The 129,169-nt window shown below is 48.0% G+C and overlaps 1 protein-coding gene across 1 annotated transcript; it reads left to right on the forward strand.

The window, feature by feature from the left end:
• The first annotated feature begins 60,966 nt into the window (after positions 1–60,966).
• Positions 60,967–121,047, forward strand: frg1 (FSHD region gene 1). Its single transcript, XM_038791078.1, has 9 exons — positions 60,967–61,178; positions 62,729–62,796; positions 75,679–75,801; positions 83,649–83,709; positions 86,086–86,200; positions 97,859–97,963; positions 118,409–118,500; positions 119,941–120,051; positions 120,458–121,047. Exons 1-9 carry the CDS (start codon positions 61,123–61,125, stop codon positions 120,492–120,494), a joined length of 768 nt encoding a protein of 255 aa, XP_038647006.1. The 5' UTR covers positions 60,967–61,122; the 3' UTR covers positions 120,495–121,047.
• The last annotated feature ends 8,122 nt before the right edge of the window (positions 121,048–129,169 follow it).

A 129,169-nucleotide genomic window follows, 5' to 3' on the forward strand; every position in this document is an offset into this window, starting at 1 on the left:
AGCTCCATCTGCTTATACGGGACCTTGCACTTCCCGTCGGGAGTCCGCACATGTGCATGGCAACCGCCTGCGTCGGCCGCCCCGCGTGACATGGCCGACCCACAACGTGGACCACCACCAAGAATATCGGCATCCTCACCAAATTGCACACACAAGTGGATCGGTGGCTCCTGATCAATAGCCTGGCAGTCCCCCCCCCCCCCCCCCCCCCCCCCCACCCCGGAGAATGACCTGCCCCCCTCCACCAGGGCGGCCGCGGATTGAGTCTGCAGCCGCCACGCCAAGTGCCTGCCGGGTGGAACCATGAGAACCACGACTGCGGGAACTCGGCCAGCTGCACTGAGAGAATCGCCATGGGGGCCTTTTACAATGGTCCCAACCAGCGGCGCGTCGACCGCGCGCGCCCAATTGCCGTCAATTCTCCAGGGACCGGAGAATCGCGGGAGCGGCGTCGGACCCGATCTCGGGTCTGACGTCCATTTTCCGCCGCCGCGCTGAGCGCGATTTCAGGGCGAAGGCTCGGAGAATCCCGAACCAGATTTGAAACCAGCCCCTATTATTTTCTTTTCATAAATTTAGAGTATCCAATTATTTTCTTCCAATTAACGGGCAATTTAGTGTGGCCAATCCACCTAACCTGCACATATTGCTGGCTCGTTGGTCTAGGGGTAAGATTCTCGCTTCAGGGGTTATAATATATGAAAATGTGAGAGGTCCTGGTTGCAAATCCCAGACGAGCTCTTATGAAGGATAAAGGGATTAAGGGTTATGGTGTTCGGGCCGAAAAGTGGTGCTGAGTCCAAAAGGATCAGCCATGATCTCATTGAATGGGGGAGCAGGCTCGAGGGGCCAGATGGCCGACTCCTGCTCCTAGTTATTATGTTCTTATGTTCTTATATTTGTGGGGGTGAAACACATGCAGACATGGGGAGAATGTTAAAACTCCACATAGACAGTGACTCAGGGCCAGGATTGAACCCGGGTCCTCAGCGCCATAGGCAGCAGTGCTTACCACTGTGCCGCCTTGCTAGCTATTATTAGAACTTGTCCAAGGGGATACCCTCTGTGCAGTGTGCTATGTGGCATAGTCCCATTATGTCATTTTGATGGACTTGGCTAGCAGCTAATCATCTCCTTTGTAATTCCGGGCCATATCCTTTTATCGACTGTGAGTGGTGGAGCCCTTCAGAAGATTCTGGATCAGAAGGCTGAAATTATTTTGGCTCTCAGTTCTGCTTAGACATCAGAGTAGCCAGAAGCAGTTTAAAACACTCTCTCTATCCCACCAGGCCTGTGAAGGTAACCTCTGCAGTCTGCAGCCAGTTCTCTGAAAAGCTAGGAAGCAGCAGATTCTATCAGTTGAGGCTGGCTCGAAGGACTTAGTTTTGTTTTTGAGACAGAGTTGACAAAGGCTTTAAGTTCTCTCTCCCTGAAGGGGGTGGATCTTTCTCAAAATCCCCAGGTGGAGGCTCTGTTTTCTCCTCAGCAAGGCTGGTAGGTTTTCTCTGTGAGACGTTTTTTCGAGTTAGTTTTCGGTTGGATCAAGAAGCTGCAGAATACAAGCCCTGATCTCTCTGATCTGATGGACCTCTGTCTGAAGGTGCAAAGTAAAGACCTTTCCCTCTCTACAGTCAGATTGATTCAAGAAGTTCAGTCTAGCAGCAGCTGTAGGCAAGGCCAGTAAAATTCTCATGTTGAGAACATCGGTTTGGCTCAGTAAGGCTGGTAGTCTATCTGGTGGATGTAAGTTAGAATTGCAGAGACCTGGGACGGAATTCTCTGACCCCCCGCCGGGTCGGAGAATCGCCCTGGGTCGGCGTCAATCCCGTCCCCGCTGTGTCCCGAATTCTCCGCCACCCGAGATTCGGCGGGGGCGGGAATCGCAGTGTGCCGGTCGGCGGGCCCCCCGCGATGGGCCGAAGTCCCGCCGCTGACAAGCCTCTCCCGCCAGCGTGGATTAAACCACCTACCTTACCGGTGGGATTGGCGGCGCGTGCGGGCGCCGGGGTCCTGGGGGGGTGGCGTGGGGCGATCTGACCCCAGGGGTGCCCCCACGGTGGCCTGGCCCATGATCGGGGCCCACCGATCAGCGGGCGGGCCTGTGCCGTGGGGGCACTCTTTTTCTTCCGCCTTCGCCATGGTCTTCACCATGGCGGAGGCGGAAGAGACCCCCCTCCCCTGCGCATGCGCCGGTATGATGCTCCGGCGCACGTGCGGACTTACGCCGGCCGGCGAAGTCCTTTCGGCCCTGGCTGGCGTGCCGCCAAAGGCCATTCACGCCAGCCGGCGGAGCGGGAACCACTCCGGCGTAGGCCTAGCCCCTCAATGTGAGGGCTTGGCCCCTAAAGGTGTGGAGACTTCTGCACCTTTGGGGCGTCCCAATGCTGGAGTGGTTCACACCACTCCAACACGCCGGGATCCCCCTCCCCGCCGGATAGGGAAGAAACCCGGCCCTGATGGGAATTGTCTCCATGAAAGCCCAAGTCAGTTGAAGTAAAGGCAATTTCAGAGGAAGTCTTACAGCCTGAGAGTCCTAACTGAGGGTAGATCCTTAATAATTCAAACCAACCGATGGTTTGCAACACCTCACATTCGGAGAAGATCATCACCTACAAAGACCGTAACCTCAGCAACGAAGATACGCATCTCTCATGCCCAGTTTAATCCCTATTATTTTGATTCTTTCCCTTCCCCACTGTGTGGCTGACTCGCGTGTATGTGGGTGGAGGGTGGGGTGCTGTTAGGGAAATAATTAAATTAGCAGACCATTGTTATATTTTCGGCATTACATGTTTAACTCTTCTCTTGTTGAAAATAAACAATTCTTTTGTGCTTTACTTACAAATTTAGTGCCTGTTAGTCATTGGAGCCGTTGAGAGTCAAAGATTTCAGGAGGATACACAAATTATTGGTTAATTCACTTATGTTGGGCGTCTGGGGCCTGTGAGACTGGAATTGACCGCGCTCTAGCCCAGTGTGTCATAACACAGAGCTTGAGAGAAACAACAGAAAAGCCATTTACTTTAATTTCGCCAATGATTTTGCCCATTTTCCAACAAAGCTACAACTGGGGTTTTGGAAAACTCTTAAAGAAATTCATGCAATTATAGATTTTTTTTTCCAAAACCCCTGCTGTAGCTTTGCTGGAAAATGGACAAAATCTGTGAAGAAATTAGGGTAAATGGCTTTTATATATATACATACATACAATATGTATCTTTTGCAACATTATGGCATCCCAAAATGCTTCACAACCAATTGCTAATTGTTAAATTGTAATCTCTGTTGTTTTAAAGGCAAACATGGCAGCCTATTTTAATTTTGTAGGCTCTCGGACATCTGGTGGCATAGGCGAGCAGGGTGGCCGCAGCAAGAAAAGCTCCTGCTGGTGGCCACGATTTGCGGCAATTTCGGGGATTTCCCCGAGTCCTCACTCACCCCCCAACTATCGTCGGCCTTTGGGGCCATCACGGGCAGCTACGGGGCTGGTTTAAAAACCAGCTGCGGGCGTTGGAGCCTGGATAGCAGGCTTCAATGGGCCTACGAGGCGAGCGAGAGAGGGGGGGAAGGGATTGATACTGGGAGATGTTTTTTCAGGGGGAAATGTAGGGGGGGTTCTTGGGAGGGGGGGAAGGGGTTCAATGTTAACAATGGACATGGGCGGGTCAGGCTTATGGGGCAGGACCCGGTGGTATGATGATGGTAGATAAGAAAGGTGGGGGGGGGGTGAGAGACCCCCCAGTAAGGATAGTCACGTGGAACGTGAGAGGGCTAGGAGGTCCGGTCAAGGGTGCTTGTGCATCTTTAAAGTTTGAAAGCCGATGTGGCAATTTTGCAGGAGACTCACTTGAGGGTGAAGGTCCAGGTGAGACTTTAAAAAGGCTGGGTTAGTCAAGTGTTTCACTCTCAATTTGACGGAAGGGCTCGAGGGATAGCGGCGCTGGTCAGCAAAAGGGTACACTTCCAGATGGAGAAGGTAGTGGCAGATCAGGGGGGTAGACATGTGATTGTTACAGGGGTGCTGGAGGGGAGATTGCTGGCGCTGTTAAGTCTATATGGTCCCAATTGGGACGATGTGGGATTCGCAAAGAAGGTGTTTGGGGCCATTCCCAACTTGGACACACACGAGCTGATTGTGGGGGGGGGACTGGAACTTGGTGCAGGAGCCAAGGTTGGACAGATCACGGCCGCACTCGCTGGTCCCATTGTGTGTGGGGTGGGGGAGGGGGGGGGGCGAAGGCGCAGGCTGGGCTAATGGTGGAAATGGGAGGGGTGGACCCTTGGAGGTTCCTGCACCCAAGGGAACGGGAGTTCTCGTTTTTCTCAGCAGTCCATAAGATATACTCGCGGATTGACTTTTTTGTGGTGGGAAAGGCTTTGCTGGCTGGGGTCAAGGGGTCGGAATACTCTGCAATTGCAGTGTCAGATCATGCTCCTCATTGGGTGGATATGGTACTGGAGAAGGGGGTAGCAGAGGGGCCGGGGTGGAAACTGGATGTGGGGCTTTTGGGGAACCAAGTGTTCTGTGGGAAAATTGAAAAGGTAATTAAGGAATATGTAGGTTTCAACTGTACGGGTGAGGTGTCTAAGGCAGTTGTCTGGGTGGCCCTAAAGGTGGTGGTGAGGGGTGAGGTAATTTTGTTTAAGGCCAGGGTGGACAAAGAGGAGAGTTTCTATTGGCAGAGGGTAATAGGTGAGATGTTGGAGGTAGATAGGAGTTATGCAGAAGATGGGGAGCCAGCGAAGCTGGAAAAGTGGAAGGAACTACAGGCGAGCTTTGACCGACTGTCCACTAGGAAGGCGGTGAGACAACTGAGACGAGAAAGGGGTGCAGTTTATGAACATGGAGATAAGGCGGGGTGTATGTCAGCAGGTCAGCTCCGAAGGGAAAGCAGTGGCAAGGGAAATTCTTTAGGTGAGGGATAGGGCAGGGAAGTTGGTGGTGGCTCCGGAGCTGATTAACAAGGTTATTGAGGAGTTTTATGAGAGGTTGTACAGGTCAGAGCCACCCGAGGGAGACCGTGAGATGCAGGAATTTCTAGATGGGTTGGAGTGCCCGAGGCTAGAGGAGGGAGACAAGGCTCCATTAGAAGGAGCAATAGTGGAGCAGGAGATAAAGGATGCGATGGGGAGGATGCAGTCGGGGAAGGTGGCAGGGCCGAATGGGTTTCCGGTGGAATATTATAAAAAATTCAAGGATAAGTTGGCACCCCTGATGGTGGGGATGTTTGAAGAGGTGATAGGGAAGGGAGTGTTGCCACAAACCTTGAGGCAGGCATCGATTTCACTGTTGTTAAAAAAACATAAGGATCCAACGGAGTGTGGGTCGTATAGGCCCATATCACTTCTGAATGTGGACACAAAAGTATTGGCAAAGGTACTGGCGGGTAGGCTGGAGGAGTGCCTCCCGAAGGTGAGGATCAGACGGGGTTTGTGAGAGGGAGGCAGCTTTTTTCGAACATTAAGAGGGTTTTGAATGTCGTTATGGCACCGGTGGAAGGGAAGGAAACAGAGGTGGTTGTGGCATTGGACGCCGAGAAGGTGTTTGACTGGGTAGAATGGGGGTACTTGATGGCAGTTCTGGAGCGGTTTGGGATTGGACCAAGATTTGTGAACTGGGTAAAGCTATTATATAAGGAGCCGAAGGCGAGTGTCCGCACAAACAACATCAGCTCGAGATACTTTTCTCTCCCCCTGCTGTTTGCACTTGCGATTGAGCCGTTGGCCATCGCATTAAGAAGTTCAGGAGCATGGAAAGGAATAGTGCAGGAGGGGGGAAATACAGCATAGGGTGTCCTTATATGCCGACGACTTGCTGCTATATGTGTCGGTACCAAGTGCGTTGATTGGAGCTACTGTGAGGATTTGGGTCTTTCTCAGGGTTCAAGTTGAACCTGGACAAGAGTGAGTATTTTGTGGTGTCTCAGCCGGGGGTGGGGGGGCTGCCATTCTGTAGGGCAGGGACTCACTTTAGGTATCTGGGGGTGCAGGTTGCCCGGGGGTGGGGGAGCTTGGCAGGTACAACATCACTAGTTTGGTGGGGAGAGTGAAAGCTGACCTGGCACGGTGCGATGGTCTCCCTCTGTCACTGGCGGGCCGGGGACAGGCGGTTAAAATGAATGTGTTGCCGCGATTTCTGTTTATTTTTCAATGCTGACTGATTTTCCTGCCAAAGGCATTTGTCAGGGAGATTGAGGGAAGGATTACCTCGTTTATATGGGGAGGGAAGGTGGCCAGAGTGAGGAAGGTGCTGCTACAGAGGGGAAGGCAGGCAGGGGGTTTGGGTCTCCCGAACCTGATGTACTACTACTGGGCGGCGAATGTGGAGAAGGTGCCGAGCTGGGTTAGAGGGGTTCATTCCCAGTGGGTCAGAATGGAGGAGAGTTCGTGCAGGGGGTCGGGGCTGAAGGCACTAGCAACGGCCCCGCTCCCGATAGCTCCGGGGAAATACTCAGGGAGTCTGGTAGTAATAGCTTCATTGGAAATCTGGAGGCAGTTTCGCCAACACTTCAGGTTGGGGCAGGGTCGAGGGAAATGCCGATCCGGGAGAACCACAGATTTGAGCCAGGGAGGTGGCACGGAATCTTTCGGAAATGGGAAGAGAAGTGGATTAAGACTCTAAGAGATTTGTTTCCTCGGGGTCGATTTGCAGGATTGAGGGAGCTGGAAGCGAAGTATGGGCTGGAGCAGGGAGAAGTGTTTAGATATATGCAGGTTCAGGACTTTGCCAGGAAGGAGATACAGAGCTTCCCGGAGGAACCGGCCTCCACGTTGTTGGAGGAGGTGCTGGCGGCAAGGGGACTGGAGAAGGGGACAGTGTCAGCGGTATACGGAGCTATGTTGGAAAAAAATAAGGCACCACTGCAGAGGATCAAAGCGAAGTGGGAGGAAGAGTTGGGAGAGGTTATAGAGGAGGGGTTCTGGTGTGAGGTGCTCCGGAGAGTGAATTCCTCCACCTCGTGCGCGAGGTTGGGGCTGATACAGCTGAAGGTGGTGTACAGGGCACACCCCACGAGGGCGAGGATGAGCCGATTCTTTGAAGGGGTAGAAGATGTGTGTGAACGTTGCGGGGCGGGGCCCCGCTAATCGCGTTCATATGTTTTGGTCCTGTCCAAAGCTTAGGGGAGTAGTGGAAGTAGGTGTTTAGGGTAATTTCCAAGGTGGTGCATGTGAAGCTGGACCCGGGTCCCCGGGAGGCCATATTCGGGGTGTCGGACCAGCCAGGGTTGGAAACGGGGGCGGAGGCGGATATCGTAGCCTTTGCCTCGTTGATCGCCCGAAGGCGGATCCTGCTGGGATGGAGAGCGGCCTCTCCACCCTGTGCCCTGGCATGGTGGGGGGACCTGTTGGAATACTTGACCCTTGAGAAGGTTAAGTTCGAACTGAGGGGAAGCTCGGAGGGGTTCTACAAGTCATGGGCATTATTTATTATGCACTTTCAAGAACTGGATAACAGCGAACATTAGTTGGGGGGGGGGGGAAGGATGGGTGGGGTGCGGGGGGAGGGGGGCTGTGTATGTTAAAGATGGCTATGGGTAATCCCTGATTCCTTTTTTTTTTCTTTGTCATTTATTTATGTTAACATGCGGGCTGATCGCTGGGCATGGTGGGAGGATGGGATCGTTGTTACTGTAATGGGATTTGAGATATTTGTTGTTGGTTATTGATTGTTGTTGGGTGTAAATTCGGGAGAAAAATTGTGAAAAAGGAGGAGAATAAAAATATTTAAAAAAAATAAATAATAGCTTCATTGAAAATCTGGTGGCAGTTTCGCAACATTTCAGGTTGGGGGCAGGATCAAGGGAAATGCCGATTCGGGGGAACCACAGATTTGAGCCAGGGAAGTGGGATGGAGGTTTTCAGAAATGGGAAGAGAAGGAGATTAAGACGCTAAAAGATTTGTTTCTGAGGGGTCAGTTTGCAGGATTGAGTGAGCTGGAAGCGAAGTATGGGCTGGAGCAGGGGCAAATGTTTAGATACATGCAGGTTCAAGATTTTGCCTGGAAGGAGATAAAGAGCTTCCCGGAGGAACCGGCCTCCACATTGCTGGAGGAGGTGCTGACGACAAGGGGACTGGAGAAGGGGGTAGTGTCAACGGTGTACAGAGCTATTTTGGAAGAGGATAAGGCATCACTGGAAGGGATCAAAGCAAAGTGGGAGGAAGAGCTGGGAGAGGTTATATGGAGGAGGGGGTTCTGGTGTGAGGTGCTCCGGAGAGTGAATGCCTCCGCCTCATGTGCAAGGTTGGGGCTAATACAGTTGAAGGTGGTATACAGAGCACATCTCACGAGGGCGAGGATGAGCCGATTCTTTGAAGGAGTAGAAGATGTGCGCAAGTGTTGCGGGGGTCCCCCGCCAATCACGTTCATATGTTTTGGTCCTGTCCAAAGCTAGAGGAGTACTGGAAGGAGGTTTTTAGGGTAATTTCCAAGGTGGTGCATGTGAAATTGGACCCGGGTCCCCTGGAGGCCATATTCGGGGTGTCGGACCAGCCAGGGTTGGAAACGAGTGCGGAGGCAGATGTTGTAGCCTTCACCTCGTTGATCGCCCGAAGGCAGATCCTGCTGGGATGGAGAGCAGCCTCTCCACCTTGTGTCCTGGCGTGGCGGGGGCACCTGTTGGAATACTTGACCCTTGAGAAGGTTAAGTTTGAACTGAAGGGAAGGGCAGAGGGGTTCTATAACTCATGGGCATTATTCATTATGCACTTTCAAGAACTGGATAACATTGAACATTAGTTGGGGGGGATGGGGGGAAGGGTTAGGGAGGGGGGTTGTGTATATTAAGGGTGACTATGGGTAATCCCTGATTCCTTTTTTGTCATTTGTTTATGTAAATATGCGGGCTGATGTTTGGGGGTTGGTGGGAGGATGGGATCGTTGTTATTGTTATGGGATTGACATACCTGTTGCTGATTATTGTTATTATTGGTGGGTGTAAATTCGGGAGAAAATGTGAAAGAGGAGGAGAATTAAAAAATATATTTTTTTAATTAGTAGGCTCCCACCAACAGCAGTGAGATGAATAGCCAGATGATCGGTTTTCAATGGTGTCAGTAGAGATGTTGGTGAGGGAAACCAGGAGAAAACCTGCTTTGCTTCAAAGTACCATAGAATCTGTTATGTCCACTTGAAGACAGTTGGAGCCTAAAAGACATAGTGCAACACTCCCTCAGTACTACACTGAAATGTCCAATTGGTTTAAGTGCTCAGCCTCTGGAGTGGGGTTTGAGCCTTTTGCCCTCGGTAAGAATAATACCAATTGAGCCAACTTGGGTTTGACGAAGACAATTTGAAATTAATAATAAAATTAAAGCAAACCGATGACAGAAAGGCTCAGGTCATCCTGAATTTCCAAAACATACCCAGCGCCTTGTCATATCAATGGGACCTCACAAGAATCCTTGGTGAAATGAAAACAGGGGAGCTGCTGCCCGGCTGTCAATATTCTAATTCGCATCAGCTTTGTGAGGAGCATGTTCTTCATTGGCAAGGCGTAATTTGGCCTGTTTTTGGCCCCAGAATTCTTTCAATATTTTACAGTTTCCAGCTGGGTTTCCACTGACTTTAAGGACCCCATGAGGATACTTAAGGGGCGGCATGGTAGCACAGTGGTTAGCAAAGTTGCATCACAGTGCCAGGGACTCAGGTACGATTCTCAGCTTGGGTCACTGTCTGTGGGGGGTCTGCACGTTTCCCTGTTTCCAGGTGCTCCGGTTTCCTCCCACAAGTCCCGAAAGACGTGATTTGTTAGATGAATTGGACATTCTGAATTCTCCCTCAGTGTACCCAAACAGGCGCCAGAGTGTGACGACTAGGAGATTTACCCAGCAACTTCATTGAGGTTTTAATGTAAGCCTGCTTGTGACACTAATATGGATTATGATTATTATAATGTCAAGAGGGCAAGGTAATTCGAGCAGTGACTTTAAGCACTTTTCACAGTGCCAAATGCCTTTGGGACAACTCAGATTTTACTTTTAAATTGTGGAGTTCAGAGAATGCAATCAATCACCCATTGAGTCGTTGCACTTTCTGGGGAATTTTAAAGTTCATAAACTTCACATCTCAGACCAAAAACAGTGTTCCGTGCGCCCAGCATTACAATGATTTAAATGGCAGGATTTTATGATATATTCCCCTCATATGCAAGCCATTTTAAGATACCCAGCTATAATTGGGTGAAGGTATAGAAAATGCCCACCATCACCTCCAGTGGGGCATTTCAGAAGTGGCCGTGGCACTCAGAATCTGGTGGAACATGTTCAATTTTCCTTCACCACATATCCCCTCAACTCACAACTAGCACGCTAAATCTGCTTAAAATCAGAGAGTGAGAAAAATCTGGCCCAGTTCCTTCTGCAAATGAAGGGGACATAAAAATATTAGGGCAGGGGTTTTCCACTTCCGTTTTTTTCAGGCAGGTTTGGTGACTGGTGCATAAAATCTGACGAGAGGCTTAAATCGCATTCACGACGGCGGGAAATTTCATCATGATCGTCCTCCCACCCCGGCAGTGGCATAATGGGTTTCCTGCCATGCATCAAAGGAACCTCGCTTCCATTCACTAGCATCTCATTATCAGATCTCCCTGCAGCAACCACCCTCCCCCGTTCAATTACCCGCCCACGGAGATGTGATGTCACAATGGCGCGAATCATGATTGCTTTCAATAGGTGCGAACCTGGTGAGTTGACCTCCGAGGGCAATTTGGAGGTGGGAGCACAGCACCACTTCTTCAGAGGGGAGAGAGGACATCAGCAAAGGCCTCTGGGAAACCGGCAAAGGTGAGGAGGGGGTGCCAACAGAGACCTCACAGGGGTACCGGCACAGGCCTCAGAGGGTACAAGCAGATGTGAGCTAGGCACCAGCAAAGGTGGGGGGGGGGGGGGGGGGGAGAGAGAGAGAGAGAGAGAGAGAGAGAGAGAGAGAGAGAGAGAGAGGGGGGGGGGGTCTAATGACAGAGGCTTTGGGGGTACCAGCATAGGCAAGGGAGTACCAGCAAAGGCCTCAGGGGAACTGATAAATGCAAGGGGGTACCGGCAAAGGTGAAGGGGTATCAGCAGAGGTCTACATGCAGAGACAAGAAGGATACCAGCAAAGGAAAAGGCCTTAGGGGAACCAGCAGAGGCAAGGAGTGAGCACGAGGGCAGCCTTTAAATGAAGTGCCCCAATGTTGAGTTGATGGCAAGGCGAGCAAATCAGAAGTTGCCTGCCACAGAGCCAACGTGAATCCCATGGAGAAAATGTTTATTTTCTAAACGTGAAAAATCCATCACTGCCAGCAAGCTAAACATCTCGGGCGCGATTCCTCCCGAGTCACGAAAACTCGGGAAGCTGGCGTCAAAATCGGGCGCGTTTGACGCCAGCATCCGCCCCCCCGACCGGGAACCGATTCAGCTCGCCGGCCGGGGCTAGCATCCCGCGGCCGTGAACTCCGGCATCGCGGGCTTAACGAATTTCGTTAAGGCCGCTAGCCAGAGTGAGCGACGGCTGACGCGTCAGATGACGTCAGCCGCGCATGCGTGGATTGGACTACTCCAACCCGCATATGCACGGATGACGTCATCACGCATATGCGTGAAACCCGCGCATGCGCGGGCCGGTATGCCCCTCAGCCACCCCGCGAATGGATACAGCGGGGCGGCGGAGGGAGAAAGAGTGCGCGGGGTAAGTACCCGCTGCCCGCGATCGGTGCCCACCGATCGCGGGCCCATGGCACCCTTGGCACGGCCGTGGTACTGCCGTGCCAATCGGTGCCATGGTTCCCCAGATCGGGACTTTACAGCCGTTTTTACGAACGGTCAGACCAGGTGTGTTTTACGTTCATAAAAACGGCTGTAAAGGCCTTGGAAATCGGCCCATCGGCCAGGGGTGAATAGCTGCTCGCCGTAAAAAAACGGCGGGCAGCGATTCGTGTCGGGAGGCGGGCGTGGGGGGGGGGGAGAATAGCAGGAGGGCATCGGACCAGCGTGTCCGTAAAAATTTACGCCGCCCGCTATTCTCCGAATTTTCGTGACCGCGGAGAATTGCGCCCCTCTTTTCCCACCTGTCATTACACTTTGCCAAATACAAGGGAAATTCCACGCAATAATTTTTTTTCAAAAACTACAATCCAATGAAGCACTTTGCTGGAATGCCAAAATGCAGTGAGTTTTGTTATTAGTTGGTGTTCCTCATTAATCCAAATAGTGTATCCCTTGAAAATTAAAATGTATTTTTCAGGCAAAATCTGCACTGTTGAAAGAATTCTGAAGTCAAGTTCACAAACACAGTTCTCAGCGTGCAGACTTTCTTCTTTCATAAAGGATATTTGCATATAATGTTTAATGCAAATATTGGTCAATAAGCCCAATTCATAGCCCACTTCACCCGAGATGTCCTAAATGGTCAGTTATTTCCCGAGTGCCAAGATGAACCATGTCATGGAATAGGCAGAAACATGTCTGGAACATATGACAGAGTTAGAAATATGTTTGATATTTGGCAGAAGATGCTTCAAGGAGCCAAACATTGGCAGAAGATTGAAAGGTGCCAATTTCAAGAATTTTTCTTGTTTTACATGTTGGACAAGTTAAAAAGAGGTGAGGACAGGTGCACCAGGTGTTCGGGGAGTCCAGCGAATCATGCCCATATGTTCTGGGCATGCCCGGCACTGGAAGAATTCTGGAAGAGGGTGGCGAGGATGGTGTCGAGGGTGGTTGGATCCCGGGTCAAACCAGGTTGGGGACTCGCGATTTTTGGAGTTGCGGCGGATCCGGGAGTGCAGGGAAGGAGGGTGTTCTTTATTTTTTCTATGGTTATTTAACTTATTGTGTTAATTTAATTTGTTGTTAATATGTTTTGTTGTTCATTGAGGTTGGGCGAATGTTTATGACTGTTATTGTTATTGTTGGTATTTTATTGCTGTTCGTTGTTGTTATATAAATGCAAAATTTTTCAATAAAATTTTTTTTTTTTTAAAAGAGGAAAACTCAAAGCGTCAAAGTGTGATCCCGGGATTCGTGCAGGAGAGGACATTTTACATTCTTAGGGCATTGTTGCTATTTTGGAACAAGGAAGGTGTCAGCCTTCACCAGAACTGAAACAGCACCAATATGTTTGTAGAGAGGGTAGATAAGAGTAATGGTCAGGACAATTTAAACTAGCATAGCAAGGGTCTGCGGAAAGGTGGAGAGCAACATTAATAACTACAGAGAAAACGCTATCAAAAAGGAAAGGTGAACAAACACGCTGTGGTTATAGGCAATTAAACTTGATAACAGCCAACATGGATTTATTTGACAAAATTAGAGATTTTTGAAGTGGTGACTGATTATGTGGTATGCAGAAGTAAAGTACATAGAGGATATTGGATAAGATATTTAACAAGAGGTTTGATAGAAGAATTCAATTTGTATTGCATAAGATGAAATGTAACAGCAAAGATAGAAAACTGATTGATAGAACAACAAGAGTTGGAATAAATAGGTACTGCTTGGCTGGAAAAGAATTAAAAAGCAAGTACTAGTGGCCTTTCTGGATCTACTTCTGTTCCGTCTCTCTATATATAGATAGAATATTTGGTTCTGGATACGAGGTGTACAATGCAAGAATTTGCTGACAATGAAAAATGAGGCAGTTTGATAAACAGCAATAAAGACTGAAAAGACTTCAGGAAGACAAAGTGATTAGCAGAATAGGTATACAACTGGGAGATTCTTTACCTTATCTGGTCTAGCCTAACCTGCATGTGACTCCAGACCCATAACAATGTGGTTGATCGGGCAGCACGGTGGCTCAGTAGATTAGCACTGCAGTCTCACGGCGCTGAGGTCCCAGGTTCGATCCCGGCTCTGGGTCACTGTCCGTGTGGAGTTTGCACATTCTCCCCGTGTTTGCGTGGGTTTCGCCCCCACAACCCAAAGATGTGCAGGCTAGGTGGATTGAACATGCTAAATTGCCCCTTAATTAGAAAAAAAAAATTAATTGGGTACTCTAAATTTAAAAAAAAAACAATGTGGTTGATTCTTAAATGCCCTCTAAGGGGGGCAAGAACACAATGTATTCTGGATGGGGGACTTCAATGTCCATCGTTAAGAGTGGCTTGTTAGCACCACTATTGATTGAGCTTGCAGAGCCCCAAAGGACATGTCTGCTAGGCTGGATCTGTGGCAGGGTGGTGAGGGAAACAAGAAGTGGGAAAAACATTTTTTAGGTTTTCAAGGGGGATTCAATTTAATGTGAATAACTTTTTTTTTGCAAATGTAATAAAGAATTGGAATATGTTTGCAATAGCATGACACTAGAAAGACATAAACTCTAGGAATGAACAGATCCTTGGAGCTTTTCAAATATATAATTTACTGAATGTGCATGTGCAAAAAGCTAAAGCCATAAAAAGTGACAATATCATTAGTTAGGCTGCAGTTAGAGCAGTGTTCTGTTTTCAGTGCCCCATTACAGAGAGCAGATTAACAACATTGAGGACACACACAGCATAGATTCCCTAGGATAATGTCAAGAATAGGAAATTATAGTTATAAAAGTGGTTTGAGTTAACTGGTGTCATTGTCACTGGAGTACAGGTTAAGAAGAGACCTAAAATTATGAAAAGTGGATTTGCGGGTGGCGGGGGGTTGGGGGAATAAAATTAAATTTTGAAAAGTTTACAAAGAAGGAATGGGAAAATAACTACTTCCTCTGGTTGGGTAGTCAATGATGAGTCGTTATCAAGTTTAAAATAATCACCAGAAGAGTGCGGCCTTAAGTTTCAGAGGAATCCCTTCACACAGAAAATGGTCAAGAAGAAAGTGTTGCGTCTTTTAAGGGAAAATTGGGAAGCATTTGAATCAAAGGAAAATGCAGGGTACTGGGGAGACAGTAGAGTCGTGCAATCAGTTTTTCTTTGTAAAAGGTTAACACAGAGAGGAAGAGACAAGTGGTCTTCTTCACCATGCAAACATCTATAGCTCCATGGCAGTTTTGGGTGTGACAATAGTACCTCTGGAGATACTGCACCTGCTATTATTGGATTATTGTGCATACATGATGTGGCACTAACAATTGTACACAAAGACTCGAGTGAAGTACAAGAGAGGCTTTATTGCTGTGAGATGCTATTCCTCCGGCGGCAGCTGTAGAATAGTATCTCAGTGAAGCTAGCGCATATTTATACACAAGCTCCCTGTGGGCGGAGCTAGCCGGCAGGGGCTTACCAGAGAAACCTGTATTACAGGTACAGGCATACATCCCCCTACTGCAAGCATACATATGTACAGTGGCTGGATCACCACATTCATTGTAAAAATGAGTCCGGCGGGGGTGACGTGGAACTATAATACAAAGGGTGATCTATGTACAAAAGGTCCAAACAACAGAAAACCAAGAGTCCATCCGGTTAGCAGGTCACAGGTTGAGCCGAATCGGCGGTCAAACGTTCCGTTGTGATCGGCTTAGCTGTGGTGGCGACGTCGGCACAGGTGGTGTTGGCGATGACGGTGCAGGTGCTGGCGGTGTTGGTGCTGGCCAGTGGCGGGATGACTCCGAGAGCGAGCCGGAATCTTCCGTGTCCTCCAGTATGGGCAGGGGGACGAGGGATGGACCCGGTGGGGACAAATACGGGGGTGCCGGGGAAAAGGAGGGTGGCGCGGGGGGGAAAAAGGACGTGGGATCGGCACCTGAGGGACCCAGGTCCCGGAGCAAGACTGTGTCCTGGCGGCCATCGGGGAACTCCACGTAGGCATACTGGGGGTTGGCGTGGAGCAGGCGTACTTTGTCCACCAGGGTTTCCGCCTTGTGGTGCCTGACATGCCTACGGAGAAGGACTGGGCCCGGAGTCGTGAGCCAAGTTGGGAGCGACACCCTGGATGTAGACTTCCGTGTCCGGGTGAATAAAGTTCTCGGTTCTCTCGGAGTCGATGAGGCAGGAGGTCACGTGGCCGTTGACGAGCACCATAGTGGAAGAGGGTGCCAGGTTGCGAGGACGGGACTGGTCGAGCGTAATGGAGGAGAGTAGCGGGCGATCAGCCGACGAGTCTGACGAGTCCGACGAGTAGCGGCAGGGACGGTCCCGTCCCGAGGGGAGGACAAAATGGCGGCGTCTGGAGTACCTGTGAGGAAGAAGGTGTCGGCGGACAAAACGGCAGCGCCCATGGAGCACACGTTGTGGGGGCGGGACAAGATGGCGGCGCCCATGGAGCACACGTTGTGGTGGCGGGACAAGATGGCGGCGCCCATGGAATGCACATGGAGGTGGAGGGTGAAGATGGCGGCACCCATGGTGCGCACATAGCGGGGGCGGCGAAAGATGGCGGCGCCCACTGATCGCACGTGGGGTCGGGGGGCAGCGGACGGCAGGGCCCATTGTGCGATCGGCTGAGGCGATGGGGGTAATGCGGGCGCGATAGCGGCAACCGTCCGGGACTGACACACCGCTGCAAAGTAGCCTTTCTTGCCACAAGCTATGCAGGTCGCGGTGCGGGCCGGGCAGTGCTGGCGGGGGTGCTTCTGCTGACCGCAGAAGTAGCATCGGGGACCCCTGGGGTGCGTGGTGCGGCGAGCAGCGCAGGCGTAGTGCGTGGGGGTGGCTGCTGGGGGACCCGGTTGCGGGGTCCACGAGGGGTAGGACGGGTGGGCCTGGGGGCCGTTTGCGGGGTGAATGAGGGGTAGGACGGGTGGGTCGAGTGGCTAGCGGGGTAGGATCGCGCACTACGGGAGGCGGCTGTCATTGATAGCGGCAGAGCCTTTGTAGCCGCGAGATCGAGGGCGGCCCCTTCCATCAGTTGTTGCCGGATGGGGTCCGATGCAATGCCCGTAACAAAGGCATCCCGCATGAGTAAGTTTGAATGTTCCGTGGCCGTGAGGGCCTGGCAGTCGCAGTCTCGTACTAGAGGTATAAGGGCCCTCCAGAAGTCCTCAATCGACTCACCCGGCTGTTGGACGCGAGTAGAGAGTAGATGTCTCGCAAACAGGGTGTTCGTTGACTGCGCCTAGTTTTCCTTGAGCAGTTCCATGTCCCTGGCGTAGTCAGGCGCATCTCGAATTAGCGGAAAGATGCTGGAGCTGAGTCTTGAGTAAAGAAGCTGTTGTTTTTGAGCCTCCGTCGGGTGAGGGTCTGCTGAAGAGATGTAGGCCTCGAAGACTACAAGCCAGTGAACAAAGTCTTTCTTGGCGTGGGGCGACTGCGGATCCAGCTGCAGACGGTCAGGCTTGATTCGGATGTCCATGGTGTAATGGAAAATCTCACAGCAATAAATTGTGGCGCTAACAATTGTACACAAAGACTCGAGTGAAGTACAAGAGAGGCTTTATTGCTGTGAGATGCTATTCCTCCGGCGGCAGCTGTAGAATAGTATCTCAGTGAAGCTAGCGCATATTTATACACAAGCTCCCTGTGGGTGGAGCTAGCCGGAAAGGGCTTACTGGAGAAACCTGTATTACAAGTACGGCCATACATCCCCCTACTGCAAGCACACATATATACAGTGGTTGTATCACCACACATGAATGTTCAGGAGGAAACTGTGGCAGTGGTAATGTAACTGGAATAGCAATCCAGAGGCTCAAGCTAATACTCTGGGGCCATGGGATCCAGCAGCTGGTGGAATTTAGATTACATTTTTTAAAATTGGAATTACAAGGTAACCTCAGTGATGATTGTCGTCATACGATTGTATCTAGTTCACTGATGTCCTTTAGGAAAGATGATATGCCGTACTTACCTGGTTTGGCCTAGCATACATGTGACTCCAGACCCACAGAAATGTGTTGATGTGTTGATTAATAAATTCCCTTTAAGGACAATGTATTCTGGATGAGGGGCTTCAACATCCATCATCAAGAGTGGCTTGTTTCCACCACTACTGACTGAGGTTGCTGAGTGCCAAAGGACATGGGTCCTAGGCTGGATCGGAGCAGATAGTGAGGGAACCAAGAAGAGGGAAGAACCTATTTAAGCTCATCCTGTCACTTGTCACAGATGCACCTGTCCATGACACACAGTCCTTGTGGAGATGAAGTCCAGTCTTCAAATGGAGGATACGTTTGGGGTGGCACTTCCACTATATTAAACGGGATAGATTTTGATCAGATCTAACAGCTCAAAACTGAGCATCCATGAGGCACCATGAGCCATCAGCAGCAACAAAACTATTTTAACCACAATCTGCAACTTCAAGCCAGGCATACCTCATTCCACCATTACCATCAAGCCGGGGGATCAATCCTGTTTCAATGAAGAGTGTGGGAAGGCTTACTAGTAAAAGCACCAAGCATAACAAAAAATGATGTGTCAGTCTGGTGAAGAAACAAAACATGACTACTTGCACGCCAAACAGCAGATGCAGCATGCGATAGACAAAGCTATGCGACCCTACCACCAACGGGTCAGATCTAAGCTCTGTCATCTTGCCACATCCAGTCGTGAATAGTGGCAAACAATTAATCAACTAACCAGAGGAGGAGGATACTCCAAAAATATCCCATTGTCAATTATGGAGGACTCCAGCGCAACAATGGAAGACCTAAACAATAAACACTGGATAATCTCAGCAGGCCTGACAGCATCCGTGGAGAGAGAGAGGGAGCTATCTCAGAAGACCAGGTTGAAGCATTTACAACCACCTTCAAGAAATAGCTGAAGGCAGCGGATACTGTAACAGCTATGGGTCCTGACAACATTCCAGCAATAGTACTGAAGAATTTTGCTGAAGAGAAAGCTGTACCCCCGTTCCCTAGCCAAGTTGTTCCATCACAGCTACAACACTGACATTTACCATAAATATGGAAGATCAGCCAATTATGTGCTGTAGACAAAAAGCCCACTCCAGCCAATTACTGCCCCAGAATCTGCACTTGATCATCAGCAAAATGATATAAGGAATCATTGACAGTGCTATCAAGTGGCACACACTCAGCAATAACCATCTCACTGTCACTCAGTTTGTGTTCCACCACGGCTCCTCACCTCATTACAGCCTTGGTCCAAACATGGAGAAAAAAACTGAATTCCAGGGGTGAGGTGGAGTGATTTCCCTTGACATCATGACAGTATTTGATTAAGTTGGCATCAAGGAACCCAACACACCTAGAACAACAGAAGCTGGCTATGGTTGTTGGAAGTCAATAATCTCAATCAAGGGGCAGCACGGTGGTGCCGTGGTTATCACTGTTGCCTCATGGCGCCGAGGTCCCAGGTTCGATCCCGGCTCTGGGTCACTGTCCGTGTGGAGTTTGCACATTCTCCCTGTGTTTGTGTGGATGTCACCCCCACAACCCAAAGATGTGCAGGGTAGGTGGATTGGCCATGCTAAATTGCCCCTTAATTGGAAAAAATGAATTTGGTACTCAAAATTCATAAAAGAAAAATAAATAAATAAATAATTTAAATCCGGGGACATTGTTGCAGGAGTAGTTCAGGGAAGTGACCTAGGCATTGCCATTGCTGAATTCCCCACTATCAACATCCTGAGGGTTACCATTGACCAGAAACTGAACAGAACCAGTCATATAAATACTGTGGCTACAAGAGCAAGTCAGTGTCTGGAAATACTCAACTTGCCAAGAAGAGTGCAGCTCCAACAACATTCAGGTAGATTAATTTCATCCAGGACGAAGCAGGCCACTTTATTGGCACCCCGTCCACTACCTTAAACATTCCACTCTTTTTCAAATAAAATTAGCGTACCCACTTACATAAAAGGCACTTGGCACCAAGTGTATGTTCAGGCGTGTGACCTGTTCACTGCTGCTGCTTCTGGCTGGCAGTCTCCACACAGCCTCATTTATTTTCATTAAAAAGGCGGCAGCGGCTGCCATTCTCAATTTAAAAGCCGGTAGTGGCCAATCGTTCTGCAATCCTCCCGACACCCGCCCATGACCCACCCGTGGGTCGCAACCCGTATTTTGAAAAACCCTGAACTGGAAGGACAGGGGTAGCAGGTGGATGGGAACGTCACCACCTGCAATTTCCCCTCCAAGCAACATAGCATCCTGACTTGGAACTAGATCGCCATTCCTTCACTGTCACTGGGTCAAAATGCTGGAACTCCCTCCCTAACAGCACCGTGGATGCACCTACACGACCTGGAATGCAGAAGTTGAAAAAAGCAGCTCGCCACCACCTTCTCAAGGGCAATTAGAGTTAGGCAATTTATTATTGGCCTACTCAGTGGTGCCCACACCGCAGAGAAGAATAAATTACAACATAGTTCTCTGATTCTACCTCTCAGTGACGTAATGTGCTTGGAAACCATTAATTGAACATCATCGTAATACGATATTAAATCCAGCAATACACAAGAATAATGAGGGCAATTATTAAAGGGGGAGGAGAGAAACAAATGAAAAATAGGCTCTTATTCAGCAAATAAACAACTGTATGGATCAAAATTAAGGAAAGGGCTAATGAAAAACAAAAAATATCTTAAAAATACCTACCTCCATGGGCAAAGCTTCAAATTTATAAAAATTCAGAACCATTTACAATTGGATTGTAATATTTAACTGAGGCCATACATGCTAGTAGTACAGATTTGTTACTGGATCTCAAAGCACACATCTTCAAATCTAGTGCTTAGGAAAGTACAGCCAGAGGCCACTACGTACAGGACACTTCTGGAAGCTCAGGAACTTGGAAAATATATCCTTCATGCAAATTCACAAAGTTTTAGCAAAACAAAAGAAAATATAACAATCAACAAACTAAAGCAACCATGAGAGATTGCTTTGCAATAACCAGAATGTAAAGTCATTCTGAAGGCACGTACTGAAGGAAGTAGCTGTGAAAGGATTAATCTTGTTGAAATTTATTCAAATATTAATGCAAAGCTAAGCCAATTAACTGAAAAATCATTGATTCGAGGAACTTCTCCAAGCAGCGAAATCAATTGACTAAAATCATAATGTACCTAATTCCAACCTAAAACTGTTTAACACTAACCTTGCCAGGGAAAGGAGACTGCTTCTATTTTTTGAAATTTTCAAGATTAGTTGCAGTTTGGATTTTTTAGAACTGGAGCATCAAATGCAGAATCCCAGCTCCAATGGAGCAAGAATGGGTCTGGCCCAGAAAAAGTGGAATTAAAGTTTAGCTAAATTGGAACTGAACAATGGGCTGTCTTTAAATGAGAGATAGTTCAACATTTCAACAGGTATATTTCAACAGGTAGGGCAAACAATATAGGGATTAAGACGGAAGGAGAAAAAGTGACTTTATGACAGATGTCAGATGAATAAAAGAATTGAGAACCAGGCTGAATAAAGAAACTTCAGAGGGGAATTTATAAAACAAATAGGAGGAGAAAAGAGAGAGTATGAGACAACTGACAAGTTTTAAAAAATTTATAGTACCCTATTATTTTTTCCAATTAAGGGGAAATTTATCGTGGCCAATCCACCTACCCTGAATATTTTGAGGTTGTGGGGTTGAGACCCATGCAGACATGGGCAGGATGTGCAAAGTCCACATGGACAGAGACATGGGGCTGCAATCCAACCCGAGTCCTCGGCGCTTTGAGGCAGCAGTGCTAACCGCTGCGCCATCGTGTTGCCAAAGAGACTGACAGTTAACATAAAGGGGATTCCAAAAGTCTTCTACAGCCATCTAAATTTGCAAACAGTCTCCAATCAGGTCTGTAAAAGCCTAACCTCTGTTTGGAAGGGTGGGGAAGGTGGATAGCTCTCCTCTGAGATCCCTAGAGGTCTGGAAGAAAAAGGGACTTTTGCTTCCTCCTCACTACAGTTAATCTTGATCTGCCGAAGGAGCAGACAAACATTCCAGAGGCAGAGTGGAGGGAAAACCCTCTTTTAAATTCTCAGATAGAGAATTCTAAGATAGTCTCCATGGGACTGAGGTCTGTCAAGAGAAAGTGACTCCCCGGAGGAAATTCTACAGCTTGTGATGATTTCAAGATCTCTGACGACAAAGACTGCCATCTCCACAGCAAAGATTCATCTCAGACCTTTTAATCCCAGTTATTTTTTAACCTTTCCTTCCCACCCACCGTATGTTTGTGTCGTGTGTATCTGGGTGGAGGGTGGAACAGGGTTTAGGGATAGTTAGATTAGTAGGCCATTGTTCTATTTTTTCCATTGCATATTTATCTCTTCTTTATTATAAAAACATCTTTAAAAACATTTTTTCAAATGTTTTACTTACGCATTTGGTGCCTGTAAGTCATTGGAGCAGTCGAGGGTCAAAGATCTCAGGAAAATATACTAATTGTTGGTTAATTCACACTTATATTGGGGCTCCGGAGTCTATTGGGTTGGAATTAACCGTTGTGTTGAAATTTCACTTCCTTGCTAAGTACCATTTTGTTATACAACTTGTGCTTCTACTTCATGAACCTACTACTGCTTTTATCAAATGCCTCTGTAATAACCTTCATGAGACCCGCAGGGATTACCCAACTGATCTCCCAGTGGAGCTCAATGATGGAATACAAACTCCCCCACTGATAGGCAGAGCCCCATCAGCTGGGACTCTTAGAATCTCCTTAAAAGCCAGCCTGGATTGGGGCAGGCATGATCGGTAGTCCCGGCGTTGCAGCCTTTCCTTTGATTGTAAATAAACCTCCATTTTGATTCACCTTCACGGATCTCCTGAGCTTTTATAGCCTCGTACTTGGAGTGGCCAGTGAATGTCGAAACAAAAGATCCCAAACATTGACTCAAGCTTAGACCACATAGTAAGCATTCTGTGCAATCCTTTGGGCAGCAATGTTCCTTCATTCTGAAGTGTGGCATCATCAATGGGATTCAAACAAGATTATGCAAGGTAATCGCTAGAAAGAAAGGCCAATCAGCCCATCTAAATTCATTTGTCTAAACAGCCTCTAATCTTCCTCCAATGCAGATGTAATAGTATCTTAAATGACTCAGTACGTTTGTTCCAACTGCTCCATTTAGAAGTCAATCCCATGTTTTGAACAGTATTCAAAGAAATGTAACCTACAAAGCCTTTAATAGGCTGGATTCTTCGGAAACCGGTGCGGCGGGCAACTTCGACGTGAAGGGGTTTGTGCCGCACTGGCTGGCGCGGAAGGGGCTTGGCGCCACGTCAACCGGCATCCGCCGGCCGGTGCGAGTTGTCACATGCACGGGAGCACCAGCATGTGTTGGCGTCATCCCAGCGCATGCGCAGGGGGGGTTCATCTCTGCATCGGCCATCGCGGACTGTTACACCAGCCGCCGCGGAGGAATAGAGTGCACCCACGCCACAGGCCCGCCCACGAATCAGTGGGCTCCAATCACGGGCTAGGCCACCGTGGGGCACCCCCAGGGCCAGATCGCCCCGTGCCCCCCCCCCCCCCGAGGACCCCCGAGACCGCCCGCGGAGCCAGCTCCCGCCAGTAACATACGCCGGCAGGACCGGCCAAAAACAGGCAGTCACTTGGCCCATCGCGGGCCGGCGAATTGCTGGGGGGGGCACTGCCAGCGGTCGGACCGGCGCGGAGTGATTTCCGCCCCCGCCAAATCCCCGGCGCCGGAGAATTCGGCAGCCGGCGGGGGTGGGATTCACGCTGCCCCACCCCCCTCCCGGCGATTCTCCGACCCGGCTGGGGATTGGAGAATCCCGCCCAATGTGTCTTGTACAAGTTTGAATTTGTGTCCACTTGCCCTATTTTACCAATTTGATTTAAAGGGATGTTCTGAATTTACCTTATCCATTCTCTTGGTTATCTCTCATGGCTCTCTAAAATCATCAATTCACAGCACAGAAATTGAAAAAGTAACTATTCAAAGGCTCTATTTGACATCCTGAAAAAGGCTTGAGCCCAGAGTGTCATTTCTCAGTCATCTTGGGCAAGCTAACTTCCTCACAACAAAGAGTGACTGCCTCACACCAAAGAGTAACTGCCTCACAACAAAGAGTGACTGCCTCACAACAAAGAGTGACTGCCATAAGAGAATGACTGATTGCCTCCATGTTACAAGTGATCAAATCGCAGTACCTGGACAAAAGGATATTTATTGGCTAGAAGTTGAGAATCATATCTGTGTGATGATGGTAGATGATGTTGCCAAAGATTTTCTCTCCTTTGCAACTGAATTCCTGAACAAACAGGAATCAAAGCTGACTAACCATTGATTTACCAAGCTGATCCCTGTTCTGGTGCCAACAATAGGGAGGACTATTAAAGCAAAACTAGAGAACCTTTAAAACTGTATTTGAAGTGTCTATCAAGTGAAAGGAGCAGCTGTAAAGATATTTAGAACATAGAACAGTACAGCACAGAACAGGCCCTTCGGCCCTCGATGTTGTGCCGAGCAATGATCACCCTACTCAAACCCACGTATCCACCCTATACCCGTAACCCAACAACCCCCCCCCCCTTAACCTTACTTTTATTAGGACACTACGGGCAATTTAGCATGGCCAATCCACCTAACCCGCACATCTTTGGACATATTTGTTGATAGAGTGAGTAATGATGCCAGGAGGATTGTTAAGAAAATGAAGAGGAGCAGGAAATCCTATTTGTAATTATACAAAACATAGTCTAAATCATTTCTCCATTTGCTAAAGTTTGGCATCAACCATTATCCTCTGGATGATTATCAATGACTGATAAATCTAGAGCTCTCCAACAAGCCCACGTGAAAACATGCACCGGGCAAGATTCTCCGAAAAGGAGGCAGAGTGTCCGTGCCATCGTGAATCATAGAATCATAGAATCTCTACAGTGCAGAAGGAAATTCAGCCCATCGAGTCTACAGCAACGCTTTGAAAGAGCAGCTTACCTAGGCCGAGTCCCTAGCCCTATTCCTATAACACCACCTAATCTTCATATCACAATGGCGCAAAGCGGGCGCGGGCACTTCTGATAATGGCCCCCACAGGGGCCAGCACGGCGCTGGAGCAGGTTCCGCCACTCCAGCCACCCTTCCCAGTGCCAACTGGGCGCCACACCAACCCACATATGCGCAGTGGCATCGCGCCAACCCGCGCATGCGCAGTGGTGCAGTGCCAACCCACGCATGCGCAGTGGCGCTGGGGGACTTCCTCAATGCACCGGCCCCAACGCAACATGGCGCGGGTTTCAGGGGCCGGTCTCGTAACAAAATAGGGCTGGGGCTGGAGAGGCCGGCCCGCCAATTGGTGGGCCCCGATTGCAGGCCAGACCCCATCAGAGGCCCCCCCCAGTGAAGGAGCCCCCCCCTCACCACCGCCCCCCCCCCCCCCCCCCACACCCCCACAGGCCACCCCCCAACCCTGCGCGCAGAGTTCCACCGGCTGCGAGCAGGTGTGGACGGCCAGCGAGCATCTGCCGTTAGCCCAGCCGCTCGGCCCATCAAGGCCGGAGAATCGTCGGCCCGGCCAAGGGCAGTGGTCTGCGGCCAGCGCCGCGCCAAACGCACCGGCGCAAATGGCGTAGATTCTCCGCTCCTCGGAGAATCGTATGCCAGCGTCGGGGCGTCATGGTGCAGTTGCAGCGATTCTCCGGCCCGGTGCGGGGCTCGGAGAATCCCGCCCATAGAGTCTGATAAAAATACAGTACTGAGCTCATGCCTGTCTCAACAGAACATTGTAAGGAGATGGAAAGTACAGCAGTGTCCTGCACATATAGAAGACCAGCTTGATGGAAATAAGTGGACTCCATGTTGTATTGCCTAAGTAATGGCAGGATTGTGCGTATATTTTGCCAAATGGATAAAAGTTGCTTGAAGTGAATGGGAGAAATGAGAGACCTGTTTCAGAGAACCGTAATAATAAATTACTGACTTGTCTTCAATTTATTCATTTGAGTCCGGTGTTCCAGAGTACAGTTGAGCTTTCCATCCATAAAAAATGGTTATCAAAGTGAACTTGAAAACTGTTGAGTGGCCCTTTAGGATTTTTCACCAAGCATGGTAGCAGTGTGGTTAGCACACTTCACAGCTCTAGGATCCCAGATTCGATTCCCGGCTTGGGTCACTGTCTGTGCAGAGTCTGCACATTCTCCCCATGTCCTCATGGGTTTCCTCCAGGTGCTCCAGTTTCCTCCCACAAGTCCAAAGATGTGCAGGTCAGGTCGATTGGCCATGCTAAATTGCCCTTTGTGTCCAAAAAGGTTGGGCGGGGTTACTAAGTTATGGGGATAGGGTGGAGGTGTGGGCTTAGGTAGGGTGTGCTGTCCAAGGACTGGTGCAGACTCAATGGGCCGAATGACCTCCTTTTGCACTGTAAATTCTATGATTCCTATCAGAAGCCTTTGATGCCCATAGAGTAAACAGAAAGGAACAGGCTAGTTTTGTTCTTCAGAGGATCAGCCTAGAGATGAATGAACTGCTCAATGACAGTCAGCATGGATTTGTGAATTGTTGGTTAAGTATTACTCAAGAAGTGTAAAAAAGGGAGGTTTGTTTAGGGAGCTATAGAAGGGGGGATGCATTGGCTAGAGAGCTGGTTTGTGACACGGAGCGATGCCAACAGCACGGGTTCAATTCCCGTATCACTGAGGTTATCCATGAAGGCCTTGCCTTCTCAACTTTGCCCCTTGTCTGAGTCAGTTCTCTCCCAAAAGGCAGCATAGTGACACAGTGGTGAGCACTACTGCCTCACAGCGCCAGGGACCCAGTTCAATTCCAGCCTTGGATCTGTCCATTTGGAGTTTGCACTTTCTTCCCGTGTATGAGTGGGCTTCCTCCGGGTACTCCAGTTTCCTCTCACAGTCCAAAGATGTGCAGGCTGGCCATGATAAAATTGCTCCTTAGTGTCCAATGATATGCAGATTAGTTGGGGTTATAGGGATAGGGCGAGGGACTCGGCCTAGGTAGGGTGCTCTTTCAAAGGGTTGGTGTAGACTCGATGGGCTGAATAGCGTCCGTCTGCACTGTAGAGATTCTATGATTCTATGGTTTTCTGAGACTGTAGAAACATTTACATTTATGCTACTCATCTAGTTGAATTCTTTGAGGAGGTCGCTAATGTGGTCCAAATAGATTTTCTATATGAACCTTTGATAAGGTTTCAAATAGGATATTGTTGGCAAAAATGAAAGTATGGGAAATGGGAGACATCCCTTTTTCTCAGATACACTACAGCTGGAAGGCTACAAATCAGTTAGCATGTTACATATAATATTTAGCACAGGAATAAACCATTCAGTCCAGCAAACCCATGCTAGTATTTCTTTTCGGTTAACCAAATAAACTATATCAAATTGACGGATAAATTAAAAGGTGGCCCCATAAAGGCATATTGCATAAAAGTAAACAGAATCTCAACAGAACAAAACGTAATTAAAGGGGTTGATAAAACACCTCGGTCGCCGGGCACGGAAGTGCCTACGGACACCACCTGCTCCCTTTCCAGGGACACAGTCCAGGCTGGTGTTTGTTCTCTACTCAAGCTTTCTCCCACCCTTCCTCATCTAACTTTATCGGTATAACCTTGTATTCCCTTCTACCTCAAATGTTTGGCTCGTTTCTCTTAAATACATCTGTACTATTTCTTCAACAACTTCCTGTGACAGAACTCTGTGGAGAGAAAAGTTTTTTTTCTGAATTTCGTATTTAATTTCTTGGTCATTATCTTATATTGATGACCTCTTCCTTTGCTCTTAAGTGGAAATATCTTCTCGATCATGTTCTTTCAGAATCTTAGGACAGAATCTTAAGGCCACGTTGCAGCAAAGGCAGGGCCATGAAATGCAGAAGGGCACTCAAACGTTCATTGATTTCAGTGGGGTTGGAAGATCCCACAAATGAATGAGCCGACCAAGACCTCTATTGGGACATCTCTTAATTTTCTCAGTTCAAGAGAAAAGAAACCCAAACCATTATCCTCTCCTGATGGGCATAGCCTCACCAATCTAGTATCATCCTTGTAAATCCTTTTTGCACCCTCTCGCATACCTCTTTATAATACCAGAGCCAGAACTATGCACAAAACTCATAGGGTAGTCTAGCTAAAAGCTGATACAAATTTAGCATAAACTCTCTACTTTTCAATTCTATCCCTCTAGAAATAACCCCTAGTGCCTCAGGGTCTGTGCTGGGACTACAACTTTCATGGTCCTGTCTTTGCTTTTGGTCTGGCCTTATTAACCTGCATCACAACTTTTAATGTTTGCTCTTCCCAGGTCCCATTGGTCCTCGAGGAATGAGTCAGCATGACTTTGTCAAAGGGAGATCATGTCTGACAAATCTGTTTGAGTTCTTTGAGGAGGTAACAAGGAAGTTAGACAAAGGAGAACCAGTGGACGTGATTTATTTAGATTTCCAGTAGGCCTTTGACAAGGTGTCGCATAGGAGACTGTTAAATAAGTTAAGAGCCCATGGTGTTAAGGGTAAGATCCTGGCATGGATAGAGGATTGGCTGACTGGCAGAAGGCAGAGAGTGGGGATAAAGGGGTCTTTTTCAGGATGCCAGCCGGTGACTAGTGGTGTGCCTCAGGGTCTGTGCTGGGACCACAACTTTTCACAATATACATTAATGAGCTGGAAGAAGGAACTGAAGGCACTGTTGCTAAGTTTGCAGATGATACAAAGATCTGTAGAGGGACAGGTCGTATTGAGGAAGCAAGGGGGCTGCAGAAGGATTTGGACAAGCTCGGAGAGTGAGCAATGAAGTGGTAAATGGAATACAATGTGGAAAAGTGTGAGGTTATGCACTTTGGAAGGAGGAATTTAGGCATAGACTATTTTCTAAATGGGGAAATGCTTAGGAAATCAGAAGCACAAAGGGACTTGGGAGTCCTCGTTCACAATTCTCTTCCGGTTAACGTGCAAGTTCAGTCGACAGGTAGGCATCCTTATTCACGATTCTCTTACAGTTAACGTGCAAGTTCAGTCGGCAGATAGGCATTGTAGATAGGTTCTTGATTAATAAGGGGATCAGGGGTTATGGGGGAAAGGCAGGAGAATGGGGATGAGAAAATATCAGCCATGATTGAATGGCGGAGCGGACTCGATGGGCCAAGTGGCCTAATTCTGCTCCTATGTCTTATGGTTTTATGGCAGTTAAGAAGGCAAATGCAATGTTAGCATTCATGTCAAGAGGGCTAGAATACAAGACCAGGGATGTACTACTGAAGCTGTATAAGGCTCTGGTCAGACCCCATTTGGAGTAGTGTGAGCAGTTTTGGGGCCCATATCTAAGGAAGTATGTGCTGGCCTTGGAAAGGATCCAGAGGAGGTTCACAAGAATGATCCCTGGAATTAAGAGCTTGTCGTATGAGGAACGGTTGAAGACTCTGGGTCTGTACTTGTTAAAGTTTAGAAGGATGAGGGGGGATCTTATTGAAACTTACAGGATACTGCGAGACCTGGATAGAGTGGATTTGGAGAGGATGTTTCCACATGTAGGAAAACCTAGAACCAGAGGACAAAATCTCAGACGAAAGGGACGATCCTTTAAAACAGAGATGAGGAGGAATGTCTTCAGCCAGAGGGTGGTGAATCTATGGAGCTCTTTGCTGCAGAAGGCTGTAGAGGCCAATTCACTGAGTGTCTTTAAGACAGAGATAGATAGGTTCTTGATTAATAAGGGGATCATGGGTTATGGGTAGAAGGCAGGAGAATAGGGATGAGAAAATATCAGCCATGATTGAATGGCGGAGCAGACTCGATGGGCCAAGTGGCCTAATTCTGCTCCTATGTCTCATGTTCTCTACCCCAACTGGGTTCCTGTTTCTCAGCAATATGATATGTTTATTGTTCTTACCAAAATGTGATACCTCCCACTTATAGAACATAAACATAGAACAGTACAGCACAGAACAGGCCCTTCGGCCCTCGATGTTGTGCCGAGCAATGATCACCCTACTCAAACCCACGTATCCACCCTATACCCGTAACCCAACAACACCCCCTTAACCTTACTTTTTAGGACACTACGGGCAATTTAGCATGGCCAATCCACCTAACCCGCACATCTTTGGACTGTGGGAGGAAACCGGAGAACCCGGAGAAAACCCACGCACACACGGGGAGGACGTGCAGACTCCGCACAGACAGTGACCCAGCCGGGAATCGAACCTGGGACCCTGGAGCTGTGAAGCATTTATGTTAACCACCATGCTACCGTGCTGCCCCTGCCCCTATCTATGAAAAATCAATTTTCAAATTATATGCCCAATGGGCAAGTCTTCTGATTCATTGCAGCCCTCTCAGTGTTGATAATACCTCCCAAATAAATGTTGTTTAGAAATTTAGAGACCTTTTCATTCTAAATCTAATATAAATTGTGAACAAAGATGATCTTTGTGAAATCCCAATTCCTACCTACTGCCACACTGAGTAGCTACCCTTTCCCCTTGCTCTGTTTTCTGTATTTAAGCCAGCCAGCTATCCATTCTGTTATTTGTCCCCTGACTCCAGTTGTTCTGACATTATTCATTAGTCTATTATGTGGTACAGTATTAGTCTATTACATGGTATAAATAGCATTGTTGATATGTTTACTGATGGAACAACATTGACTACATTTCAAAATAATTACTTAGGTGTAAAGTGCTTTGGGATTTCCTGAGGCATGATTTCTTTTTAGATTTAAATGTCAAGGTGGCTGGCAAGTTCTCCTACCACCACACGGATGCCAGGTGTCCACAATACAGCTCATGCAAAAATTCTGACACTCGGGGCAACAGCTGCTAAAAGACACTTCTTGGAGTCTGTATACATGATTACTCTGTTAAATGTCAACACCCATGATAATTAGATTGCGTAGGAACAATGCACTAAAATGAAGTGAGTTATGTAACCCAGCATGCCACCAGTGGAGATCTGTTCATACCTATTGGTTGCTTCATGAAATCTGTCTTGTCAGCTATTTAAGACCATTTTCATCTTTTAAGGAGTCTTACAACATCAGGTTAAAGTCCAACAGGTTTGTAGTAATCCACGGGAGGCAGGCGTTCTGTCACCACACCAATATTTATTTACAATAACGATATTACAGGAGCAGCTACAAACAGTGCTGCTAGCAGTCCAGTCAACTCAAGACTGGCTCACAAAGCCTACACAGGTGCTTATATGGGCCCCCTCAATGAGCAATCATTGAGGGAGCTCATACTCCAATTGGCCAACCAATAAAGCCAATTGGAGTTCATTACAAGGTTTATTCTGAATCACTAGATTTCGGAGCGCAGCTCCTTCATCAGGTGAGCTCCGAAAGCTAGTGATTCGAAACAAACGTGCTGAACTTTAACCTGGTGTTGTAAGACTTCTTACTGTGCTCATCCCAGTCCAATGCCGGCATCCCCACATCATGGATCGTTTCAGGGAAAAGGGGGAAAATGAGAAGAAAGCAGCAGCAGACCAGATTTTCACTTTTCCAGGTCGTAATCAGGAGTCATGGGATTACCTGACATGCGTCTCCTACCGAGCAATGCTCATTGACACTATTTTCATCCTGTTGAGGTAGGGACAGCTTGTAGCGCGGCCTGCCACTGGAAGTGGAGACGGATGCGGGCCACTGCCAAAGTTAAAAGATTAAAAGGCCCAACAACATTGACCCAGTTCTGGAGATGAGTATGAGGCCCCTAATCCTCACTCCTCTAACCCCTCATCCCCATACTCCTTTCACCCTCCTGTACCTCACACACTCGCATAACCCCAACCCACTCATCCAGGATCACTATAAAGAGAACGCACAAGCCCTATTATAATATTTGGAAGTCTTTGAAAAGTTCATAAAGCCATCAGTAGAAACAAACTTTAGTCGCCATTTATAAATGATTATCAAAAGTTCGTGGGCAGGATTCTCTGACCCCCCGCCGGGTCGGAGAATTGCCGGGGGGGCGGTGTGAATCCCGCCCCCGCCGGCTGCCGAGTTCTCCGGCACCGGAGATTCGGCGGGAGCGGGAATCACGCCACGCCAGTCGGCGGCCGCTCACAGCGGTCCCCCAGCGATTCTCCGACCTGCGATGGGCCAAAGTACCTCTGGCTCTTTGCCAGTTCCGCCGGCGTAAATTAGACTAGGTCCCTTACCGGCGGGACCTGGCGGCGCGGGCAGGCAACGGGGTCATGGGGGGGGGGGGGCGCAGGGCGATCTGGCCCCAGGGTGGTGCCCCCGTGGTGGCCTGGCTCACGATCGGAGCCCACCAATCTGCGGGCGGGCCTGTGCCGTGGGGGCACTCTTTTCCTACGCGCCGGCCATGTCAGCCTGCGTGATGGCCGATGCGTAGGTGAACCCCACCCCCTGCGCATGTGCGGGGATAACGTCAGCAGTCGCTGATGCTCCCGCGCATGCACGGACCTGTGCCAGCCGGCGAAGTCCCTTCGGCCCCGGCTGGCGTGGCGCCAAAGGCCTCCCACGCCGGCGGGCGGGGCGCAAACCACTCCGCCGCCGGCCTAGCCCCTGATGGTGCACAGGATTCTGTACCTTTGGGCCGGGCCAATGCCGGAGTGGTTTACGCCACTCCGTCCCACCGGGACCCGCCGCCCCGCCGAGTACGGGAGAATGCCGCCCCATAAGTCTGTCAAAATAAACATGCTCACATTCCCCTTGACAGCTGTGCTAACAAACCTTGCTGAGCAGAATACGCTTGTGGATTGGAAGACAGCCAAATTTTCACAATGACATTCCACAGAACAAATCTATAAATAACTACTGCTGAGCAAAATCTATTAAAACCCACAGCGAGGGACGGCGGGTGGGAAGCGGCCGCGCAACGGAGGGCTCCCAACCTTAAACGGCATTTTCGGGGCTTTAAGCACGGTTCCAAGGTCCACGGAGGCACCAAACACATGGAGAAGGCATGGAGGAGGCACAGCAGAAGGGGATGTCAAGGGTTGGTAAGAAGACGACCGTTAAAAGAACAGCTGAGGGACTTCCGGTGGCGGCGATGTTCGAGTGAGCCGCACATTCGGTGGGCTCTCACTCCGGCGGGGCTTAACAGCTGATTCCCCGCGATAGCGGGACCACGGGGGCGGCAAAAAGGCTGCCGTGAAAGAAGAGGAGAGCGGGCTGAAGCGGATGGAATCATGGGAGGCCAGCAGGTAGAGGAAGAAAGAGAGAGAGAGAGACGGAGGCAAGGAGGAAACTGACCTGAAGGGTAAGATGGCGGACCCACGGACCTTCCTTCCTCCAGGACAAAGAAAAAAAGTTTGGAGTTGCTGAGGAGGGACAGCTTGGACCCACTTCAGATGCCCAGGAGGTAAAATTTAAGGAGCTGGGCGAAGGAAGGCGGCAGCGAAGGTGCTGAGGAGCGGGCTGCGGCACATGGAACAGCGGGATTCCAGAAGGCAGAAGAAGAAGGAGAAAAAGGGACAGAGACAAGGACCTGAAGAAAATTACCTGGGACCTAAGATGGCGGACACACGGACCCCGGACTCAGCAATCCAGCTGGCGCTGGATAGCATGCTCCAGGTAATGAAGTCCAGTTTTGAAGCGCTGAAGCGGGACAGCTTGGACCCAATCCAGAAAGGGGTGGATCAGTTGAACCAGAGGCTGGACGCCCAGGATGTTAAAGTTAAGGAGCTGGGAGAGGCGGTGGAGGAGCAGGCGGATGCGCAAACGGTTGCAGCGCTAGAAGTTGACGGCCTGAAAGAGCAGCAGAGAAGACTGCTGGACAGAGTGGAGGAGCTGGAGAATAGAGTCCGCAGGAACAATCTGAGGATGGTCGGCCTCCCGGAGGGGGCTGAGGGAGCTGATGCTGCGGCGTTTGTAGCAGACCTGCTGAAGCAGCTGATGGGGGCCGAAGCCTTTCCGCGACCGCTGGAGCTGGAGGGGGCGCACAGAGTGCAGGCAAGGCAGGGGCGGCCGGGCGGACCCCCTCGCCCGATGGTGATTAGGTTCCACAGGTTCGTGGACAAGGAGCGGGTGCTGCAGTGGGCAAAGAGCGCCAGGAGCAGCACGTGGAACAACTGTGTTCTCCGCATTTATCAGGACCTAAGCCAGGAGGTGGCTCGGCGGCGAGCAGCCTTTAAGAATGTCAAGGAGGTGCTGTTCAAGAAGCACGTGAAGTTTGGTCTGCTGTTCCCAGCTCGGCTATGGGTCACGCACCAGGATCAACACCACTACTTCTCCGAGCCCGAAGAAGCGATGGATTTTCTGAGGGACCTGGGGCTGGTCCCGAAAGGAGGCCCCAAGGACGCGAGTTAGGGCCCGAGGATTTCTGTGGGAAGGAACGCCGAATGTGCCTGGACTGCTGCTCAACGGTTTGCTGGGCCAAAGGGGCCAAGCGGAACATTTGCGACTCTTTCCTTTGTTCATGGACATTTATGTGCTTTTTCTCTTTTGTCTGTGTTTTTTTTTTTCCCTGTTTGGGCTGGTTTGTGCTTTTTGTGCAGCTCGCGGAAGACACTGGAGCCGGCTTGCCCCAGTGGGTGGGGAGGAGGACGGGGAAACAATGGAAATGAGACAGGAAGGCGCCGGAGTGTTGAGTCACTGGGCTAGCAGATTGGCTAGTCAAGGGAGTCAGATGGGGGGGGAAGTTACAGCCAGTAGATGGCAGGGGTGGGGGTATCGGGGGATGGGGTTAGGGGAGGGGGGGGTTGTTCTGCTGACGGGAGAGGGACTTGAAATAGGCACTGGAAAGGAGGTCGAGGGTGGAGGCAGCCAAAGGGCGGGCCAGGAATGGCGCGACACACGGGTCAGGGCCCGGCCCGAGAAAGGCTATGGCTGACCGGCGGGGTGGAGGGGTGGGATGTGCCCCCCGACCAGGCTGATCACCTGAAACGTCAAGGGACTGAATGGGCCGGTTAAGAGGGCGCGGGTGTTCGCGCACTTGCGGGTCCTGAGGGCGGACGTAATTATGTTGCAGGAGACACATCTGAAAGTGTCAGACCAGACCAGGCTAAGGAAGGGCTGGATTAGCCAGGTCTTCCACTCGGACTTGGACTCGAAGTCCAGAGGGGTGGCAATCATGATCAACAAGCGCGTGCAATTTGAGGCAGAGGGCATATCCGCAGACAGGGGGGGGCAGATACCTGATGGTACGGGGCAGACTGGAGGGGAGAAGAGTGGTGCTGGTGAATATATATGCCCCGAACTGGGATGACGTGGACTTCATTAAAAGAGTGCTGGGGAATGTAGCCACCTAAGATGGACACTGGGCTAACAAAATGGAGAACTGCTAAGACTGTAGGGAGAAAACAGTCTTAGCCAGGACAAGCAGTCTGCAAAGGCTAATTAGCATTCTGCACGTATCAAAACTAGTTTATGGCCAAGTGGAAGATCTCAACCAAAGGTGTAAATAGCAAAACGCTTTGCATAGTAATGAGGCTATCCAGATCTGGACCCACACAATAGCAACATTTGGGTTTGAATGGATACTTTGAGTGGACGCCCAGACGAAACGGCACCAGAAGTATCCATCACAAAAGACCCTAGAGACCGCCCCACCCATCGAGAAGAGACCCTCAGATTGGGGGATTTGTAAGATATCGATTGGGAAATGGCCCAATCGATACATGGCAGGTAAAGGCCCGCCCCGAAAAGGCACGGACATTGGGGGGCCTATAAAGGTAGACCCCGCACATGGTTCTGTCTGTTTTTGTGCTCCGGCTTGGACTGCTGTTCTGACTCCGGCCCAGATCTGCTGTTCTGACTCCGACTCCAGCCTCCAGATCCTGTCTTCCATCACCAGCCGTTGAGCACCAGCCATCGTTCAGTAAGTGCCAAAACGACGCTCGCTACGTGAACCCGACATTGCTTATACATTATTCGACTATTAGCGAACAGAAGGTGCAGCCCAGAAAGGAACAAAGGCCTTGTCCCCTGACCTTGCTGGTTCCTACTTAGATAAGTATTTAGTCGTTTAATAGTAGAAATAAGTATTAGTCTTTAGCGTATGCATGCGTATTTATTATATTTGTATAATAAATATTAATCGTTTGAACTTACTAATCGGTGTATAGTTTTATTACTTTGAACCTGACCTTGAAATACTTGTGAGGTGTCTAAATACGGCACCTGGCGACTCCGAGCTGAAAATACACACACAGAGCTGTAGCAGTGTTAAGCACACGGCCTTTAAACGGAGGCGTGTTAATACACTCCAATAAACGCGTAATACACTCAAGTAAAACGTGCAACAGGAAGATCCCGGACTTGGATTCTCGCAGGCTAATAATGGGAGGGGACTTTAACATCGGTCGTGTCCCAGAACGGGTAGACTCTCAGCAATGGCAAGGGAGCTGAAAGGGTTTATGGAGCAAATGGGGGCAGTGGACCCCTGGAGAGATGGACAGCCAACAAGAAGGGGCTACTCGTTTTACTCGCACGTCCATAAAGTAGATTCCAGGATAGATTTCTTTGTACTAAGCAGGGACTGTATGGGGGAGGTAAAGAACACGGAATACTCAGCAATTACCATTTCAGACCATGCCCCGCATTGGGTGGACCTGCAGTTCGGGGGAGCGAGCTATCAACGCCCGCAATGGAGGCTAGATGTGGGACTGCTGTCGGAGGAGGGGATCTGCGAGAGGCTTCGGAAATGTATAAAAAATTACCTGCAGGTGAATGACACTGGGGAGGTCTCAGCGGCGACCTTGTGGGAGGCGCTAAAGGCAGTAGTGCGGGGGGAGCTGATTTCAATTGGGGCCCACAGAGCTAAGGCAGACCGGGCAGAGATGGATAGATTGGTCAGGGAAATGGGTCGGATAGATGAAGAGCACGCGGAGTCCCCGGGGGAGGTTTTACTCAGGGAGAGGCAGAGACTACAGGCGGAACTGGGGGCACTATCCACGAGCAGGGCCGTGGAACAGCTTAGGAAGGCGAGGGGAGTGGTGTACGAGCATGGGGAAAAGGCTAGCAGACTGTTAGCGCAGCAACTCAGGAGGAGGGAGGCGGCCAGGGAAATAGGTAGAGTGAGGGACGAGGGGGGGCGCAAAGTGGAGGATCCGGCAGAATTGAATAGGGTATTCCGGTACTTTTATCGTAAGCTGTATACTTCGGAGCCGCCGGAAGAACCGGAGATGGATGAAAAGGTTTCTGGACGGGTTAACATTCCCAACAGTTGGGGGGGGGGCGAGTGGAAGAGCTGGGGGCCCCGATTAGAGTAGAGGAGGTATTGGGGGGCCTAAATGCCATGCAGTCGGGGAAGTCCCCGGGGCCGGATGGATACCCAGTAGAGTTTTATAGGAAGTTCTCTGAGCTGGTGGGCCCGGTCTTGGCGAGGGTTTTCAATGAGGCAAGGGACAGAGGGACCCTGCCGCCGACAATGTCACAAGCCACCATATCTCTGATATTGAAGCGGGGTAAAGACCCGGAGGTGTGCGGGTCCTACAGGCCAATCTCCCTGATTAATGTAGACGCCAAGCTCCTGGCAAAGGTACTGGCGGGTAGAATGGAGGACTGTGTACCAGAGGTGATTGGGGAGGATCAAACGGGGTTCGTGAAAGGTAGGCAGCTGGCAGTCAATCTGAGGAGATTGCTCAATGTGATAATGATGCCCCCGGCGGGTAGAGAGGTGGAGGTAGTGGTGGCAATGGACGCCGAGAAGGCCTTTGACCGGGTGGAGTGGGACTATCTATGGGAGGTGCTTGGACGGTTTGGGTTCGGGGAGGGATTGGTGGATTGGATCAAATTATTATATCAAGCCCCGAGGGCCAGCGTCAGGACCAACAGAGAAGTGTCGGAGTACTTTAGGTTGTACCGAGGGACCAGACAGGGCTGCCCGCTCTCCCCGCTGCTGTTTGCGCTGGCCATAGAGCCGCTGGCGATTGCGCTGAGAGCCGCAGAGGGTTGGAAGGGGATGGTGAGGGGCGGGGTTGAACACAGGGTTTCTCTTTATGCAGACGACCTGCTCCTGTACGTGTTGGACCCAGGGGCCGGGATGGGAACTAAACTGGGAATGCTGAGGAAGTTCGGCCAGTTCTCAGGATACAAATTAAACACGGTCAAGAGTGAAATGTTTGTGGTCCAGGCAAGGGGCCAGGAGAACAGATTGAGAGGGCTACCATTTAGGCTAGTTGAGGAAAATTTCCGGTATTTGGGAATCCAGGTGGCACGAGACTGGGGCAGGCTGCATAAGTTAAATTTGGCCAGGGTGGTGGAGCAAATGAAGGGAGAGTTTCGGAGATGGGATGCACTCCCGCTGTCGCTGGCAGGGAGGGTGCAGACTGTAAAGATGACAATCCTCCCTCGATTTTTGTTTATTTTTCAGTGCCTCCCGATCTTTAGCCCACAGTCCTTCTTCAAAAGAGTTAACGGGCTGATCATGAGCTTTGTCTGGGCGGGAAAGTCTCCGCGGGTGAAGAAGGCGATGTTGGAGAGGAAACGCAGCGAGGGAGGGCTGGCTTTGCCGAGTCTGGTCAATTATTACTGGGCGGCCAACATCGCTATGATAAGGAAGTGGATGGTGGGTACGGGGTCTATTTGGGAGCGGGTAGAGGTGGCTTCGTGCAGGGGCTCCAGCTTGGAAGCCCTGGTCACGGCTCCTCTGCCGCTGACGCCGACCAAATACACCACCAGCCCGGTAGTGGTGGCGACCCTGCGGATATGGGACCAGTGGAGGAGGCATGTGGGGGAGATGGGGGCGTCTGTCTGGGCGCCAATCTGCGACAACCATCGGTTTGCCCCCGGCAGTATGGATGGGGGGTTCCGAGTATGGCGGCGAGCAGGGGCGGGAAGGGTGGGTGATATGTTCCTGGAAGGGAGCTTCGCGATTTTGAGGAACTTGGAGGAGAAATTTGGGTTGGTAAGGGGAAATGATTTTAGATACCTACAGTTGCGGGACTTTGTTCGTAGACAGGTCCCATCTTTCCCGCGCCTCCCGCCAATGGGGATCCTCGACAGAATAGTCTCTAGGAGGGAAGAAGGGGAGGGCAGAGTCTCGGGTATATATAAGGTGCTCATGGGGGAGGAAGGGTCCCAGACAGAGGAACTGAAACTTAAATGGGAGGAGGAGCTAGGCGGGGAAATGGAGGATGGGCTGCGGGCAGAGGCCCTGAGTAGGGTAAATTCGACCGCGACATGTGCTAGGCTCGGGCTGATCCAATTTAAGGTCGTTCACCGGGCCCATATGACGGTGGCTCGGATGAGCAAATTTTTCGGGATAGAGGACAAATGCGCTAGGTGCGCGGGAGGACCAGCGAACCATGTTCACATGTTTTGGGCATGCCCTAAGCTGAGGGGGCACTGGGAGGGATTTACGGGGGTCATGTCCCAGGTGCTAAAAACAAGGGTGGTGATGAGTCCAGGGGTGGCAATTTTTGGGGTTTCGGAAGACCCGGGCGTCCAGGGGAGAAAGAGGCCGATGTATTGGCCTTTGCTTCCCTGATAGCCCGGTGACGAATATTATTGGCGTGGAGGGACTCAAAGCCCCCGAAGACTGAGTGGTGGCTTGCGGACATGTCGAGTTTCCTGGGGATGGAAAAAATTAAGTTCGCCTTGAGGGGATCTGTGCAGGGGTTCACCCGGAGGTGGCAACCATTTATTGACTTCTTTGCAGGAGAGTGAGCGTCAGCAGGGGGGTGGGGGGAGGGGGGAGGGGGGGGGGTAGAGTAGAGTAGGAGGGAAAATATGGCGGGTAGTACCGGTGGGAGGGGAGCAGGCTTGTGCAATATGTTACGATGGAAGTATTGAAAGTACGTGGATGTTTGCACATTTTTGCCTTTTTTGCTTCCTTTCTGATGATGTCTGTAACTGTTTATAAAGCCAAAAACTACCTCAATAAAATTGTTTATTAAAAAAAAAGAACAGCTGAGGGCCCGTCGGGGAGAGGAGAGGTCACCACGGGGTCACCAGGAAAAAAGGAGGCTGGAGCACCAGGAGAGGCCTCATTGCTGAAGGCTGAAGAAATAACCAAGGTAATGGCTGCAGAATTCGAAAGGCAGTTTACAAAGCACCTGGAGGCGATGAGGAAGAAGATGAGGGAGGTTTTGAGTGTGCTGGTGGAGGAGGCGATTTCCTCGGTGACGACGGCAGTGGCGAGTGTAGTGGCGGAGGTGCGGGTGCAAGGAGAGGCGCTGAAGGTAGTGGAGGAGACGGTGGCGCAGCACGGTGATCAACTTACCTCGATGGGGAAGGAGATGCGGAAGGTGATGGAGGTGAACAAGGATCGGCGAGGAAAATTGGAAGACCTGGAAAATAGCTCCAGGCGACAGAATTTGAGGATTGTGGGGCTGCCCGAAGGAGTTGAAAGGCCGAGACCGACGGAGTATTTTGCCACGATGCTGGCGAAGCTATTGGGGGAGGGGGAAGATCCCTCCCGATACGAACTGGATCAGGCTCATCGGTCGGGGAGGCCTGTACCAAAGGCGGGTGAGCCGCCAAGAGTAGTGACCTTGTGCTTCCGTAGGTACTGTGTGAAGGAGAAGGTCCTGTGCTGGGCCAAACAGAAGCGGGTGTTGCAGTGGGCTGGATCTGGTATACGTGTATACCAGGACTTTACGGCAGAGCTGGCGAGGAGGCGGGCTGCTTTCAACCGGATGAAGAGGGCACTGTACATCAGCAAGGTGCAGTGTGGCATTGTATATCCAGCGAAGCTGAGGGTGACTTATAAGCTCAAGGACTTTTATTTTGGAACGGCGGGAGCAGCAGAGGAGTTTGCAAAGGCAGAAGGACTGTGGCAGAACTGAGAAGTTGAGAAATGGCCATGTGCCGATGTAACCTCAGGACTGTATTTTCTTCATTTTTGTCTCTTTTTTGTTTTACTGCGTGCAGGTGCATGGGCTAAAGCAGGAGTGGGCAAACTACGGCCCGCGGGCCGCATGCGGCCCGCCAAAGGTATTTCTGCGGCCCTCCAAGTCATTAAAAAAAAAAAAAAAAAATTTCTTTAAAAAAAATTTTTTTTTTAAATTTTTTTTAAGGTTAATGGGGAGGGCTGTTGGGTTACTTACTGGTATAGGGTGGATACGTTGACTTGATGATCATTGCTCGGCACAACGTCGAGGGCCGAAGGGCCTGTTCTGTGCTGTACTGTTCTATGTTCTATGTTCTATATGAGGCGCCCAGAATCATAACCGGGTGAAGTAATTATTTTACTTAATATACTATGCGGCCCTTTGTGAATTGTGAATTTCTGAATGTGGCCCTTGCATGGAAAAGTTTGCCCACCCCTGGGCTAAAGGAACCGATGTTGTATATATTTGGACAAGGGAAGTGATGGGACTTGCACTCGAAGTGAGGGCTCTTTGGGGTGTAGATGGATATGCAGGGTTTGTGTGCTGAAAGGCGATTTTTGGGCTTTCCTAGGGTCGGGCAAGGGGTAAAGGGACCCGGGTGGGGGCCTCCACGCTGGCCGGTCTAAGCCGGCCAGTGAACAGGAGTGAGGTGGGGGGAGGGGCTGCGGTCATCGGAGCCTGGCAGAACAGGGTCCGAGTAGTCTAGCCGGGGTGGAAAGTTGGGGGGAAGGAACCGAGGTTGGGGGGAGGAGTTTTACAAGGGGCAGTGGGCGGGAGGAGTTGGAGGGGAGGGGAGGGTTTACAACTCTTGGGCATCACATACGGTATTTTTTCAGAGGTTGGACGGCGTTGAGTATGGGGTGTGGGGGGGAGGAGTGGACACTATGGTGACCATGGGCGGTCCCGGACTCCTTTCTCTTTTACTCTTTTGTTTTTGTTTCCACCGTGGGAGGGTTTGTTTCATTGGATACATATATTGATAGGTGGGCTGTTGTTTGGGGTGATGGGAGGATGGGATTGTTGTTATTGTTAAGGGGATTGACTTTGTATTTGTTACCGTTTACTGTCTGTGGGTGGGGGGGTGAATTTTGGGGGAAAATATGAAAATGGAGAATAAAACTTTTTTTTTTAAAAACCCACAGCGAGAAACTCGGCCATCTCTCAAAGCTTAGAAACAGTCAAGCAAATGGCTGAGCTGAACTACAAGGAAGAATTAAAGCAATGGGTAAATTTCATATAATGCAATCTGGATTTCAATAGTGTACAATGCAGAAAAACAGTTTATCTATTAGATATAGTTTATTCATTAGATAATGTACTCCATTTGAAGGCTTTTCCACTTTTACAATGCCGTGCTATTCTTTCCCTTGACAGCTTGTCAGTTTTCAGAAGTAACAAGCTGGCAACCACATTATATAATGGTCGCTTACCTTTTCGAAACAAAGCGCCATCAATCACTATAGTAAAAACAGACATAACTTATACTAAGCATTTCATTGTGACATATGGGGCGGGATTCTCCGACCCCCCTGCCAGCTGCCAGGTCGGAGAATTGCCGTGGAGGCGGTGTGAATCCCGCCCCGCCGCCCCGACGATGGCTGCCGAATTCTCCGCCGCAATTTTTTTGGCGGGGCGGGGATCGCGCCGCGTCAGTCAGGGGCCGTTGGCAGTGCCCATCCCCCCCCCCGGTGATTGTCCGGTCCCTGATGGGCTGAGCAGCCGCCCGTTTTCGGCCAGTCCCGCCAGCGTGGATTAGACCCGGTCCCTACCAGCGGGACCTGGCTCTGAGGGCGGCCTGCAGAGTTCTCAGGGGGGCGCGACGGAATCCAGCCCTGGGGGGGCCCACAGTGGTCTGGCCCACGATCGGGGCCCACCGATCTGTGGGCGGGCCTGTGCCGTGGGGGCACACTTTCCCTCTGTGCCGGCCTGTGTAAAGCTCCGCCATGGCCGGCGCGGAGAAGAAACCCACTGCGCATGCGCAGGAAACGCGGCAGCGGTTCTGGGAACACGCTGGCGCTCCTGCGCATGCGCCAACTTGCACCAGCCGGTGGAGAACCTTTGGCGCCAGTTGGCGCGGCGCTAACCACTCTCCCGCCGGCCTAGCCCCCGAGGGTGCGGAGGATTCCACACATTCCAGCAGCCCGATGCCGGAGTGGTTCACGCACTCCTTGGCACCAGTACGGCCTGCACCACCGGATACTGGAGAATCCCGGCCATGAAGTCGGCAACACCTACTTGTGTAGAAGGACACAAATCAGAAACCAGAAATGTTGGAGAATGAAAGGTTCAGTGAGAGGGAAGAACTGAGGAAGATCAACATTAGTAGAGAAATGGTGCTGGGAAAATTGATGGGATTGAAGGCGGATTAATCCCCAGGGCCTAATGATTTGCATCCCAGAGTGCTTAAGGAGGTGGCACTGAAATACTGGATGCATTGGTGGTCATCTTCCGAGATTCTACAGACTCTGGAACAGTCCCTGCAGATTGGAGGGTAGTTCATGTCACTTCAATATTCAAAAAGGGAGGTGGAGAGAAAGCAGGGAATTATAGACCAGTATGCCTAACATCGGTAGTGGGGAAAATGCTTGAATCCATATCAAGGACTTTATAGCGGAACATTTAGAAAGTAGTGGCAGGATCAGTCAGAATCAGCATGGATTTATGAAGGGAAAATCATGCTTGACAAATCTGTTGGAATTCTTCGAAGTACAGTTGACAAGGGGGAGCCAGTCGATGTGGTGTATTTGGACTTTCAGAAGGCGCTTGACAATGTCCCACATAAGAGATTATTGTGCAAAATTAAAGCACATGGGCTTGGGGAAAGTGTATTGAGATGGATAGAAAACTGGTTGGCAGAGAAGAAACAAAGAGTAGGAATAAATGGGTCCTTTTCAAGGTAGTCAGTAACCAGTGGGGTACCACAGGGATCGGTGCTGGGGCCCCAGCTATTCACAATATATATTAATGATTTGGATGAGAGAACAAAAACATCTCAAAATTTGCAGATGATACCAAGTTGGGTGAGAGGGTGAACTGTAACGAGGCTGCAGGGATCCTACAGCAAGATCTGGACAGGTTGGGCGAGTGGGAAAATCAATGGCAGATGCAGTATAATTTGGATAAGTGTGAGGTTATTCACTTTGGAAGCAAAAACAGGAAGGCAGATTACTACCTCAATGGTTGTAAATTGGGAGAGGGGAGTGTGCAGCGGGACCTGGGAATCCTTGTGCACCAGTCACTGAAGATAAGCATGCAGGTGCAGCAGGCGGTAAAGAAGGCTCATGGTATGTTGGCCTTCATTGCAAGAAGTTTCAAGTACAGAAGTAGGGATGCGTTGCTGCAATCATACAGGGCCTTGGTGAGGTCACCCCTAGAATATTATGTGCTGTTTTGGTCTGCTTCTCTGAGGAAGGATGTTCTTGCTCTCGATGGAGTGCAGTGAAGGTTTTCCAGACTGATTCCAGGGATGGCGGGACTGTCACAGGAGGAGAGATTGACTAGGTTGGGATTGTCCTCGCTGGAGTTCAGCAGAATGATGGGGGATCTCATAGAGACTTATAAAATTCTAACGGGACTAGACAGGGTAGATGCAGGGAAGATGTTACCAATGGTGGGTGTGTCCAGAATTAGGGCTCACAGTCTGAGGATTGAGGGTAAACCATTTCGGACAAAGGTGAGGAGGCATTTCTTCACCCAAAGAGTGATGAGCCTGTGGAATTCATTATCACAGGAAGTAGTTGATGCTAAAACATTGAATATATTCAAGAGGCAGCTAGATATAGCACTTGAGGAGAATGGGTGCAAAGGATATGGGGAGAAAGTAGGATTAGGCTATTGAGTTGGATGATCAGCCATGATAAATGGAGGAGCAGGCTCGAAGGGCCAAAAGGCCTCCTCCTGCTCCTATCTTCTATGTATTTATGTACTTACCTTTCACACGGTTCCCACCTCCAAACCATGGTTCCCCAATAGTTCATGATGCCTCTATGCTGATATGATTCACACTGCTGACCAAAGTCTGCCATCTTCCATCAAACTTGCAGAAGGTCAGAAATGCACACTTCTGCCATGGCGGTGGCAACATCAGGACAGCAGTGTGTGGGCTACCAAACAGCCCCTGAAAGCATGCCATTGAACATTGCCAGAATCAGGAATGGAGGCATGAATCCCAGATTCGTGAACCATCCGTCATTTTTCTAAGTCTGCCCAATGCACCATGGCACCAGGCCCCTTGGCACAGGCAAATCCAGCCCACATGTTTATTGACATACCTAAAGTGACACAAAGATTGTTCTGTGGAAGAATAATGATTTCAAGATTAAAGCATCAACATTTATGTTGTCTATTTCACTAATATTGGAAATGCCACAACCTACAAACGGGGTTGTAAATCCATGGTGAGTTTTTTTGATTGTGTCTACTGCATGGTACAATCAGAACTATTGTAACACTAGAATTATCTTTAAATTTTGATTTCCCTGCTCCCATATTTTTATCTATAATACAAATCTTTACGCTTCTAAAGTAATTTACTTTGAGATGTTTCAATGTGATAAAATGCAACATAAAGATAAGTGCCGCTATTCATTAATGAAAACTCCAACCTTTCCCTTCAATTCTTTTGGTGTCGGATGCAATATTTATTCTGTTCGTTTGTACTTCATTAGACATAGACATAGATTTTACAGCGCAGAAGGAGGCCATTCAGCCCATTGAGTCTGCACCGGCCCTTGGAAAGAGCACCCTACTCAAGCCCACACCTCCACCCTATCCCCATAACCCAGTAACCCCACCTAATCTTTTTGGACACTAAGGGGCAATTTAACATTGTCAATACACATAACCTGCACATTTTTGGACTGTGGGAGAAAACCGGAACACCCGGAGGAAACCCACGCAGACACGGGGAGAACGTGAAGACTCCACGCAGGCAGTGACCCAAGCCGGGAATCGAACCTGGGATCCTGTAACCGTGATGCAACTGTGCTAACCACTATGCCGCCCCATGAATGACTGTCGATTGCCTAATGTGATTCTTGTTGTTTCCACCCCCTCATTATCCTTGTCCACTTATTGAAAAGTATCCTGTTAGCACTAATAGCTGTTACAGATATCTAATATGGTGTTTCATTGTTCGTGTTCTGCAAATGCTATTTGGGGTTTCAACTCTGTTTTAATGGGAAATATCATGGCTAAACCAGCAATCAATAAATTGATTGATTGATTGATTTATTGTCACATGTACCGAAGTACAGTGAAAAGTATTTTTCTGCGGTCAAGGGAATGTACACACAGTGGACAAAAAGAATAATCAACCAAGTACAGTGACCAATAAATAATTGCAGTAAGAAGTCTTACAACACCAGGTTAAAGTCCAACAGGTTTGTTTCAAACGCGAGCTTTCGGAGCGCAGGTCCTTCCACAGGTGAATGGCGAAGTATGTTCCAGAAACATATATATAGACAAAGTCAGAGATGCTGGACAATGCTTGGAATGCGAGCAATAGCAGGTAATCAAATCATTACACATCCAGAGATAGGGGGTAATCCCAGGTTAAAGAGGTGTGAATTGTCTCAAACCAGAACAGTTGGTGGGATTTTGCAAGTCCAGGCCAGATGGTGGGGGGTGGATGTAAGGCGACATGAATCCAAGATCCCTGTTGAGGCCGCACTCATGCGTGCGGAACTTAGCTATAAGTTTTTGCTCGGCAATTCTGCATTGCCGCGTGTCCTGAAGACAATCACCAGGCAGGAATGTTCCCTTCCAGTCGGGGAACACTTCAGCAGTCAAGGGCATTCAGCCTCTGATCTCCGGGTAAGCGTTCTCCAAGGCGGCCTTCAGGACGCGCAACAACGCAGAATTGCCGAGCAAAAACTTATAGCTAAGTTCCGCACGCATGAGTGCGGCCTCAACGGGGATCTTGGATTCATGTCGCCTTACATCCACCCCCCACCATCTGGCCTGGACTTGCAAAATCCCACCAACTGTTCTGGCTTGAGACAATTCACACCTCTTTAACCTGTGATTATCCCTCTCCCTGGATGTGTAATGATTTGATTACCTGCTAATGCTCGCATTCCAAGCATTGTCCAGCATCTCTGACTTTGTCTATATAAATGTTTCTGGAACATACCTCGCCATTCACCTGAGGAAGGAGCTGCGCTCCGAAAGCTCGTGTTTGAAACAAACCTGTTGGACTTTAACCTGGTGTTGTAAGACTTCTTACTGTGCTCACCCCAGTCCAACGCCGGCATCTCCACATCATAATAGATAATTGGTTACAGTGCGGAACAAGGGCCAAACAAAGCAAATACAACATGAGCAAGAGCAGCATAGGGCCAAAACACAGTAACTGAAGCTGCTTTGATAAGGATCCCTGAACGTCCCTATTGTTCATACCTGTTGTTCTTTGGGACATTGGCCAGTTTGTATGCTCTGAATCTACCAGGTGTCTATTTACAACTCTTGCCACAAAAGGCGAATTTTTAACAGAGCCGATTATATGTGTTTCAAAGCAGATGACGCATCCAAGGGTGAGGGAGGAGGGTGCAGGGGCAGGGGCCCATAGTCAAATCTAGGAAAATTACAAGTGTGTCAGGGAACCAGCTCCAACCTGCCACACAAGTTGTTGTGTCAGGTAATGGCCAGTATTTTTAGCCTGTTGCAACAAGACCTGCTCTCAACTGGACCCGGTGGCCATGTTTTAATCGGGACTTTCACCCTCAACTTCTTTGCCTCTGGATCCTTCAGGGTTCTGCTGGAAACGCGTGCAGGATCCCTCAATCAGCAGCAACAAATACATATGACAGATGACTTATGGTCTGTTTTCCAGGGCTAGCAATTAGTCAACTTTACCACTGACGATGTCAGTTAGAATGAGTGGGTGCTCAGTTTTGTGGTTCTACCTGACCTCTCACTAGTGCAGGCTGCTATTGGCTAAACATATATGGCAATTAACAGATCACCCAGGTTTGACAACCACAAGGCTTCCCCTCTATCCATGTACAGCATGTGTACAACCACAAAAAGATCTTTAGCAGAGGCCTCGGGGGTTATGGGTGGCCATTGGGAGAGATGGGCAGGGACAAGGGTTGCCCCCGGAATGGGTAAACACAATCCAAGGGTTGGCATGGTGGTGCCACGAGCGGCTGCATCTCCAACACCGCCACCCACCCACCTTTGGCAGCCCACCCCCAGCCAAGGGTCCCCCACCCTCCTCCGAGCCCAGGGGCAGCAATCCCAATTCTCTCCCCCCCCCCCCCCCCCCCCCCCCCGAGTTCTTTGCCTGTGAGTAAAGATGGCTAATCCCCTCCTCGGCTCCCCATAGAAGCCCTTCTGCCAGGTTCACGTTTATCAAAGGGTGTACTAATCGGTGCCAGTATGACCACGTGCTGGAGGGGCCGCTGAATGATGGGAGGCCATTGGATATGGGATGGCTTTTGTTAGTTGTATGGAAATAGGGCTTAAATGCTGATAATTGGTTTCTCGCCTCGCTACGGCGAGATCCCGATTTCACCTAAGGGAACAGGCCGGGTGCATCGCAAACTGTATGGCGTGGTTCTCGTTTTTGAGCTCTCCCACTATTCACCGGCCTCGTTTCGCTTGAGCAAGAGTGTAAGAAGGTCAGAGAATCATACCCATATATTGGGCAAGAATCAAAAGCCAGGACAGAATGGAGTTTGAGTCAAAACTATTTACTTCCTGATTTTAGTCCCAACTACTAAAAATTAAATAGCTCCAAAGTTAACCATGTTCTCTCAAATTTTAAATGAAGGGGTTGTACAGCTATCAGTTCACATGTTACAGATTATATTATGCACAACAAGTATTTAGCGAAAAGATTGGGTTGTTTCACTGTTCCACAGACGTCCTCTTCTGTGGCCTGTCTGCTAACATGACTTTTCCCACAAAGCTCCCACCCTCACCGGCATTCCCTCTTTTGTTCCTGACCTTACCGTTACTCCCACCCTTGCTGACTCCTGGCTTTGCCTCTCCCACCCTTACTGACTCCCATCCTTTGTTCCTTCCTTAGACCTCAGGATCTTTTATTGAGCACCTCCCAACTTCTTGTTCCCAATAGAGTGAGTCACCCCAGCTAGCTGGTTAAAATAAACAATAATTGATACCTGCAAATCCGTCTCAAATTTTATTGAGACCAGACTGACAGCAAAAGAATCAGGATTGTCATTTGGTGCCGAAATCCGGGATTTCTCCAGACGATCACCTCTCACCTGCGAAATCAGAATTAGACTGATCTCGGACGGGGAACGAGGAAATGGGCCCACATGTGAGTAGCTGGAAAATGACCATGTCGATTTTCCTCTCTCTCGTAGTCTGATTGCAGTCTAATCACTCGCATTTGATCAGGTAAGATCGCCTCCACAAAATCAAAGGTCAGTCTGGCGGATTAGAAGAATTAATTTCAGTCGATGCAGGTATGGCTGAGGGGTGGAACGTAACTGAGGGAATACGGAGTAACAATTCAGCTGGTGACTGATGGACTGTTGCATAGTAAGTCAGTTGCATGTGAGTTGAAAATTAAAATTGGTTATATTAAATTACACTAATTCGGCTTCCGGTTGCGGCTATGACCAGCTAAGTCGCACGTTTGGCTGCTCCTGCTACAAAGGTGTTTTCGGGCCGATTGGAGGGCCCCAACGGCGCTGTAAGGACAAATCCCGGTGGGGGAAGGCTCCCTGAAGAGAACCAGACCAACTTTATGGTCGGTACCCGGAGTGGGGTGGTAAAGAAAGCAACAGCAGCTCCCAAAAAAAAGCGGGGGAAGAAGACCAAAATGGCGGCCGGTGGAGCACCCGAGGAATGGAGGAAATGGGCGGAGGAGCAGCAGGCCGCTCTCCTGCGCTTCTTTACGGAGCTGAAAATGGAGCTCTTGGAGTCAATGAATGCGACGACCACCAGGCTGATGGGAGCCCAGGCGACCCAAGAGGCGTCGATTCGGGAGCTGCAACAGGAGATGACTGTGAGGGAGGAGGAGGCCACGGTCCTCGTGGGAAAGGTAGAGGTGCACGAGGCACTCCACCTGAAATGGCAGAGCCGTTTTGAGGAGCTGGATACCCGAATGAGGCGGAAGAACCTGAGGATCTTGGGCCTGGCAGAAGGCCTGGAGGGGTCAGACCTCCCGGGATATGTAGCAGAAATGCTGAGCTCCCTGATGGGGGCAGGGGCCGTCCCTTCGCCCCTGGAGCTGGAAGAGGCCTACAGGGTCATGGCTAGGAGGCCAAGAGCAAATGAGCCCCCGAGGGCGGTGCTGGTGCGGTTCCAGCGACTCAGCGACCGTGAGAGAGTGCTGGAGTGGGCCAAGAGGGAAAGGAGCAGTAAGTGGGAGAATTCGACGGTGAGGGTCTACCAGGACTGGAGTGCGGAGGTGGCAAAGCGGCGGGCCCGGTACAACCGGACGAAGGCGGTGCTACATGCAAAACGGATCAGGTTCGGAATGCTGCAGCCAGCGCGCTTGTGGGTCACCTACAGGAACCAACACCACTATTTTGAGTCCCCAGAGGAGGCGTGGGCCTTTGTACAGGAAGAGAAACTGGACTCGAATTAGACCCAGGGGATACTTGGCGGCCGTAGCCGCTCGGGTACTTTCAGCTGAATTCTTTGTTTGGATTTTGAACTCTTGCTGTGGTTTTTCTTCTGATGTTTTTTCCCCCTTTGCCAACTTCCCTTAGTTATTGTTATTGCGGTTATTCAGAGTTATTTATGGTTATTTATGCTGTTTGGTAGAGGGCGACTGTTAAGTACATTGTTATTTGTTATTTATCTGTTATTTATAATGTTAAGTTGGGGAGGTGGGACGGGGGGGAGAGCAGATCGGGGATATGGGCTCCTAGGGGGGGTTCTTTTACAGGCATGGACGGGGACGGGGGTGGAACTGAAGATGGCGGGGTGGGGTGTGGCAGGGCGAAAGCGCGGGCTTTCCTCTGTTTTCCCGCGCGCGGGGCAGAGGGGGGGGGGAGGGGAGGAGTGCGGGGCGTGGCTAGCAATGGCGACCTTTCCCGCGCTGGAGCGGAACCAGGGAGGAGTGGCAAGGGGGGGGGAGGCCCCCCCCCGAGCCGGGGGGAGTCGGAGTGGGGCAGGAGCAGCCGGGTCAGCGTGAACCAGCTGACTTACGGGAGTACGATGGAGGGTACATCGCGGCTAGGAGGGGTCCTAGCCTGGGGGGGGGGGGAGGGGGGTTAGGGAGGGACACCGGGTTGCTGCTGAAAAGACCAGAAACGGGAAGTGGAGGACTGGAGAGGTGGGGGGAGGGGGACATCGCCATGGGGAGCGGGTCAGAAGGGGAGGGTCGACCCGGGGCGAGCAGGGAACAGGACATGGCTAATCGGCAGGGGAAGGGGGCGGGTCGTCCCGCGACCCGGCTGATCACTTGGAACGTGAGGGGGTTGAATGGGCCGGTCAAGAGATCAAGGGTATTCTCACACCTGAAGGGACTGAAGGCTGATGTAGCAATGTTACAGGAGACCCATTTGAAGGTAGTGGACCAGGTTCGCCTGAGAAGGGGGTGGGTGGGACAGGTGTTCCACTCTGGATTGGACGCAAAGAACCGGGGGGTGGCGATTCTGGTGGGAAAGAGGGTGTCGTTCGTGGTGGAGGAGGTGGTGGCGGATAAGGAGGGTAGGTATGTGATGGTGAAGGGTAAGCTGCAGGGGGAGAAAGTGGTGATGGTCAACGTATATGCCCCGAACTGGGATGACGCGGGTTTTATGAGGCGCCTATTGGGCCTCATTCCGGGACTGGAGGCAGGGGGCTTGATCATGGGGGGGGACTTTAATACAGTGCTGGACCCCGGGCTAGACAGATCGAGCGCAAGGACCAATAGGAGGCCGGCAGCGGCAGAAGTGCTGAGGGGGTACATGGAGCAGATGGGAGGAGTAGACCCATGGAGGTTTGGTAGGCCGAGGGCGAGGGAGTATTCCTTTTTCTCCCACGTCCATAGAGTGTACTCCAGAATCGATTTCTTCGTGTTGAGCAGGGGGCTGATCCCGAGGGTACGGGAAGCTGAGTACTCGGCCATTGCGATCTCTGATCATGCACCGCATTGGGTGGATGTGGAAATGGGGGAGGCGCGGGACCAGCGCCCGCTGTGGCGGCTGGATGTGGGGCTGTTAGCGGACGACGAGGTGTGTAAAAGGGTCCAGAAGAGCATTGAGAGCTATCTGGACTTGAATGACACGGGTGAGGTGCAGGTGGGGATGGTCTGGGAGGCCCTGAAGGCAGTGATCAGGGGAGAGCTGATCTCCATAAGGGCGCATAGAGAAAGAAAGGAGAGGCAGGAGAGGGAGAGGCTGGTGGGGGAGCTATTGGAAGTGGATAGGAGATACGCGGAGGCACCAGAGGAGGGGCTGCTGGAAGAACGGCGCAGCCTGCAGGTCAAGTTCGACCTGCTGACCACCAGGAAGGCAGAGACGCAGTGGAGAAGGGCACAGGGCGCGGTCTATGAGTATGGGGAAAAGGCGAGCAGGATGTTGGCACACCAGCTTCGCAAACGAGATGCGGCTAGGGAGATTGGGGGAGTGAAGGAGAGGGGCGGGAAGGTAGTGCAGAAGGGGCAAGAAGTGAACGGGGTCTTCAGGGATTTTTACAAGGAGTTGTATCGGTCTGAGCCGCCGACAAGGAGAGGGGGAATGGAGGACTTCCTAAACAAATTGAGGTTCCCAAGGGTCCAGGAGGGGCTGGTAGAAGGGCTGGGGGCGCCAATAGGGCTAGAGGAGCTAGTCAAGGGAATAGGTCAGATGCAAGCGGGGAAGGCGCCGGGGCCAGATGGGTTCCCGGTGGAATTCTATAAGAAAAATGTGGACTTGGTGGGACCGGTACTGGTACGAGCCTTTAATGAGGCGCGAGAGGGGGGGGGTTCTGCCCCCGACAATGTCGCAGGCTCTGATCTCCCTGATATTGAAGCGGGATAAAGACCCCGTGCAGTGCGGGTCCTACAGGCCTATCTCGCTTTTGAACGTGGATGCCAAGTTGCTGGCAAAGATCCTGGCAGCTAGAATAGAGGATTGTGTGCCAGGGGTAATCCATGAGGACCAGACGGGGTTCGTGAAGGGGCGGCAGCTCAACACGAACGTGCGGAGATTGCTGAATGTAATTATGATGCCGGCAGTGGAGGGGGAGGCTGAGATAGTGGTAGCGCTGGACGCGGAGAAGGCATTCGATAGGGTGGAGTGGGAGTACCTGTGGGAGACGTTGAAACGGTTTGGGTTTGGGGAAGGGTTTATTAAGTGGGTGAAGTTGCTCTACTCGGCCCCGACGGCGAGTGTAGTGACAAACGGGAGGAGGTCGGAGTATTTCGGGCTCCACCGAGGGACCAGGCAGGGATGTCCCCTATCCCCCCTACTTTTCGCACTGGCGATTGAACCGTTGGCGATGGCACTGAGGGGTTCAGGGGGGTGGAGAGGACTGACTAGGGGAGGGGAGGAACATCGAGTATCGCTGTATGCGGATGATCTACTGCTGTACGTGGCAGACCCAGAAGGGGGAATGCCGGAGATAACGGAACTATTAGCAGAGTTTGGGGACTTTTCGGGGTACAAATTAAATTTGGGCAAAAGCGAGGTTTTTGTGATACACCCGGGGGACCAGGGAGAGGGTATTGGGAGACTCCCCTTCAAGCGAGCAGGAAAGAGCTTTAGGTACTTAGGGGTGCAGGTGGCAAGGAACTGGGGGACCCTCCACAAGTTGAACTTTTCCAGGCTGGTGGAACAGATGGAGGAGGAGTTTAAGAGGTGGGACATGGTACCGTTGTCGCTGGCGGGGAGGGTGCAGTCAATCAAAATGACGGTCCTCCCAAGGTTCTTGTTTTTATTTCAGTGCTTGCCCATCTTCCTCCCTAGGGCCTTCTTCAAAAAGGTGACGAGTAGCATCATGAGCTACGTGTGGGCGCATGGCACCCCAAGGGTGAGGAGGGTCTTTTTGGAGCGGAGTAGGGACAGTGGAGGGCTGGCACTGCCCAATCTCTCGGGGTACTACTGGGCGGCAAATGTGTCAATGGTGCGCAAGTGGATGATGGAAGGGGAGGGGGCAGCTTGGAAACGAATGGAGAGGGCGTCCTGTGGCAACACAAGCCCGGGGGCCCTAGTAACGGCACCATGGCCGCTCCCCCCCACGAGGTACACCACGAGCCCGGTGGTGGCGGCCACCCTCAAGATATGGGGGCAGTGGAGGCGACATAGGGGTGAAATGGGAGGTCTGTTGGCGGCGCCAATAAGAGGGAACCATAGATTCATCCCGGGGAACATCGACGGGGGATTTCAGAGCTGGTACAGGGTGGGCATACGGCAGCTGAAGGACCTGTTTATAGAGGGGAGGTTTGCGAGCCTGGGAGGGCTGGAGGAGAAGTTTGAGCTCCCCCCGGGAAACATGTTCAGATATTTACAAGTGAAGGCATTTGCTAGGCGGCAGGTGGAGGGGTTTCCCCTGCTCCCCAGTAAGGGGGCGAGTGATAGGGTGCTCTCGGGGGTCTGGGTCGGAGGGGAGAAGATATCAGACATCTACAAGATAATGCAGGAGGCGGAAGCAGCATCAGGGGAGGAGCTGAAAGCCAAGTGGGAAGGGGAGCTGGGAGAGCAGATAGAAGACGGGACGTGGGCGGATGCACTGGAGAAGGTCAACTCTTCCTCCTCGTGTGCGAGACTGAGCCTCATTCAATTTAAGGTGCTGCATAGAGCTCACATGACGGGGACAAGGATGAGCCGGTTCTTTGGGGGTGAGGACAGGTGTGTCAGGTGTCTGGGAAGCCCAGCGAACCATGTGCATATGTTCTGGGCATGTCCGGTGCTGGAAGGGTTCTGGAAGGGGGTGGCAAGGACGGTGTCGAAGGTGGTGGGGTCCAGGGTCAAACCAGGATGGGGGCTTGCGATCTTTGGGGTCGGGGTAGAACCGGGGGTACAGGAGGCTAGGGAGGCCGGAATACTGGCCTTTGCGTCCCTAGTGGCTCGACGAAGGATATTAATTCAATGGAAGGACGCGAGGCCTCCAAGCGTTGAAACTTGGATTAACGATATGGCTAGCTATATTCAGCTAGAAAGGATCAAATTTGCCCTGAGAGGGTCGGTACAGGGATTCGCCAGGCGGTGGCAACCTTTCCTTGACTTTTTAGATCAGAGATAGACGTTCGGGGTCGTGGCAGCAGCAACCCGGGGGGGGGGGGGGGAGGGGGGGGGGGGGGGGGGAGGGGGGGGAGGGGGGGAGGGGGGGGAGGGGGGGGAGGGGGGGGGGAGGGGGGGAGGGGGGGGGGAGGGGAGGGGAGGGGGGGAGGGGGGGAGGGGGGGGGGAGGGGAGGGGAGGGGGGGGGGCAGCAAGGGTCGTGGGGGGACACGCACGACTGTAACGCGGGCAAGCCTGCTCGCTGCTCATGTCTGAAACTGTAGGCTGCCTTGGTTGTTAAGGTTGCCGGGGGGGGGGGGGGGGGGGGGAGGACTGGTGCGCGCGAGAGGGCGGGCGAGGGAGGGACATTTGCCTAGAGGGATTGTGTTGTAAATAATTTAAAAATTAGTAGGGGTAAATGTCTGTATGGAAAAACTCTTTCAATAAAAATTATTTAAAAAAAAAAAAATTACACTAATTCGGTTAAGGTCTTTAACAGGTTGAGGGGATGTCACAGAGACAATTCAGTTAAGACCGCTGATGGAATGTTCTGGAGACAATTCAATTCCGTACAATTAGAATTGGCTAAATTTATTCTTGGGAATATGAGTGAAACAAAGAATTGGGAGATAAATGGCCACTAGGGGGAACCAGAAGTTTAGAACTGTATCGGAAAGTGGAGCTCTCAGGATTTGCTAAAATTATATTGTGGTTTCTTTGCAAATTCAAACTTTTATTGTTTGGTTGGTTGAGATGAATGAAAGTATAATGATTTGAATTCCTTTTGTTTGAATGGAGATCTCCAATGAATGAATGAGTCCGTTTAATAAGAATTTGTGAACTTCCTCTGGTATTCCTGGTTTTTAAAATGTTGTGTTCTGCGAAATGAAGTTGCACATCAATTAGGAGGAGCGAATACACGGCAGTTAAAGTGAGAATTAAAATGGGGTAAGTATTTGAAAGTTCTTTTGAAAATCAGTAATAATGATTAACATTGTGGGAGTTAATTAGGACACAATTCTCAGGAAGTAAACAAAAAGCAAAATCAAAATTTATGAATTGGGATTTGTAAATGATTAGTTTGAACTCGGCATAGTCCTGGAACAAAGGGATTTAGATGAGTCTGAGGCGATGGAAGTGATATGGCACAGCTCCACCTGGCCCTAGTGCCCGCTGCCTTGCAAGCAGATGGAGCTTTAGGGAATAAAGATATGGGACTGGAGCTTAGATAGGGAATATTACGTGCAGTATCAGGAAATGAGAATCTGATGGCAGGAAAAGATTAATAAAATAGATGCATAAAAAGAAAAATTAAGATATAAAAACCGACTGGTAACTGGAGGAAATAGTGAAAGCAAAACTAGCAATAGAAAGAATGACACAGGGGTAATCAGCACACAATTCCAGCACACAATTCAGGGAAACCGGTACACAGGCAGTAAAAGCAATATCCCTTGACCCGAGGTGCCAAATGCGAGCTGGAGATAATGATCAAAGACTTGGAACAGCAGGGAATCATTCAAGAAGTCACATATGCATCGACAAAACGCCAACTTCAGGCAGTTAGCAAGCCTGATGGTACATTTAGAATGGTAACAAATTACAAAGCATTAAACAAGGTCACAAAAAAAGTAGGATAAACGGTATTTAATAAATTCACAAACGACATTGGAGAAGGTGGCAGGCAAACCTTATTTAACTACTATAGATTTAGCCAACAGTTTCTGGAGTGTTCCGTTAGACCCAGACAGCAGGGAAGAGACAGCCTTTACCTTTGGCACTAAACATTGCGTATACTGTAAATTGCCACAAGGATATGTTAATTCCCCAAACCATTTTCAGGCAATAGTAAGGGAGCTGGTTAAAAATGATTTGGCTTTAGTATATATTGATGATGTGTTAATTAGAAATGATGGTGATAGAAATAAACAATAATTGATACCTGAAAATCCGTCTCAAATTTTGTTGAGACCAGACTGACAGCAAAAGAATCAGGATTGTCATTAGAGCTGCCAGCCACGTTGGGAGCGAAACCCCGGAGGTGGACTTCCTGGGGAAGGCAAAGAGACGTTCATGGGGGATTCATTTGTCGCAGTACCCAGGAGCGACCAAATGGAGTGGTGCATCGGGGAGGACCTCCTGCCAGCAGGCAGCCGGGAGATTTCTGGACCGTAGGGCCAGCTGGACAACCCTCCAGACCATCCCATTCTCCCGCTCCACCTGCCCGTTGCCTCTGGGGCTGTAGCTGGTCGTCCTGCTCGAGGCAATGCCCCTGTTGAACAGGAACTGACGCAGCTCATCGCTCATAAATGAGGATCCCCGGTCGCTGTGGACGGAGGCGGGGAAACCGAACAGAGCGAAGATGGTGTTGAGGGCTTTGATGATGGTGGTAAGACGTAATATCAGGGCATGGGACGGCAAAGGGGAATCGGGAATATTCGTCGACCACATTGACGAAGTGCGTGTTTCGGTCGATGGAGGGGAGGGGCCTTTGAAGTCCACGCTGAGGCGTTCAAAGGAGCGGGAGGCCTTCACCAGGTGCGTACGGTCTGGCCGGCAGAAATGCGGTTTACACTCTGTGCAGACCTGGCAATCTCTGGTGATAGCCCTGACTTCCTCGATGGAGTAGGGCAGATTGCGGGCCTGAATGAAGTGGTAAAAACGGGTGAGTCCTGGGTGACAGAGATTGTCGTGCAGGGTCCTGAGTCGGTTCACTTGTGCACTGGCAGATGTACCTCGGGATAGGGCATCGGGGGGCTCGTTGAGCTTACCGGGGCGATACAAAATCTCGTAATTGTAGGTGGAGAGCTCAATCCCCCACCCCAAGATCTTGTCATTTTTGATCTTGCCCCGTTGTGTGTTGTTGAACATGAAGGCAACCGACTGTTGGTCAGTGAGGAGAGTGAATCTCCTGCCGGCCAGGTAATGCCTCCAATGTCGCACAGCTTCAACGATGGCTTGGACCTCCTTTTCGACGGGGGAGTGGCGAATTTCGGAGGCATGGAGGGTGCGGGAAAAGAATGCCACGGGCCTGCTGCCTGGTTGAGGGTGGCGGCCAGAGCGACGTCTGACGCATCGCTCTCAACTTAGAAGGGAAGCGTCTCGTCGACCGCGTGCATCGCGACATTGCCGATGTTGGCCTTGATATGGTCGAAGGCCTGATGAGCCTCAACCGTCAGTGGGAAAAAGGTGGATTGAATGAGTGGGCGGAACTTGTCCACATATTCTGGGACCTACTGGGCGTAATACGAAAAGAACCCCAGGCATCGTTTGAGGGCCTTGGGGCAGTGGAGGAGGGCAGTTCCATGAGGGGGCGCATGTGATCAGGGTCGGGCCCTAGGACTCCATTCTGAACCACATAGCCGAGGATGGCTAGTCGGTTCGTGCTGAACACACACTTCTCCTTGTTGTAAGTTAGGTTGAGGAGAGTGACGATGTGGAGAAATTTGAGAAGGTTAGCATTGTGGTCCTGCTGGTCGTGGCCGCAGATGGTGACGTTGTCCAGGTACGGGAAAGTGGCCCGCAGTCCGTACCGGTCAACCATTTGGTCCATCTCCCGTTGGAAGACCGAGACCCTGTTGGTGACGCCGAAGGGAACCCTAAGGAAATGGTAAAGGCGGCCGCCTGCTTCGAACGCAGTGTATGGGTGGTCCGCCTTACGGATGGGGAGCTGGTGGTAGGCAGATTTCAGGTCCACTGTCAAGAAAACCCGGTATTATGCAATCTGATTGACCATATCAGATATGCGTGGGAGGGGGTATGTGTCGAGCTGCGGTTGATGGTCTGACTGTAGTCAACGACCATCCTGTTTTTCCTCCTGGATTTCACCACTACCACTTGGGCTCTCCAGGGGCTGTTGCTGGCCTCAATAATACCTTCCTGCAGCAGTCGCTGGACCTCAGACCTGATGAAGGTCCTGTCCTGGGCGCTGTACCGTCTGCTCCTGGTGGCAACGGGTTTGCAATCCGGGGTTAGGTTCGCAAAAAGGGAAGGCGGGTCGACCTTAAGGGTCGCAAAGCCGCATACAGTAAAGGGGTGGTAAGGGCCCGCCAAATTTCAGGGTTAGACTCTGGAGGTTGCACTGGAAGTCCAGGCCGAGGAGCAAGGCAGCACAGACGTTGGGGAGGACGTAGAGGCGGAAGCCACTGAACTCTACGCCTTGGATGGTGAGGGTGGCGATGCAGTACCCCAGGATCGCCACGGAGTAGGATCCGGAGGCCAGGGAGATTCTCTGGTTAGCGGGGTGTACCGCGAGGGAGCAGCACCTTACCGTATTGGGGTGGATGAAGCTCTCAGTGCTCCCGGACTCCAGAAGGCAGGATATCTCGTGCCCGTCGACCTTCACCTTTGTCGAAGCGGTCACGGGGTTGTGCGGTCGAGACTGGTCAATTGTGAACGAGCGGAGACGTGGTTGGTCGTCGGCGGTTGCAGGCGATGAGCGGCCTGATGAGGTGTCCGACGGGCAGGGGTCCTGAGGCGGTTAAGATGGCGGCGCCTGTGGGCTGCACGTGTCCTGTGGCAGGCAAGATGGCGGTGCCCTCGGGCCGCACGTGCCCTGGGGTAGGCCAGATGGCGGCGTCCATTGGTTCTGAGGCAGGCAAGATGGTGGCGCCCACGGGCCGCACGTGTTGTGAGTCGAGCTAGATGGCAGCGCCCACGGGCCGCACATGGTCCGAAGAGGGGAAGATGGTGGCGCCCACTGGCCGCACATGGGGGGATGTGACAATAGCAGCGATTGAGCGGGCCTGGCACACTGCAGCGAATTGTCCCTTCTTACCACAGGCCTTGCAGACCGCGCCAGGCAGCGCTGCCGGGGGTGTTTTGTCTGTCCGCGGAAGTAGCATTTGGGTCCCCGTGGTTGGTTGGCTGCCACACGGTGCAGGCGTGGGGTTGGCCGGGGACGGTCGCTGATGGGGTCCATGATGGGGTGGCCGTCGGCGGGGTCCACGATGCATGGGGGGGGCGTGCGGTCGGGGGAATAAGCCTGTACATTGCGTGAGGCGACTGTAAGCGAGAGCGCTAATTTTTTGGTCGCCGCGAGGTCAAGCGTGGCCCCTTCTAAGAGGCGCTGGCGAATGTAGTCAGACCCTTTACCCGTAACGAATACGTCTCTCATCAGCAGGTTCGAATTTTCAGTGGCCGAAACAGCCTGGCAGTCACAGTCTCTCACTAGGACGAGCAGGGCACGCCAGAAATCTTCCACAGACTCACTGGACAGTTGGCGCCACGTGGATAGGAGATGCCTGGCATAGATTTTTTTGGTCCACTAAGCGTAATTCTCTTTCAGTAGCGCCATGGCGTCTGCATAGGTCGGCGCGTCCTGGACGAGGGGAAAAATGTTGGAGCTCAGCCACGTGTACAGAATCTGGAGCTTCTGTGCTTCTGGGATTGGGTCTGGCGCAGACTCGATGTACGCTTCAAAACAGGCTAGCCAATGTTCGGTTCTTTTTGGCGTTGTGTGCTTGAGGTTGCAGCTGCAGGCGATCCGGCTTGATGCGGAGGTCTATCTCTGAAAAATGTCTGTGTAACAAATTAATGCACTTTCAATTACGACGAGACGAGAGTAGAATGTAATCGGGGCTTTATTACACAGAGATGTGTGGCCTCCTACAGCAGCTGACGAAATGGCTGCTGTACGGCGAGCACACACATTTATACTCCGCAGACTGGGCAGAGCAGCAGGCAGGTTAAGATGGCGGCGCCCGCGGGCTGCACGTGTCCTGGGGCAGGCAAGATGGCGGCGTACCTATCGTACAGGGGCCTTGCCGTATAACCCATATGTACAGTATAATACATCAGTGGTGACTACCACAAACCCTCAATTTATTTATTATGTGTCTGGAATGCACGCCAGGTGCCATAACCTGCAGGGCTCCAGACCAAATGCTGGAAAGTGGGATTAGGCTGGGTGGCTCAGTTTTCAGTTGCCGCAGACACGATCAGCGAATAGCCCCTTTCTGCGCCACAAACTTTCCATGATTAATGATTCATACAACCAGAACCCGAGCTATTCGCTTCCTTCTCCACTAACTCACTTCAACTGAACGAAAGCACACCCACCGCTCCATGCATGGAATACAGCATTACATACCCTGGTAATTATCTTTAAATTAGTAAATAGCCAGTCTAACCAGTTAAGAGATAATATTTATTGTATCTGTCCATTCATCCATCCACCTTGTTGTAAGCATCTCACCCTCTCACTGACTACGTATTCCATATCCACTCTGTCCACTGGGTGCCGCTGTACCCGAGAGCCCTCCCGACCACTGGATGCCGCTGTAAGGAGTCCTCCCGACCACTGGATGCCGCTGTAAGGAGTCCTCCCGACCACTGGATGCCGCTGTAAGGAGTCCTCCCGACCACTGGATGCCGCTGGAAGGAGTCCTCCCGACCACTGGATGCCGTTGTAGCCGAGTCTCCCGACCACCGGATGCCATTTTAACTGCTTTCTTCGGCCTCCCGGTTACTGGGGGCCGCTGTAACCGAGTCCTCCAGCCGCTGCGTGCCGCTGTAACTGATACTCATTTCTAATATGGCGGAATATGCTTGTGTGAAGAGCACGAAGCTGGTGCTGAAAGGGATGAAAAGGTTTGAATTTAACCCACGGAACAGAATAACCGGGGAGATGGTGGGTGGAGACCTGCGAGTTATGGGCAGAGATGAGAGAGTGAGGCTGATACTGATGGAGAAACAAGGGGAGCCGCCGCGGGAGCTCCCGGGCTCTGGTTTGAGGTCCAGTGAGTGAAGGAAGTGCTGAGCCTGGCAGCTGGCAGAGGGGAGCCGGTGCCGCTCTGCGGTCCGAGTCACCCTCGGGCCCAGGCTGACCGGGGGGGGGGGCCTCCGCGCCCCCCCCAAGCCAAGTGTCCCTTATTCCGCCCACCCTCCCAGTGTGGGGCACCTGTGACTTAAGAATAAACTTCTAAACAGTGAATGGTCCAGATCTGAAATGCACTGTCTAAAGGTCCGTGTGGTGGAGGCAGATTCAAAGACAATTCATAAGCAGTGGGAGATAAATTTGCAGCCATACAGAGAAAGGGCAAATGAGTTGGACAACAGTCTGTATTTCCAGCGAGTTGTTTGGGACATGATGGACTGATTGGCCTCTGTGTTGTAAACATTGATCCTATTCCTGGAGGAGGGGCTATTTTTTTATTGGGAAGGCATTGAGAGTTGCCGAATGAGTGATTAATATGAATTCTCAGATTTGAACGCAGCTTTGTGTTATGTTTATCAGATTTCATCATGTACCGTACCACCTTTTTGAGTCAGACACCAGTTAGGAGTGTGTTTTTTGCTTATTTTATTCATTCATGGGAAATGAGCGTCAGTGTCAAACCCTGATTGCCCTTGGTGATGAGCCGTCTACCTTGAACTGCCGCAGTCCATGAGTTGTAGGTGTGCCCACGGTGCTGTTAGGAGGGGAGTTACAGGACTTTGACCCAGCCACAGTGAAGGAATGACGATGTATTTTCAAAATGTCAGCATGGTGTGTGGCTTGGATGGGAACTTGCTGGTTCTCATGCATCGGCTCCCTTTGTCCCCCTAGCTGGTACAGGTATTGGAAGGTGCTACCGTAAGAGCCTTTGTGAGTTGCTGCAGGGCATCTTGTGGATGGAATACACTGCTGTTGCTGTGCATCGGTGGTGATGGGAGTGAAAGTTGAAGGTCTTTGATGGGGTGCGAGTTAAGTGGCCTGATTTGCCCTGGGTGGTGTTGGGCTTCTTGAATGTTGTTGGAGCTGCACTCATCCAGGCTACTGGCAAGCATTCCATCATACTTCTGAATTGAGCTGTGTAGATGGTCGACAAGGTTTGGGGAGTCAGATAGTGTGTTACTGCTTGTGGAATTCCCAACCTCTGACCTGCTCTAGCTAAGTTTCTAGTGAATGGTACCCACCAGTATGTTAAATGTCAGGGATTCGGTGACAGTAATCTCAAAGGAGATTATTAGATTATTTATTGTTTGTGTGGCATGAATTTACTTGCTAATTATCAGCCCAATCATCTCTGATGTTGTAGCTTGTTGGGGTAGTTTTATTGCAGAAGTCTGCCAGTTCCCCCCCCCCCCCCCCCCAAACAATAAGCTCTAACTTCTGTACAAGATTTATGTGCTCAAGTCAATGATTACATTTTTTTTAGTGCAAAGAAGAAGAAAAAAAAAGGGAAAAGAAAGCTAGAGGAGGAGGAGCAGGTGCTTGATATAATTGGTAAGTGAGGCTGGTAACATAGTGTCCCTTTGCTTTTTGGGTATTCATGTATATCATCCATCCGCAAGATTTGAGCATGAGAAAGTGTCACACTGGCCTATAAATGGGCTCTTGACTAGGAATTCAAATCACAGTGCTTCAAACAGCACAAATGTCTACCAATTTACAAATTGCTCACCAAGAAATTGCACGTTACAGAAGTTTAATTAACAGTTCCCAAAACTGACTTTTCACATTATTTTCTAAAGCATCAGTGTATTACAACTAAATATTTCTAGAATTAAATTGAAATTTAAATTTTACCTGAAACAGGAAAGGGCGAGGCAAGAGCAACACAGGAGAGAAGCACGAGGATGTGGGCAAAGCTGAGAGTAATGCAGGATGGGTAGGATGTGGCCATGAGAGAGGTGGGCAGTCTGTGATTCTGACATTACAGCTAAAAGAGGGGTGACAAGGGTAAGTTGCAGATTAATGTTTCATTTATCTATATTTTTACTTAAACTAGATGGAGTAATTGGTTTAAAACATCTTTACGCTAATTTGATTAAATAAATGAGTTTCAATTAATTAAATATAACAGAGAGCTAGATAGACATGCCAGTGCAGGTGGTGTCTCACAATGGTATAATATGGGAGTATGCTAAAGCATCACAATCAAAGACAACCACATCTTCAGTAGGAGTTTGCATCTCAAAGAAATGCAACCCGGGCGTTGTTTAGCTGCAGCCTGAGGTGCATCAAGATGGGAGAGAGTTATCTCAACACATCAATCCATGAGGCAGTCACTCCCTTTAGGTTAAGTAGCGGCACAGGTCTGCTTAATAATCAGGGACAAGAGGCTGTGACTGGGAGTCTGGCAATTAAAGTGACTCCAACTGCAGTGGTGAAGGAACCTTGGGCTTTTCCGGTACCCAACAGATATTAAGTTCTTGCTACCCGTGTGGATGAGGACAGAGTCTACAGTGTGGATGAGTAAACTAACCGTGGTAATGGAGGCCATTCTAGTGCAGTGCGAGGAGAGAAAATTAATGAAGTAGTAACAGAGGACAGTATAGTTGGGGTTAGATACTGTTCCCTTCAGTCGGATTTGAAAGTTTGGAAACCCAGTGGCAGGGTTAAGGACATCTCATAGATCTGGAAGAACTGGTTGGGGAGGATCTGCATTAGAACAAACAACAGAGGCTCAAAATCTAAGACACAGAACCTGACAGGTAGTAAGTACTCTCTGAATTGTTACCTCAGTCCAGTGCTACCTGCCATTGGGATATCAGATTAGAAGGTTAAATGCATGGTTGAAAAACAAGTGTTGGAGGAGAGGTTTCACTTCATGGGACAGTACTGAGGAAATCGGGAGTTGTTTTGTTAGTACAGATTCCACTTCAACTGCTGGAGCTAGTGTCCTGAGAAATAACTGGAGCAGTAGGGCTTTAAACTAATGAAGCGGGGTGTGTCAGGATAGAGGAAATAGCAACATTTAAAAGCAGTCTGAGAAATGTCAAGACTGAAGAGCAGAATATCAATTTGTGTAATAAGTGGTGTGGATTAGGAAGTCAGAAAGCTGAAGAAGGATAGTAAGACATTAGCAACTAATGTGACATCAGGGGAAAATAGAAGAAAGTTGAAACTAAAGGCACTATATCTGTATGTGCAAACAAACTAGATGAATTAATAATACAGATATAAATAAATGGGTGACACAATGGCACAGTGGCTAGCACTGCTGCCTCACAAAGTCAGGGACCCAAGTTTGATTCCAAACTGTGGAAAAAAGAATAGTACAACACAGGAATAGGCTCTTCGGCCCTCCAAACCTGCGCCAATCACGTGTCCTATCTATACCAACCGCCTATATCCTTTTATACCCCGTCTGCTCGTGTGTCTATCCAGGCAAGTCTTAAAGGTCGCTCACGTATCTGCCTCAACCACCTCATTTGGCAGTGCATTCCAGGCCACCACCACCTGTGTAAAAAAAGACTTCCCCTGCACATCTCCACTGAACCTTTCCCCCTCACCTTGAACATGTGCCCCTTGTAATTGTCACTTCTGCCCTGGGGAAAAGCCTCCAACTGTTCATCCTATCTATACCCCTCATAATTTTATAAACTTCTATCAGGTCGCCCCTCGGCCTCCGTCTCTTTAGGGAGAACAATCCCAGTTTATTCAATCTCTCCTCGTAGCTAACACTCTCCATACCAGGGAACATCCTGGTAAACCTTTTCTGTACTCTCTCCCAACACCTTCAGATCCTTCTGGTAGTCTGGTGATCAGAATTGGACACAGTATTCCAAATGTGGCCTAACCAACGTTCTATATAACTAACATAATTTGTGAGCTTTCATACTCGACACCCCATCCGATGAAGGCAAGCATGCATGCTTTCTTTACCACCATTTCCACCTGTGCTACCACTTTTAAGGAACTATGGACCTGCACGCCCAGATCTCTCTGTGTCTCTATGCTCCTGAGGGTTCAACCATTTGTTTTCTAGCTCCCACCTGAATTGGATCCACCAAAATGCATCACCTCGCATTAGTGCAGGCTAAATTTTGCCATTTCTCTGCCCAATTTTGCAGACTATCTACATCCTGCTGTATTCTCTGACAATCTTCATCGTTATCAGCAACTCCTGCAATCTTAGTATCATCTGCAAACTTGCTAAACAGACCTGCTACATTTTCTTCTAAGTCATTTATATATATTACAAACAGCAGAGGTCGCAGTACTGATCCCTGCGGAATACCACTAGTTATAGAACTCCATTCGGAACAACACCCTTCCACTGCTACCCTCTCTTCTATGGCCAAGCCAATTCTGAATCCATCTAGCTAGTTCACCCCTGACCCCATGTGATTTAATCTTTTGCACCAGCCTGCCATAAAGGAACCTTGTCAAATGCTTTACTAAAGTCCATCTAGACAGCATCTACAACCCTTCCCTTGTCAATCATTTTTGTCACTTCTTCAAAAAAAACTCCATTAAATTAGTGAGACATGACCTCCCATGTACAAAACCACGATGTCTGTCGCTAATAAGACCATTCACTTCCAAATGTGCGTAGATCCTATCTCTGAGAATCCTTTTCAACAATTTCACTATCACTGAAGTCAAGCTCACTGGCCTATAATTACCTGGGTTATCCTTGCAACCTTTCTTAAATAACGGTACAATATTGGCTATCCTCCAATCCTCTGGGATCTCATCTGTTGCCAATGAGGACACAAAGATTTCTGTTAGAGGCCCAGCAATTTCATCTCTTGTCTCCCTCAGAAACCTGGGATAGATGCCATCTGGCCCTGCAGATTTGTCTACCTTAAATGCTTTTTAACACACCTAACACTTCCTCCCTTGTAATAGCAACCTGTTCTAAAGTATTTACGTATCCCTCTGAGACACCGCCGATCAACGTATCCCTCTCCTTTGTGAATTTTCCTCCTTTGTCCTTGAGTGGACCAACTCTTTCTCTAGCTACCCTCTTATTCCTAATATTCTCACAAAATGCTTTGGGATTCTCCTTAATCCTGTCTGGCCAAGACATTTTGTGACCCTTTTTGCCTTTTTAACCCCCTGCTTGAGCTCTTTTCTACTTTCCTTTTATTCTTCAAGTGCTTCATCTGTTTTTAGTTGCCAAGACCTCACGTATGCATCCTTTTTCTTTTTGACTAGACTCGCAATTACCCTGGTCATCCACGTCCTGAATTCTGCCTTTTCTGTGTTTCCTCTTCATCGGCACATGCCTGTCCTGCACTCCCATCAACTGCTCCTTAAAATACTCCCACATGCCAAATGTGGGTTTACCCTCAAACAGCCTCTCCCAAACAACAGCCTCCAAATCCTGCCTAATCAGGCTGTAGTTAGCCTTACCCCAATTTACCACCTTAACCCTGGGACAGCACTTGTCCTTTTCCATGAGTATCCGAAAGCTTACGGAATTGTGGTCACTGTTTGCCACATGTTCCCCCACTGCAACTTTGATGACCTGGCTGGGCTCATTCCCTAGTACTAGGTCCTGTATAGCCCCCTCTCTCGTAGGACTATCCACATATTGTTCCAAAAAACCTTCCTGGACACATTTAACAAATTCCTCACCATCCAGAACCCTAGCCCTAAGGGATTTCCAGTCAATATGAGGAAAATTAAAGTTTCCCACGACAACAACCCTATTATTTCTATCCAGAATATGCTTACATATTTGTTCTTAAACGTCCCGTGGGCTGTTGGGAGGCCTGTCGTACACCCCCATCATAGTGACTGACCCCTTCCTGTTTCTCAGTTCTACCCACAGTGCCTCGTTACTTAATTCTTCCAAGGTGTCCTCCCTCTGAACAGCTGTAATATGTTCTCTAACCAGTATTGCAACTTGCCCACCTTTTTTACCTTCCCCCTGTCTCACCTAAAACAACTATATCCTGGCTATAATATTTGGCTGCCAGCCCTGTCCCTTTTTTAACCAAGTCTCTTACCGCAACCGCATCCAAGTTCTGCGCATGAATCAAGGCTCTAAGTTCATCTGTTTTACCTGTTATTCCCCGTGGATTGAAGCTGATACCCTGCAGACCTCCAGGCCCACTGAGTTCGATCTCCCCCAGCCTGCCCTTCCTATTAGCCAGCCTGGCCCTGGTACCATGCTCATCCCTAGTCTCTACACTTGCTGGCTTACTGTTCTGATTTCCACCCTCTTGCCACATAGTTTGCACAGTTTCACCATGTCTGTGTGGATTCCCTCCGGGTATTCCAGTTTCCTCCAACAGTCCAAAGATGTGCAGGTTAGGTGGATTGGTCATGAGCAGTGCGCGGGTTTACGCAGATAGGGCGAGGAGTGGGCCTAGGTAGGGTGCTATTTTGGAGGGTCGGTGCAGACTTGATGGGCTTCCTTCTGCACTTGGGGATTCTATGGTTAGATCCTTTTTTTAAAAATAATTTTTATTAAGATTTTCACAAAATATAAACAACAAAACAATATTAACAAAACAACCATGGTAAAAACCCAAGAACAACACCCACCCAACTACAAAAGCAACTGCAAACAAAGAAGAAAAAAAAGCAAACAACAAAAGGGAAAGAGATAACACCCGCCACATCCCACAAACTCATGTACACAGTTCCTCCCGCCGAACCAAACCCCCCCCCCCCCCCCCCCCCCCCCACCTCCTTGCTTCTGCTGCCGGCCTATTTCCCTACCGTTCCGCCAGGAAGTCCAGGAAAGGCTGCCACCGCCTAAAGAACCCTTGTACTGATCCCCTCAGGGCAAATTTCACCTTCTCCAATTTGATGAGCCCCGTCATATCATTGATCCAGGCCTCCACGCTTGGGGGCCTCGCATCCTTCCACTGAAGAAGAATCCTCCGCCCACTAGGGACGCAAAGGCCAGGACACCGGCCTCTTTCGCCTCCTGCACTCCCGGCTCCACTGCAACCCCAAAAATTGCGAGTCCCCAGCCTGGCTTGACCCTGGATCCCACCACCCTCGACACCGTCCTTGCACCCCCTTCCAAAACTCCCCCAGCGCTGGGCATGCCCAAAACATATGGGCGTGGTTCGCTGGGCTCCCCGAGCACCTAGCACACCTGTCTTCTCCCCCGAAAAACTTACTCATCCTCGTCCCAGTCATGTGGGCCCTATGCAGCACCTTGAACTGTATGAGGCTAAGCCTCGCACAGGAAGAGGAGGAATTCACTCTCTCCAGGGCATCCGCCCACGTCCCCTCCTCAATCTCCTCACCCAGCTCCTCTTCCCATTTACCCTTCAGTTCCTCCACCGAGGCCTCGTCTACCTCCTGCATTACCGGTATATGTCCAAAATCCTCCCTCCTCCAACCCACACCCCCGAGAGCACCCTGTCCCGTACCCCACATGGGGGCAACAAGGGGAACCCCTCCACCTGCCGCCTGGCAAACGCCCCAATCTGCATGTACTGAAACATGTTCCCCGGGGGGGAGCCCAAACTTCCTCTCTAACTCCCCAAGCTCGCGAACCGCCCCATCACAAACAGGTCCCTCAACCTCCTAACCCCTACCATGTGCTAGCCCAAACATCCGCCATCAATGCTCCCTGGAACAAACCGATGATTCCCCCGTATCGGGGCCTCCATCGAGTCCCCCACTTCTCCCCTATGCTGTCTCCATTGCCCACAAATTTTGAGGGTAGCCGCCACCACCGGGCTCGTGGTATACTTCGTTGGGGGGAGCGGCAACGGCGCCGTTACCAGTGCCTCCAGGCTCGTGCCCACACAGGACGCTACCTCCATCCTCTTCCATGCTGCCCCTTCCCCGTCCATTACCCACTTACGCACCATCGCTGCGTTGGCAGCCCAATAGTATCCACATTGGGTTGGGCAGCGCTAGCCCCCCCTATCTCTGCCCTGTTCCAAGAACACTCTTCTCACCCTCGGAGCCCCATGCGCCCACACAAATCCCGTAATACTCCTGTTGACCCTCCTAAAAACGGCCTTCGGGATAAGGATGGGGAGATACTGGAACAGGAACAAAAACCTCGGGAGCACCATCATCTTAACGGACTGCACCCTCCCCGCCAGTGACAGCGGTAACATATCCCACCTTTTGAACTCCTCCTCCATCTGCTCCACCAACCTTGTGAGGTTGAGCTTGTGCATGGTCCCCCAGCTCCCAGCCACCTGGACTCCTAGGTACCTGAAGCTCTTCCCTGCCTGCTTCAGTGGGAGCCTACCAATCCCCTCCTGATCCTCCGGGTGCACCACCAACAACTCGCTCTTGCCTAGGTTTAGCTTATACCCAGAGAAGCCCCCAAATTTCCTGAGAATCCTCATCACCTCCGGCATCCCCCCCCACCGGGTCTGCCACATACAGCAACAGGTCATCCGCATAAAGCGACACTCGATGCTCCTCCCCACCCCGCGCCAGGCCCCTCCAGTTTCCTGACTCCCTCAACGCCTGTCCAGGGGCTCAATTGCCAACGCAAAGAGCAAGGGGGACAGGGGACACTGTATGAGGCTAAGCCTCGCACAGGAAGAGGAGGAATTCACTCTCTCCAGGGCATCCGCCCACGTCCCCTCCTCAATCTCCTCACCCTCCGGTACTCGTCCTCCGGTACTCCGACCTCCTCCTGTTCATAGCTACACTCGCCATCGGGGCCTCATAGAGCAACCTCACCCAACGGACAAACCCCTCCCCAAACCCAAACCTCTCCAGCACCTCCCACAGATACCCCCACTGACAGCGCCGGCCCTAGGGTTGCTGGCGCCCCGGGCAAGCTGAACTTCGGCGCCCTTGGGGGGGGGGGGGGGGGGGGCCGAGGGGGGGGGGGGGGGGGGGGCGGGGCCGAGGGGGGGGGCGGGGGGAGCGGACCCGAGGGGGGGCGGACCCGAGGGGGGGGGGCGGGGCGGGGGGGCGGACCCGAGGGGCGGGGCGGGTGGACCCGAGGGGGGGGGGCGAGGCGGGCGTACCCGAGGGGGGGCGGGGCGGGTGGACCCGAGGGGGGGGCGGGCGGACTCGAGGGGGGGGGCGGGGCGGGCGGACCCGAGGGGGGGGGGGCGGGCGGACCCGAGGGGGGCGGGGCGGGCGGACCCGGGGGGGGGGGGGGGGGAGCGGACCGAGCGGGGGGGCGGGCCGGGGGGGGCCGCCCTGGGGGAGTGCGGCCACACTGGGGGAGTGCGGCCACCGCGCATGCGCTGGTTGGCGCCGGCCCAACTGCGCATGCGCGGGACCCGGGTCTGGCGCCCCCTAGCACATGGCGCCCCGGGCGACTGCCCGAGGTGCCGGTGCCTTGAGCCGGCCCTGCCCACTGAACCCTATCAAAGGCCTTCTCCGCATCTGATGCCACCACTATCTCCGCCTCCACTTCCACAGCCGGCATCATAATAACGTTGAGGAGCCTTCGTACATTTGTATTCAACTGCCTTGCCTTCACAAACCCCGTCTGGTCCTCATGAATGACCCCCAGCACACAATCCTCTATTCTTGTGGCTAAGATCTTGCCAGCAGCTTGGCGTCTACATTTAGCAGCGAGATCGGCCTATATGACCCACACTGCAGAGGGTCCTTGTCCCGCTTCAGGATCAAGGAAATCAACGCCCGTGACATAGTTGGGGGCAAAGCCCCCCCCCCCCCCCCCCCCCCCCCCCCCTTGCCTCGTTAAAGGTTCGAACCAACAGGGGGCCCAACAGGTCCGCATACCTTTTAAAAAATTCGGCCGGAAACCCACTCTATGGTTAGATCTAACAGACATTAAGGAGACATGGCGATGTGAAATAAGTATTCCAGGAAACAACTTTTACAAGAGGTAGACAAAATCAAAAAGAAGGGGCGGTAGTTAACCCTAGGATAAAGAATTATGTGCACGTTGCCCATAGGCAGATCTTTGTCTTATTGCTGATGCTTCATTCTGAGCTGTTTTCTTAGCCGTTTTTGTCAGTAGTGGTTTGTCATTGTCTTCAGCTCTCCAGGGCAGGCAGGTGAAGGTGGCAGGTCATAGAGTCATAGAATTTATAGTGCAGAAGGAGGCCATTCGGCCCATCAAGTTGGCACTGGCCCTTGGAAAGAGCGCCCGACCTAAGCCCACACCTCCACCCTGTCCCCGTAACGCCATCTAACCTTTTTTTTAGATATTCCCTGTGTAATTGTTTTTCAACTCTACAGATGATTTCTTTAGTGTACAGACTCCTTATTTTTATTTGTAATGCCAAAGATATAGTAATTTAAACGTTGATCATTGGAGACTTAATCTTCATATAAAGTGGGCAACCTAAATTTGCAGGAATAGTGTGGACAGAATGTAAATGGAAAATACTCGAGCGGTTTTGGGATACATATGTAGAGGAGCCAACTAATAAACGGGCTTTTAGATCTGGTATTGTGCAGTGGGAGAGTGTATGAAGGAGCATGTGGGAAGTGTGATCATTATATATTTGACTTTTGAGAATCATTTAGGGGCTGGTTTAGCACACTGGGCTAAATCGCTGGCTTTTAAAGCAGACCAAGACAGGCCAGCAGCACGGTTCAATTCCCGTACCAGCCTCCCCGAACAGGTGGTGGAATGTGGCGACTAGGGGCTTTTCACAGTAACTTCATTGAAGCCTACTCATGACAATAAAGCGATTTTCATTTTTCATTTACTTAAGTTCAAAGCTGATATATTCAATCTGCACAAAGCAAACTACATAGATATGAGGGCTCAATGACTACCGCCCGGTGGCCCTGACGTCAGTTGTAATGAAGTGCTTCGAGAGGCTGATCATGAAGCGCATCACCTCCATACTCCCGGAACGCTTTAACCCACTTCAATTCGTATACCGTCGCAACCGGTCCACATCAGACGCCATTTCCCTGGCCCTACACTCATCCCTAGAGCATCTCGAAAACAAGCACTCCTACATCAGACTCCTATTTATTGACTACAGCTCCGCCTTCAACACCATAATCCCAGCCAAGCTCATATCAAAGCTCCAAAACCTAGGACTTGGCTCTCCACTCTGCAACTGGATCCTTGACTTTCTGACCAACAGACCACAGTCAGTAAGAATGAACACCAACACCTCCTTCACAATACTCCTCAATACCGGTGCCCCGCAAGGCTGCGTACTTAGCCCCCTACTCTACTCCCTGTGCACACACAACTGCGTGGCAAAACTTGGTTCCAACTCCATCTACAAGTTTGCTGACGATACGACCATAGTGGGCCGGATCTCGAATAACGACGAGTCCGAATACAGGAGGGAGATAGAGAATCTAGTGGAGTGGCGTAACGACAACAATCTCTCCCTCAATGCCAGCAAAACTAAAGAGCTGGTCATCGACTTCAGGAAGCAAAGTACTGTACACACCCCTGTCAGCATCAACGGAGCCGAGGTGGAGATGGTTAGCAGTTTCAAATTCCTAGGGGTGCACATCACCAAAAATCTATCCTGGTCCACTCACGTCGACGCTATCACCAAGAAAGCACAACAGCGCCTATACTTCCTCAGGAAACTAAGGAAATTCGGCATGTCCACATTAACCCTTACCAACTTTTACAGATGAACTATAGAAAGCATCCTATCGGGCTGCATCACAGCCTGGTATGGCAACTGCTCGGCCCAGGACCGCAAGGAACTTCAGAGAGTCGTGAATACCGCCCAGTCCATCTCACGATCCTGCCTCCCATCCATTGATTCCATCTACAGCTCCCGCTGCCGGGGGAAAGCGGGCAGCATAATCAAGGATCCCTCCCACCCGGCTTACTCACTTTTCCAACTTCTTCCATCGGGCAGGAGATTCAGAAGTCTGAGAACACGCACGAACAGACTCAAAAACAGCTTCTTCCCCACTGTCACCAGACTCCTAAATGACCCTCTTATTGACTGACCTCATTAACACTACACCCTGTATGCTTCAGCCGATGCAAATGCTTATGTAGTTACATTGTATATCTTGTGTTGCCCTATTATGTATTCTCATTTATTTTCTTGAATTTTGTTTAATTCCCTTTTCTTCCATGTGCTGAATGATCTGTTGAGCTGCTTGCAGAAAAATACTTTTCACTGTACCTCGGTACACGTGACAATAAACAAATCCAATCCAATCCAATCCAATTGGCTTTTGTAGATTGAAAAATATGATGGTAGATAAGCAGTGGCAAAAATTCAAGGAAATAATTTATAATTTACAACAAATATACATTCCATTAAGATCAATTAAAGATGGGCAACAAATACTGGCCTTGCCAGCTACCCTCGCATCCAACAAACGTTTTTTAAATGGGAAAGGAGGTCCAACCGTGACCAACAGAAATCAAAGATAGCATTATATTAAAGGAAGAGGCTTATAATGTTGTCGAAACAGGGCAGCACGGTGGCCTAGTGGTTAGCATAACCGCCTCACGGCGCTGAGGTCCCAGGTTCGATCCCGGCTCTGGGTCACTGTCCGTGTGGAGTTTGCACGTTCTCCCCGTGTCTGCGTGGGTTTCGCCCCCACAACCCAAAAATGTGCAGAGTAGGTGGATTGGCCGCGCTAAATTGCCCCTTAATTGGAAAAAATAATTGGCTAATCTAAATTTAAAAAAAAAAAATAAATAATGTTGTCGAAAGAGTGGAAAACCTAAGGATTCAGAGTATTTTAGAATTCCGCAAAGGATGAAGAACAAATGGAACAGCTAAATCCTACAAAGTAGTGAAGTACATTTTCTTAATATGGCATCTGCAGCATATTTCCACATGTTTATTCAGTCGTTTTGTCTGTTGATCATCGGACCGTTCATAAGATCTTGTACAGCACATGAGGTTTGTACATGCAAATGATTGTTGGAAAGGAACCCCCACAGCGCTTGCTATTCATAGATATCCTTGTTAGTTTGTTATCCATGAATTGGAATGTCATATTGCATTTGCAATAGACCATACAGGCATATGTAAGAAATTCATCCTCTCAAGCCTGTGACACTTTCCCTTTCTAGCACTTAAGTGTCAGAAAATAACATTTGTTGAATAATTAGTTATTTGTAGAATAACTTTGTTTTAATCATAGGTTCGTCTTGGGCCTCTGAGGTGCTATTCATGCTCAGTTACCCAGTTGTGTTCTTGGTTTTCTAGTGCCTCTTCTCCCACTAATTAATAATTCTAATGTTCCTTGCCTCTCCCACACCAAACCTCTTTGTACACATTTTTGTTTTCCTTTTCTGATTGTCCTCTTCTCGTGCTTTCCATTTTTGTATCTCCCCTGGCTCGCTCTCTCTCTCTCTCTCGCTCTTGCTCTCAGAATTTTTCCTTTTATCGAGCTCCCTGGTAGCTCATTGAGCATTAATATATATATCTGATGGGGGCTGGTTTAGTTCAGTTGGCTGAACAGCTAGTTCGTAATACAGAATGAGGCCAACAACGGTTCAGGTAAGGGCAGCACGGTAGCACAATGGTTAGCACAGACGCTTCACAGCTCTAGGGTCACAAGTTCGATTCCTGGCTTGGGTCACTGTCTGTGCAGAGTCTGCACATTATCCCATGCCTGCGTAGGTTTCCTCCGGGTGCTCCAGTTTCCTCACACAGTCCAAAGATGTGTAAGTTAGGTAGATTGAACGTGTTAAATTGTCTTTAGTGTCCAAAAATAAAGGGTTAGGTGGGGTTACTGGGTTACGGGGATAGGGTGGAGGTGTGGCCTTGGGTGGGGTGCTGTTTCCAAGGGCCGGTGCAGACTCAATGGGCTGAATGGCCTCCTTCTGCACTGTAAATTCTATGAGCGTGGGTTCAAATGCCATACCAGCTGAGGTTATTCAAGGCCTTCTCAACCTTGCCCCTCACCAAAGGTGTGGTGATCCCTCAGGTTAAATCACTTCCGGTCAGTTCTCCCCTTCAAAGGGGAAAGCAGCCTATGGTCACCTGGGACTCTGGAAATATTACTTTATTACTATGTGTCAGACCTGCAATTCAAATGGGATAAACATAAATAAAATATTTCTGATTGCACACGAGTTATACACCTAACACAATTCAATTTAATTTGCAGTTTTTAATGCCAAATCCTAGTTTTGAGCAGTATTTATACTGTAGGTGGTTTCCCACGATCTTGTACTGAAAAGTGTCAACTTAATTCAGTTAGCAGTGCTCTCGCCTCTGATTCCACAACTTGAACTCAAACTCCACTCGAGAGACTTGAGAAAATTGTCCAGGCTGACTCTTCAGTGGTATACAGAGGGGGTGTTACACTCTTATAACCCTAACCCTGGAGTTCTCCCTCAATAAACCTCACTATTCCAGATTAACTGGCATTTACCTCAATTGCTTTTTGTGAGACCTTATTGTGCACAAATTGACTGCTAAATTTGCCTTCACAACAAAAATGGCAATAGGACAAATTGCCTCTGAAGCGAATGAGAGTTTTGTTCCCATATTATATGCTGATTTAGTTTTTCAAATGTGTCTTTTTTTTGTATTTTCATTTTAGGAGCATGGTGGGCAGTTCGAAATTTTGGTGAAATTTCAGGCACTGTGTCAATAGAGATGGGAACAGGGACTTACATCCATGCTCTTGACAATGGTCTATTTACGCTTGGAGCACCGCATAAAGGTTTGGCACAATTTGAAATGTCTTAATCTGGATTAATCTTTTCTCTTAAGTCTCATTAATATTTTATGACTTTAGAAATTGAAAATTCAGTACTATTTATGATTTCCAGAATTGTTTTTTTTTAAAGTCCTTGTGTATTCATTTGCTGAATCACTTATCTTATTGCTCTGATTTCATTTAAAAATTGTGTAAATTAGTAAAGCATTAATATCGATAGTTAGATTGATTTTGTTAAAGAACAAAAAATGTCATTAAAAATTATATTTGGGGGTACATTTTCACATTGCCATGCTAGGTATAAAGCCAGCGTTGTCCAGATCATTGAATTTCACCTCTTCTGTTTTCAATGGAAATATAAATGAAAATTGGGCTGTTACTGTACTGCACAGCCTAATCACAATGCTGGATTTATACCTAAACAGTAAATTTAAAATTTACCCTTTTTCCCCTCCTTTCTTTGCAATGATGACCAAATGTGACCATCAGATTAAGAAATCTTCATCCAATCATCCATTACTGCAGCTTGAATTTGCAGCTTGAAGTTGGCTGTCAGAAGGTGCGCAATAGACAGAAGGTGCACAATAGACTCAAGATTTTCCTCTTGTCTCCGGAGGCATACACAACCTATGCTTGACATATCCCAGCTGGGTTACAGCTGAAGCTAGGAAAGCAGTGTATACATATGTACAGGAATCAGTATTCAAAACAAGTTTTGGTTAATCCTAAATTTCTTGGAAAAAAATTTAACACGTTACGTGATATATTGATCAGTGCTTTTAACCTGTAATTATTCAGTATGTATTAACTTGGCGCAATTGCACGCCATCCGAGAAGGTCGTGGGTTCAAGCCTGATTCCAGGATTTGAGCATTTAATTTAGACTCACTTCAGTGCAGTAGTGAGGGAATACTGTAGAGTTGGAGCTGCTGCATTTCAGATAAGACATGAAACCAAGCCCCAGTCAGCCTCTTCTACTGGGCATAAAAGATCATACTAATCGTAAAAGAGAAAGGGAGTTATCCTGGTGCTCTGGCCAGCAGTCATCCCTCAACCATCATCAAAATTGACGGCAGGAAACAAAACGCTGGGACCGGGCGAGGACCGAGCCGGCGGCGGGGATTGACACCTCCCCCCCCCCCCCCCTACGCACAACAGGAGAACGTGAGGACTGAGCCAGTGGCAGGGATCAAGCCAGTGGCAGGGGGAACCCCCGCAACGACCATGAGGCTGGCAGCTGAACAAAGGAGGACACCCGGCCCAACCAGAAGCCTCTCTCTCGACCCTCCTGACCCGGCATGAGGGTGAGCGAGGGGGGAAAAAAGAACTTCCCCAAACACCTTTTGAAGAAAAAACTTGTAAAGAGAAAGAAAACATTTTTTCTTTTCCCCTTTTGTTTTAACAAGGGGAAAAAAATGTTTTTTTATTTAAAAAGTTTTGAAAAAGGGGTTCAAGAGGGGGAAAAAAATGTTAAAGGAGAGAAGGGAAGGGGAAAAGAAAAGGGGGGGGAACCTGAAGGTAGCCAAAACAGAGGGACAAAGGGCACCAGAAGCAGACGGGCAATGGGCGAGCCCACTCCGACGAGCTAACCAGCAAACGAAGCGGCGGAACGGAAGGTTCGCCGCAACAAAAAGAACTGGGCAGACAGGAGCTTTTTCCCCTTGGGCCAAGGGGGAACTGGAAGGCAGCCTTTGCCGAGGCGCTGAGGGAACTTCAGCAGGAAAGCAAGGCAGAGGCCACAGCAAATATAGAGGCCGCAGTGCAGGCAGCAATGGCCAAGGCCCTGGCGGAGGTGCAGCTCGCCCTGGGAAGAGCAGAGGAGAGACTGGATGCCCAAGAGCCGACCATGAAAGAGCTGGAAAAAAACGTGATTGACAAGATCGAACGGATCACGGCCCTGGAGAAGGAGGGGCACAATGCAGGGGAGCTTGAAGGGCAGAATGGACAATCAGGAAAAACCGCTCGGGAAGGCAAAATGTAAGGATAATGGGCCTTCCAGAGGGGATTGAGGGTAGAAACCCCACGGCTTACGTGGCCGCGATGCTGGGTAACTTAGTGGGGAGGAAAACTTTCCCCAACCCACCACAAATGGACAGATCACTGCGCCCGAAGCCCACGGCAGGGGAGCATCCAAGGGCAGATATAGCTAAACTGCACCGGTACCAAGACAGGGAAACAATCCTGCGCTGGGTCAGGCAAAACAGAACCTGCAAATGGGAAGGACGCTTCATTAGAGTCTACGAGGACATTGGGGCAGACCTAGCCAGGAGACGGGCCGAATTCAATAGAGCGAAAGCAGCTCTTCACACGAAGGACATATGTTGTGGTATGCTGTACCCAGCGAAACTCTGGGTCACATACCAAGAAAGAGTGTACTTCTTCACAGACCAGCCGAAGCAAACCAGTTTGTCGAGGAACACGGGCTGGAAAGCCGACAGCAAGGGTAGAAATAATGGGCCCCTGGGAAGGGGCAACAACATGCCAAGGCGGGGTGGGGGCAGGGTGGGGGGGGGGGGGAGCGAGCAAGTGAGAGGAGTGCAGGATAGGACGGGGGAAGAGCGGGCAGAAAACCGTAGAGGTCGGGCGAGGGAGAAGCGGGACAGTAACCCCCCAAGAGGGGGCCACCACACTAGCAGGAAAGCTAGCGCAGGAGGCATGCAACAAAGCAGGGCCGCAGCGTGCCTCCAGCAGGGGGGACAGCGCCAGATAGGGGTTGGGTGGGGGGGACCACACAACAGAGACAGGAGTGCAAACGGGGATAGGAGCAGGGTAAAGATGGACAAGAGAGGTATACGGGACAGGGGAGAAAAAGGGGGGAGAGGGAGGGGTTGGGATGGGGTGGGAGCACAGGGAAGGAGTGACAAACAAGGCGAGAAAAGGAATAGCAATAGGGCTACAAATTGCCACAACCAAGGGCTCGGAACAAGTAATCACTGCAAGCATCCACCCAGTACTGTCTCTGGGCGAAGGGAGACCCCAGAGGGCAGGGGGCTACCCGCGTGGCAGACGCACAGTTGGCGGCCATGTTGGGTACCCCCTGGACAAATGGAAACCCTGGAGCGCAGGGGCCCGACCGCATGGAGAGAGCAGTGACAGCGGCCATCCTGGACGGCCCCCTAACAAAGGGAAACCCCGGAGGACAGGGGAGTGTCCACCAGGTAAGTATGGTTAATCCCACAGGAGCGGGGGGACAGAAGCCAGCCACCAGGGTAGTCACCTGGAATGTAAGGGGACTCAGTGGCCCAGTGAAAAGATCCAGAGTCCTCACCCACCTAAGAAATATGAAAGCCAACATAATCTTCCTCCAAGAGACACACCTGAGAGAGGAGGACCGACTGCGGGTAAGGAAGGGCTGGGTAAGGCAGACCGACCATTCCTGCTACGGGGCAAGGGCCATGGGGGGTGGCAATACTGATCGGCAAGAAGACTATGTTTAGGGCAACGAAGACGGTTACGGACCCAGGGGGACGGTACGTCATGGTCACCTGAATGGGGCACCGGTAGTACTAGTTAACCTGTACGCGCCCAACTGGGACGACACGAGCTTCATCAAAAAGACCATGGCAAAAATCCCCGACACAGCAATGCACCGACTAAACATGGAGGGGGAGGACTTAACTGTGTACAGGACCCAACGACTGACAGATCAAGCTCCAAAACGAGGAAAACTTCAAGCATGGCAAGCGAACTCGGTCACTTTATGGAACAGCTGGGAGCGGTGGACCCCTGGAGGTTCACCCACCGAGGGGAGGAGTTCTCCTTCTTCGCCCCAGTGCACAAAGTATACACCAGAATTGACCACTTTGTGGTGGGGAAAACGGTGCTCCCAGGGATAGACAATTGTGTTATCTGACCACGCTCCACACTACATTTACGTGAGGCTGGAGACGGGCAGGGCCCAACGGTTGGACATTGCCCTACCAGCAGACAAGGCCTTCAATGAAAAGATGTAGAGTACACTGAAGCAGAGTACACGGAGAAAAACCAAAACGGGGCGGTCTCGCTCTCCACGTTCTGGGAAGCGCTAAACGCTAAAGAGGGGAAATTATCGCTTTCAAAGCGCGAAGAGATAGGGCGGAAAGGGCGGGTAGGCAGCAGCTGGTTGACTCCATACTGGAGGTAGACCGTAAATACTCCGAGGCCCCGACCGTAGAGCTCCTGGCGGAGAGGAAAGAGCTAGAAAGGAACTTTGATCTGCTCTCCACCGGGGAAGCAGTGCACCAACTCCGCCAGGCACAGGACCCTATACGAACACAGAGACAAAGCCAGCTGCCTGTTGGCACACCAGCTGAGAAAGCAGGCAGCCACCAGAGAAATTGCACAAATCAGGGATACCAGAGGCACATTAGAAACAGAACCGGAAAAGATTAACAAAACCTTCCAGGCCTTGTACCAAGGGCTGTACACCTCAGAGCCCCAATGGGGGAGTCTGGAATGAAACGGTTCTTTGATAGACTGGACATACCAGTCGTGGGGGAGGGCAGAAAATGGGGCCTGGAAGCACCACTAGCACTGGGAGAGATCATGGACAGCATTAGCTCCATGCAGGCAGGGAAGGCACCATGACCAGACAGGTTCCTGACGGACTTCTACAAAAAATTTGTGACAGCACTGGCCCCGCACCTGCGGGAGATGTTCACAGACTCGCTGGCGAGTGACACACTGCCATCTACGCTAGCACAGGCCTAAATCTCACTGATACCTAATAAAGATAAAGATCCAACGGAATGTGGGTCATACAGACCCATCTCAATGCTGAACGCAGATGCCAAAATCCTAGCCAAAAGGTTAGAAGATTGCGTAAAGTGGTTGCAGAGGACCAGACAGGTTTTGTCAAAGGTAGGCAGCTAACCTCGAACATCAAGGCGCCTGCTAAACATGATAATGACCCCATCCGAGGAGAGAACACCTGAGGTGATCATCTCCCTAGATGCAGAAAAGGCCTTCAACAGGGTCGAATGGAAATATTCCATAGAGGTACTGGAACGGTTCAGGCTTGGAACAGGGTTCACCTCCTGGGTAAAACTCCTATACAACGCTCCCATGGCGAGCTTACGGACCAACAACAGCAACTCCCGATACTTCCAGCTGCACAGGGGCACTAGACAAGGATGCTCACTGTCCCCGCTGCTGTTCGCCCTAGCGATCGAACCATTAGCAATTGCTCTCAGAGCAGCAAAAAGCTGGAGGGGGATCCAAAGGGGCGGCAGAGAGCACAGAGTCTCACTCTATGCAGATGACCTGCTCCTCTACATTTCGGACCCACAAAGCAGCAAGGACGGAATCATCGTGCTCCTGAAAGAGTTTGGCGCCTTCTCGTTCTACAAACTCGACATGAGCAAAAGTTAGATCTTCTCGGTACACTCAAGTACAGGGGACAGCACTAATGGGACTGCCGTTTAAACAAGCCCGACACAAATTCCGCTACCTGGGGATCCAAATAGCCCATGACTGGAAAGTGATCCACAAATGGAACCTCACCAGTCTGACAGAGGAAGTAAAACAGGACCTACAAAGATGGAACACACTCCCACTCTCGCGGGGAGAGTCCAGACAATCAAAATGAACGTGCTGCCCAGGTACCTCTTCCTACTTAGATCCATCCCGATCTACATCCCCAAAGCCTTTTTCAAAGCACTAGACAAACTAATCATGGCATTCGTATGGGGAGAGAAGAATGCTAGGATCCCAAAGAAGGTCCTACAAAAAACAAAATCAGGGGGAGGGGGGGGGGGGCTTGGCCTCCCAAACCTACAATTCTACCACTGGGCGGCGACGGCCAAGCGAATAAGGGGATGGATCAAGGAGCCGGAAGCCGATGTGCGCGGAAGAGGCCTCCTGCAGGGGGACCTCCCTCCGGGCCCTCGCCACGGAACTCCCATCCCCACCCAAAAAACACTCTGCCCGGTGGTGATAGCCACCCTCCAGTCCTGGAACCAAGTACGGCAGCAATGTGGCCTGACCAAAATGTCGGACAAAGCTCCCATCTGCAACAACCATAGGTTCATACCAGCGCTGACTGACACCACCTTCAAAAGGGACACTGACAGTCAGGGACGATTACACGGACGGCAGGATCGCAACACTGGGCGAACTGACAGAGAAATTCCAGCTAGCCAGGTGGAACGAGCTAAGGTACCTGCAACTCAAAAACTTCCTACGAAAGGAGACAAAGACGTATCCACAAGCGCCACGACAGACATTACTGGAAGAGTTACTGGACGCAAGCATCCTAGATAAAGGGAACTGTGGCGACATGTATGACTGACAGGTAGAAAGGGCCAACACCGTACTCCAACAAGAAATAAATGGGAGGAGGACCAGGGGATTGAAATAGGGTGGGGACTTTGGAGCGAAGCACTACATAGGGTCAACTCCACCTCCATGTGCGCAAGGCTCAGCCTGACGCAATTAAAAGTGGTACACAGAGCCCACTTAACAAGAACTCGTATGAGTAGGTTCGGAGGTGGAGGATAGATGTGAACGGTGCCAAGGAGGACCAGCCAACCACGCCCACATGTTCTGGTCTTGCCCCAGAGTTGCGGGGCACTGGACAGCCTTCTTCGAGGCAATGTCCAAAGTGGTGGGGATGAGGGTGGAGCCATGCCAGAAAGTGGCGGTCTTCGGGGTATCAGACCAGCCAGATCTATTCCTGGGGAGGAGGGCGGACGCCCTTGCCTTTGCCTCCCTGATCACCTGCTGTAGAATCCTGTTCGGTTGGCGGTCAGCAGCACCACCCAAAGCTGCAGACTGGCTGTCCGACCTCTCAGAATCTCTCCAAATGGAGAAAATCAAATTCGCCATCCGAGGGTCGGACAATGACTTCCACAGAACGTGGGAGCCATTCACCCAGTTGTTCCGAGACCTGTTGGTGGCCAACGAACAAGCAGTACGGTAGCATTATGGATAGCACAAATGCTTCACAGCTCCAGGGTCCCAGGTTCGAATCCCGGCTTGGGTCACTGTCTGTGTGGAGTCTGCACGTTCTCCCCGTGTGTGCGTGGGTTTCCTCCGGTTTCCTCCCACAGCACAAAGATGTGCAGGTTAGGTGGGTTAGCCGTGATAAATTGCCCTTGGGGTCCAAATTGCACTTAGTGTTAGGTGGGGTTACTGGGTTATGGGGATAGGGTGGAGGTATGGGCTTGGGTAGGGCGCTCTTTCCAAGAGCCGGTGCAGACTTGATGGGCCGAATGGCCTCCTTCTGCATTGTAAATTCTATAAAAAAATAAAATAAAATAATAACCAGGTAGCCAAGAATCAGGGGAAAGTCGCCGAGGCGGGGGCGGGAGGGATAGCAGCTAAACCTAAGAGAAAAGAAAGGCGAACCACAGGAGAAGGGGAGGGGGTGGAAGAGGGGGGGGACCGGGAACAATCGAGGGGAACCAGTGAGGTGGGGGCGGAGGCAAGGGAATGGCATACAGAAGGAGGGCACGGGAAACAAGAACAAACTTGGCATCTACAGGAGCAGAGAACAAGGAAAATCCGGGCGAAAGACAGGACAAACGGCTGAAGCAGAGATGATCACGAGACGACAACGGCAGTGAAAACCATCCGGGAGAAGCAAGCGGCAACACCAACACCAGATCCATTCACGAATTGCCCTCTGTAATTGTATCTCTCTCCCCCCCCCCCCCCCCCCCCCCCCCCCCCCCCGCCCCCGCCACACACCACTTAAATGATCTGAAAGGTGCAATATGAATACAAGTTTGTTTATTCATGCTTTACGGAAGAGAAAACATTTAGCAGTTCTCGTGTCACAGCTTTCAGCAGCAATTGCTGTAAGATGAAAATGAACAATTGCCTTTCACATTGTAAGATACGATCTACATTTATACTTTTTTTCTTCTACAGAGGATAATCAAATCCCTGATCCCCCGGAGCAGTTAACAGCCATTAAATTATCTGAAACCAGGTGAGAAATAAGAGTGGCATTTTTTTCATTTGATTGAAGGGAAGGAAGAAGATGCATCTCATTTACTCATTAATGGAGTAAACCGAGGCAGTTATGGAATTGGATAAGAACTCCATAAAATCAAGCTAAAATCAGCCTACATTAATTTGTTCAACCAATCCAAATGCTGAAATGGTTGGCCATGTATAGAAAATCACTCACAGTCAGACGATAGAAAGCATCCTATCTGGCTGCATCACAGCCTGGTATGGCAACTGCTCGGCCCAGGACCGCAAGAAACTTCAGAGATTCGTGAACACCGCCCAGTCCATCACACAAACCTGCCTCCCATCCATTGACTCCATCTACACCTCCTGCTTCCTGGGGAAAGCGGGCAGCAAAATCAAAGACCCCTCCCACCCGCCTTACTCTTCCAACTTCTTCCATCAGGCAGGATATACGGAAGTCTGAGAACACGCACGAACAGACTTTTCACAATAACTTCATACTTGTGACAAAAAGAGTATTATTATTATAAATGTGAAAGGTGTGTATAATTGCAAGACAGCGTAGAAGTACACAAATTCACAAACCAAAATCTATTACATTTCCTGAAATGTGTGTGCATACGCGTTAGATATACACAATAAAAATAAAGTATATACTGAGATATTTTTAAAAAATAATAAATTTAGAGTACCCAATGCATTTTTTTCCAATTAAGGGGCAATTTGCATGGCCAATCCACCTACCCTGCACATCTTTGGGTTGTGGGGGTGAGACCCACGCAAACACGGAGAGAATGTGCAAACTCCACACAGTCAGTGACCCGGGGCTGGGATCGAACCTGAGACCTGTGCTGTGAGGCAGTGCTAACCACTCTGCCACCATGCTACCCCATTTGAGAAATATTTATATTTGAATACATTATTTACACGCTTCACATACAATTTTACAATTTAAAAATGAATTCTAAGGAATTTGTGCTACTTTATTCAAATTTATTAAAGGAATTTTTGTAAGGTCCCCATTGGTACTTTAGAACAATTCTTAGACTGTTAAATGCAGGTGGCCATGGTGATGATGGGACGGTTCAGGATCCGAGAAGATCATTTTGGTCCATCAACTTGGCTCCAAAGTGCAGAGAAAGAATGTAGAGTCCATTACCTGTATCACTCACTTGTTTCATTTTGACAAATGCACTCCATTTTCCCATTGTAATTACTGAAGTTATCAGTATAGTCTGCCTTACTGGGCAAGGCAGTCCATACCAAATATTCACCATCTTCTGTCAGATTGCTTTTTTTTTGCCCCACCCCCTCCCACTGTCATTCTCTGTGCCATGCTAAACATTTATTATAGTCAACTGATCAACTTTTATTATTCCTTCTCACAAACACAATTCATAGAATCCCTGCAGTGCAGAGGGAGGCCATTCAGCCCATTGATTCTACACTGGCCCTTGAATAGAGCACCCTACCTAAGCCCACCTCCACCCCATCCCTGCCTAACCTTTTGGGCACTAAGGGGCAATTTATCATGGCCAATCCACCTAGTCTGCACATCTTCAGACTGAGGGAGGAAACCGGAGCACCCAGAGGAAACCCATGCAGACACAGGGAGAACCTGCAAACTCCACACAGTCACCCAAGGCCAGAATTGAACCTGGGTCCCTGGCATTGTGACGCAGCAGTGCTAACCACTGTGCTACCATGCCATCTTTGTGGTCTTTCCTTGTAGTTTAGATACCCAATGACTCTTTCAGATGAACTGCACTTTGCTATCTTTTCCAGTCCCTTGATATCCTTCCTGTAGCAGGGTAACCAGAAAGAAGGAAGCAGATTTGCATTCTATCATTCCGTGTACTGTAGAATCCAAAATTGTATTTACTTAATTGACAACAGCTACACACTATGCATCAACAACTTGCATCTCTATCGTACCTTTATTACCGTAAAGAAAACTCCCGAGACACCTCACAGAAGTGTTGTCTGACAGAATTTGATGACAGATTGTCATTGATCTGATAAGATCACTAGTTATGAACAATCAATCCTTTTGCTCATGTTCTTTTATAAATCCATCATTCAGTTGCTCTGCTGTCTGTGCGTTTTAAATAGATACCTTTTGAATCAAATCTTCTAACGGTCCAATTGTCAATTATTAGATTAGTAATTTCAATTAGAAGGAGACACTAATGTGTTGATCAGGGTTTAAAAGTGTCAGATGTTATTACTATCTTCTGTAATATATTAAAAGTTAATATGAATCTAACTATTTAATAAAATAATTTGGCATATGGCAATCAGACAACTTTGCAGTTTATAATAACGATTGAAATCAAAGTCTTGCATTAATATTTCAGAATATATTTTGACTATTGGTTATTTCCTATAGAATAGCGCTGAAGTCCGGCTATGGCAAATATATGGGAATAAATTCTGATGGCGTTGTTACCGGACGATCGGATGCAATTGGGTCAAGAGAACAATGGGAACCAGTTTTTCAGGATGTAAGTTGCTTACCCATATTTTGTCAGTTCTGCTCCAGAACCATTTATCTCTTGCTATTAATCGACCTTCCCTCATTTCAAATATAAAGCAGCAAATAACAGCCAGTATCAAATACCGATTGGGTGTCAGCTGGAGCATTGTGTTCAATTCTGGGTTCCACACTTTAGGAAGAATGTCAAGGTATTCGGGTGAGGAATAGATTTACTAGAATGGGAGCAGAATTGAGGGTTTTCAACTGTATGAAAAAACTGGAGAAGCTGCAGTTGTTCTCCTTAGTGCAGAGAAGATTTAACAGTGGTCTTTAAAATCATGGACAGCTTTGATAGAGTAAAACGAAGAGAAACGTTTCAGATTGCTTGTCCAACGTCCAGTACTTGATGAACAGAAACGTGCTCCAACTAATTTCCCAATTCTGCCTCTATAATATTACCTGACTCTGTCTTGTCAGCGCATATACTGCTGAAACTCTCATTCCTGTCTTTGTCATCTCTAGGCTTGACTATTCCAGTGCACTCAATCCCTGGCTGCTCTCCCATCTTCCACCCTTCATAAACTTTAGTTCATCCAAAGGTCTGCTGCCTGTATCCTAAATCGCACTGAGTCTGTTCAGCCTGTTATTTTTAAAATATCTCGCCCTTGTTTTCAAATACCTTCAGGCCTTGCTACACCCCATCTCTGTAACCTCATCCAGCCTTAAAACTTCTGAGATATCTGCAGTCCTTAGTTTAGGCCTTTTATGTAGCCTAGATCTTAATCACTGCACCATTGGCAGACATAGCTTCAGCTGCCAAGACCCTTAGCTCTGGAATTCATTACCTAGACTGCTTTTCTTTCCTTGAACTGACCATTTCAAGCAACGTATTGGTCATCTGTCCTAATATGATTTACATAGTTCAATGTCACATTCTATTTTATAATACCCATTAAAGTATCTTGAGACGTTTTATTATGTTGAAGACACTACATAAATGCAAGTTGTTGTGGGAGAAGGACAGTTAACCAGAGGAGACAGATTTACGGTGATTAGCAAAAGAGCCAGAGATATCATGAGAAAGCGTTTTTTTCTTATACAGTTGTCATGGGAATGTCACTTTAAGACATGTTTGTCTGCTCAAGTTACTGCAGTGGTGTCAGTGTGGGTGGAGCTGGGCTGTCTGTCAGCTTTTAGTTTCGCTTTGAGAAAAGCTTGGGTGGGGCTGTGTTTTTTGTTTTTTTCTAGTGTTGGAGCTGCAGCCAGCCAAAGAAGGTGTAATGTTGTTCTCTCTGCCATCTAAAGACTATCTCTTGATCATTTGGTGAATTCAAAGTGATAACTGTTCTCAGTAGTGAATTTAAACCTGATGTGCTTCTGTTAAAAGGTTTTTTTTGTCTTATGGATGTTAAAAGGAAAGTTTAAGGATTACTTAGTGTTATATTCTTTGAATTGTATTTTGAATTGATGGTTGCTAAGATGTTCACTATGTTTTAAAAAGGTTAACTGAGTTCATAGAATAAACATTGTTTTGCTTTAAAAAATACTGTTAGATGTCTGCTGCACCACACTTGCAGAGTGGGCCATGTGCTCACCAGATCACAATTTATTAAAAGTTGTGGGTCAGGTGAACTCCATGATACACTTCGGGGTTCTCTAAATCCTGGCCCATAACACAGTGGGTTGGTGTGATCTGGCATGTACAGCCTGAAAAGGTGGTTGAAGCTATTCAACAGTGACTTTTATCAGTTTATTTGAATGAATCAGATTCAATGAACCAAATGGCCTACTTCTCCTACATCTTATGGAATGGGTGGATAATTTGGAATTGTTAGTCAAATTGATTGATTACAATCAGCTGGGAAGTGGTACGTAGAAAACTGTTGGGAGTTCTAAGTCCTTGGGTTCTGACCGACTGCATCCTAGTGTCTTAAAAGAAGTGTCTAGTGAGATAGATGACGCGTTGGTTTTCATTTTCCAAAATTCAGTAGATTTGGGGAAGGTTCCATTAGATTGGAAAATAGCAAATGTCGCTCCTGTATTCAAAAAGAGGGAGAGACAAAGCAGGAAACTGCAGGTCAAGTTAGCTTAACATCTGTCACAGGAAAATGGGGGGCCTCACGGTAGCATGGTGGTTAGCATCAATGCTTCACAGCTCCAGGGTCCCAGGTTCGATTCCCGGCTGGGTCACTGTCTGTGTGGAGTCTGCACGTCCTCCCTGTGTGTGCGTGGGTTTCCTCCGGGTGCTCCGGTTTCCTCCCACAGTCCAAAGATGTGCGGGTTAGGTGGATTGGCCATGCTAAATTGCCCATAGTGTAAGGTTAATGGGGGGATTGTTGGGTTACGGGTATACGGGTTACGTGGGTTTAAGTAGGGTGATCATTGCTCGGCACAACATCGAGGGCCGAAGGGCCTGTTCTGTGCTGTACTGTTCTATGTTCTATGTTCTATGTTAGAAGCCAATGGTCCATAACTTCCTCAGAGTGGCAATCAGCGCCGGATTCTCACACTGTACTAACTTACCTGCGCTAAATTTCCTAACTGCCTGTCTCACCTGACCTTCCTGACTCAGGCTGGGTGAGATTCAAACAGCACAGCAGGTCCCTGGGTCTAGCATCAAATTCTAAAAGAAATGCTGCAAAGGAGGACAAGCTAGTTGCTGTAAAGCAGGTGCGTTTAACGGTCCTATTGAAAATAACAGACCAGGGAGAAGTTAAGTGGGTGGGAGCTGGTGGGGGTGGTCGGACATTGGGGGGAGATAGTCAGTCACTGAGGTGGGTACCGAGACATGGGGGGGGGGGGGGGGGGCGGACAACAGTGGGGGGGGGGGGGGGGGGGGGGGGGGGGGCGGTCGGACAACAGTGGAGTGGGGGCTCGGAAGTTGGGGGATTCAGATATCGGGGTCAATGTCAGGATAAGCAGGAGGGTCGGACGTTGGGGGAGTGGGCATTCGGGGAGTTGGAATTAGCGGTTCGGGTTGGGTCTGGAGGTCAGTTTGGCTAGTGAGGATGAAATCTGTGTAGGTTGGGGTCGACAGTGGGGAATACCTTCTGAGGTGCTTAGCTGGGGCAGTGGGAGTGTCTTCTGGGGGTTCGGTAGTGTTTGGGATGCCCTGTGTGGAGACAAGTCGGGGTCTTCAAACTGGCAGTGTGGGTCGCACCGCCCGATATCATTGTAAATGTGGATGCGAAGCTATTGGTGAAGGTGTTGGTAGAGCAGATAGAAAACTGTGTGTCGGTGGTGGTAGGGGAAGTCCAGACAGGCTTCATGAAGGGGCAGCAGCTATTGGCCAATGTTTGGAGGCTCTTGAATGTGATAATGATGCCCTCAACAGGTGGTTGTGTCTATGAAGATGGAGAAAGCGTTTGACAGTGTGGAGTGGCTGTACCTATTCGAAGTGCTGGGCTGGTTCGGGTCTGGGCAGAGATTTGTAGACTGGGCGAGATTGTTGTATTGGGCTCCTCAGGCCGGCGGGCTGACCAATAGTGTCAATTTTGGGTTGCACCGGGGGACAAGGCAGGGGTGCCTGCTCGTTCCTTTGCACTTTGCCCTAACAATTTAACTTTTGGCAATGGCACACTCAAGGAGGTGGCGGGACATTGAGTCTATTTTGTACGCTGATAACCTCTTGGTATATATTGCAAACCCAGTTCAAAGTTTCAACAGAATTATGGGGATCTCTGGGGAGCTGTCTTTTTTCAGGCTCAATATGGGGAAAAGTGAGGTATTCCCGATCAAAACCCAAGGACAGTGGGAGAGTTTAAAGAGATTGCCATTTTAGTTGGTAGGGGGTGAGCTTTCAATATCTTGGGATACACGTGGCACAAAGCTGGGCCCATCTACACAAGTTAAATCTGGCAGCGCTGGTGGAGGGAATGAAGGAGGACTTGAGGAGGTGGGATGTGTTGCCTTTGCCATTTGCTGGAAGGGTCCAGATGGTGATGGTGTTGCCCAAGTTTTTGATCATGCTTCAGAATCTACTGATTTTCATGCCCAAGTCTTTTTTTAGTAGGGTGAATAAGATGATACTGGGGTTCGTGTGGGCGGGTCAGGTTCCCCAGATTAGGAGGTTGTTTCTGGAAAAGGGGGGCTGGCGCTGCCGAATCTGTAGAATTATCATTGGGTGACGAACGTAGCTATGGTTCAGAAGTGGGCATTGGAGGGGATGTTGATGTTGGGACGAATGGAGGAGGGTTTTTTAAAATTAATTTACGGGACGTGGGCGTCGCTGGTTAGACCAGCAGTTGTTGCCCATCCCTAAAGGGACCAGTCTGAGGGCGCTGCTGTTGGCACCTTTCCTTTTTTGACGACAAGGTAGTCCATGAGCTTGGTGGTGGTATCAGCGTTGAGGGTGTGGAATAAATGTCGGCAGCACTGTAGGATGTAAGACATGTCCTTGTGGGCGCTGATTTGTGGCAACCACAGGTTTGTTCTGGCAGGGCTGGATAAGAGGATTCAGGGGTCCAGACTGTTGGGGATAGAGCATTTTTGGGACCTGTTTGTTGGGGGTAAATTTGCGGAATTGGAGGAGCTTGAGGAGGTGCACTTGCTGCCGAAGGGGAATGGGCTCAGGTACTTGCAGGTGAGGGGTTTCTTGAGGAAGGAGGTGGGTTTGTTCCCTCAGCTGCCACCTCCAGCGCTACAGGACAAGCTACTGTCCGAGGATGAGATAGGCGAGAGCAAGGTGTCAGATATATATGGGGAGCTGATGAAAAGTCATGGTACCCCGATGGAGGAGGTCCTGGGCAAGTGGGAGGAGGAGTTGGAAGCGGCAGTGCAAGCTGGAGTGTGGAGTAAGGGTCTGGGAAGGATAAACCCGTCCTTGTCGTGGTGCAAGACTCAGTCGCATACAATTCAAGGTGGTGCATCGGGCTCGTATGATGTGGTCTAGGATGAACCTTTTTTTGTGCAGGGGTGGAAGATGGGTGTGGGTGTTGTGCAGGGAGTCCGGTGAACCATGTCCATATGTCTTGGGCATGTCCCAGGTTCGAGGAGTACTGGAACCAATTTGTGAACATAATGTCGAAGATTTTGTGGGCAGCACAGTGGTTACCACTGCGGCTTCACAGTGCCAGGGTTCCAGGTTCAATTCCCCACTGGGTCACTGTCTGTATGGAGTCTGCACGTTCTCCCCGTGTCTGCGTGGGTTTCCTCCGGGTGCTCTGGTTTCCTCCCACAGTTCAAAGACGTACAGTTTAGGTGGATTAGCCATGCTAAATTGCCCTTAGTGTCCAAAAAAGGTTAGATGGGGTTATTGGGTTAAGTGGGTCGGTGCAGACCCGATGGGTCAAATGGCCTCCTTCTGTACTGTATGTTCTATATTCTATTTCGGGAGTGGAGGTGACGCCGAGCCCATGGGTGGCGATATTTGGGGTGTCGGAGGATATGGGAGTGCAGGTGCAGAGAGAAGCTTACAAGTGGTAGCGTTTGCCTCCCTGATAGCCCGGAGGCAGATCCTGCTGTGCTGGTGGGATTCGGAGCCGCTGAAAGTGGGGGCATGGGTGTAGCGACTTGGCAGAATTCCTCCCCCTAGAAAAAAATAAAGTTCACCATGAGATGGGGTTCTCCTTAAGGTGGGGGCTGACTTCTTTAAGGGACATTTAACATGTCAGCAGCGGGGGATTTTTTGGGTTTTGTTTGGGTTGGGGGCTGGGTGTAAAAAGAGGGTGGAGTGGCAGTACAGAGGAATAGTGTTAACTGTATATGGTTTACTGTTGCTGTTGTTTGCTCATTCCTGTTCTGTATAAATTTGAAAATACCTCCAATAAAAAAATTTTTTTTAAATAGTTACGCTGAAGTTAAAAGTGCGTTTATTTCTTCTAACACAGAGTAACTATTAGTGTCACACTGGCAGACCATCTGAAGTTAGTGATTCGTAGAACAACACAATTGTCAAGGGAAGTTAGTGCTTCTGGACAATTGCTGGGTAAACCTTTACCTTGGAGCCTCCGACTTGAACTCCTATTTGGGTAACCCCCAAATCCGACGCTGGAAAGCCAGGAAGTTACAGGCCATTATCAAAGACATTATAACAGGACTTTTAGATAAGTTCAAGGTAATCGGGCAGAGTCTACATGGTTTTGTGAAAGGAAAATCATGTTTAACCAATTTATTGGAGTTCTTTGGAGAAATAACGTGCTATGGATAAAGAGGAATCTGTGGATGTATTGTACTTATATTTCCAGAAGGCATTTGATAAGGTACCACATCAAGGGTTAGTGGTCTCCTGCTTTCTATGTTCTTGAAGCATTGGATAAACTGCGTAATTATCTTCAGGTAGTAGCCATGGAAGGTTTGAATGTGCCGGAACCACTGGAACATGCAGTTTACCATCTCCAAAGGAACATGTCACCAATAATATAATGCACTCCCACCACAGCAGTCTTTATTATCCACAGCAGTGAAACATCAGTCTTTATTATGTGCTGCAAGAAGTTTGCTTTTATCCATGAGCATTTTTTGTCCACGAGCAATACAAGGGGACATCCATCATATTATTCAATAATATGTTTTGTCTTATATAGTATAATGCTCCTGCCTGCCTCTCTGTGTGTTGTATAATTAAAAGACTTACACAGGATATCCCAGCTTAAAAGTTATATCAGGTGTTACACTTAGAACATAGAACATTACAGCGCAGTACGGGCCCTTCGGCCCTCGATGTTGCGCTGACCTGTGAAACCATCTGAAGCCTATCTGACCTACACTATTCCATTTTCATCCATATGTCTATCCAGTGACCACTTAAATGCCCTTAAAGTTGGCGAGTCTACTACTGTTGCAGACAGGGCGTTCCACACCCCTACTACTCTCTGAGTAAAGAAACTGCCTCTGACATCTGTCCTATATCTACCACCCCTCAATTTAAAGCTATGTCCCCTCGTGTTAGTCATCACCATCCGAGGAAAGAGACTCTCACTGTCCACCCTATCTAACCCTCTGACTATCTTATATGTTTCTATTAAGTCACCTCTCAGCCTTCTCCTCTCTAACGAAAACAACCTCAAGTCCCTGAGCCTTTCCTCGTAAGACCTTCCCTCCATACCAGGCAACATCCTAGTAAATCTCCTCTGAACCCTTTCCAAAGCTTCCACATCCTTCCTATAATGTGGTGACCAGAACTGCACGCAGTACTCCAGGAGCAGCCGCACCAGAGTTATGTACAGCTGCAGCATGATCTTGTGGCTCCAAAACTCAATCCCCCTACTGATAAAGGCTAGCACACCATATGCCTTCTTAACAGCCCTATTAACCTGGGTGGCAACTTTCAGGGATTTATGTACCTGGATGCTTCAAACATATGTAGCACATTTTCTGATTGTATTGAATGCCCACTTATTAATTTAATGTCACTGCTCAAATACGGACCAGTAGGCAAAAGTATCATTCAACAACTAGAAATACAGTCAACTGCTTGAAAGAACATTACTGAAAATTAATGGCCATGTTGATTTGCCATTAAGTCCATTCTGACCAGAATCGTAGAATTGTTACAGCACAGAAGAGGCAATTTGGTCCATCATGTCTGCACCAGCTTTCCAAATGGCCATCATGACTTAGTGCCAGTGCCATTCTCCAGCCTTTCTCCATACTCCTGCACATTGTTTCTATTCAAATAATCATCGAATGCCCTCTTGAATACCTCAATTGAACCTTCCTCCACCATACCTTCAGACAGTGCATTCCAAACCATTCGTATGGAAAGATTTTTTTCTCTCATATCATTTACTTCTTTTACAAATCACTTTAAATCTGTGCCCTTTCGTTCTTGATTCTATCACAAGTGGAAAAAGTTTTCCCTTATCTGCTGTCCAGCCATGATTTTGAACATCTTGTTATGATACCCTGGGCAAGTGCGTGGTCAATTCCAGCCCCAGAGACCTGGGGTGGGATTCTCTAAAAATGGGGCTATGTCCCCACGCCGGCGGGAAAACCGGTGGCAACGACTCCGGCGTCAACGGCCCTCAAGTGTGAGGAATCCTCACCTTTCTAGGGGGCTAGGAAGCTGCCGGAGTCGTCCCTGCAGCTCCAGACGGCTGGGAACGGCCCGCGCAAGTCCACGCAAGTGAGGAACGGCCGGCGTGATCTTGAGCATGCGCAGAACGGTCGGCGTATTTCCGCGCATGCGCGGGCTTCCCTTCTCTGCGCTGTATGGTGGAGCCCTACTGGGGTCCAGCGCGGAGTAAAGTAGGCCCCCACGGAACCAGCACGCCCGCTGATCGGTAGGCCCCGATCGCGGGCCAGGCCGCCGTGGACCCACCCCCAGGGTCCCAGACACACCGGGCAGCACGGTAGCATTGTGGATAGCACAATTGCTTCACAGCTCCAGTGTCCCAGGTTTGATTCCGGCATGGGTCACTGTCTGTGCAGAGTCTGCACATCCTCCCCGTGTGTGCGTGGGTTTCCACCGGGTGCTCCAGTTTCCTCCCACAGTCCAAAGATGTGCAGGTTAGGTGGATTGGCCATGTTAAATTGCCCTTGGTGTCCAAAATTGCCCTTGGTGTTGGGTGGGTTGCTGGGTTATGGGGATAGGGTGGAGGTGTGGGCCTTGGGTAGGGTGCTCTTTCTGCACCTTCTGGTGCTCCTTCTGCACTGTATATGATCTATGACCGAACATAGAACAGCACAGAACAGGCCCTTCGGCCCTCGATGTTGTGCCGAGCAATGATCACCCTACTCAAACCCACGTATCCACCCTATACCCGTAACCCAACAACCCCCCCCTTAACCTTATTTTTTTTAGGACACTACGGGCAATTTAGCATGGCCAATCCACCTAACCCGCACATCTTTGGACTGTGGGAGGAAACCGGAGCACCCGGAGGAAACCCATGCACACACGGGGAGGACGTGCAGACTCCACACAGACAGTGACCCAGCCGGGAATCGAACCTGGGACCCTGGAGCTGTGAACCATTTATGCTAACCACCATGCTACCGTGCTGCCCTTAAGTGAAGACAAACATACGGTGGGGGTAGGGAAAGGATTGAAAATAACAGGGATTAAAAGTGCATGAGATGGTTCTTTACTGCCGAGGTAGCAGTCTTTGTAGCCGGCAATCTTCCACGGACACCAAGTGTTACAATCATCGGTTGGTTTGGATCTTCTAATGTTTGGCTTCAATTAGAAACGTCAGGCTGTAGAATTCTCTCTGAGGGGTCACTTCTACTTGATTGACCTCCGTCTCATCTCACACTGATGGTTCCCCTCAGGTCTGTGCAATTCTAGCTTGTGCCCACCAGATGGACTATCAACCTAAGTGAGTTAAAACTACAGTTCCCAGCATGAGGGTTTTAAGTGGACTATTAAACAGCCCCTCTCTTTATTCTGAACCCTCGGGAAGAATCCAGCAGTGGGGAGAGAGTTCAGAGCTCCGGCCTCACAGTTGCCTAAGCAGAACAGAAATTACGACTTTCCCACAGCTCCCAGATTGTGCAGGAAGAGGAAAGCATTTTTGTCACAAGTCCCCAGCTGAGAGAGATCTGCTTTAGCTTCCTCACAGGCTCAAAGCATTTTAAATAGCTAGGCAGAGAGGTGGCAGAGAGAGCCTAGACTGGCTATGTGCTGCTTTCCAGGTCTGTACTTAACTGAGAGACAAAATGGAACTTTCTTGGGTTTTTCCAGAATCTTCTGAAAGGCTCCACCAATTCCAAACAAGAACAGAAATGTCCCAGAATTTCCAAAGAGCTGATTGGCTGCTTGCCAAGTCCATCAAAAATATACCAGACTATGCCACAGAGCAGACTGAATCAAGGGATCTGCCTGGTCAGTCCAAATGGCAGCTTGCAGTGGGGGGTTCAGCTCAAAACCTAAAGTCTGTAATGTTGCAGGACAGGAACAGACAAAGATTTAACAAGTCCCTTACAATCTCTATTAAATCTCCCCTTAACCGCCTTCTCTCCAAGGAGAACAGCCCAACCTCTCCAATCTATCCTGATAACTGAAGATTCTCATTCCTGGAACCATTCTTGTAAACCTCTTCTGCACTCTCTCCAATGGGCACATCTTTCCTACAATGTGATGCCCAGGACTGTAGCCAATACTCCAGCTGAGGTCTAATTTGTGTCTTGTATGAGTTGATATAACCACCTTGCTTTTATGCTACTAATAAGAAAGACTTTATGCTTTATTAACTGCTATCTCCACATGACCTGCCATCTTTAATGGTCTATGCACATAAACACCCAGGTAATAATAATCTATCTCAGTGTCACAAGTAGGCTTACATTAACACTGCAATGAAAGTTACTGTGATAATCTTCTAGTTGCCACACTCCACCACCTATTCAGGTACTCTGAGGGAGAATTCGGAATGTCCAATTCACCTCACAAGCATGTATTTCGGGACTTGTGGGAGGAAACCGCAGCACTTGGAGGAAACCCACACAGACATGGGGAGAACGTGCAGATTCCACACAGACTGTGACACAAGCTGGGAATTGAACCTGGGACCCTGGAGCTGTGAAGCAAGTTTGCTAACCATTGTGCTATCGTGCCACCCTCTACCCCTGCACCCCTTAAGGACTTTACCGCTAATTTTATATTGTCTCTCTATGTCCTTCCTCTCAAAATGCATCACCTCACACTACAAGTTGAACTTCATCTGCCACCTATCTGCCCATTCTACCAACTTGTCTGTGTCCTTTTGAAGTTCTACACTGTCCTCTTCACAGTCTTCAAGTGAAAATAACAATTAAAACATAAATATGCAAAATTTGAACAATTCTGGAAATGAACACTAAACTTAAAGGCACTCATTATATGTTCTGACTACCTATTCTAAACAGGTCTGTCATTTTCTCTTGGACCTGGGACTTGTGTTCTGCTTAATTCCTGGGCATGCTTTGTGGTGATATACAACTGGATAGTGGAGTGGAATTCCAGGAATCTGTGGCATGCTGATTATGTCACAGTGATAGACTACACCTTCCAAAATACTGCTAATGATTCTAATACTAAACAAGGAGAGTCGGAACAACAAGTCATGATATGCTTCATGAATGGCCTGTCAATCAGAAAATAATGGTGCTTTAATGACACATGACATTTTGATTGGACAAAGAAACAAACTCCTGATTCAAAATGGGATTCCAAGACAAAATTGTTTAATAATTACCATAGTTTTGTGCATTCTCTGTTCCTAATTCTCCTGCGGTACATTATTTATATATTTTTTTATATGTTCTCCGTTTTGTACCATTCCTTGGTATGGGCTGCTTCCCCCACCCTCCCTGTATTCTGCTTTACAGATTTTATGTTAAATAAATGCTATGCGGCTTTGGTGATCCATGGTAATAATGTTCAGGTAGAGTTTATGTTGTGGCCGCATACTTGGTAACTGACCAATTTTGCAGAAAATGTTGAAAATATGAAACACTAAATAAGATAATTGAAATATTATTAACATTTATTTACAACAGCAACAACAACTTGTACCTATATAGCACCTATAATTATTCAAATTCTGGTCCGGGTTTGTAAGCTGGCTGCACAAGCTGGATTGTGAAGTATGGATTTTACATGCTCTGGTTAAGAAGGACAAGAAGAACTGAGGAAATGTGGCAAAGTGAGTTCAAGAAGCGATTTATTACAGGATTCAAAAGGGAAGCGATTTCAACAGTATTTATAAAGCGCGCACATTTCTGTGAGAAAGCATTGTATATTTACTCACTTTTCTTTTTCCAGGGAAAGTTGGCATTGATGGCATCAAACAGCTGCTTTATCTCTTGTAATGATGAAGGTGACATTATTGCAAAGCAAAAAACAGCAGGAGAGGAGGAGATGATAAAGGTATTCCTGCGGGTTGCTCTGGTTTAATTGTAAATTAAACCAGAACATAACCTGTTTCTTCCACTTTCATTTTCACTGTCACATACTTAGCAGCAAAAAGGTTTGATTTATTATCAAGTTACAAATTCTGCATGATTATTCTAAAAGACTTAGTGACTTGATGAGTAGAAATTACTGAATAGACTGGTTGGCCAGGATTCAGATGGCTTGTGCCCAGGATCTAAGTAATAATGGATAATGCCGCCTCATTATTAATATATCTATTTACATTGGAATTGCAAAAGGGAAAAAGGCAAGATCCAACTCATTTACCATCTGAGTAGTTCAATGATACAGTAATAATCCAGTTATTGGCACAGTCATTGTTGACACATTCAGTCATTAACATATCCAGATACAAATGGTGGTGGATAATTAAAGAACTAATAGAAGGAGAAGACTCTGAACATCCCCATCTTTAGTGATGGCAGAACCTAGCAAGTGAGTGCAAAGGACAAGGCTGAAGCCAGAAGAACCGAGTTCTTAAACCAGCTCAGCCTCCTTCTGAGATTCCCCCATTACAGAAACCAGTCTGCAGCCAATTCAATTAACTCCCAAATGATTTTTTTTTAAAGCTGGATACAGCAAAAACTATGGACCTCAGCAATGTTCAACTGTTGTGCTGAAGACCTGTGTTCCAGAACTGACAATGCCCCTAGCCAAGCTGGTCCAATACTGTTACAGCACAGCACCAGCATCTACCCGACAGTGGAAAATGGCTCAGGTGCACCCTTTCCACCAAAATGGTGGGTAAATTCAATCCAGCCTATTACCTCCCTCATTATTCCACTCTCTGTCATCAGCAAAGTGATGGAAGGTGTTGCTGAGCGGGCTGTCAAATGTCACTTGCTCTGCAATTCTCTGTTGAGGTTCTTCCAGGATCATTCTCATCAAGACCTCATTACAGTCGTGATCCAAGAACGGAGAAAAGAGCTGAATTCCAGAGGTGAGGTAACAGTGACCATTCTGGTCATCATCGCAGCATTTGATTGATTTGTGACATCAAGGAACCCTAGTAAAAGTGAAGTTCATGGCAATCAATAGGTAGGGAGTGGAACATTACTGGCTGGGGTCATACCTAAGCATCAGCCTGTGCTATGGTTATATTCGTGCATCCTCAGTAGCTGATACAAAGCGATATTGGTGCATTTGTGGGAATAGTCATCTCCATGCCCAGTGGCCAAAGCTGTATTGTGTAAGAATGGAGAAATCTATCTTAAATCAATTGTTTTTATTAGTCATGTAATATGTTTGCTTGGGAGTTAAGTCACAATTTGTTTATTTGTTTCTATAACCATTGGATGAGATTTTAACATGCTCAAATTTAATCCAGTTGCATAGAATTCAAATCGGTCCCGTTATCTTTTGCATAGTTACATTAATATAAATAAAACGTAAATGCTAGTTTTCCATTGTTTCTGTCTCTTTAAAGATGAAAAGCATATTATGCTTTTTGGAAGCTGATCTGGCAAACTGCAATCATTCTAATTTGGAGTTTGCACTGCGCCTGTTACAAATAATTACTTTAATTAGTTAAAGCCCCATAGTGGTTCGCCATGAATAATTCTTGGATAATGTGGCCACTGAAGTTGCAACATCTTCAAAAGAAATAATGAGAGATAATCTAAGATGTTGTCTACATTGACTTTAGTAAGGCCTTTGACAAGGTACCGCGTGGTAGGTTGTCGCATAAGGTTAAATCTCACGGGATCCAGGGTGAGGTAGCCAATTGGATACAAAATTGGCTTGAAGACAGAGAGTGGTTATAGAGGATTGTTTTTCAAATTGGGTGCCTGTGACCAGCGGTGTACCTCGGGGATCAGTGCTGGGTCCACTGCTATTTGTTATTCATTGATGATTTGATGAAAACTTAAGAGGCATGGTTAGTAAGTTTGCAGATGACACCACGGTTGGTGTCATAGTGGACAGTGAAGAAGGTTATCTAGGATTGCAACGGGATCTTGATCAATTGGGCCGATGAATGCCAGATGGAGTTTAATTTGGATAAATGTGAGGTGATGCATTTTGGTAGATCGAATCAGGGCAGGACCTACTCAGTTAATAAGACCATAAGATATAGGAGCAGAATTAGGCCACTCGGCCCATCGAGTCCACTCTGCCATTCAATCATGGCTGATATTTTCTCATCCCCATTCTCCTGCCTTCTCCCCATAACCCCTGATCCTCTTATTAATCAAGAACCTATCTTACTCTGTCTTAAAGACACTCAATGATTTGGCCTCCACAGCCTTCTGTGGTAAAGAGTTCCACAGATTCATCACCCTCTGGCTGAAGAAATTCCTCCTCATCTCCATTTTAAAGGATCGTCCCTTTAGTCTGAGATGGTGTCCTCTGGTTCTAGTTTGTCCTACAAGTGGAAACATCCTCTCTACGTCCACTCTATCCAGGCCTCGCAGTATCCTGTAAGTTTCAATACGACCCCCCTCAACCTTCTAAACTCCCAACGAGTACAGACCCAGAGTCCTCAACCGTTCCTCATACGACAAGTTCTTCATTCCAGACATCATTCTTGTGAACCACCTCTGGACCCTTTCCAAGGCCAGCACACCCCTCCTTAGATACGGGGCCCACAATTGCTCACAATACTCCATATGGGGTCTGACTAGAGCCTTATACAGCCTCAGAAGTACATCGCTGGTCTTGTATTCTAGCCCACTTGACATGAATGCTGACATTGCATTTGCCTTCTTAACTGCCGACTGAACCTGCACATTAACTTTAAGAGAATCGTGAACAAGGACTCCCAAATCCCTTTGTGCTTCTGATTTCCTAAGCATTTCCCCATTTAGAAAATAGTCTATGCCTAAATTCCTCCTTCCAAAGTGCATAACCTCACACTTTTCCACATTGTATTTCATTTGCCACTTCATTGCTCACTCTCTGAGCTTGTCCAAATCCTTCTGCAGCCCCCTTGCTTCCTCAATACTACCTGTCCCTCTACAGATCATTGTATCATCTGCAAACTTAGCAACAGTGCCTTCAGTTCCTTCTTCCAGATCATTAATGTATATTGTGAAAAGTTGTGGTCCCAGCACAGACCCCTGAGGCACACCACTAGTCACCGACTGGCATCCTGAAAAAGACCTCTTTATCCCCACTCTCTGCCTTCTGCCAGTCAGCTAATCCTCTATCCATGCCAGGATCTTACCCTTAACACCATGGGCTCTTAACTTATTTAACAGTCTCCTATGCAGCACCTTGTCAAAGGCCTTCTGGAAATCTAAATAAATCACGTCCACTGGTTCTCCTTTGTCTAACTTTCTTGTTACCTCCTCAAAGAACTCTAACAGACTGTCAGACACGACCTCCCTTTGACAAAGCCAAGCTGACTCAGTCCTATTTTACCATGCACTTCCAAGTACTTCGCAATCTCATCTTTAATAAGAGACTCTAAAATCTTACCAATGACCGAAGTCAGGCTAACCGGGCTATAATTTCCCGTCTTCTGCCTCCCTCCCTTCTTAATCAGGGGTGTTACATTAGCCACTTTCCAGTCTTCTGGGACCCTTCCTGCCTCCAGTGATTCCTGAAAGATCATCACCAATGCCTCCACAATTTCCTCAGCTACCTCTTTCAGGACCCTGGGGTGTAATCAATCCGGTCCAGGTGACTTATCCACCTTCTAATATCCTCGGGGGGAGGTTTGCTAATGCTCTTCGGGAGGGTTTAAACTAGTTCAGCAGGGGATTGGGAACCTGAATTGTAGCTCCAGTACACAAGAAGTTGAGAGTAGTGAGGTCATGAGTAAGGTTTCAAAGTTGCAGGAGTGTACCGGCAGGAAGGAAGGTGGTCTAAAGTGCGTCTACTTCAATGCCAGGAGCATCCGGAATAAGGTGGGTGAGCTTGCGGCATGGGTTAGTACCTGGGACTTTGATGTTGTGGCCATTTCGGAGACATGGATAGAGCAGGGCGAGGAATGGTTGTTGCAGGTGCCGGGGTTTAGATATTTCAGTAAGTTCAGGGAAGGTGGTAAGAGAGGGGGAGGGGTGGCATTGTTAGTCAAGGACAGTATTACGGTGGCTGAGAGGACATTTGATGAGGACTCGAATACTGAGGTAGTATGGGCTGAGTTAAGAAACAGGAAAGGAGAGGTCACCCTGTTAGGGCTTTTCTATAGGCCTCCGAAAAGTTCCAGAGATGTAGAGGAAAGGATTGCAAAGATGATTCTGGATAGGAGCGAAAATAACAGGGTAGTTGTTATGGGGAACTTTAACTTTCCAAATATTGACTGGAAACACTATAGTTTGTGTACTTTAGATGGATCCGTTTTTGTCTAATGTGTGCAGGAGGGTTTCCTGAAGCAGTATGTAGATAGGCCAACAAGAGGCGAGGCCATATTGGATTTGGTGCTGGGTGCTGAACCAGGACAGGTGTTAGATTTGGAGATAGGTGAGCATTTAGGTGATAGTGACCACAATTCGATTACGTTTACTTTAGCGATGGAAAGGGATAGGTATAAACTGCAGGGCAAGAGTTATTGCTGGGGGAAAGGCAATTATGATGCGATGAGGCAAGACTTAGGATGCATCGCCTGCAGAGGAAAACTGCAGGGGATGGACACAATGGAAATGTGGAGCATGTTCTTTTGTTTTTAAATAATTTTTATTGAGAAATTTTGATTTTATACAACATTGACGCACTTTAGTAAAATACCGAAAATAACAATAATATTAACAATCATATACATTCGCCCCATCCCCATGAACAACCCAGCATTTTAACAACAACGCAAATTAACACACTATAAAGTTACAGAATAAACACTACAATAATGCACCCCCCCCCCCCCCGGGTTGCTGCTGCTATTGACCCAGTTACCTATCTCTGAGCCAGGAAGTCCAGAAAAGGCTGCCATTGTTTATAGAACCCTTGTATTGATCCTCTCAGGGCAAATTTGACCTTTTCCAATTTTATAAATCCCGCCATGTCACTGATCCAGGTCTCCACGCTTGGGGGCCTTGCATCCTTCCATTGTAACAGAATCCTTCGACGGGCTACTAGGGACGCAAAGGCCAGGACACCGGCCTCTTTCGCCTCCTGCACTCCCGGCTCTACCGCAACTCCAAAAATCGCGAGTCCCCACCCTGGTTTGACCCTGGATCCAACCACCCTCGACACCGTCCCCGCCACCCCCTTCCAGAATTCTTCCAGTGCTGGGCATGCCCAGAACATATGGCCGTGGTTCGCAGGACTCCCCGAACATCTGGTGCACCTGTCCTCACCCCCAAAGAACCTACTCATCCTAGTCCCGGACACGTGGGCCCGGTGCAGCACCTTAAATTGGATGAGACTAAGCCTCGCACATGAGGAGGAAGAGTTGACTCTCTCCAAGGCCTCCGCCCAAGTCCCGTCCTCTATCTGCTCCCCGAGTTCCTCCTCCCATTTAGCCTTCAGCTCCTCCACTGACGACTGCTCCACCTCCTGCATTACCTTATAGATGTCAGACACCTTCCCCTCTCCTACCCACACCCCCGAAAACACACTGTCCATCGTCCCCTGCGAGGGCAGCAAAGGGAATCCCTCTACCTGTCGCCTAGCAAACGCCTTTACCTGCAGGTATCTGAACATGTTCCCCTGGGGAAGGCCAAATTTATCTTCCAGTTCCCCCAGGCCCGCAAACCTCCCGCCAATAAACAGGTCCCTCAATTTGCTGATGCCCGCCCTTTGCCACCCCCTGAATCCCCCATCCGTGTTCCCCGGGATGAACCGATGGTTGCCACCCAGTGGAGCCTCCATCGAGCCCCCTGTTTCCCCCCGATGCCGTCTCCACTGTCCCCAGATTCTTAGGGTCGCCGCCACCACCGGGCTCGTGGTAAACCTCTTAGGGGAGAGCGGCAACGGTGCCGTTACCATGGCACCCAGGCTCGTACCTCTACATGACGCCATCTCCATTCTTTTCCACGCCGCCCCTCCCCCCTCCATCACCCATTTACGCACCATTGACACATTGGCTGCCCAATAGTACCCCAGAAGGTTGGGCAGCGCCAGCCCGCCTCTATCCCTTCCTCGCTCCAGGAACACCCTCCTCACTCTCGGAGTCCCATGTGCCCACACAAAGCTCAGAATACTGCCGGTCACTCTCCTAAAGAAGGCCCTGGGAATAAATATGGGCAGGCACTGAAAAAGGAACAAGAACCTCGGAAGCACTGTCATTTTGACGGACTGCACCCTCCCCGCCAACGACAATGGCAGCATGTCCCACCTCCTGAACTCCTCCTCCATCTGATCTACCAGTCTGGTAAAGTTATGCTTGTGGAGAGTCCCCCAGTCCCTGGCCACTTGCACCCCCAGGTACCTAAAGCTCTCCCCTGCCCGCCTAAGCGGGAGCCTACCAATTCCTTCCTCCTGGTCTCCAGGGTGCACCACAAACATCTCGCTCTTGCCTAAGTTTAATTTATAACCTGAGAAGGTCCCAAACTCGGCTAGTAACTCCATCACTCCCGGCATCCCTCCCACCGGGTCCGCCACATACAGTAACAGGTCGTCGGCATACAACGACACCCTATGTTCCTCTCCACCTCGCACCAAGCCTCTCCACCTCTCTGAATCTCTCAATGCCATCGCCAGCGGCTCGATTGCCAGTGCAAACAACAAGGGGGACAGGGGGCAACCCTGCCTGGTCCCTCGGTAAAGCCGGAAGTACTCCGACCTCCTCCTATTCGTGGCCACGCACGCCATCGGGGCCTCATATAGCAGCCTTACCCATCTAATGAACCCTTCACCAAATCTAAACCTCCCCAACACCTCCCATAGGTACCCCCACTCCACTCTATCGAAGGCCTTCTCCGCATCCAGCGCCACCAATATCTCTGCCTCCTCCTCAATCGCCGGCATCATAATGACATTCAGCAATCTCCGCACATTCGTGTTCAGCTGCATTCCCTTCATAAAACCTGTCTGGTCCTCGTGCAGTGGAGCATGTTCAAGGAACAGCTACTGCGTGTCCTTGATAAGTATATACCTGTTAGGCAGGGAGGAAGTGGTCGAGTGAGGGAACCATGGGTTACTAAAGCAGTTGAATCACTTGTCAAGAGGAAGAAGGAGGCTTATGTGAAGATGAGACGTGATGGTTCAGTTGGGTCGCTTGAGAGTTACAAGTTAGCTAGGAAGACTCTAAAGAATGAGCTAAGAAGAGCCAAGCGAGGACATGAGAAGTCTTTGGCAGGTAGGATCAAGGATAACCCTAAAGCTTTCTATAGGTATGTCAGGAATAAAAGAATGACTAAGGTAAGAGTAGGGCCAGTCAAGGACAGTAGTGGGAAGTTGTACGTGGAGTCCGAGGAGATAGGAGAGGTGCTAAATTAGTATTTTTCGTCAGTATTCACACAGGAAAAAGACAAAGTTGTCGAGCAGAATACTGAGATACAGGCTACTAGACTAGAAGGGCTTGAGGTTCATAAGGAGGAGGTGTTAGCGATTCTGGAAAGTGTGAAAATAGATAAGTCCCCTGGGCCGGATGGGATTTATCCTAGGATTCTCTGGGAAGCTAGGGAGGAGATTGCTGAGCCTTTGGCTTTGATCTTTAAGTCATCTTTGTCTACAGGAATAGTGCCAGAGGACTGGAGGATAGCAAATGTTGTCCCCTTGTACAAGAAGGGGAGTAGAGATAACCCCGGTAACTATAGGCCAGTGAGCTTTACTTCTGTTGTGGGAAAAGTCTTGGAAATGTTTATAAGAGATAGGAAAATCATCTGGAAAGGAATAATTAAGTACCTATTCAGTTCGTCTGCATTTCTTTGTTTCCTATTATTACTTCTCCAGCCACATTTTCCAGTGGTCCAATGTCTATTTTTGCCTCTCTCTTACCTTTTATATATTTTTTCAAAACTCATCCTATCTTCCTTTATATTGCTAGCTAGCTTGCACTCATACTTCATCTTCTCCCCCCTTATTGCTTTTTTAGTTGTCCTTTGCTCGCTTTTATAGGCTTCTCAATCCTCTAGCTTCCCACTAATCCTCGCCACTTTGTATGCTTTTTCTTTAGCTTTTATGCTTCTCTTGACATCCCTCGTCAGCCATGGATGCCTTGTCCTCCCCTCAGCATGTTTCCTCCTCCTTGGGATGAATTTCTGTTGTGCCTCCCGAATAACCTCCAAAAGCTCCTGCTGTTGCTGTTCCACTGTCTTCCCTGCTAGGCTCCTTTTCCAATCAACTCTGGCCAGCTCCTCCCTCATGTCTTTGTAGTTACCCTTATTTAATTGTAATACCGTTACTTCTGATTGCAGCTTCTCACTCTCAAACTGCAGGGTAAATTCTATCATATTGGGGTGCCTGCTCCCTATGGGTTCTTTCACCTTAAGTTGCCTAATCAAGTCTGCCTCATTACACATCACCAAATCCAGAATTGCCTGTTCCCTTGTGGGCTCTGTCACAAGCTGCTCAAAAAAACCATCTCTTAGACATTCCACAAGTTTCTTTTCTTGGGATCCACTACCAACCTGATTTTCCCAGTTCACCTGCATATTGAAGTCCCCCATGATTATTGTCATGTTGCCTTTTTTACATGCCTTTTCTATCTCCTGATTTATTTTCTGCCCCACCCCCTGACTACTGCTAGTGGGTCTGTACATAACTCCCATCAGGGTCTTTTTATTCTGCGATTCCTCAACTCTACCCACAGAGATTCTATGTCTTCTGATCCTATATCTCTCCTTGCTATCGATCTAACTTTATTCCTTACTAACCATGCAACCCCCCCCCCCCCCCCCTTTCTGCCCATCTGCCTGTCCTTTCGACAGGACATATATCCTTGTTTAGATCCCAGCCCTGATCCCCTTGCAGCAACGTCTCTGTGATGCCCACAACATTGTCTCGGCCAATTTCAATGTGCGCAACAAGCTCATTTACCTTGTTCCGTATACTGCGCGCATTTAGATACAACACCCTCAATCCTGCATTGACCACCTCACTTTTCACACTCCTCGGTCACTGTACCCTGTACTGTGGCCCTTTTTTGATTTTTGACTCTGGCTTCTCTGCCTTACACTTTCCCCCTTACTGCTTTTTGTTTCTGGCCCTGTTTTACTTCCCTCCGACTTCCTGTCCCCCTGCCACATTAAACCCTCCCCAACAGCACTCGCATACACCCCGGTAGGACATCGGTTCCAGTCCTGCCTAGGTGCAGACCGTCCGGTTTGTACTAGTCCCATGCTCCCACCGAACCGGTTCCAATGCCTCAGGAATTTGAATCCCTCCCTCTTGCACCATCTCTCGAGCCACGCATTCATCCTATCTATCCTGACATTCCTACTCTGACTAGCTCGTGACTATCCTGAGATTACTACCTTTGAGGTGTCTCTTCCCCCCCCAGAATGACCTGCAGCCACTCCGAGACATCCTTGACCCTTGCACCAGGGAGGCAACATACCATCCTGGAGTCTCGATTGCGTCCGCAGAACCGCCTGTCTATTCCCCTTACGATCGAGTCCCCTATCACTATAGCCCTGCCATTCTTCTTCCTGCCCTGCTGCGCAGCAGAGCCAACCACGGTGCCATGAACCTGGCTGCTGCTGCCTAATGGTAGAGGGTTGGGGAGAGTTATAGAACAAAGAGATCTAGGAGTACAGGTTCATAGCTCCTTTTTTTAAAAATGTATTTTATTGCAAACATGCAGGTTACAGGAAATAAAACACCCTGGGATGATTCATAACTCCTTGAAAGTGGAATCACAGGTGGACAGGGTGGTGAAGAAGGCATTGGTTTCATCGGTCAGAACATTGAATACAGGAGTTGGGACGTCTTTCTGAAGTTGTACAAGGCATTAGTAAGGCCATACTTGGAATACTGTGTACCCTATTATAGAAAGGACATTCTTAAACTAGAAAGATTGCAGAAAAGATTTACTAGGATGCTACTGGGACTTGATGGTTTGATATACAAGGAGAGGATGGATAGACTGACTTTATAGAGACACCCTTCTCTCTCTCTATGATCAGAAGCACAAGAACCAAACTAAGAATTTTATTTGTCTTTAAATTCCAAAGAAATCTTCTTGATTCTGTTGACCAATCTAAATTATTTGGTAGAAGAGTTCATCTATTTTGTTCTTGATCACTTCGCATGGTCCCTTTAGTATCCTTGATAATCTCCGAATCAATGAATTGCCAGCACTTAGACATGCCAGGTCACATGTTTATTCCTTAGCTTCTCTCCTGGAATTCTAATTTTGTTTTTTTATAGTAGTTTCTGCAATCAGTAACATGCTGATCAGCACTGACCTTATTTGAATCCCCTTTTTACCTCCCTGTAGCATTTCTTCTATATTCCTCTTGATTTTCGTTAGTCCTTGGTTCATCATGTTTGTTTCAATGTTGCTTTAAATCTCCGGCTTTATTCACTGAACTCCATCCTTTGATGCACTCCTGTTTTATGTTATAGCAATATATTTAGTACCGTCTGCACCAGACATTTGAAGAATCTCACAACTAATCTGACCTCCTGTTTTTTCTAACCAGTTCATTTGAACCAGATTCTTCCTATATTCACGTTTTCTTTAAAGAATTGAACTCCTTTAATGTAGACTTTTCATTGTCTTTCTCCAATCTTGCATAACAATGCAACTATTTCCCAATTGTTCCATAACCTGACATCAAATATTTGCCTCACTTCCTTTCCCAGTGCTGAACTAAACAATACTTCTTCACTTGTTTGTTTCGAAACATACTTGCGTAGATAGCAATCTTACTTTCATTCCAAAAAACATTCTGCACTTCCAAATTTATCTAGGGATAGTGAAAATCACCCAATATTATTGACCTTTTGTTTGCACTTGTGACTCTGAACTGTCTGGATATCTGATTTCCTAGCTTATCTCCATACTTTGTATTGCACACTGAGAATTTAACAATTTCCATTCTATTCAACTACGTGTGTTTTTTGATTCTTAATGCAACTCAGAAACATACTTATTTTCTAATACTTGTGATAGACTTTGTTATTAATATTACACATTTTTCTCCTGTGCCTCCTGAAAATGCTAACCAAAAATAGTATGTGTCCAATATAACCAGCGGTACCTTCTCAGAGTGACAATCCAGCACGTATTGCCACTCTGTGCACAATTAGCTATTTGGATTTGCTTACATGCCTATCTCGCCCGACCTTCTGACTCAGGCCAGGCAAGATCCAGGCAGAACAGCCTTATTCGAGGCCCAGTGTCCAAGTCCAGCGCAGGCGGAATGAGTTAACTCTTTCCACAAAAGGAAATCCGTCTGGTAGCGATCACTGGTCTTCAACTTGTCTTCTGGTCGTAATGCTACACTTGGCGGAGGCGGAATGAGTTAACTCTTTCCACAAAAAGAAAAGTCTTTAGATCCCCATTGTCACTGTGTTGTGGCAGAGCAATCTTGGAATTTTTGAAGCAACTGGAGATGTTGGCTGTGACTCGTGATTCATCTGTGTTTAAAACAAAAGCACAAAGATGCACTCGACCTGGAGTCAAATCAGTTAATTTGGTTGAGATGTATCTGCCAATTTAAAAGAAAATTAAAATCTATAATATTCGCTATATGGAAAGTACCGATCAGCCAATTTGATGTGTAATGAAGTTGCAGAGAAAATAGTGAAATTTCTATCGGTTTGGGAACAAAAAACAAAGGTTTTCACATCAGAGCACATGGACTCGTTAAACAAAGAACGCTAGTCTTCAAATTCCAAATTAGATTCCTTTGTTTTTTCGACTTGAGCTAAGAACACCCAAGTTTATGCCAAGTTCAAACTAATCATCTCCAAATCTCAATTTACATACTTTGATTTTTTTTTTCCTTTACTTACACAAGAATTGTGTTCCAAGTAACTTCCATGATATTGATCATTATTCCTTTTTTAAGTATTTTCAAATACTCACTCCGTTTCAAATTATATCTTTAATCCAGTTTATAACTCCCATTTGATTTAAAACTCAGTTTTACAAAATCACCATTTGGGGAAAGCAATGTGTCAAAAAAATGAGAAACACCAAAGGAAATCCACACAAATTCTTTATTAAATACAAACATACTGTTGCCAATCGGCACCGGAGAGGCCAATAATGTTGCTCTCTTTAATGAGTGGAATACTATCCCACCAGCGTCACCGATAATGTTGCCAAACTAACTAGATATGGCAGTTATTAATGATAATATTGCTTTTCAGAGTCGCCAGGGTATCAAATGACACCACCACAAGGCTTTACCGGATATTGATCAAAGACCAAACAACAGTTAGTCAGTTCAAGTTCAAAGATAGTTTATTTACACACAAGGATTACTTTGACATGCAACACAAAACACTACAAGTTAAACTACACCTAACAACTACAATAACCTATACTTAACTTCAGGGCAACCGGCTCTATGCAGATGAACAAGGCCTTTGTCCGGATCTTGCGTGGCTGGGTAGAAGAAGTGGCTTCGTTTCTGCTGGGCTCATCCGTCTGGTAGCGATCATTGGTCTTCAACTTGTCTTCTGGTCGTAATGCTACACTTGGTTTTAGGCGTAGGCTGGGGCCAAGAGAGATCAAACAAATGGCTGTGTCTCTTTTTATCCCTCTGGGATTTTGTGCTCTTTAGGGCGGTCCTTAGCTTTGGACCCAATAATTCGACAGGCTTCGATCACTGCCTTCGATTTTGGCCAATAAAAGGACGGGTGCCTTGATGGCTGGGCATGTCCTGAGCGGTCATTGACCTTGACTGTTTGGGATTTCTTAGCAAAGGGAATGGTGGCAGTTAATCTGTATCGGTTACCTGAGTACAGTCCTTTTGTTCTGGGAAAATGGGCCATTAAATGCAAACAAGCGGGGGTTTCGATCACGTCTAGCTATCTGGGTTGCAAATACACACACAAGCTGAGTGTGTCTGGGTCCTTGGTTGCCCGTAATTCCCATGGTCCTTTGCAGCTGGCCATCTGAGATGGCTACAATACATTCATCCATGGAGGCCTCCACTCAAACAAAAGGCATTCAAAGCATGATACTTTCATTCCATCTCAACAAACTGAAAAATAAAATTAGAATTTTCAAAGGAAACAAAAGCAATGGATTAAGGCAGTAGTTTTCATTCTTCTTACTTCAAAAGCTGTAATTAACACTCAAAGAAAAGGTAAATTGTCTAGCAAATATACATTATGTTTAACACTCTTCTGCAGCCATAGGAAGCTTTTCCATTGCCCCAGAATCACCATTCTCCCGCTCGAACAGTTGCTTTACAGCTCATCTGCTCCTTACTCAACATTATTCAAAATACAACTACATGCATACATTAAACAAGCAACTTTTAAATGACTAACAAAACCAGACCACAGTGGGTTAACTCAATGACACAGATACGAGACACTCACAGACAAGGAAAAATCACACACACTAACATACAAACAGCAACTTAACAAACACAATTTCTCTTTTTTTCAGCTGCCAGCAGCTTTGACCGAGTTGATTAAAGTTTGCAGACTACCTTTTAAACTTAGATTAAATAAAACCAATCACTTCCCAATTTCTTTCAAATATGCACTCAGAATATAATTTGAGCTCTTTCCTAATTGTTAATTTAGCTTTTTTTTTTAAACTCAAAAGGCACATCTCCCCATTCTACATCTCCGCCGTGTTTATCTATTGCTTGATGCCCAAAAGCGCATGTCATACCCCTTTGGACGTTGACTGGAGACGCTAACCTCTCTTTCCTAACTTCTAAGATTAAGGTGCTCCCAGGGCACCGATTTCCACTCTGACTTCTAAAACGTCATATACCAAGACTCACTAGTCTATCTTTTTTTCTCTCGGGATAATCCTAGACTATCCGGAGCATACATTTCCCCACACTAACTTCGAAAACTCGTATTTCCACACTGACTTCTTCTAAACCTCATATTTCCACACTGACATCATCTAAAACTCATATTTCACACTGATGTCTTCTAAAACTCATATTTCCACACTGACTTCTTCTAAACCTCATATTTCCACACTGACATCATCTAAAACTCATATTTCACACTGATGTCTTCTAAAACTCATATTTCCACACTGACTTCTTCTAAAACTCATATTTCCACACTGACTTCTTCCAAAACTCATATTTCCACACTGACTTCTTCTAAAACTCATATACCCCTCCCCCTTTGACACAAAGGATCCCTCGAGGAGCCTTTTGTCACTGGCCACCTTCCACAAGGTGGTTCAAATATCCTTTCACTTATTTCTAGACTTTGGTTTGAAGACTCTTGCTTTTGTGTTTACTTTTAACTGTTTCTCTACTAATTCTTCCACTAATGACAGGCTTTGTGAAAGGCGAGTAATATAAGAAGGTTGTTGAACGTCGGGAGCCCTGGTACCAGAGGTAGTGGTGTCCATGGACGCGGAGAAGGCATTTGATCGGGTGGAGTGGGTTCGAGCTTCTAGGAAGATTTGGGCCGAGATTTGTGGCATGGATGCAGTTGCTGTACGTGGCACGAAGAGAGAGTGTGAGGATGAATGCTATGAGCTCACAAAGTTTTAAATTGCACAGGGATGCAAGGAAGGGGTGCCCGCTGTCGCCGTTGTTGTTTGTGCTGGCCATAGAGCCTTTGGCAATGACTCTTAGGGGGTCGGAGGAGTGGCAGGGGATTATGAGGGGACAGTAGGAGCATCAGATGACGCGCTATGCCAATGGCCTATTGCATGGTTCGGACCCGCTGGAGAGTATAGGAAGGATCGTGGGCCTGCTGGGGAGGTTTGGGGCATTCTCGGAGTATCTGGTGAATGAGCTGGGACAGTGAGCCAAATTAGGGGAGGGTGCCATTTAAGGTGGCGTGGGATAGGTTCAGATATTTGGGGATTCAGCTAGCAAGAGAATTGACAGGGCTCCATAGTGGAACTTGACGAAGCTGGTGGAGGAGGTCAGGGGGGATCTTAGGAGGTGGGATACACCGCCGTTGACTTTGGCAACGTGTGTCCAAGTGGTAAAAATGAACATTATGCCAAGGTTCCTGTTTATTTTTCAAACACTCACAATCTTTATACCAAAGGTCTTTTTTCGGAAACTGAACATTATTATTTCAGACTTTGTATGGGCGGGAAGGTGCCGAGCGTCAGGAGGACCCTGCTTCAGAGGCAGCAGGGGGGGTTGGCGTTGCTGAACTTGCTTCGTTATTGCTAGGCGGCGAATGTGGAAAAGGTGCGGTCATGGTGGGAAGGAGAATGGGTTAGAATGGAGGAGGAATTTTGTAGGGTGTCCAGCTAAAGGGCCATAGTGATGGCAGTGATGCCAACGGCACAGAGTAGGTATTCATGGAACCCGGTGGTGCAGTCCAGGGTGAAGATTTGGAATCAGTTGAGGAGGCATTTTATTGTGGACGGGATGTCGGTGTAACGCCGCTGTGCGAGAATCATGTTTAAGCCGGGGCCGGGGGATGGATAGTGTATGTAGGAGGTGGGGGGAAGTGGGGTTGGTCAAAGGGAGAGATCTGTATTTGGATGAAGGGTTTGCCAGTTTAGAGGAGCTAAGGGAAGAGCTCCCGAGAGGGAGTGAGTTGAAGTATCTGCGTGAAAGGTCTGGAGCGGTTTCCCTAGGTTGCTGGGATACACACTTCTGGAGCGAGTGTTTGTTTTGGATGTGGAGGGGGATGGAAGAATTGGGGATATATACATGTGGCTCGGGGAGCAGGGAGGCGAGCAGGTGGTGAAGAGCAAGGAGTAATGGGAAGGGTAGTTGGGAGGGGAGATCAATTGGGGAGTATGGAGTGAGGCACTGCGTAGGGTAAACGGGACCTCCTAGTGCGCAAGGATGAGCCTGATACAGTTTAAAGTAGTGCACAGGGTTCATATGACTCGGGCGAAAATGAGTGGGTTCTTCCAAGGGGTGGCAGATCGAGTGTGAGAGGTGTGGGCGGGGGCCAGTGAATCACACACATGTTCTGGGGTTGTGAAAAATTGGAGAGATTCTGGGTGAGAGTGTTCACGTCCTAGCAAGGGTAGTGGGGGAGGAGGTGGATCCGGACCCTTTGGCGATATTCGGGGTTTCGGAGAAGCCACAGCTCATGAAGAGGAGGAAGGCCGATGTCGTGGCCTTCACTTTTCTGATTACCATGTGGTGACTTTTACTGGAGTGGCAGTCGACATCGCCACCAGAGGTAGCGGCATGGTTGGGTGACCTGTACAACTTCCTGCGGTTGTAAACGATAAAGTATGAGTTAAGGGGCTCAACAGAGGGGTTTGAGAAAAGGTAGGGGAAACGTTGTACAAACTGTATAGTTGATTGTTGGGAAGTATATTTCCCGGGGTATTCATGTGCTGTAACCTGTTTTGATGCACGTTTGTAATAGAATATATTGTTTTAAAAATTCTTCCACTAACCACTCATCAGTACAGATACGGAAAGCACGCCAGATTTACGTCAATATTACCAAACTTACCGACTACAGGACGGTTAACACAGTCAAACAGTGCAAGAGGGGGTGGGTAAACCAGCCACCACCCAGTGAGAGGAGCGCTGAGGCACTTGTGTTGCTCTTTTTAACCTCAAGGGTCCATATCCTATTTTTGGCCAGACAATTAATTTTAAAAAAGGACAGGGGCAGCATGGTAGCACAAGTGGATAGCGCTGTGGCTTCATGGCTCCAGGGTCCCAGGTTCAATATCCCCGCTGGGTCACTGTCTGTGGAGAGTTTGCACGCTCTCCCCGTGTCTGCGTGGGTTTCCTCCGGGTGCTCCGGTTTCCTCCCACAGTCCAAATACGTGCTGATTAGGTTGATTGGCCAGGCTAAATTGCCCTTAATGACCAAAAAAGGTTAGAAGAGGTTATTGGGTTACGGGGATAGGTTGGAAGTGAGGGTTTAAATGGGTCGGTGCAGACTCGATGTGCCACCTGGAAGGTCCCCTCCAAGGCATGCACGATCCTGACATGAAAATGTATCGCCGTTTCTTCATTTTCGCTGGGTCAAATTCTTTGCATTCTTTCCTTAAGAGCACTGTGAGTGTGCTTACATCACATGGATTGCAGCAGTTCAGGTAGGCAACTCACCACTACCTTCTCAAGGGAAATTAGGATGGACGATAAATGCTGGCCTAGCCGGCGATGTCCATCTGCCCTCAATGAATTTTTTAAAAAGAAAAAGCTGGAAATCCGCAGCATATCTGGCAAGATAAGGGAAACGTTTCAGGATGGTGACTTTTCATCAGAGCTGGAAGGTAATGGCCGTAATTTTCCTTTTTAAATCTAGGGTTTTAACAGAACTGGAAACTTGAAGGCATGTGCCTATGTAACTAGTATATTGTGACCCTCCAAGTAGACATGCTGTTTCTAATGCTTCAGTTTTGTTTGGGATGCTCTGTATATTCACAAGCATACTACTCAGTCCTAATTCTGATTTCCTTTTTAAGAATTGTACCAGATCCTTTCTCTTTATGTTCTCATTTATTTTCTTTAATATCCTCTGACCCTTCTACAAGGGTGCCATAGAGTCATAGATGTTTACAGCATGGAAACAAGCCCTTCAGACAAACTTGTCCATGCCGCCCAGTTTCTATCACTAAGCTAGTCCCACATTTGGCCCATATCCCTCTATACCCATCCTACCCATGTAACTGTCTAACTTTTTTAAAGGAAAAAATTGTACCTGCCTCTACCACTGCTTCTGGCAGCTCATTTCAGATGCTCACCACCCTCTGTGTGAAACAATTTCCCCTCTGGTCTCTTTTGTATCTCTCCCCTCTCACCTTAAACTTAAGCCCTCTAGTCCTAGACTCCTCTACCTTTGGGAAAATATGTTCACTATCTACCTTATCTATACTCATTATTTTATAGACTTCTATAAGATCACCCCGAAGCTTCCTATGCTCCACCGAAAAAAGTCCAAGCCTCTCCTTCTAACTCAGACCATCAAGTCCTGGTAGCACAGGGTGGCATGTGGTGCAGTGGTTAGCACTGGGACTGCAGCGCTGAGGACCTGGGTTCGAATCCCGGTCCTGGGTAACTGTCCATGTGGCGTTTCACATTCTCCCCATGTCTGCGTGGGTTTCACCCCCACAACCCAAAGATGTACAGGTTGGGTGGATTGACCATGCTAAATTGCCCCTTAATTGGAAAAGAAAATAATTGGGAACTCTAAAATTTAAAAAAAAGTCCTGGTCGTATCCTCGTAAATCTCTTCTGCACTTTTTCTAGTTTAACAATATCCTTCTTATAATAGGGTGACTAGAACTGAACACAGTATTCCATGTGTGGTCTTACCAATGTTTTGTACAACTTCAACAAGATGTCCCAACTCTTGTATTCAATATTCTGACCAATAAAACCGATCATGATGCATGCCTTCTTCGCCACCCTGTCCACCTGCGACTCCACCCTCAAGGAGCTATGAACCTCTACCCCAAGATCTCTTTGTTCTGTAACTCTCCCCAACTCCCTACCATTAATGGGCAGCACGGTAGCATTGTGGATAGCACAATCGCTTCACAGCTCCAGGGTCCCAGGTTCGATTCCGGCTTGGGTCACTGTCTGTGCGGAGTCTGCACATCCTCCCCGTGTGTGCGTGGGTTTCCTCCGGGTGCTCCGGTTTCCTCCCACAGTCCAAAGATGTGCAGGTTAGGTGGATTGGCCGTGATAAATTGCCCTTAGTGTCCAAAATTGCCCTTAGTGTTGGGTGGGGTTGCTGGGTTATGGGGATAGGGTGGAGGTGTTAACCTTGGGTAGGGTGCTCTTTCCAGGAGCCGGTGCAGACTTGATGGGCCGAATGGCCTCCTTCTGCACTGTAAATTCTATGTAAAATTACCTGAGTAGGTCCTGCCCTGATTTGATCTACCAAAATGCATCACCTCACATTTATCCAAATTAAACTTCATCTGCCATTCATCGGCCCACTGGATCTGTTGCAATCCTAGATAACCTTCTTCACTATCCATGATACCACCAATCTTGGTGTCATCTGCAAACTTCCTAACCATGCCTCCTACATTCTTATCCAAATCATCAATATATATCACAAATAACAGTGGACCCACACCGATCCCTGAGGCACACTGCTGGTCACAGGCCTCCAGTTTGAAAAACAACCCTCCACAACCACCCTTTGGCTTCAATCGCCAAGCCGATTTTGTATCCTATTGGCTACCTCATCCTGGATTCTGTGAGATTTAACCTTTTGCAACAACCAACCATGCAGAACCTTGTCAAAGGCCTTGCTAAAGTCCATGTAGATAACGTTGACTGCATTGCTCTCATCTACCTTCTTGGTTACCCCTTCAAAAAACCCAATCAAATTCGTGAGACAAGACTTTGCCCTTCCAAAGCCATGCTGACTTTCCCTAATTAGCCCTTGCCTGTCTAAATGCCTGTAGTTATGTCCCTCCGAATACCTTCTAACAATTTACCCACTACAGAAGTAAGGCTAACCGGTCTGTAGTTCCCAGGCTTATCCCTACAGCCCTTCTTAAACAAGGGCACAGCATTTGCTACCCTCCAATCTTCAGGCACCTCTCCTGTGACTGTCGATGATTTGCTTGTCACTCGTTGCTCCTTTCTTCTCTGGCAATGCTCCCTCACTATTTATCTTGTCACAATCCCGTGGAGACTGATAACTTTTGGAAAGAAATATAAATATCCCAGTGACCAATGCAAGGAAATCATATGGCAAGATTTCATGTTTTAAGACATTTCCTGTAACAAACAAATAAATCCATACTAATTAAACCATAGTTAGTGAGGAAGTAATGCACTGAACTATAGAAAAAATATCCCCATTACCTTCTAAACACAAACAAAATCCCCATGCCACATTTATACATTACACCACGCTCTCCATTGATATGTAGTCTTAAGTTAGTCTAAAGCTCCTCTCAGCTGCTAACAGGACCTTTTCAGCCTCCTTCCCCAAAGTGAATGTTTAAACAAAGTCGTCTTCACTTAGTCCTTGCCGCATAATCAAATGGACTTCCCATCATAAGGTTCCCTCTAGCAGTTTCCTCTAACAGGTGTTCTGTCCTCACCATATCTGCTCTTGGTTAGCCCTTTTCTTCTGCTTGGCACAGCAGCACCTGTTAAGGATCATCTTCCCATAAAAAGTTTTGTTTAGTTGCTTAGAAGCAAGAACAGATGCTTCCTTATTTGTGTTCAGCTGTTAAAACATGCAGCTGACTTGCAATAAGACTCGACATTGGTCGCCTATCTCCATGGCAACCAGATCACCTGCACCTGTCAGAGTTCGGTGCAACTTGGCACCATCCCCCTTTCTAGTACATTCTATTTACCTTAAACTAAAAGAGTTAGTTTAAAGCACAACCATCTTGTAATGTCTAGTGGTCATGACAGTCTCAGTTAAGCCACCTTCTTGTATTACAACAGCTTTATTAATACTGCTCTTACTTGTCCTCAGATTAGCCGGGTATCCAACTATGTATATTATTACACTTTATCATAACTTGCTTTTTGTTTGAAACAGATCCGTTCCTGTGCTGATGTTGTAATAAAATCAAAAGATGAGCTTTTAGATGAAGACAAGGGCAACGTGAAAAAATGTGAAATTAACTATGTGTAAGTACCACAATAATTTTGAGCGCAATTGTAGTAGTTCACAGTATAACATGCATGTATTTATATTTTAAATTACTGACGATAAAGTGGACAGACAGCTGAGCATATTAAAGCATCATCTCGTTAGCAGATTAAGGTTCTCATCCAGAAACAGAAAATAATCCTTCATTTTCCTTAATGCCAGGTAGCCAATATAAATTAGTTTGGATAGTTTATACAGTCCGCAGTATATAACTTAATGCTGTTAAGGCTATCTTTGTGAGGCAGAGCAGGAGACCAGCATGTAACTATCACACAGTAGGAGTCATGTGTTGATTTTATGTTTGGAATAGCGGATGTATCTATATGACCTGATTATGCTTGGAGAAAGGGAGAATATGCCTACCTTTATTTTTAAAATGTATGTAATGCCAAATTATCTTTTACGTCACATACTTTAGAAATTCTGATTAACATGGGGATTCTAGAAGGAACGTGGAATTGATATTGAAGCCGGAGCAGGCTCGAGAGGCCATAGGGTCTATTGCTACTCTTTCTAACATTTACCTGCCTATTGGCTTTTAGTAATTTCTTTACATGGACCCCTAAATCTCTGCTTTTCCATATTCCCAACTGCCCACTATTTAGAAAATGTTTTGATCTATCTTTCCAAAGTTAATGACCTTGTATTTCACCACAGCTCCATCTGTTACAATTCTGCATACTTGCTTAATCTGTCTCAATACCACTTTGTAACTTTCTGTTCACATTTGCACTACTTAGTGAGGTCTAATTTAGCATCATTGCTTATTTCCTGCAATAAATGTTCTTCACATCGAACTCAATCCCACGATTTTGTAAGTTGTACTGATGCCAGTTCTTTTCTGCTTAGATAGTCTGTGCGGAGTCTGCATGTTCTCCCCGTGTCTGCATGGGTTTCCTCCGGGTGCTCCGGTTTCCTCCCACAGTCCAAAGACGTGCAGGTTAGGTGGATTGGCCATGATAAATTGCTCTTAGTGTCCAAAAGGTTAGATGGGGTTGTTAGGTTACAGGGATAGGGCGGAAGTGATAGCTTAAGTGGGTTGGTGCAGACTCGATGGGCCGAATGGCCTCCTTCTGCACTGAATGTTCTACCTTATAACATTATCACTTGGTTAAAATCAGAACAATTCATTCCTGGAGTCTCTGCTTTTGTAAAGTAAATAGTTCCAGTTTTCTAAGTCTGTCCTGATAACTGTCAATACACAATCCAAAATTAAATGTGCTTATCATGTTTGGTTTCACAGAGAATTAGCGTACGTTGCAAAAAAAACTTAAGCATAAGAACAGCAACATTCCAGTGGCGTAAGATTTGAATAAAATGAGTGAAAAATCGATTTGAATGCACCATGGTATTGTGCAGCTGTTTGTTATTGTGCTAAAGGCTTATTTCAGGTTCCCTGTGTAATTCCTCTGTTACAGAAAGAAATTCCAGAGCTTTCAAGACCATAAACTTAGAGTAAATGTAGAGGACAGTAAACTGCTGAAGAAAGCCAGGCAAGACGGTACTTTCCATGAGGCCTTGCTAGACAGGTATGTGCTTGAGTTTTGAAATGTAGCAACGATGGAAAAAGCCTTCTCATTTCATCTCTTCGTATCATAGATTCATAGAATGGTTCCAGCAGAAAGCCATTCGCCTCTTTGTGTCCGTGTCAGTTGCAAGAGCAACTCCGCTAGTTCCACACTCCAGTTTTTCCCCATAGTCCAGCAAATGATTTTCTCGTTGGATAATTAGCCATTTAGAAAGACACAATTGATTCTTCCCCCACCATTTCCAGGCTGTGTATTCCAGATCCCAACCACATGCTGCTTAAAAATGTATTTCCTCATTCAATTGTAAATCCAGTGGCTTAACTGCCGCCTCTTTCACTATGACTGGCAAAATCATCAAAGTTTATTACATTTTCATTACTTTTCTTTCTTCTGTTTTGCTCTGCAGGCGATCCAAGATGAAAGCTGACCGATACTGCAAATGAAGCGAGGAAATTATCTTGCTATTTTCACTGGATGTATGTTTTTTTTAACCTCCGAGACGGCTTGTATTCACACAGAACTGACAATGCTGCACAACCATCAGCAGTATATATGATGTAAACTTGCCATTTTTAATTTCCATTTTACTTTTGACGGGTGTATTATGTTGGTAGCCTTAAATGGTTATCATTGTAGATTCATTGTACTGTAAGAATGCACTGTATATATGTTGCATTCACTTTCATGGTAGTGATCAAGTGAATTACATTTCCACTAAATCTGTACTCTGGAGGTTCATCCAGGAAGTGAAGAATGAAAGGCGAGCTCAAACAAAGAATCTTTCTCAGCATAATATGAAATGTATTGTTCTGTGGGCAACATTCATAATGTCTTAATTAGTTCCATTATTAATTCCTTCATGCCATATTTTCTGATTCTCAGTCTATACTGTTATCCTGTCAGTGATTGAAGTCTTAATTTTGGGATGCAGACAAACCACCAAATGTCAAAAAACTTCAGTGTATTAAACATATATTAAATTATGTATAAAATGAACATGAAGCTTCTGCTATTCTGATTTATTTTCAAATATAGGCTTCAGAAAGAGAAATACAGACAAACCAGCAGGAGTTTGTTGGAAGATAACAGAGATTAACAGAGCCACAGTTTAATCTATTCCTTCCTTAAAAGATAATGGGTTGGATTTTCCCATAAATTTGTCAGTGTCAGGCTCTTATTGAAAACCGGCATGTATCTCTCAGATGCACAGACTAATTTTTAACCACTCTGACACAAATAAAATCTGGAGGATGGTTTATGCCGTCTGTCAGGACGAGTTTTTTTTTATTCGTTCATGGGATGTGGGTGTCGCTGGCTAGGTCAGCATTTATTGCCCATCCCTGAGGACATTTAAGAATCAACCACATTGCTGTGGACCTGGAGTCACATGTAGGCCAGACCAGGTAAAGATGACAGATTTCCTTCTCTAAAGGATATTAGTGAACCAGTTAGGTTTTTACGACAACCGACAATAGTTTCATGGTCACCATTACACTTTTAATTCCAGATTTGTATTGAATTCAAATTTCACCATCTGCCAGGGTGACAATCGAACCCGGGTCCCCAGAGCATGACTCTGGGTCTCTGGATTACTAGTCCAGCAACAATACATTATGCCACTGTCTCTCCCTGGTCCTGGGAGAGCCCTTGGGCAAGGGCTCCCCAATTAGCACTGAAGTTAACTCCCTCTCACAGACTCTGAGGACCCTCTCCCCCCACAAGCATCGAGTGACCCTTCCCTCCCCACCCCAGGTATCTCTCTCCCCACCCCCACATCGAGTATCGAGGCTCGGTCTCCCACACCACCGTGACAGTATCGCAGGCACTCTCCCCTTCACATGCAAGTTTTCTCCCCCTTATCACTGGCAAGCACCCCCACCCTTCAATGGTAAGTCCGCCTCTCTCCTCTTCCCCCCCCCTCCCCTTCAACAACACCTAATTAAATCCCTCCCAGGGGGCCCACCACTGGCACAGGTTGCCAGGCTTTCTGTGCATGCCCCCCTCCCCCTGGGGGCTATAATTACATTGGTGCCCACAGCAGAATCCCCTCTACTGAATCCTGTTCACCTGAAGCTGCTGTCACGTCAGCAGGTTTTGAGATTTAGTGAGAGGCAATCGTGGCGGGGAGGCCTGTTAATAGTATTCCATAGAATTCCTACAGTGCTAAAAGAGGCCATTCAGCCAATTGACTCTGAACCGACCCTCCAAAAGAGTCCTTTACCTAGGCCCACTTCCCTGCCTTATCCCCGGAACTCCGTGCATTGATCATGGCTAATCCACCTAACCTGCACATCTTTGGATTGTGGGAGGAAACCGGAGCACTCAGAGGAAACGCATGCAGACACTGGGAGAACGGGGTGTTGGATGATTGAGGAATGGGCCATGGTGTTACTGAGGGAATGGTCCTTTGGAATATCGAAAAGGGTGAGCAAGAAGGGTTTGGTGGTAGCATCACACAGTCACATATGTGGCTGATGGTTTGGAAGGTGAGGGCAAATATAACCCTCTTGTGGTTCTCAAAGGGAAGGCGCGTAGGCAGAGTATACAAATGGAAGAGACAAGATTGAGGACTCTGGATTGGATTGGATTTTGTTTATTGTCATGTGGACCGAGGTATAGTGAAAAGTATTTTTCTGCGAGCAGCTCAACAGATCATTAAGTACATGAAAAGAAATTAAAATAAAAGAAAATCCATAATAGGGCAACACAAGGTACAGACAGCCCAGCTCCACCCACACTCTGACATCACTGATAAACACCCATTTCTTTAAGGTACTCTCACATGACACCTCCCCCCCAAGAGAAAAAAATAAACCAACTTCAAGATGGTTTCATTTTTCACCTTTTCACTATCCTTTAAGAAATGCACATAGTAAATATAATTTTTCGTTTCAAAAAACAACACATGCAAACAAGTACAACACTTTTGTCCATTTTTTGTTTTTCCTCCAACTAAAATCCGTCTCAATCGACAGTCTTTGAACAAGAAGGTCTCTGCACGATCCATCCATTTTTCTACGCCTCGGCATGTCTCTTTAAAGTCAGATACTTCAGTTCAATCTGATCAGAGTCCCTTGTAATTCTCCAACACATGAGCATTGGTTATCACAGCTTTCAGGCAGCCAAATGCCTGTTGAAAGTCTGCTGTCCACTGAAAATTTTCGACGTTTCTTCAGCAAGTCCATCAGTGGAGCAACCACGCTACAAAAGTTTTTCACAAATGTTCAATCAAATCCACTCATGCCAAGAAATCGCATTATTTCCCTTCACCTTGAGTGTATTGGAAACTGCAATGAAAGTGACTTGGGCTTTTCCAAATTCACTTTTGGCTAGGTTTATCACCAAACCCGCCTCCTGAAGTCGATCGAATAGCTCCATCAGATGTTTTAAATTCTCTGTCCATGTCTGGCTGAAAATTACCAGATCGTCAATGTATACTGCACAATTGGGTAATCCTGAAACAAATTTGTCAGCTAACCGTTGAAATGTGGCTGGGGTGTTTTTCATGCCAAATGGCATAACTTTGAATTGGTATATACCATCTGGAGTCACAAAAGCTGAAATCTCCTTCGTCCTTTTGGTTAAAGGTACCTGCCAGTAACCTTTAAGTAAATCCAATTTGGAAATAAAAGCTGATTGTCCCACTTTCTCAAGCAATCCTCCAAATGTGGGATAGGATAAGAGTCCATTCTTGTAACTGCATTAACCTTTCTATAGTCCACACACAGTCGTTGGATACCATCTATTTTGGTACCATCACTATGGGTGAGCTCCATTAGCTGCAACCCAATTATCCCACTTTTAAGCATACTCTCAATCTCTTTGTTAACCTGGGCCAATTTTAAAGGGTTAAGTCTGTATGGATGTTGTTTGATTGGAACAGCATTTCCCACATTTACATCATGTTTAGCCATTTTAGTATTTCCCAATTTATCTCCACAAACTTAACCATGTGATATCAATAACTATTTCAGGTCAGTTTGTTTTTCCTCTGGAAGGTAATCAATTTATCCCAATTTTTAAGAACATCCTCGTTTTCCAATTTAATTTGAGGTATGTCAAATTCACAGTCATCTGGATTTGGTTCATCACTTTGAATTAGAATCATTAAAACCTTTTTATCTCCTTCCCTTTCTAAGTACCCTTTAAGCATATTCACTTGACACACTTGGTGAGTCTTCCTTCTATCTGGTGTTTTTACCACATAATTCACCTTGCATATCAGATTGAAGATAAGGTCCACAAAACCTAGCTTTTAAAGGTTCACTTACCACTGTTAACAACACTAAAATTTTATCTCCACTGGCAAAACTACGAACTTTGGATTTCTTGTCCGCTACCCGTTTCATCACATTTTCATCACATTTTGTGCAACCTTTAAATGTTGTCTAGCCAATTCACCTGCTCTATTTAATCGTTCCCTAAAATTTGACACATAATCCAATAATGTAAGTTCTGATTTCTCTCTCACCAATTTTTCCTTAAATCAATTTAAGTGGTCCTCTTACCTAGAACATAGAACAGTACAGCACAGAACAGGCCCTTCGGCCCTCGATGTTGTGCCGAGCAATGATCACCCTACTTAAACCCACGTAACCAGTATACCCATAACCCAACAATCCCCCCATTAACCTTACACTACGGGCAATTTAGCATGGCCAATCCACCTAACCCGCACATCTTTGGACTGTGGGAGGAAACCGGAGCACCCGGAGGAAACCCACGCACACACGGGGAGGACGTGCAGACTCCACACAGACAGTGACCCAGCCGGGAATCGAACCTGGGACCCTGGAGCTGTGAAGCATTGATGCTAACCACCATGCTACCGTGAGGCTCATGACCAAAAATTAGTTCAAAAGGACTAAATTCGGTTGACTCATTAGGAGCATCCCTAATTGCAAACAGTACAAATCCTTTATCCCAATCCTCTGGATAATCGTGACAATAAGCCCTCAATGTTGTCTTTAATGTCTCTGCCACCTTTCTAACGCTCTTTGTGATTCTGGATGGTACGCAGTTGATTTAAATTGTTTTGTTCCTGAGCTATCCATAACTTCTTTGAATAACCTTGAGGTAAAATTTGATCCTTGATCCGATTGTATTTCTGTGGGTAGTCCATATCTAGTAAAGAATTTAAGTAACTCCACCACAATCTTTTTAGCTGTAATATGTACTGGAATGGCCTCTGGAAACCTAGTAGACACATCTATTATAGTCAAAAGATATTGATTCACACTTTTTGTTTTAGGAAGTGGTCCTATGTAATCAATTAGGACCCTTGTAAAAGGTTCCTCAAATGCTGGAATGGGTATTAAGGGTGCTGGTTTTATCACTGCTTGAGGTTTCCCTATCACTTGACATGTGTGACATGATTGACAAAATTTAACTACAGCTTTATGTAGTCCAGGCCAATAAAAATGTTTCTGGATTTTAGCTTGAGTTTTCCTTATCCCCAAATGACCTCCCACTGATATCTCATGTGCAACTCGCAACACCTCCTTTCTATACCCTACTGGCAATACTACTTGATGAACTTCTGCCAACTTTTCATCCGCCTGCATATATAAAGGTCTCCACTTTCTCATCAAGACATTACTTTTACGGTAATAACAGTCTGGTATACACTCAGATTCTTTTTCCGTTTATGCTTTCTGATACATCCGTTTTATTTCTACATCTTTCTATTGTAACTCCGCCAATTTTCCTGAACTGAAAATATCCGCCTCATCCTCCACCTGTTCTTATTCTTTTTCAACCATCTGATCAAAAATTGTTTCTGATAATTGCACTTCAACGTCATCTTCACTCTTTGATTTCTCCTCTTGTCTTAACCTATGACTTTGCGATCTTATTACTACACAATCCGGAAAAATCCCAGGATATTCGTCCTTCAACACTTCAGTTGTCTGATTTCCCACTGGCTCATCCACCACAGTAGGCATCACTCCCACCTGCGATCCAGCTATATCATTACCCAAGATAAACTCTATTCCTGGACAAGATAGTTTCTCTATTACTCCTACTACCACTTCACCACTCTTCACTGGACTTTCCAACCTTACCTTGTATAATGGAACACTACTCCTCTCACCCTGAATTCCACATATTACCACCTTTTCTGGCAACATTCTTCCCAAACTACATAACTCCTCATCTCTTACCATTAAAGATTGACTAGCTCCCGTATCTCTTAAAATTGTGACTTCTTTACCTGCTCCTCCATTACATGAGTAAACTTTACTCACACAAGTAAATTCTTTAAAGAGATCTGGCACCTTCTTATTAATCACCTCTTGATCAGGCTGTACAATCTTTTGCCCCTCCTTCGCTTCACTTCGGCTTTCCTTTACCACTTTAACAAACCCACTGTCTTATCCTGTTTTACCACATCAGCCTTCCCAGTGCTTTTCTTCAACAACCAACACTGACTTTACATGGCCTAGTTTATTACAGTGAAAACATTTGAAACTTTTCATGTCTCTGCCACCCTCCTGGATTTCTTTTTTAATCTGACATACACTCTCCTTATTATCTCCCATCAGATCACCTTTACTTTTACCACTTGAGTATTTCTCATGTCCCCAGTTTCTATCCCTCACAGGCTGAAACTGATGTCGGAAACCAAGCTTTGATTTATGAATTAATTCATAATCATCTGCCATTTCTGCTGCTAATCTTGCAGTTTTAACCCTCTGCTCTTCCGCATGAGTTCTCATTACATCAGGAATTACATTTTTAAACTCCTCCAAAAGTATAATTTATCTGAGAGCTTCATACGTTTGGTCTATTTTCAAAGCCCTTATCCATCTATCAAAATTACTCTGTTTCAGCCTTTCAAACACCATGTATGTTTGACCAAATTCTTTCCTTAATTTTCTAAACCTTTGTCTGTAGGCTTCAGGCACTAGTTATTTTTTCACCTCCTCATACGTCCCAGATACCTCCTCCGGTAGTGATGCAAACACATCACTAGCCATACCCATCAGCTTTGTTTGAATCAGTAATACCCACATGTCCTGTGGCCATTTCATTTGTTTAGTTACCTTCTCAAATGAAATGAAAAAGGCTTCTACCTCCTTCTCATCAAACCGTGGCAATGCTTGGGCATATTTAAACAGATCCCCACCAAGCCTTCGACTATGACGCTCTTTCTCACTATCCTAATCACTATCATCCAACTGTACGTTTCCCTTTAGGTCTGCCAATTTTAACTGACTATCATGTTGCATGGCCATTTTCCGAAGTTCAAACTCTCTCTCTTTATCTTTTTCCCTGATCTGTATCTCGCGTTCTCTTCCCGTACCAGCCTCCCCGAACAGGTGCCGGAATGTGGCGACTAGGGGCTTTTCACAGTAACTTAATTTGAAGCCTACTTGTGACAATAAGCGATTTTCATTTCATTTCATTTTTGTTCTGCTAGGGCTATTCTTTCTTTTCTCCTTTCTTCTCTCTCCTTTTCTTTTTCCTCTCTATCTATTTCTCTTTAAGCTCTCTCTCTTTCTTTTTCCTCTCTTTCGTATTCAAGCTGCTTTAATTCTTTCTCATGTTCAAGTTGCTTAATCTGCAACTGGGTCTTTGCCATTTCTAATGAGTCAGACTGTATCTCAGGCAAATTTAAATGCTTAGCCACAACTATAATTACCTCATCTTTTCGCATTTTGTCAGGTAATGTTAACTGCAATGTTTTGCCAAATCTAACAGTCTGATTTTAGTCTCTGTCCGTAAGGTACTGCATGTGACCGTCTCCAAAAACTTCTGAGCCTCTGAAAGAGCCATTGTCCACAACACACTCCCTACTTAAACTGAAATACCACACCTGAAAAGCAACCACGATATGCTCACCCCTCACTGTCTTTAAGTTCACTAAGCCAATCCAATAGATAGACTTTTATCCCCCTTGAGCCCCCAATTTGTTATGGGCCAGGGTTTAGAGAACCCCCAAAGTGTATCATGGAATTCACCTGACCCACAACTTTTACTAGATTGTGGTATGGGGAGCACATGGCCCACTTTACAGGTGTGGTACAGCAGAAATGGAAAAGTATTTTTTAAAGCAAAACAATGTTTACTCTATGAACTCAAGTTAACCTTTTAAAACATACAGTGAACATCTTAGCAACCATTAATTCAAATATAACCCCCAAAGAATACAACACTAAGTAATCCTTAATAACTTCCCAAACAACATTCAGAAGACAAAAGAAACACCTTTTAACTGAAACACATTAGGTTTACATTCACTACTGAGAACAGTTATAATTCTGAATTCACCAAATGATCAAGACAGTCTTTCCACGGCAGAGAGATCAACAGTGCACCTGCTCTGTCTGACTTCAGCTCCAACACTGAAAACTAAACTAAAACACACCCTGCAGCAAACAGCCTAAAACAAAAGTAAAAAGCTGACAGACAGCCCAGCTCCACCCACACTCTGATATCACTGATAAACACCCATTTCTTAAAGCTACATTTCTTAAACACTACATTGCTTAAAGGTACTCTCACATGACACCTGACTGGGGTGATATTTGAGTTTGAGTTGAGTAACAGTTATCACTTATTCAGTTAAAGTCTGCATGAAGGGTTTTTGTTACGGGTTAAGTATTAGTCTGTGAGATAATCAACTGCATAAGAGTCTGTGTGACACATTTGATCAGAATAAAGTAAACTTGATTCAAGAATACTTGGGTAAGTAGTTTGTGTGATGTTGGAAAAGCATAACTGAGGTAAGTGTGGGTTTATCATGGACATTAAGCAATACTTTAACCCCAGAATTGGAGCCTAAGTAATCGGTTTAACTGGTTCTTGCTCCACGGAACAGATTTCCTGTTATCTTAACTTTTCCTCCCCTTTTCCCACCATGTCCAACACCATCCATTATTTTTTAAGAGTTTCCTGTCCCTGTCATCCAATCCCTCTAAACCTGCATCACCTACCAGGACAGCCTGATGGATATATTAGAAATGTCAAAATACAAATTTGGATTTTGTTTATTGTCACGTGTGCCGAGGGGCAGTGAAAAGTATATTCCTGCGAGCAGCTTAACAGATCATTCAGTACATGAAAAGAAAGGAAATAAAAGAAAATCATACAGGCAATCTCTAGAGTGTTTTGT

This window comes from Scyliorhinus canicula, chromosome 3 (assembly GCF_902713615.1).
Source record: "Scyliorhinus canicula chromosome 3, sScyCan1.1, whole genome shotgun sequence".
In the NCBI taxonomy this organism is placed as follows: domain Eukaryota; kingdom Metazoa; phylum Chordata; class Chondrichthyes; order Carcharhiniformes; family Scyliorhinidae; genus Scyliorhinus; species Scyliorhinus canicula.

What these genes read in the sequence shown, in the direction of transcription:
- frg1 (XM_038791078.1), top strand. Translation starts at nt 61,123, where the DNA reads ATGGCGGAATATGCTTGTGTGAAGAGCACGAAGCTGGTGCTGAAAGGG. An exon ending in GCTTGGAGCACCGCATAAAG is followed by an intron (nt 75,802 to 83,648) that starts GTTTGGCACAAT and finishes TTTCTTCTACAG; the next exon opens with AGGATAATCAAATCCCTGAT. An exon ending in GGGAACCAGTTTTTCAGGAT is followed by an intron (nt 86,201 to 97,858) that starts GTAAGTTGCTTA and finishes TTCTTTTTCCAG; the next exon opens with GGAAAGTTGGCATTGATGGC.